General features: G+C 37.3%; 2 protein-coding genes across 3 annotated transcripts; one reads left to right on the top strand and one right to left on the bottom strand.

Annotated features, from left to right (window-relative positions):
• The first annotated feature begins 66905 nt into the window (after positions 1-66905).
• Positions 66906-82924, top strand: POU1F1 (POU class 1 homeobox 1). 2 transcript variants are annotated; one of them, XM_055417882.1, is made up of 6 exons: positions 66906-67047; positions 71113-71184; positions 78219-78443; positions 80888-81052; positions 81795-81855; positions 82714-82924. In XM_055417882.1, the coding sequence occupies exons 1-6, from the start codon at positions 66906-66908 to the stop codon at positions 82922-82924; spliced, it is 876 nt and encodes a 291-aa protein (XP_055273857.1). The 2 variants fall into 2 exon arrangements, with proteins under 2 accessions (XP_055273857.1, XP_088693951.1); XM_088837825.1 differs by having other exon boundaries at positions 71035-71184.
• A 4941-nt stretch (positions 82925-87865) lies between these two features.
• On the bottom strand, positions 87866-123008 carry CHMP2B (charged multivesicular body protein 2B). The gene is made up of 6 exons (XM_055425979.2): positions 122825-123008; positions 101752-101843; positions 97360-97554; positions 93729-93831; positions 89751-89857; positions 87866-89557 (listed from the first exon to the last, which is right to left on the bottom strand). Exons 1-6 carry the CDS (start codon positions 122856-122858, stop codon positions 89447-89449), a joined length of 642 nt encoding a protein of 213 aa, XP_055281954.1. The 5' UTR covers positions 122859-123008; the 3' UTR covers positions 87866-89446.
• Positions 123009-144179: the final 21171 nt, after the last annotated feature.

Raw genomic sequence — 144179 nt, 5'->3', positions numbered from 1 at the left:
GTGGGCTGCCATTTCCTTCTCCAGGGCCATGCATAGTCGTGCTTTAAATATACTAAGTTTTTTATGAGAGTCTGTTGTCATACTGATTTTATAGAAGAGGAAATGCACAGAAGTTAAATAATTTGTCAAAAGCCAGTAACACAGAGAGCCAGAATGTAACACTGGCCACTCTGGCTCCAGAGACTTTGCTTTTAATTACCATGACGTTCAGTTCAGTTCAGTTCAGTCGCTCAGTCGTGTCCGACTCTCCGCGACCCCATGAATCACAGCACGCCAGGCCTCCGTGTCCATCACCAACTCCCGGAGTTCACTCAAACTCATGTCCACAGAGTTGGTGATGCCATCTCATTCTCTGTCGTCCCCTTCTCCTCCCGCCCCCAACCTTTCCCAGCATCAGTCTTTTCCAGTGAGTGAACTCATCGCATGAGGTGGCGAAAGTATTGGAGTTTCAGCTTTAGCATCAGTCCTTCCAATGAACACCCAGGATTGATCTCCTTTAGAATGGACTGGTTGGATCTCCTTGCAGTCCAAGGGACTCTCAAGAGTCTTCTCCAGCACCACAGTTCAAAAGCATCAATTCTTCGGTGATCAGCTTTCTTCACAGTCCAACTCTCACATACATGACCACGGGAAAAACCATAGTCTTGACTAGACGGACCTTTGTTGGCAAAGTAATGTCTCTGCTTTTTAATATACTATCAAGTTCAGTTCAGTTCAGGTCAGTTCAGTCGCTCAGTCGTGTCCGACTTTCCACGACCCCATGAATCCCAGCAGGCCAGGCCTCCCTGTCCATCACCAACTCCCAGAGTTCATTCAAACTCATGTCCACAGAGTTGGTAACTTACTCTCAATTGTCCCATGGGTTCTACAGAACAAAATAAATTCTGACTTTTTTTTCAAGGTAGAAGAACAAAATCGTGTGAAAATTCTTAGAAAGGGAGGCAGAATGTGTAACTTGTTAGGAAGCTAGGATGATAGTATGACAGTCAAAATCTTCCAAGTTGGAGGAGCTCAGGCTAGAGTGCAGGGAGATGTTTAAGACTGTTGTTAAGGTGCTTGAGTCCAGCCAATTGAAAAATGTAGGCCTCACAGGAGAACTCACTATTAATTTCTCCAGCAAGCTAGCTAAACTTTACTGTTAAGCAGAAAGCAAGCAGAATGTCTTTTTAATTCTTATGGGAATAATATGGATATGGCAGGCAGACATATGTCAAATCTATCGTCTCTTTTTATAAGAATCAAAGAGGTAAAAGGGGGCATCTATATTGTTAAACTAATCTGCATGTGATCTGGGATTAAGACCTAGGTCTTCTGGTGGTATTCAGTGAAAGTACAGATGTTAATTGCTCAATTGCATCCGACTCTTTGTGATCTCAAGGACTGTAGCCTGCCAGCCTCCTCTGTCCATGGAATCCTTCAAGCAAGAATACTAGAGTGGGTAGCCATTCCTTTCTTCAGGGAATCTTCCCTACCCAGGGATCGAACCCAGGTCTCCTTCATCGCATGCAGATTCTTTCCTGTTTGAGCCTCCACGGAAACCCTCAAGTGACCTTATTATATCATGCAGTCCTTCCACTGGTTCCTCATAGGAGTTTTCATAATATGCCAAGAAATAAGGCAGTAGGCTTGACAGAAACAAACAAACAAAATACATGAAAAAGCAATACCAGTATCAAAAAAAAGGGAACTGATATCTGGTGATCATCTTAGCAGGGAGAACATTTAAAAGGTTAGCTTTATTAAACATAGATCTTGAGAGATAATCTTTTAAAATATGTTTATGTAATTTGGAGGGAAAGAGGAAGAAAGTAGTGACAGGATTGACTTTTGCTTTTTAGAAATTCTCTTTGCATTCTATTTGTTTGCAAAATATTTAAACTGGGATACTGAAAAGAGCTACCAAAGACATTTCTGCAATTATAAAAATATTTAATATGTAGGACCAGCTCATTTAGCTATTATTTAGATATATCATGAGAGACATGTACAACTGAGAACTTCCAGTAGAAGTATCAGTTGTACTAGCTGCTGCTACTGCTGCTGCTAAGTCGCGTCAGTCGTGTCCGACTCTGTGCGAGCCCATAGATGGCAGCCTACCAGGCTCCCCCGTCCCTGGGATTCTCCAGGCAAGAACACTGGAGTGGGCTGCCATTTCCTTCTCCAGTGCATGAAAGTGAAAAGTGAAAGTGAAGTCGCTCAGTTGTGTCCGACTCTTAGTGACCCCATGGACTGCAGCCTACCAGGCTCCTCCGTCCATGGGATTTTCCAGGCAAGAGTACTGGAGTGGGGTGCCATTGCCTTCTCTGTCAGTTGTACTAGAATCTGATATAAAAAGATCAATATTTAAGTAAAAAATCTTAAGAAATAACCCCGTAAATAGAATACAGTGTCACTGAATTTTAATAAAAGGTACATTTGTTCTCAGTGTTTAATTTTTACATTGCTATATACTATGAATGTTAAAATAATAGAATTCAGACGAGATCGGGCACATTCAGGGTGGTATGGCCATTTCCCAGATATCCTGAAAAATGATATTATGGGTGTGATTTCAGATCAGACACTGTGACCTAATGTAGAACTTAATGCTCCTGTAATGCATTTTTGCTTCTGTACTTTGCTTGCTGCTCGTAAAACCAAAGTTACTCCATTTTAAAATAAGGTTGTTTTTAAGTAAAGATACCTAAAATTATTTTTGAAAAAAAAAAAAGAAGTAAAAAAAAATAATGAAATAAAAAAGAAATAAATAAAATAATAGAATTCATGGCATCAGAATTAGATGCAGAGGCCCTGTGCAAACATGGATTGAGTCAGAGCTATCATAGATGCATAGACTAAATTTAATGAATGATTTTATCACTATTGTTGTCATATTTCCTGAAAAATACTGAGAAGAGTGCTAGTGCAGGAGAAGAGTCATTTGTCAAAAATTCTTGGATCGAAACAAAGAAAAATACTGTTTGGTATCGCTTATACTTGGAATCCATAAAAGAGCAGGGGCTGATTTTAAAGAAACAGCGAATGAAGTAGGGATTTCCATGTAGGGGCTGCTGGGGAGAGGAGGAAAGGGGGAGATGTAGTCAAGGGTAAGAACTTTCTTTTGTAAAATGAGTAAGTTCTAGGATCTACTGTACAGCATGATGGCTATAGTTAATAATACTATAATGTATACTTGAAGGTAACTGAGAGTAGATTTTTTTGTTCTCACCACACAAAACACAAACACAAGCACACAGAAAGAGTTAACTGTGAGATGGTGGATGTGTTATTTATCTTGATCTTGGTAATCATTTCCCAATGTATTTATATATCAAATCATGTCAATTATTTCTCAGTATATCAGGGGAAAAAATAAGATGATATTAAAAAAAGCTCTTCAGCCAGATGTTTTTCAAAATTCATAGCATGTTTTATTTGAGAAATATAATATGAAGCATATTTCAAATATTGCATAACCTTCCCCAAGGAGTTTGGGGCTACCCTGTAATCAATCATATTGATATTTACAGTAAGTGGAGAGATAGACTATAAATGGTCTATTGTCAGATTAAGTTCAATCAGGTCAGGTTTTGCCCTTCCAATGTATGTTGAGGTAACTCTTGGCTTTCTGATATTTTGGTTTTCAAAACTGCACAGCAAGCTTTGTGGACTTAGCTGGGAGCATCGTGGTGATTAAGAGTGCCATCTAGTGGCAGCACGTTGATCTGCATACAAATAAATATTTGCTCTCTTAAGGCAAAAAGTGAAGAGGAACTGAAGAGCCTCTTGAAAGTGAAAGAGGAGAGTGAAAAAGTTGGCTTAAAACTCAACATTCAGGAAACTAAAATCATGGCATCTGGTCACATCACTTCATGGCAAATAAATGGGAAAACAATGGAAACAGTGACAGACTATTTTCTTGGGCTTCAAAATCACTGCAAATGTTGACTGCAACCATGAAATTAATAGACACTTGCTCCATGGAAGAAAAGCTATGACCAACCTAGACAGCACATTTAAAAGCAGAAGCATTACTTTGCCAAGGTCCATCTAGTCAAAACTATGGTTTTTCCAGTAGTCACATATGGATGTGAGAGTTGGACTATAAAGAAAGCTGAGCACCGAAGAATTGATGCTTTTGAACTGTGGTGTTGGAGAAGACTCTTGAGAGTCCCTTGGCCTGCAAGGAGATCCAACCAGTCAATCCTAAAGCAAGTCAGTCCTGAATATTCATTGGAAGGACTGATGCTGAAGCTGAAGCTCAAATACTATGGCCACCTGATGGGAAGAACTTACTCATTGGAAAAGACCGTGATGATGAGAAAGATTGAAGGTAGGAGGAGAAGGGGATGACAGAGGGTGAGATAATAGGATGGCATCACCTAGTCAATGAACATGAGTTTGAGAAAGCTCCAGGAGTTGGTGATGAACAGGGAAGCCTGGCATGCTGCAGTCCACGGGGTCGCAAAGATCTGGACATGACTGAACGCTTGAACTGAACTGATTGTTTAAAATGCTGGTAAAACTTAAATTTAATCAAGCAATTGCTCAAATATTTTTTGTCTACAGATATAAAAATAGATAAGAAATTTCCTTCTCCATAGAAGATTTCTGAATTTACTATTGGATAAGATCAAATATATTATGATGAGTGAAATGAAACGGACTCACAGAGGAGAAAAGTCCTCAGATGAAGTCCAAGATCTTGTGGAAGAGTAGACACTCGACTGAGTTCTCTAAAAAGGAAAAGGGATAAAGTCATTTCTACAAAGGAAAGTCACAGAGGACAATAAAGGCATGAAAATAAAATTGATCCAGGAATTGATTTAAGATGAAGTTAGTCAGGCCCAGGGGAATGATTCATGATTCATATATAGCAACATCCTGAATGTCAAATGTTCAGCATGTTTGCTTATTTTTATTTTTGAGTATTCCATTTAGCTTAATTTTATTGCTCTTTATTATCAACACTTAATAGAAAACAAAATAAAACCAAATATTCTATTCTATATGTATCAGTCTCAGAATTTTTGGAAATAAAAAAATTATTTAGAGATAATAAAAGCAATAATTGAAATAATTAATTGCAACCATTGCTATAAACTTTAAAATAATGGTCAATAATCTAAATATGAGTATAAAAGGGGCCTCAATAATAGAAATACCCAGATTCTTACATTACAACAAATCACCATCAATTCATCTCTTGATAATTATTATTTCATAATTTGTCTTGTAACTACCCTTCTTTTTTTTCCATTTGCTACTGTTCTTGTTGAGCCCCATTTTAGTCTTAATTATTTTGAAATATATGCTCTGGCCCCTGTGTCCCAAATAATAGCTTTATTTTCCATTTTTAGTATTTCCCATATTTTATTTCTTTTTCTGTTTGAGAATCTCTCATGGAACTTTGATTGCTTTAGTTAGGACTGTGCATGTGTCAAACCAGAAAGATTCAGACCCATTGCAATACAATGACTCTTTATTAAGATAAAACAGGATTTGCCATACTCCATTCTCTAGGTGTTAGATCCCTAGCTTGGGAAGATCCCCTGGAGAAGGGAAGAGCTACCCACTCCTGTATTCTTACCTGGAGAACTCCATGGACAGAGGAGCCTGGAGGACTACAGTCCATGGGGTCTCAAAGAGTCGGATACAACTGAGCGACTTTCACGTCCCTTCACATTCTCTTGGTATGGTCAGGCTACCTCTGTGTGGACATTCTCATCCACAGACACACACACACACACAGCAAACAAATGCAATTTTAATTTGATTGAACAATATTCACACTTATTAATGCTTTATAGTCTGATATTTTCTAATCTAATTCTTTTATTTTTACTTGTTTTTAAAATGTTATCACAGCCCTCTCTGTTGATTTTATAATACGCTAATAGATTTTGATTTGGGAAATATTCCTCCAGAAGAAATGGTAATTTTCTTTCAGTTCTAAACAGAGAGGTCAGAAAGAAGATTTCTTGAAGGAAATAAATCTTGACACTGGCCTTGAAGGATGGCTGAGAACTGGTTGGTTGTTCAGAGTAGGGCAGCATCACAAAAAAGACTAAATTTTAAAGACATATGGATTACTTTGTAAAGTCAAACAGATAATAGCATTGGGCATACAGTAGATTTTTAATAAATACTTGAATGAACAAATGGATGTTCAAATGTTTAATTTTAAATAAGACAATAAAAGTGATAGAGAAAGTTTAAATATACATACCTCCAGTGGCTCAGCAATAAAGAATCCACTGCCAAGCAAGAGACTCTGGTTTGATCCTGGATTGGGAAGATGCCCTGGAGGAGGAAATGGCAACCCACTCCAGCATTCTTGCTTAGGAAGTCCCATGGAGAGAGGAGCCTGGTGGGCTAAAGTCCATGGGGTCACAAAAGAATCAGATGTAGCAACTAAACAACAAAACTCCAAATGTAGATATTTCAGTTCAATTAAAAATATGTTTTTCTCTAGCCTAATTACAACTTGTATCTAGGTACTTCTATGATATGCTTTTCACAAACTATGAAATTAGTGGAAAAAGAGAACTGGAAAGAAGCATAAATCTTAAAAACTCAAAAGACAAAAGCAAACTTTGCCTGACTCAAATCTTGAGAAGGATTAGGAAGAATGAAAATACTCTAAAAAAGAGTAAGTCAGTTGCACTTTACTCTTCTTATTGACAGTCCATTAAAATCTTAATAAAATGGATCCTTTCCAATGAACTTGAGGAAAGAGTTCTTCCTAAATAAGGGCATTTTTATATCATGGCATAAGAATTTTTGACAATCCTAGGGTTTTAGCTAAAAATGCTGCTTTTATTATTAGTTTTCACTGCCTTGTCTAACAATGAATTCAAAATGACACCAAGATTTGGAATTTGATTACATTTCCACTATGGATCCTGGGCAGACTTTTCTGGTGATTAGTGGGATATCAAATTGAAGATTGCTGATATGTTTCCTAATTTGGGGCCTATATCTCAAATATGTCCTGCTCCTACTTCTGCCATAACCAAGTCAAATGACTCAAAATATTTCATCCATTTTACTAGCATGTTTCACCCATTTTCTGCCTGTTGAAGTTCTGATTATGCTTCAGACCAATTTAATAAGATTCATGAAGCCCTTTTTGCAGAGCATCTCTAGGCTTTTGCGACAGCTTTCAAATTGCTCTCTCTTCCTTCCATATTCTTACATTCAACTCTATCCTCTTCCAAACCACTAAAATCTGTCCTCTAGAGAGGAAGGATTAAGGGATGAGCACTGAGGAACATCCAATTTAAAAGCAGAAAAAAGACAGGAAGAGCCAGGATAGTGGGATCAATAGAAACATAATGGGAAACCAAGGATTGATACATAATCCAGGCAGGGAAGACACAATACAGCATGTGATACCAAAAACTCTGTGCACCTTGGATGACCAAAGGGCAGTAGGTTCAACAGAAAAGTGGGAATTGAAGCCAGACTGCAAGGAGATGAGGAATGTCTCTTCATACCCAGCACACTTCCTTGGTACTGATCTTTCTATCCTGCCATGTTCTGTTATGTTATTAGTTGCCTGTTCATAGTTTCTCTCTATGAGATATGAATGCTTTATGAAAAGTCCACTTTATTTTTCACCTTCTTACTCCTTGTGTGTGACAGTACATATGTATTTCACCTAAGAAGCTGAATAGGGCTGTGCCAGTGAGAGCAAGAACATAGGGTCTTCAGCACAGCTTAGAGGCTGTAGCAACTCTATCAGAGGTCTCTAGTTCCTATTGCTTACCCCCCTCATCATAAGTACACTGAAATATCAAAGAATATTTTTTACCACATCTGCCATTGCTCTTTAGTTTTGATTAAAATAATTTCATTTGTGGAACTAACAAAACTACAAATTTAGCCAATATTTTAAGACCTTATAAACTTTTAATTTCCATTCATCAAAGAGGGGATGCAATGTTATCCAACTCTTCTATAATTGAGAAAAAAATTATAATAATTTTCATTGGAAAAACTAAACATAAGTTGGCTAAAAGCCTAATGAAGCTGGCAGTAAAAATATTCTACAAAACATCTATTTTGGAGTTGGAAGAAATAAATTGTAGCTATCCAAGTGAAAGTCACTCAGTCATGGCCAACACTTTGCGACCCTATGGAATGTATAGTCTATGGAATTCTCTGGACCCGAATACTGGAGGGAGTAGCCTTTCCCTTCCCCAGGGGTTCTTCCCAACACTGGGATCAAACCCAGGTCTACTGCAATGCAGACAGATTCTTAACCAGCTGAGCCACAAGGGAAGCCCGTAGTTACCCAAAGCCGTGAGTTAAGTAGAAAAAAGAAGGAAGCAAAGGAAATTAAAGGTAGATAGGCCAGACTGGCGGAGAAGGCAATGGCACCCCACTCCAGTACTCTTGCCTGGAAAATCCCAAGGACGAAGGAGCCTGGTCCGTCTGTGGGGTCGCACAGAGTCGGACACGACTGAAGCGACAGCAGCAGCAGCAGCAGCAGGCCAGACTGGGAGAAAAATAATGATTTTAGGTAAGTCAGTCTTTTCCAGTTCCTTCAATAAAATTTTTTTATAAAGAGGGATACAGGATTCATGAATGTTCCCTCTTAAATGTTTTATAACAACTAAAAGAAGTTCTGAAAGTATATTCCCTTTAGATACCAAGCTGTCCCTTTTTACTCTTCCTACATGAGGTTCTATAAAATCGCTGATTAATAAAAGAGATGCAATACTATTCCCGTTTATTTCTCATCTTGTTACAGTGGGATATGATTCATTTCCTGATCACATTCTTTAACACCCATTAATGTTTAACATCGTGTCATTGCCTTGGTTGTTGGGTTACAGGATCCTGATGTTTTTTGTTTTCTACTTCCTCTGCTTTTCCCTTAGGTGAAGTTTCTGTGTACTATAGCCTGCCGCTTGTCTTTTTGTATTCTTTGCCAAGTAAAAATCACATAATTTGCTACTACCCTTCTCATTTTCTTTGAATTGTCACCCTTTTATTGACCTTTTCATCCTACTTTATATTGATTTTGTAGCATTTTTTATTGTTTCCCTTATGGCTTTTATTTTTGTTTCTATACATGCAAGAGTATTACTGGGCCCACTTTTCATCAGTCTTGTGACAGTCCATTCATTAATTCAACAAGGCCTCTGATGACTATGGCTTTTATAATTCAAAAATTTTCTCATCTTCTGAATATGGTTTTTTCCATGAATTTGGCTTAAATTCCTTTTGTCACATTTTCATATTTTAAGAAATAGCTATCTTATCAGTGTTTAAGTCTTTGTGTATTCAATAATCTTACCTGAATTATTTTCCCTTTATCCATGCTTTTATTAAATCATAAAACAAAAATTATATATTCATATAAAAATCATGGCCTTCCTCTCGTGAAGGTCTAAAACTACACAATCTATTAATAGAAATCAGATAGCTAATAGGCAGCTGATCTATAACTCAAAATCAATTTTTGAGACTAAAAATGCAGATATTTATAAAAACAAATAATTACCCATACTATTAATTTTAAAATTATTGAAGGAATTAAAACCCATTCTTTTCAATCCTTCCAATTCCACTTTCCTAGATTACAGCTGGTAAGAGTTCTACAACCTTCTCCACTTTCTCTACTTGTACAGATATGCCAACATGCATATCAATACACATATCTATTTATACAAATCTCTCTTTCCATAAACATATATGGGTATAATTGCTGTTGTTCAGTCGCTAAGTTGTGTCCAAGTCATGTCCAAATTGTGTCCAACTTTTTGAGACCTCATGGACTGCAGCACACGAGGCTCCTTTGTTCTCCACTATCTCCTGGAGTTTGCTCAAATTCATATCCATTGAGTTGGTGATGCTATCTAACCATCTCTTCCTCTGCTGCCTCCTTCTCCTTTTACCTTCAATCTTTCCAAGCATCTGGGTCTTTTCCAATGAGTCGGCTCTTTGCATCTGGTGACCAAAGTCTTGGAGCTTCAGCAACAGTCCTTGCAATGAATATTCAGGGTTGATTGCCTTTAGGATTTACTATTTTGATCTCCTTACTGTCCAAAGGACTCTCAAAGAGTCTTTCTAACACCACAATTCAAAAGCATCAGTCCTTTGGTGTTCAGCTTTCACATCCACACTTGGCTACTGGAAAAAACTGTAGTTTTGACTATATGGACCTTTGTCAGCAAAGTAATGTCTCTGCTTTTTAATATGCTGTCTAGGTTTGTTATAGCTTTCCTTCCAAGGAGCAGCTGTCTTTTATTTTCATGGCTAAAGTCACCATCTGCAATGATTTTAGAGCCCAAGAAAAAAAATTTGTTATTGCTTCCACTTTTTCCCTTTCTATTTGCCATGAAGTGATGAGACCAGATGCCATGATTTTAGGTTTTGAATATTGAGCTTCAAGCCAGCTTTTTCACTCTCCTCTTTCATCTTCATCAAGAGGCTCTTTAGTTCCTCTTCACTTTCTGCCATTTGAGTGGCATCATCTGCATTATCTGAGGTTGTTAGTATTTCTCCTAGCAATCTTGATTCCAGCTTGTGATTCACCCAGCCTGGCATATATTTATACATATTTCTTATTATATATCAGCATGCAACTTTATTTTTACTTCAAAGTGGTTTATTCCATATGGTATATTTCCTTTAAAAAGATACATAGTGCATTGATGATACATTAGATTGTTTCAAGTCTTTGCTAATACAAACAATATCACATTAAATTCACATATATATATATATATATATATATATACAGGTCTGTGTGTGTATCTATATATATCTACCAATAATCATGCGCACCCCACTCCAGTACTCTTGCCTAGAAAATCCCATGGATGGAGGAGCCTGGTGGGCTGTGCAGTCCATGGGGTCGCTGGGGGTCGGACGCAACTGAGCAACTTCACTTTCACTTTTCACTTTCACACATTGGAGAAGGAAATGGCAACCCACTCCAGTGTTCTTGCCTGGAGAATCCCCGGGACGGGGGAGCCTGGTGGGCTCCCGTCTATGGGGTCACACAGAGTCGGACACGACTGAGGTGCCTTGGCAGCAGCAGCAGCAGCATGCTACTATTAATGTATTACAGTAGGAACTGTTGGATCATGAGATATGTATTTTTACATTTCTTTCTTCCCAATATTTTCTGATTTTAGAAATAAATATAAATGTAATTTTGCATTTCTCATATTTTTGATTCCCAAATCGCATTCTCACTCTCTAAACTCAAAATACATTAAGAATTTTCACCAACTTTGTTCCCATATTGATTTGTGCTAACTCCTCTCTCTTTTTATATGAATTTTAATATCATCCACGCTTTATTGATTTTTGCAGCAATGGCCTTGGCGTAGCTCTTGCATATTAAAATCCAATCCTATTTCTTCTCCCCTTCTATTCCCATTAATATAATACTGTCAAAGAAAGCCATGCCCACCCTTGGTTTATCTGTGAGTCTCTGTCCTCCATTTTTCCACATTTATCCTTCATTTTTACTCATATGTTTGCTCAAGAATGATTCTCATTCAGCTAAGAATTATATGAACAGTTTTGTTTCTTTAATTTCCTTCATCTATCTGCACAGAAGCCACAATCGCCCCTGGCAGCCTGTGTCCATGTTTAATCAACCATTTAGTGAAGAAGGCATTTGGAAAATGAAGGTTATAATTAAACGTTTCACTTTACCTGCAGTGGCTTTGATTACACTGGGCCTTTGGCCAAGTCACCTCTATGACCTTGCTTTTTGGCAGTAATAAGAAGGTAATGTCTGTGAAACAGAAATAAAACTGTTGCTTTCCCTCAGCTCCCTTGAAAACTCAGACCTATAAACCATTCAGATGAAGCTTAAAGTCTTACTAAAGAGAAAAGGAAAACTGTCTGTGAAACTTGATAAGCTTCAGATCAATATATGTCCTTTTTTAAAAAAACTGCACATATTTTATTTTCCACCAACTTTGGATTTTATATCTTATAAACAAACTAAAAACATTTTTTATGGGTTCACCTTGATAGATTTCAGTTCTAATGCTGAGCACTATGGATTCACTTTCAAAGTCCATGCTTTCTGCAGTGTTATCTTTTTCTCCTAACACATATACCATTTTGACCCAGATTGATCAGCGGAAGTACCCTCTGCTAGAGCAAGAATGAAAACAATTTTTTCAATTTTTTTTTATCATATGCATGTTACCTTGCCACCTGCACACCTGTGATTTACAGTACTTGACTCCCACTTTAATCAAGAACACAAAATGTTTGAACTCCGGATAGTCACTGAGAGATTAACTGTCTTATTTGATAAAGGTGGAAGCCATCGATTCAAAACCAAGTTAGGAGCCAAGTTTATTTCTGAGCTAGATAAAACAAAATGCATATCAAATAGCCATCTCTTTGATTTTCTATGCTTCATATATATATATAACTGCAAAGCTGTCCACTGAGATTTTCATGTATATTGCCCTACAAATGACTTCAATAAATGGTAATTTAAATAATGCAATGTAAAGAATCAGTCATCTAAGAAAATATTTCTGCATCATCTACCAAAGTACTCTCATTTCTATCTGATCCAAAGTATAGTGTTTTACCTTGCTAAGACACAAATTTCTAGGGGGCAAAATTAAAGTCTTAGATGACACAGTTTTAAAATTTTCTAATGTTCTACTATTATATTACAGAAGATCTATTCAGACTAAAAAAAATGGGAAAAGTTGTATATTCTAAAAAACTGAATGCTTCCTTTAATTAGAAAATAGAAAATCACACATTGTGCTTTCTCTCCCCATTGACAGCTACAAAACTCTCAATCAAATTTTATGTTCAGTTGCTATGGTTTCCTTTTCCCGGTTTCCTGGCATAATATCTACCAGATTTTCTCTTGGCTTAATTTTTTTTTTTTTTACATAAACTTTGCCTACAGTATATATATTTTACTTTTATCACCTCAGATCTTTTGGGACTTAGATACAACATAAATATGTATAAACCTATTTTCACTTTGACCATTCAGCTAAAACTGTTTGATTTTTAAAAATTTTTTTAATTGAATATTTCTGCACAGGCTTTTAAATAAAATTTTTGCCTGATTAAAAAATTTGATATTTTTAATATAAAAATTTTGGATAATTCCAAAAAGTACACAAAATAAATTTTAAATTATCCATAATTTTTGTGATTTGTTTGGCTGTTAAAACATAAACCTACTCAAACAAGCTAAAGCCATGAGGGACACCATGCACATATACAGGGGCTATCATGAAACTAGAACAAGAAAAGACAGATGACGCTTCAAAGGGAAGAATCAGGAGCTATAGGGGTCTCATTTCCCCTTTCTTTTGGTCAGCTTTATCTCCTTTCTCTAAATTTGGCCTTGCTGCTTTGGTATACATTCCCAGGTGGCAACAGTGGTAAATAATCTACCTGCCGATGCTGGAGATACAAGAGGCAAAGGTTCAATCCTTGGATTGGGCAGATCCCCAGAAAAGGAAGTAGCTATGCACTCCAATGTTCTTGCCTGGAAAATTCCATGGATAGAGGAGCCTGGTGGGCTACAGTCCACGGGGCTGCAAAGAGTTGGATACGACTGAGTGACTGAGCACATATGTATGTAGTTAAAAAAATAACTGAACCAGTCTCAGTTTTATCATGAATTCTGATTTCAAATTCCCAAGGACAGAGGAATCACTTGACTTCTTTTGGGTCAGGAGCCTACCAACAGGTACATCTAAAACCTAGATCTTCAAAAGCAGCTGTAGTTAATAGATTTCAAAGAACAGGGTGTGGGAGATCCAACTAACTCTCCAGAGATAACGAGAACCCCCAGTCTCCTTACTGTACAAGTCACTGTTTTATTTATATTTTTCCAAATTTATCTTTTTTGGTCACTTTATGAATATAAGTGATATTTAAGGTTTAAATCCTATAATGCTCATTTAACGGTAGCATAAACATTTTATTTTCTTATTACTAAAAACAAACCAAAAATCACATTTTAGGATACACAGTTTTCTGTTACTTCATAGCAAGTAGGGCTTCCTTGATAGCTTAGTTGGTAAAGAATCTGCCTGCAATGCAGGAGACTCCAGGTTAGATCCCTCGGTCAGGAAAATCTGCTGAAGGGATAAACTACCCACTCCAGTATTCTTGGGCTTCGCGTGTGGCTCAGCTGGTAAAGAATCAGCCTACAATATGGGAGACCTGGGTTCCTTTCTAAACAAATAAATACACATAACTATACAAATTCTTACCAGGAAAACAAACAAACAGAAAAAATACCACAGGCCTGTCAGGAATGTAATTAAAATTCACACAAAAATCAGAATGGCAAAAATGTTTTTAGCATTTGTGAAAGAGAAATAATTTCCTAAATACAATTTTTTTATATGCACCATTATTAAATCTTTATTGAACTTGTCACACTATTGCTTCTGTTCCGTGTTTTGGGTTTTTGGCCACAAGGCATGTAGGATTTTACCTCCTAGCCCAGGGATCAAACCCATACTGCCTGCAGCAGAAGGCAAAGTCTTCAACACTGGACAGCCACAGAGGTCCCGCCAAAGAATATTTTCCGTAAAATATGAAAAAACTAGTCAAAAAATACACAGCACACTAAAGGAAGTCAGTTTCAGTCATAATTAAATAATGAAAAATTTAAAGATGAGATTCTGCCGTTTACTTGTTATAGAGGCAAATATCGAATAATCTGAATGTATTAGTTTTCTATTGTTGTTGTGGTGAATTGTCACAAACTGAGTAGATTGAAATGACACACATGTATTTATTTGCTATGTTACTCTTCTGGAGGTTCAGTTCAGTTCAGTTCAGTTGCTCAGTCGTGTCTAACTCTTTGCGACCCCATGAATCACAGCACGCCAGGCCTCCCTGTCCATCACCAGCTCCTGGAGTTCACCCAAACTCACATGCATCCAGTCGGTGATGCCATCCAGCCATCTCATCCTCTGTCGTCCCCTCTCCTCCTGCTCCCAATCTCTCCCAGCATCAGGGACTTTTCCAATGAGTCAGCTCTTCGCATGAGGTGGCCAAAGTATTGGAATTTCAGCCTCAGCATCAGTCCTTCCAATGAACACCCAAGACTGATCTCCTTTAGGATGGACTGGTTGGATCTTCTTGCAGTCCAAGGGACTTTCAAGAGTCTTCTCCAAAACCACAGTTCAAAAGCATTAATTTTTCTGGAGGTTAGAGGTCTGAAATGAGTTTCATTGAGCTAAAGTTCAGGACTTGGCAGAATTGTGTTTTTTCTGGAGACTCTAGGGAAGAATTTGTTTCTTGGCCTTTTTCAGCTTCTGGAGGCTGCCCACATTCCTTGACCCATGGTCCCAGCCAGCATCTACATCAATACAACTTCTTCCCCCCTCAATTCTCCTTCTCTTCTCCTTTCACTCATAAAGACCCTTGTGTTTGCATGGGGCCCACTCAAGTAGTCCAAGATAGTCTCCCATCTCATAATCTTTAACTGGATCACACCTGCAAAATCCTTTATAAATCCCTCTTATAAGTAAGATAACATATTCTCAGATTCTGGGGATTAGAAAGTGGATGTCTTCAGAGGAACATTATTTTGATAGCTATTACTTTGATAGCACCCAAAAATGACAAGGTTATAAGGAAACAGAAAAATTGATTCAATTTTTAATAGATCCATTTTATAGCCCTCAAATTAAAATCCCACATACACTTTGACTCAGTAGGAAACCATACATCCTCCTACTTTTGAATCCTATATCTACACTCTTAGTTCAGTTCAGTTCAGTCGCTCAGTCATGTCTGACTCTTTGCGACCCCATGGACTGCAGCACACCAGGCCTCCCTGTCCATCACCAACTACCGGAGTTTACCCAAACTCATGTCCATCGAGTCGGTGATGCCATCCAACCATCTCATCCTCTGTCATCCCCTTCTACTCCTGCCCTCAATCTTTCCCAGCATCAGGGTCTTTTCAAATGAGTCAGCTCTTCGCATCAGGTAGCCAAAGGATTGGAGTTTCAGCTTCAACATCAGTCCTTCCAATGAATGCCCAGGACTGATCTCCTTTAGAATGGACTGGTTGGATCTACACTCTAGAAAGATTTTTAAAAAAAATAAGTACAAGGGAGTTTAGTACAGCATCATTTTTAGTAGGTAAAACTTGTAAAAATTAACTATTTACTGATCAGGGACTCATTTAATAAATTATAATAAAGCTGTGTAATGGTTTTCAATATGTGTGTAAAATATTGTGGAATATCTTTATGTCTTAATATAAAAAACTTGAAATACAGAACTAGTTGCAAATGTCAAGTTACATAATTCTGTTAGCATGACCTTATTTAAAAATAGGGTCTTTGCAAATGTAATTAAGTTGAAATGAGATAATACTGATTAAAGTGGACCTTAATCTAATATGACTGATATCCTATAAGAAGAGAGAAATTTAAACACAAAGACAAGCAGAATGCTATAGACAATGAGGCAGATGTAGTTGGGAACTAAGGATTGATGGCCACTACCAGAAGCTAGAAGAGGGAAGGGTTTCTTCCCTACATTTTCAGGGGCAGCATGGCTCTGTCGATACCTTGATTTGGGGCTTCTGGACTCTAAAAGTGAGATAAAACATTTTTATTCTTTAATGTCACACACACACACCCACATACAGAATCCCGTGATCTTATATTTGTGAAAAAATTTTGTTTATTTTACTTACTTTTCTACAGTATTGTGCTGTTTTGTGTTTTTTTTTTTTTGTCATAAGCAAGGATTAGTTCAATTACAAAACCAAATATAACACAATGTTATGCCACTCACATTTCTTAACATTTTGTAAGCAGAGGCATTGGCAACTCTTTGTGCCAGACTATTCTTTCAAGGATATTTGTATAGTGAACAGCCTTAGAAAGCAGAAATAATGTTTCTCTCCGAAGCAGAGGACAGACTTATTTACTGTCTATATAATAAAAATAACGTCTTTCTCTGGTGCAAAGATTGAGATAATTTGCTTGCAGTCTCCTTATGAAAGATTGAGCTTTCCCCAACTCTGGATTCTCCAGTTGTGAGGCAGACTCACTGCATGTTCAGAACCCACCTGTAGTCACCTGCACCTCACCCCTGTGGACCTGGGGGAGCAAAGGGAAGAAGCACCGATGCAAATGTAAGGCGTATCCTTCTTGCTGTACCTTGAGTAAAAACGTCCTTTGTCTCCAACCCCAGTGGCTGTGCCTTCTGCCAGTGACCATGAAATTGCAGGCTCAGTTGTTAGTTTCCAAGTGTAGTAAAACCTGTTCATGGCTCTTGACACAAAATTTTATTAAAATAAGATACACAAAATTGTAATCTAAGTTATATAAAGATTGACTTTATAAATAAATTTAACATTTGACATACAAAGTTAAATGACATACCCTGAATGATCAATCGTCCATTAGAAGAGAAAAAGGAAGCACTTAGCATCCAAGTGATTGTTGGTATCCCAAAAGACGTTCACTTAAAGTAGTCTCTGACATACGGTAGCATGTTTTTGTTTTAATGTGTCAGAAACCAACATCCCCAACTGTCAGCATTATATTGGGAAAAAAACTATGTAGTAGTAGAATATAATATATCAGTGGACTATTTGAAGGGTAGTAATGAACTGAACTGAATGTAAGATGTCTGGATGGCATCACCGACTCGATGGACATGAGTTTGAGTGAACTCTGGGAGTTGGTGATGGACAGGAAAGCCTGGCGTGCTGTGATTCATGGGGTCGCAAAGAGTCAGACACGACTGAGTGACTGAACTGAACTGAACTGAATGTAAGAGGCATCAAAATTTCATGTATTTCTACAAAAAAGACAATTCAGATTTTTGGGGGGAGTTCTAGTAACAGATTCTTAAAGACTAAAGAAAAATAGTCATTTTTAAAAAACTATTACAGAAACATTAAATAAGAAACAAACTTTGTATTATTATCATTTTTTTGAATGATTTATGTACTTTGTATATTGAAAATTCTTTCTGCTTTTATGACCAGTAGTAACATCCAGGGGTTGAGAGAATTAAAATTAAGTGGTCTCATTTACAATCTGCTTCCTTCCTCATCCATTTTACAAATTCTCAAGAGCCTACTTAGGACATTTTTCACTTGGCGGGTACCAATCTGAGAAAAAAAGGAACAGTTTCTTTTTTTCCACAGGGCCAAAGAGACTTTAAGCAGGGCTGCTCTAAATTTTAGTTCAAACTTTCCTCAGATAATAAGGACTAGAAATTGTTTGTGCTTTTGCATGTGGGGGCAAATAGCTGTCTGCAGTCACTGATTGATCTGCAGTCACCTGTCTCTTTTTCCTCAACTTCTACTTTGTTCAGTCAGATCATCTCACTTCCTTGGTCCAAAGCCCCACACTGGAAGATGGCCAGAGTCTTACAAATCTTAAATCACTCACATGGTCCTACATGACCTGGCCACTCAGCTCTGTCTTCTCTTCCATTTTCCCAAAAAGCAAAGCCTGAAAAAGTGCTTACAAGCAAGAAGTTTACTTGGGGAAGTGATTCCAGAGAAGCAGAGCGAGGGAACTAGAGACAGCAAAATGGAGAAGCATGACCAAAGGTGTATTATGAAGGTGGCTTTCTCTGTGGGCAACTGCAGCTACATCCTGCCAGGCTCCTTTGAGGTCACAGGTCCTCTGTGCCTGTGTGTGAGATAGGGGAAGATTTATTTCACTAGCAGTCGCAGCCTCTTTGTGTGTTACAGTCCTCCCAACTTCCCTTTTCCCTTTATAGAAGTCTTCTTCCTTTGTGAGGAGAGGACTTGCAAACTCTGATTTGCAATTCTCTGCTGATCTTGAATGGGGCTTCCCTGGTGGCTCAGATGATTAAAGAGTCCACCCACATTGCAAGAGATCTGGATTCTATCCCTGAGTCGGGAAGATCACCTGGAAAAGGGAATGACTTCCCACTCCAGTATTTTTGCTTGGAGAATTCCATGTATAGAAAAGCCGGTTGGGCTACAGTCCATGGGGTCACAAAGAGTCGGACACGACTGAGCAACTAACACACACACACACTGAATTTGAATACATCTATCTTTGCTGGAGAAATACCTGGCACTCTGTTTCAAGTCAACACTCTCAAACCCTCACAGCTTTGATCCCTCACAAACTCAATCCCTGTGCCCTTCTGTTTTTTTCATCTCTTGGCAATTATACCTTTAAATTTACCTTCTTGTTTATTACTTATGTTTATCATTTATAAACATGTCCATCCCTGATCTATAGAATGGGAGCTCTTCGGGGATCTTTGACTTGTTAACTGATAAACATTTTAAGCAGTCTTTGAAGGCAAGTTCAGTCTTTTTGTTTCATACATTTTGATTCAGATAATTACTCAGGTTCAAAAACTGGAAATCAAGGAACAAAAGGGCTTACCTTTTTGCATTAATTATTATATGTTAATGCTCTTAGAGGATGTAATCAAAGTGCTCAAGATTAGAAAATGCTAATGCTTAAATTTAAAGCAAATTGCACTTTTATGAACCTTCTAATGGCACCAAGTGCAAATCTCTTGTAATTTAAGCCATTTCTCCTTATTATAAACCATAGGTCACTTGATGAATACTTAATGTTAAAAAGGTGACTGCATAGTCTAATCATAGCTAATCAACAGCTGTAAGGAAATAGTACTATAAATTTTATTATTGAAACTTCATTTAAAAAAGTTAGAAATTCCTCACTCATTTTTATTCATCTGCTAAACAGTAAAAGCTTCCATGAGCCTCTTATTCTAATTCATCAGAGGGCACACAGAATGCAAACCACAATCCCAGAAAGCTAATCAAATTGGTCACATGGACCACAGCCTTATCTAATTCAATGAAACCATGAGCCATGCCATGTAGAGTCACCCAAGATTGACGGGTCATGGTGGAGAGTTCCGACAAAACGTGGTCCACTGGAGAAGGGTATGGCAAACCATTTCAGTATTCTTGCCTTGAGAACCCCATGAACAGTATGAAAAAGCAAAAAGATAGGACACTGAAAGATGAACTCCCCAGGTCAGTAGGTGCCCAACGTGCTACTGGAGATCAGTGGAGAAATAACTCCAGAAAGAATGAAGAGATGGAGTCAAAGCAAAAACAACACCTAGTTGTGGATGTGACTGGTGATGGAAGTAAAGTCCAATGCTGTAAAGAGCAATATTGCATAGGAACCTGGAATGTTAGGTCCATGAATCAAGGCAAATTGGAAGTGGTCAAACAATAGAGGGCAAGAGTGAATATCAACATTTTAGGAATCAGTAAACTAAACTGGACTGGAATGGGTGAAACCTATTCCAAACCCATTACTCAAACCTGTGTTCATTGAGTCAGTGATGCCATCCAACCATCTCATCCTCTGTCATCCCCTTCTACTCCCGCCTTCAGTCTTTCCCAGCATCAGGGTCTTTTCCTATGAGTAAGTTCATCACATTAGGTGGCCAGACTATTGGAGTTTCAGCTTCAACATCAGTCCTTCCAATGAATATTCAGGACTGATTTCCTATAGCGTGGGCTGGTTGGATCTCCTTGCAGTCCAAGAGACTCTCAAGAGTCTTCTCCAACAGAGAAGTTCAAACAGTTCAAAAGCATCAGTTCTTAAGTGCTCAGCTTTCTTTATAGTCCAACTCTCACTTCCATACATGAACACTAGAAAAATCATAGCTTTGACTAGACGGACCTTTGTTGACAAAGTAATGTCTCTGCTTTTTAATATGCTGTCTAGGTTGGTCATAGCTTTTCTTCCAAGGAGCAAGCGTCTTTTAATTTCATGGCTGCAGTCAGCATCTGCAGTGATTTTGGAGCCCAAGAAAATAAAGTCTGTCACTGTTTCCATTGCTTCCCCATCTATTTGCCATGAAGTGATGGGACCAGATACCATGATCTTAGTTTTCTGAATGTTGAGTTTTAAGCCAACTTTTCACTCTCCTCTTTCACTTTCAAGAGGCTTTTTAGGTTCTTCTTCGGTTTCTGCTGTAAGTGGGGTGTCATCTGCATATCTGAGGTTATTGATATTTCTCCTGGCATTCTTGATTCTGGCTTTTGTTTCATCCAGTCTAGCTTTTCTTATGATGTACTCTGCATATAAGTTAAATAATCAGGATGATAATATACAGCCTTGACGTACTCCTTTCCCAATTTGGAACTGGTGTGTTGTTCCATATCCAGGTCTAACTGTTGCTTCTTGACTTACATACAGATTTCTCAGGAGGCAAGTCAGGTGGTCTGGTATTCCCATCTTTTGAAGAATTTTCCACACAGTTTGTTGTGATCCACACAGCCAAAGGCTTTGGCGTAGTCAATAAAGCAGAAATAGATGTATTTTTTGGAACTCTCTTGCTTTTTGAATGGTCCAAAAGATGTTTGCATTTTGATCTCTGGTTCCTCTGCCTTTTCTAAATCCAGCTTGAACATCTGGAAGTTCATGGTTCATGTATTTCTGAAGCATGGCTTGGAGAATTTTGAGTGTGACTTTACTAGCGTGTGAGATGAGTGCAATTATGCGGTGGTTATTTTGTCAAAAATTAAGTGGAAGCCTCCTATTGTTTGTGCACATTTCTCATTTGAAACAAAAATTATTGTTCAATTATTTCATCATCCATAGAGAATAGTCCTCTGAGCAATTTACAACCAGGGAGTCCTCATTATCTGTAAAAGCCGAGTGTAATCAATTAAGTTAAATGCTTCAGTGAAGCTGAAAGAATTGCCCCCTAAATATTTGGCATGATTACATGCCAAGAGTATAATGTATACATAGCTAAGGCAATGAGTTTCAGAATAACAACCCTGAGCAAACCTGTCTCTCTAAATCTTAACATCAAGCAGTCAGTGATGACCACAGATTTAATTAGCATCAGTTGATATTGACTTAATAATATAAACAGTAACTTACAATGATTCAAGATTTTGAGTAATGAGTAGCGGAAGTTTTCTCTCCTTCCAAATCATGAAGTGAAAAATTAAGTCCCTGGAATTTACAGCTGAAACCACTTTGCTATTAGTTCAACATTTAAATAGTAGCTTTTTGTGGCTGTTCCCATTTATCTCCGTATGCCCATGATACATGTATATGTTGGGAGACATGCAAAGTGTGTTTCAGAAGTTTTCTATTCTATGCCTATAGAAAATCAGAATAATCTTGATCTTCATTTTGAATTCTATATTCAGTTACCTAGTGGCTGTTCTTAAGAGAATCAAATTCCAAATATTCAAAGTTGAATTTTCATCTTTCCACCCACAACTTTCCTTATGCCTAGTATTCATTATCTCACTGAGTGGCTTCACCACCTTTCTAATTGCTTAATTCAGAACCCAGAAGAATGATACAAAGACCTTCATGACCCAGATAACCATGATGATGTGATTACTAACCTAGAACCAGACATCCTAGAGTGTGAAGTCAGTTCGGACTTAGGAAGCATTACTATGAACAAAGCTAGTGGAGGTGATGAAATTCAAGTTGAGCTATTTCAAATCCTAAAGGATGATGCTGTGAAAGTGTTGCACACTCAGTATGCCAGCAAATTTGGAAAACTCAGCAGTGACCACAGGACTGGAAAATGTCAGTTTTCATTCCAATCCCTAAGAAAGGCAATGCAAAAAATATGTTCAGACTACCACACAAATATATTTATCTCACACGTTAGCAAAATAAGACCCAAAATTCTCTAACCTAGGCTTCAGCAGTACATGAATTGAGCACTTCCAGTTGTTCAAGCTGGATTTAGAAAAGGCAGAGGAACCAGAGATCAAATTGCCAACATACACTGGATCATAGAAAAAACAAGAGAGTTCCAGAAAAACATCTACTGCTTCATTGACTACGCTAAAGTCTTCGACTGTGTGGATCACAACAAACTGGAAAATTCTTCAAGAGATGGGAATACCAGACCACCTGACCTACCTACTGAGAAATCTGTATGCAGGTCAAGAAGCAATAGTTAGAACCGGATGTGGAACAGCAGACTGGTTCCAAATTGGGAAAGAAGTACATCAAGGTTGTATATTGCCACCCTGCTTATTTAACTTATATGCAGAGTACATTATGTGAAATGCCGGGCTGGATGAAGCACAAGCTGTAATCAAGATTGCTGGGAGAAATATCGATAGTCTCAGATATGCAGATAACACCACCCTTATGGCAGAAAATGAAGAAGAACTAAAGAGCCTCTTGATGAAAGTGAAGGAGGAGAGTGAAAAAGTTGGCTTAAAACTCAGCATTCAGAAAACTAAGATCATGACATCCGGTCCCATCACTTCATGGCAAATAGATGGGGAAACAATGGAAATAGTATCAGACTTTATTTTCTTGGGCTCCAAAATCACTGTAGATGGTGACTGCAGCTATGCAACTAAAAGATGCTTACTCCTTGGAAGAAAAACTATGGCCAACGTAGACAGCATATTAAAAAGCTCACTTTGGCAACAAATGTCCATCTAATAGAAGCTATGGTTTTTCCAGTAGTCATATATGGATGTGAGATTGTATTGTAAGAAAGGCACCGAAGAATTGATGTTTTCACACTGTGGTACTGGAGAAGACTCTTGAGAGTCCCTTCAATAGGAAGGAGATCAAACCGGTCAATCCTAGAGATAATCAACCCTGAATATTCACTGGAAGGACGGATGCTAAAGCTGAATTTCCAATATTTTGTCCACCTGATTATAAGAGCCAACTCATTGGAAAAGACCCTGATGCTGGGGAAGATTGAAGGCAGGAGGAGAAGGGAACGACAGAGGATGAGATGGTTGGATGACATCATCAATTCAATGGACATTTGTTTGAGCAAACTCTGGGAGATAGTGAAGGATAGGGAAATCTGAAAGAGGAGAGTGAAAAGTTTGGCTTGAAGCTCAACATTCAGAAAACGAAGATCATGGCATCTGGTCCCATCACTTCATGGAAAATAGATGGGGAAACAGTGGAAACAGTGTCAGACTTTATTTTTTCAGGCTCCAAAATCACTGCGGATGCTGACTGCAGCCATGAAATTAAAAGATGCTTACTCCTTGGAAGGAAATTTATGACCAACCTTGATAGTATATTAAAAGCAGAGACATTACTTTGCCAACCAAGGTCCGTCTAGTCAAGGCTATGGTTTTTCCCGTGGTCATGTATGGATGTGAGAGTTGGACTGTGAAGAAGGCTGATCGCCGAAGAATTGATGCTTTTGAACTGAGGTGCTGGAGAAGACTCTTGAGAGTCCCTTGGACTGCAAGGAGATTCAACCACTCCATTCTAAAGGAGATCAATCCTGGGTGTTCATTGGAAGGACTGATGTTAAAGCTGAAACTGCAATACTTTGGCCACCTCATGTGATGAGTTGACTCACTGGAAAAGAGTCTGATGCTGGGAGGGATTGGGGGCAGGAGGAGAAGGGGACGACAGAGAATGAGATGGCTGGATGGCATCACCGACTCGATGGACATGAGTTTGAGTGTACTCCGGGAGTTGGTGATGGACAGGGAGGCCTGGCGTGCTGTAATTCATGGGGTCACAAAGAGTTGGACACAACTGAGCGACTGAACTGAACTGAACTGAGGAAAATCTGCTTGAGTCCATGTAGTCCCAAGGAGTTGGACACAACTGAGTGACTGAACAACAAGAAACCCAGGAACTCAATTACAATCTTTCTCCCTCTCAGTTTATTTGTTTAGTTGATTACTATCTTCTATTCTTAGTTCATGCTGTCATCCGCCATTTATTTAGAATCTAAAGTTTCTAGGCCAGTACTTCACATTCTTTAATGTGTATAGAAACCGCTGAGATCTTGTTTGGCTACTAATTGAGGTAGTTCTGAGGAATTCTCCATTTTTAATAAGCTCCAAAAAGATGCCAAAGAGTCTTGTCCACAGACTATAATTGGAGTAGCAAGATGCTAGGAAATCTAGGAGCCAAGATGCTATAGTGACCTGAGGTCATGGTCTCAAATAGCTTACACCATAATAAAAAGAGACAGAAAATGAACAGATATACAGAAAAAATAGGCATTGTGGAAAAAAAAAAGTAAATAGACAGTATAAAGGGAGAAGAGAGTGCTAGTTAAGTTATTTAGTAGGGTGGTCAGGATGAACCTTTCTGATAAAGTGACATTTGGACCCTTGCATGAGAAGCAAAACTAGAAAAAACGATTCCAGATTGAAGTTGTTTGTCTCCTTTTCCCCAATCCTACAGCCTGAGTTCTAACTCCGCGCTGTTGCAGAGGGCCTCTTTCCACTTATACTAGTCTGACCCATTCTCTACACTGTTTTCAGAATGATCTTTAAAAGCATAAGTTCAAGCAAGTCATCTTCTAAAAGTTCCTATTGGCTTCCATTGTGCACCCTATAAAATATGATTAAACACTCTATGAACCTCACTGCATTAACTTCCTCTTTTCCAGTGCTATCGTGGTGAAGTAAATAGTGCCTTAGCATTCTTAATGTACAACACATTCCTTTTCAGCTTTTAAATAACTGCTTGCTGTATCATTGCCATTTTTTAGATCCTTACTGAATCCTTTAATGCATTGTTAAAATGCTCAAGTAAGCAAGAAACATTCTTCCCGTCATCAATTTCTGTTTATATGGATAAAATGTAGACTTCTTCAACTCTGAATGTTTGCAAAAAAAAGAATGCAAAAATGTTCTTTTTTTTTTTTTATTACTGTAGTATAGTTGATTTACAATGCTGCATTAGTTTCAGGCAACATATGGGGGAAAAGTACAGCAAAATATGGGGAAATATTTTAAAAAATGGATGTATGTACCTGTATAGCAAAGATGGCCTTTTATATTTCAGATTTTAATTTCTCCTACAAATGGTGGGCAATAAACTTCTTTGAAGCGAAGTGAAGTGAAGTCTCAGTCGTGTCCGACTCTTTGCGACCCCGTGGACTGTGGCCCACCAGGCTCCTCCGTCCATGGGATTCTCCAGGCAAGAACACTGGAGTGGGTTGCCATTTCCTTCTCCAGGGGAACTTCTTTAAACATGTGCAAATTCCCAAGATCTCTATTTGCTATGAGACAATATGTTGACTTAGTTTTAGTAATCTCGAAGTATACATTTTTCTCAAAAATTGAAATTTAAAGGAGTGCCAACTGTACATACTTGATTTACCCTTTTAAAAGTATTGTCTCATTTGCTCTTTTTCTTGTGCATCACCTACCCAAAGGACATGAGTTTGAGCAAGCTCCAGGAGTTGGTGATGGACAGGGAAGCCTGGTGTGCTGCAGTCCATGGGGTCTCAAAGAGTCGGACACAACTGAGCAACTGAACTGAACTGATCTGTGATTAACTCGTGGAGTTAATCACAGTAACCAAAAGAGAACTAGTAACCAAAAAGAGAACTGTTGACTGAGTACATTCTCAGAATCTTAATGAGAAAAAAGGCATGCCAAGTCTATGTTGAGAGCTTCTTATCAATTCATAGATAAGTAGCTTATCTCCTCACATGAAGGAGAAGTTATTCTACAAGAAAAACTTGTACCAAGATGAGGGCTTTGAAAAACTGAGGCCCTTCCAATCCAAGGTAGTTCCTGTACACATCCAGTTGGATGTTAATCTATAGCTATTTCATGTAGGATGCTGGTCAAGTTAAAGAAAGTCAGGTTCTCTTTCTTTTGTGGCTTTCTTATGACTTGGCAATTTGAATATATGACTAAGAATACTCTCACAGAACACCAGGGTTGGAAACATTTGAATTGTATAATGCAAGGCTCAGAAGCTCAAAGGCTCATTTGGTTCAGCTTAGTGTCTCTTCTTAGGAAAATTCCACAGACTAGCAAGACAAACTATGAAGGAAGTGAACTTCTACTTCAAAAACCCTAGGCCTAGAATTTGGGGCCTTTCCCTATCTCCATTGTATTCTTTCCTATTCAAATTCCCAGAAATGTTCTGACACTACAGTTTAAATAAAGTTTCAATTGTTTTGGAAAACTTACTGGCATAGAACAAAAATGATATATTGTTTTCATGGTTTTTGGATTGTCTAGGTTCAACTGGAACCTAGAAAGTATCACCTGAGGTAATTTATGTATCTGCCTTCCACTGAGAATTGGGCTGTAAGGGGATAGTTGAGGTGGTCTCAGTTACATGTCTCGGAGAAGGCAATGGCACTCCACTCCAGTACTCTTGCCTGGAAAATCCCATGGACAGAGGAGCCTGGTGGGCTGCAGTCCATGGGGTCGAGAAGAGTCGGACACAACTGAGCGACTTTACTTTCACTTTTCACTTTCATGCATTGGAGAAGGAAATGGCAACCCACTCCAGTGTTCTTGCCTGGAGAATCCCAGGGACGGGGGAGCCTGGTGGGCTGCCGTCTATGGGGTCGCACAGAGTCGGACACAACTGAAGCGACTTAGCAGCAGCAGAAGCAGTTACATGTCTGGTACCTCAGCTGGGTGGGTAGATGAAACTGCTTGAGGTTGACTTGTCTTTTCTTCCCAAGAAGATTCAGCTTCTAACATGGGGCCCAGCTTTTCAAACAGCAAAAGTGAAAGCTATCAGATCTATTATTCGCTTGTCCCAGACTGGTATAGGGTCACTTTGCCACATTCTTTGGGTCAAAACAAGTTGCATGGCAACATATATTAAAGAAAGGGGATATTAACTCTATTTCATGATGAAAAGAACAGCATACCTGTGCAGGAGTGGAAGTTATTTCTGCTGCCCATTTTTGGAAACAATCTACCAAAAAAGAATCTTTTTCTATAATTCTATTCAATTTCAACTTTATTTATAATTATGAAATAAAAGTATTACTGTGCTCCCTTAAAGAAATTCCAAACCTTATCAAATTAGCAGAATTTTTTAGTGATAGTGGATGCTCCCTGGAACAGTTTTATAGACCATATTTGTGTTCCCCGGAATTCACATGTTGAAGTTCTAACTCCCATTATAGTGGTGTTTAGGGGTGAGGTCTTTGGGAGGTAATCAGGTTTAGATGAGGTAATAAGAATGGAGCTTCCACGATGGATTAGTGTCTTTATAATAAGAAAAAAGAAGACCAGAGCTTGTTTTCTCTTCCATGTAAGGACAGAGAAAAGGCATTTGTCTTCAATTCAGGAAGAGGACTGTCACAGAAACCAAATCTGTTGACACCTTGTTCTTGGACTTCCCAGTCCCCAAATTGTGAGAAGTAAATTGTTATTTAAGTCAGTCAGTCTATGAACTTCCTTATAGCAATAAGGCTGACTAACACAGTAGGAAAAGCTTATGATTCATCTAGAAAAATACTCAAGATTTTCCCCATTAACAGTTCCATTTTGCATTATTTATGTATAAAATCTAAGTGACTTGCTGCTGCTGCTGCTGCTAAGTCGCTTCAGTCATGTCCGACTCTGTGCGACCCCATAGATGACAGTCCACCAGGCTCCTATGTCTCTGGTATTCTCCAAGCAAAAACACTGGAGTGGGTTGCCATTTCCTTCTCCAATTACCACCATCAAATTTCAATAGCAGGCATCATGATTTTTTCATAATCTATAGATCAATATATGCTGAGGTCAATAAAAGTAAAGGTTTTGGCTCATACAGAATATCTTCATGTATTAGAGAGCTATCGCTGAAATTCAGTGGGCAGCAACAGATTATACATTATAATAAACATAATAGGTAACAATATTAAAATTATGTTTATTCTTGTTGCTCACAGACCTATGGGGCCACCAGGGCACCTCTGATTCAGGGTGTGGGTCAGCTGGGCTGTGGAGGGGGTTCCTGTGTTCTCCATGGGTCTCATTGTAGGACCAGCAGATATCCAAGACATATCTTCTTTGGAGAGCTAATAAGGGCATTAGAAAGCAAGCAGAAGTGCACAATATTTGTTAAGACCTGGTAAGACCTGGAAAAGGGAATGGCCATGCACTCCAGTATTCTTGCCTGGAGAATTCCATGGACAGAGGAGCCTGATGGGGTTGCAAAGAGTCGGATACGACTGGAGTGAAGTAGCATGCATGGCAAGACAAGCCATACTGCACTTGCTGAAACAAGTCAAAACTAACATCCATGGGAGAGGGCACTGTATTTCACACACTCAAGGTCCCTTCAAGGTCATGTGCAGAGGGGAGAAGTAAGGAATAGCAAACAGTATTGCCATGTACTCACAGCGGGACAAATCCCATAGACTGACCAAATCTGTGGACACACTTGGAGTGGCATATATGGTATGTAATGAGTTAAAGATAGTTGATATTAATAACAATGATCTTGAATCATCTAGAAAACATTGCATAATGTTCAATAATTTTAGTTCTTTAGCAAATCAAAATGTTTTTAAAACATTTTAACACCAAAAATGATTGTCTCTAATTTCACCAAAGAATTATTTTTTGTTGAACACATCCTGTTATGATTCCATATATTTGATACTATTGTACTTAATTAAAACCTCCTTCTAATATCCTATTTAAGACTATGATTCCTATACTCCAAAATCATATTGTTCAGATTTTTCTCTGTATTCACACTAAAACTGTAGTAGAGCTGAACTTTAAAAAAAGAGATATTTTCTTAATTTTAATTTTATCTAAGGAAATTCTAGAAATATATTCTAAAATAAGGAAAGCATAAGCATTCAAAACTGCCCATACTTCCACTCCACCATACTGAAACAGTATTTAATATGTTTTTAATATGTTTCTTTTCCTTTGAACTTGTAACTGTTGGAGAAAATCATTAAGAAGACCTGACTGCCCTCTGATGCTTGAATGTGACCTGGGGAATTGGAGTCTCCTCACACTTTTCACTTTCACACATTGGAGAAGGAAATGGCAACCCACTCCAGTGTTCTTGCCTGGAGAATCCCAGGGACGGGGGAGCCTGGTGGGCTTCTGTCTATGGGGTCACACAGAGTCGGACACAACTGAAGTGACTTAGCAGCAGTAGCAGCACCTGCTCCTTGTCCTTGGATTGTAAGTTCTGCCCAGTTTCCCTGTCTAGGAGTTGCTTATGGGACATAGCCATGAAAGAGCAACTTGTTGTTGAAATCATCTGGATGGTTTATGTGACCGAATCCAGTATTAAGACCTCTGTATAAACTTTTATATACAGATTCTGATTGGCAAGTGCCAACATACACTCGTCTTGCACCTGCCCAAAACAAACCTCTTTTGTCTGTCAGTCCCCTTGCTTATTAAACCTGATACCTACAAATCTAAAGTGATCTGCCTCTTTCTTCTGTCTCTAATTGCCTCCCATATATAGGGGCCAGTTCCCAACTGGGGAATTCCCAAGGTTGTCAACCAGGAGTAACAAAACAACATTTTCAAAGATTGTAGCCATAAATTTCACTCTAATAATAATTCATTTTACATATTACCAAACTTCTGAATGTTCTTAACAATCGTGGTCCATGAAATTAAAACACATGAATTAAGTTGAAAATAAAATACATACTACTGTTCTCTTTAGCCCCTTGTCTCTTTTGATGTGCTAGGATAGACTACAGTTAAGCTTCCTAGTTGGCTCTAGTGGTAAAGAAGCTGCCTGCCAATGCAGGAGACATAAGAGATGGGGGTTCAATCCCTGGGTTGGGAAGCCCCCCTGGAGGAGGGCACAGCAACCCACTGCAGTATTCTTGCCTGGAGAATCCCATGGACAGAGGAACTTGGCGGGTTACAGTCCATAAAGTCACAAAGATTCTGACATGACTGAAGCAACTTAGCACACATGCCTAGGTACAGGAATACCTGGTTTTGTGCTTCACTTTACCGTGCTTTGCCGATCCTGAGGGTTTTTTTTTTTCAGGTTGAATGTTTGTGGCAACACTTACTTCAAGCAAGTACATCAGCACCATTTTTCCAACAGCATTTGCTCACTTCATGTTTCTGCATCACATTTTGGTAATTCCCCAAATATTTCAAGCTTTTCCATTATTATTATATTTGCTATGGTGATCTCTAATCCGTCACCTTTGATTTTACTACTGCAATTGTTTTGGGAAGTCATGATCCATGCCACCCATATAAAACAGTGAACTTAACCAGTAAATGTTGTGTGAGTTCTGACTACTCTACCGACTGGCCATTCCTCCATCTTTCTACCTCTCCTTGGGCCTCCCTATTCCCTGAGATAGAACAACATTAAAATTGGGCCAGTTAACAACCATAAAACGGCCCCTAGGCAATCAAGTGAAAGGAACAGTCACACTCCCCTCACTTTCAATCAAAAGCCAGAAATAATTAAGCTTAGTGAGGAAGACATGGAAACCAAAGATAGACCAAAAGTTGGCCTCCTGTACCAAAGAGTTAGCGAATTTATGAATGCAAAGAAAAAGTTCTTGAAGGAAATTAAAAGTGCTACTCTAGTGATCACATGAATGATAAGAAAGCGAAACAGCCTTCTTACTGACATTGAGAAAGTTTTAGTTGTTTGGGTAGAAGATCAAACCAGCCTCAACTTTCCCTTAAGTGAAAGCTTAATTCAAAGAAGGTCTTAACTCTATTTCTGTTAAGACTGTGAAGGTGAAGCAGAAGAAAGTCTGAAGCTCCCTGAGTTTAGTCCATGAGATTTAAGGAAAGAAGACATCTTCATAACATAAAAGTACAAGGTGAAGCAGCAAGTGCTAATGTAGAAGTTAAAGCGTCTTATCCAGAAGATCTCGCTAAGATAATTAGTGCTACGCTCCAACAGTAAAGTATCTGCCTGAAATGTGGGAAACCCAGGTTGGATCCCTGGGTAGGGAAGATCCCCTGGAGAAGGGCAAGGCAACCCACTCCAGTATTCTTGCTTGGAGAATCCCATGGACAGAGGAGCCTGGCAGGCTACAGCCCATGGGGTTGCAAAGAATGGGACACAACTGAGTGACTAACACTTTCACTTTCAGACAACAGATTTTCAATGTATACAAAACAGCCTTGTATTGGAAGAAGATGCCATTCTAGTTCTTTCAAGAGAAGTCAGTGCCTGATTTCAAAGTATCACAAGACAGTTAACTGTCCTGTTTGGGGCTAATGCAGGTGGTGACTTGAAGTTGAAGCCAATGCTCACTTATCATTGTGAAAATCCTAGCACCCTTAAGAATTGTGCTAAATCTACTCTGTCTGTGCTCTATAAATGAAACCACAAAGCCTGAATGACAGCACATCTGCTTATAATATAGCCTGCTAAATATTTTAACCCCAAATTTGAGACCTATTGCTCAGAACAGAAGATTCCTTTCCAAATATTACTGCACATTGACAATGCACCTGGTCACCCAGGAGCTCTGATGGAGAGGTACAAGATTAATGTCATTTTCATTCTTGCTAGCAAAGCATCCATTCTGCAACCATAGATCAAGGAGTAATTTTGAATTTTGAGTCTTATTATTTAAGAAGTATATTTTGTAGGGTTATAGCTGCCATATGCAGTGATTTATCTGATGAATTTAGGCCAGAGTAAATTGAAAACCTTCTGGAAAGGATTTACCATTCCAGATGCTTTTAAGAACACTTGTGATTCATGGGAAGAGGCCAAAATATCAACATTAACAGGAGTTTGAAAGAAATTGATTCTAACTCTGATGGATGACTTTGAGGGATGCAAGAGTTTAGTGGAGGAAGTAACTGCAGATGTGGTGGAAACCACAGGAGAACTAAAATTAGAAATGGAGCCTGGTGATGTGACTGAATTGATGCAATCTTATGATAGAACTTGAATGGACAAGGAGTTGTTTCTTCTAGATTAGCAATGAAATTTTTTTTCTTGAGACGAAATCTACTCCTGGTAAAGATGCTGTGAAGACTGTGGAAATAGCATCACAGTGATTAGAATATGAAATAAACTTAGTTGATTCACAGTCACTCCACTTAGAAAATGCCACAGTCATTCCAACCTTTACCAGCCATCATTAATCAGTCTTCAGCCATCAACATCAAGGGAAGACCCAGCACCAGCAAAAAAGATTATGACTTGCTAAAGATTTAGATGATGCTTAGCATTTTTAAGCAATAAAGTATTTTAAAATTAAGATATGTGTATTTTTAGATATAATGTTATTACACATTTAACAGACTACAGCATAAGGTAAACATAACTTTTATATGCACTGAAATTTAGTTAAAAAGCAATTTACGTTATTAACAATATTTGTTTTTTTGCAGTGGTCTAGAACTGAACCAGCAGTTATCTCTGAGGTATGGCTATATTTAAAATTAGGGCAAATTGTATGACAAGATCTACTAATATTATTTAAATTATATTTCACTGAATTGAAAAGCTATTCATTTTGGAAGGGGAAAAGGAGAAATTTAGTTACAAGTTAAGACTTTTTATAGTCACAATGCAATCATTATATTTCTATAAAATATATTTATTTTATGTACTATTCCTTATAAATTGGACATGAATTTATATTGTAAGTTGAAATACCAACAAATGCCCCCAAACTAAAGTTATATTAACATATTAATGATAAAACTGTAGTAAGTTCCAAACACATGTACACATATCAAAATCATTCAAGCTATTTCCTTTCTTTGGAATTTTCTTTCCTTATCTTGCCAAAACTGTAAATCTTATTAGTGATGAACAAGTTTATTTTTCACCTTTAAAATTGTTATTGATAATAAATGTTAGTCACTCAGTCATGTCTGATTCTGCAACCCCATGGACTGTAGCACGCCAGGGTCCTCTATCCGTGGAATTCTCCAGGCGAGAACACTGGAGTTGGTAGCCATTCCTTTCTCCAAGGGATCTTCCTGAACCAGAGATTGAACCCAGGTCTCCCACACTGCAGGCAGATTCTTTACCATCTGAGCCAACAGGGATGGCTTAGATAGTTATTGATAATAAAACTTCTAAATTTACTTACCTTAAATAATTCTTTCATTTCTCTGAATTCTTAGAGTGTTTATTGACTATGAATTCTCTTTGAAATTTAGCTGATGTTGGTTTGTATTTTAGCTATCTTTTATAGGGCTTCTCTGGTGACTCAGACAGTAAAGAATCTGCCCACAATGCGGAAGCCCGGGTACAATCCCTGGATCAGGAAGATCCCATGGAGAAGGGAATAGCAACCCACTCCAGTATTCTTGCCTGGGAAATTCCATGGACAGAGGAGCCTGGTGGACTACAGTCCATGGGGTCACAAAGAGTCGGACATGACTGAGTGATTAACACCCACTTACTAATCTTTTATGTGTTATGTCTCTCCCAAAAGATCATGAACTCTTGGATCTTGGGAACTGAGTCTTATAACTGTATCCCCTGGGCCTCACATGGTATCCAGTTGTGATTATTGGAAGTCAGAGGAATTCACTACAGAGTAATGGATTTAGAGGCTTCATTAAATTGTATGATGATTGATAAGGAGAAATCACAAATACACATATACATGCTTTATTGTTGTACTTTTTGTTTATGTAATTTCTTCATGTAATTTGAGGGAGGAAAGATAATTAAAACGTGTATTTTAGAGCTAGTTTGGTAAATTCTCTAAAGGGTCAGATAATAAATATTTTAGATTTTGCCAGCTATATTATTTCTGTTGCAACTGCTTAGCTCAGCTGTTAAGTGTGAGTACGTCCACAGATCTTGCACAAAGAAATGAGCAGAGCTATTTTTCAATAAAACTATATTAACCAAAGCAGGTGGTAGAATAGATTCTTCTGCCTAACCTAGTGTGTGGTTCTAGAGTGTTGACCAGGATATATTAAACCTAAAAATCATACATCTTGTTTCATTTGTACTTAGCACTTCCTGTTGGCTCAGCTGGTAAAGAATCTGCCTGGAATATAGGAGACCCAAGTTAGATCCCTGGGTCTGGAAGATCCCTTGGAGAAGGAAATGGCAACCCACTCCAGTATTCTTGCTTGGAGAATTCCATGAACAAAGGAGCCTGGCGAGCTACAGTCCATGGTGTCACAAAGAGTTGGACACAACTGAGCAACTACCACTTCACTTCATTTAGGTCTATGGAATATATTAACCAGTGTTCACTCAGTAGAGTTTTTCTCACATACTCCCTCATATTCAGCAAAGTTTATGCTAGCAAACAAGTTTAATGCAGGCTTTGGAATTGCAACTTGAAAATACCTTGTGGTACAGCATAACTTTTCTTTGTTTTAAAAGTATACTCCCTCATGAATCTGTGGTTTTAGTGGTAAGATTATTTATATACAATAATAAAATAAGTGCTATTGAGAATTGAAACAGCCAATTGATATTTACTCCTGATTCAGAGTTCATTTTAATCATTAAATAGAATTTTTTTTTTCTATTTCATGGCAAATAAATGGAGAAACAATGGAAAGAGTGACAAACTTTATTTTCTTGGGCTCCAAAATCACATGTTCCAGGTGGCCCTAGTGATAAACAATCCATCTGCCAAAGTGGGAGACATAAGAGATGTGGGTTGGATCCCTGGGTCAGGAAGATCCCCTGGAAAAGGAAATGGCAACCCACTTCAGTATTCTTGCCTGGGGAATCCCATGGACATAGGAGCCTGGTGGGATACAGTCCGTAGAGTCGCCAAGAGTCGGACACAACTGAAGCAACTTAGCATGCAGCATGCATGGTTTTTCCAGTAGTCATGTATGGATGTGAGAATTGAACCATAAATAAGGCTGAGTGCCAAAGAATTGATGTGTTTGAACTGTGGCATTGGAGAAAACTCTTGAGAGTCCCTTGGACTGCAAGGAGATCAAGTCAATCCTAAAGGAAATCAATCCTGAATATTCACTGGAAGGACTGATGCTGAAGTTGAAGCTCCAAAACTTTGGCCACCTGATGCAAAGAGCCAATTCATTGGAAAAGATCTTGTTGCTGGGAAAGATTGAAGGCAGGAGGAGAAGGGGATGACAGAGGATGAAATGGTTGAATGACATCACTAACTTGATGGACATGAGTTTGAGCAGACTCAGGGAGGCAGTGAAGGACAGGGAAGCCTGGTGTGCTTCAGTCCATGGTGTTACAAACAGTCAGACATGACTGAGGGACTGAAAAACATCTTTGTTTTTTATTAATTAATAAATATATTTGGGAATCTATTAAATTAAACAAATGCCACTTTAAGGGTTATTCCAGGCACCAGGAAAACTATACAACTATCTCCCTTCATCGTGTTTGTCTTAGAAGGACATCTGATGTGCATTCTTTGTCTCTCTCTGATGTGGCTCCAGATTTTCTTCAGAAAAGATCACGGTTAGACAATCATCTGTTTAATTCAAAACATACTGAGTTTGTCCAAAGTTAAGCTTTGACATTTATTTACAGTTATTATTTAAAAAATAATATTAGTCTCATTTTTGAGAAAAGTTTGTTTCTCTGACAGTAGTCAATAGCTCCAGGTAAATTTTAATAATTTGTTTGCTTGGCTCTCAATGTGTGGTACTGCCACCTGCTGGTATATTTGAAGAAATGTCAGTATCATGAATAAAAGCAATTACATGTGGAACAAAGTGTAAAAATGCGTTCAGTTCCATCCCTCAGTCGTGTCTAACTTTTTGAGACCCCATGGACTGCAGCATGTCAGGCTTCCCTGTCCATCACCAACTCCTGGAACTTACTCAAACTTATGTCCATTGAGTCGGTGATGCCATCCTCTGTCATCTCCCCTTGCCTTGAATCTTTCCCAGCATCAGGGTATTTTCAAATGAATCAGTTCTTTGAATCAGATGGCCAAAGTATTTTAGTTTCAGCTTCAGAATCAGTCCTTCCCATGAATATTCAGGACTGATTTCCTTTAGGATTGACTGGTTGTGTCTCCTTGAAGTCCAAGGGACTCTCAAGAGTCTTCTCTAGCACCACAGTTCAAAAGCATCAGTTCTTTGGCACTCAGCTTTCCTTACACTCCAACTTTCACATCCATACATGACTACTGAAAAAACATAGCTTTGACTAGACTGACTTTTGTTGGCAAAGTCATGTCTCTGATTTTTATATGCATTAGGAGGAGCTAGAAATGATTTTAAAATGCATTAGGAGGAGCTTGAAATGCTTTTTAAAAAATGCATTAGGAGGAGCTAGAAAATTGAATAATCTTGAATACTAACTTGAGGTATGTAAAGTTACTTCACCTAGTTAGTATGTATTTTATTTTTCAGAGGTTCACTTTTAAATGCAGTGAAATTGTCTATCTTAGAGCTTCCTTTAGCAAAGTTTTTTATAACTGTAAAACTTTCTAAATTTCTTCAGCTGTTTGGAATTTTTAAAATATTTCTCTATACTTCTCAGCTTTCTCAAACAGAACATTCAGAACATAATTTAACCAATGCTTACTCATCAATGGCAAGCATGCCCTCAATCAACTTTTCACTCTATTTCCCAAGTCAACTGATGAACAATCACTGCCTGCCAGTCAGAGTATTTCATGGTACTAGCCACTCTCTTTCTCTTAAATTTTCTTTTTATAACCTCTTATATTCATGGAAACTACCTAACCAACTGCTTTTAAAATAAAAGTCTTAAACAATCAGAATGAAGTATTAGTGTCAGAATGCAAAAAAAAAAAAAAAAAGGTTAAATTTAATAGTATTTATAGAAGGAGGATAGAAGACAGATCTCTACCTTAGGAAGTTTTCATCTTTTCTTTTTTTTTTGTAATAGATGAAGGAACCAAAAGTTTTAGCACCATGTGTTCAATCTCAGTGCATGCTAAGTCACTCTTTGTGACCCTATGGACTCTAGCCCACCAGGTTCCTACATCCATGGGATTCTCTAGGCAAGAATACTAGAGTGGGTTGCCATTTCCTTCTCCAGGGGATCTTCCTGAAGCAGGAATCTTCTCCTGTGTTGCAAGCTTCTTTACTGCTGAGCCAGCAGGGAAGCCCATTCACTCTTAGTAACTGACTCCAATTTTCACTCTCCCCATTCCCTCAACATCTTTCCAACAACAGTTAACTGCTCTTTTCTTGAGGCAGAAAAATAGAGGAAAAACCCACAGATCAGATTCACCCTGAAGGTAAAATAGTGTAGCAGACAAGTTTACATAAATGTAGTAGTTTCCTCACATCAACTTTCTGAGTATCTCTAGAACCCTCTCCGGGAACGATTCTGCATTTAGTATCCATGCCTTTATCCTGCTCTCCAGTTACACAGTGACCTTCACTAAATATCCGCCACTGGGATATTCACTGTCTCCATTAATGCAGTCGTCACTATGTCATTACCTTCCTTGGACCAGAAACTGTGGTACCACTCTCTGCCTTCCTTTTGCTACATGGCTTTCAATAATTGTTTTTTACTCCATTTTGGGGGACTTGTTTTAGCTGCTCCCCGAGGCTTGAGGGATCTTAGTTCCATGAGCAGGGGTTGAACTGCCCCCCACCCCCACCCCCCACTGCAGTGAAAGCATGGACTCTTAACAACTGTATAAATACCTGTTGTAGGCTTTTATTTCCCCTGAAGACCTTTTCCTGAAAAATTATCATTAGGACTAGTGAATTAATAAATTCCTGGCTAAGGCTTTGCATGGTTGACCCTTTTCAAAACTTCCCATAAACCAAAAGGAGTTAAATGAATGTGAGTTTTTTACCTACTTGATATGTTAGTAGCAGGTTTTGGGTAAGAAACAAGGTCTTGTGGAAGTGCACAATTTGTTTATTGTTTTTAGAACCCCAAATCAGAGCTGACCCTACAGGAATTTAACAGTTAAGCTGCCAGGCCTAACCTCATCTTGGTTTCTATTATCATAACAGCCCATTTTGACAAAACAAACAAGCAGAATTTTGAAACTTCCATTAGGCTTGCTAATGTAAACCAAATCTAATGTGATTTCTACAGGAAAAAATATTTAACACTTTGTAATTCTTACGCAAAGCATTAAATCTACCAAAGTGTAGCAAAGCCATGCATCATCACCTATCACTGTGGAGAGACATGGCTTGACCTGAATAGAGAATACTATGTATTGATTCAAAGCATTAATCTCCTTTGGAGGAGAAAACTCACACTCTTATCCTGTGTTGCTTTATCATTAAATGGTGGTCAGTGCTGGCCATCTGCTTGATGAGCAACAGGAAAAGTGACTAATTCTATTTGATGTTAATTCGTTGAGGAATTGGGTTGGCACATCATTGAGGAAGACTTCTTTCATTTCCTAAACAACTTATCTCTTTATGTAAATTTGCTAGTAGTACTTTTTCTGTCTCTAAAGAACCATTTTAAAAGATAGGTTTAGTCTCAAGTAAAAGCTTCACTGTATCCCATTACATTTAAAATTCTAAACCTGTCCTTGGAAACTGTCTAGCCTATCCTTGACAGGACACAATGTACAATCACATCATGAAAAATCACTCTGTCAGAGTAAATTGGATACCTTTGAAGATGTGTGGACTACCAAAACTAGCAGAATGAGATTTAGTAAAAATGAATACTAATTTATCAAGAAGTGCCTGCCTATCTGACAAAAGGTTATTTACTATAAGGAGACGATGACAGATTTTCTGCTTCTGTGTTATTAATGCTTATTGTGAGTAACTAGTGGTCATAGGGGAGAAGGCAATGGCACCCCACTCCAGTACTCTTGCCTGGAAAAATCCCATGGATAGAGGAGCCTGGTAGGCTGCAGTCCATGGGGTCGCTTTCACTTTCATGCATTGGAGAAGGAAATGGCAACCCACTCCAGTGTTCTTGCCTGGAGAATCCCAGGGACGGGGGAGCCTGGTGGGCTGCCGTCTATGGGGTCACACAGAGTTGGACACAACTGAAGCGACTTAGCAGCAGCAGCAGCAGTAGTCATAGACTACTTCAAAGGTAGGAAGGTTAAGTGCAAGAGTGCCTACAGAAGTGAATGTCCAGTCAACATCCTGATGGCCAAATGCCAAAACTTGGGACCTCCCAAAGCACACTAAGGTTTTCCCAAATCATAAAAGTCCTATGCTAGGAAACACAAAGACTCAATTGTTGGCCCATTTGCCTACCTAAGCTGTGATCAATGCTGGTATACTTTGCCACTGGGGATACTGATTTGGTATATGAAGTTTTAGCACCAACTTACCAGGGAGATTATAGGTAAATATCCATTCAGTTCAGTTGCTCAGTCATGTCTGACTCTATGTGACCCCATGGACTGTAGCACACCATGCTTTTCTGTCCATCACCCACTCTTGGAGCTTGCTTAAACTCATGTTTATCAAGTCAGTAATGCCATCCAACCATCTCATCCTCTGTCATCCCCTCCTCCTCCCACCGTCAATTTTCCCCAGCATCAGGGTCTTTTCAAATGAATCAGTTGTTAGCATCAGGTGGCCAAACTATTGGCGTTTCAGCCTCAGCATCAGTCCTTCCAATGAACATTCAGGACTGACTTCCTTTAGGATGGACTGGTTTGATCTCCTTGCAGTGTAAGGGACTCTCAAGAGTTTTCTCCATCACCACAGTTAAAAAGCATCAATTCTTTGGTGTTCAGCTTTATTTATTATCCAACTTTCACATTCATACATGACTACTGGAAAAACCATAGCTTTGACTAGATGGACCTTTGGTGGCAAAGAAATGCCTCTGCTTTTTAATAAGCTATTGATGTTGGTCATAGCTTTTCTTCCAAGGAGCAAGCGTCTTTTACTTCCACGGCTATAGTCACCATCTGCAGTGATTTTGGACCCTAAGAAAATAAATACTCTCACTGTTTCCATTGTTTCCCATCTATTTGTCATGAAATGATGGGACTGGATGCCATGATCTTAGTTTTCTGAATGTTGAGTTTTAAGCCAGGTTTTTCAGTCTCCTCTTTCACTTTCATTAAGAGGCTCTTTAGTTCTTTGCTTTCTGCCATAGGGGTGGTGTCATCTGCATATCTGAGGTAATTGATATTTCTCCTGGCAATCTTGATTCCAGCTTGTGCTTCATCCAGCCCAGCATTTCTCCTGATGTATTCTGCACATAAGTTAAATAAGCAGGGTGACAATATACAGCCTTGATGTACTCCTTTCCCGATTTTGAACCAGTCCATTGTTTCATGTCCAGTCCTAACTGTTGCTTCTTGACCTGCATACAGATTTCTTAGGAGGCAGGTCAGGTGGTCTGGTATTCCCATCTCTTGAAGAATTTTCCACAGTTTGTTGTGATCCACAGTTAAAGGTTTTAGCTGTTTCAATAAAGCAGAAGTAGATGTTTCTCTGGAATTCTCTTGCTTTTTCGATGATCCACTGGGTGTTGGCAATTTGATCTCTGGTTCCTCTGCCTTTTATAAATCCAGCTTGAACATCTGGACGTTCACGGTTCATGCAAATATAGAGCCCACCAAACTTAAAAGCAATGAATGACATTGTGGTAAACAACTCTTGACTTTGAAATGATGTGTTTTCTCAAGTGTTCAAATCAAGTTGTTTGCAGCTTAAAACTGCCAGCTCACCTAGGTAGACATTCACATTATGTTTTATGGATTATGTTTACCAAGAATGACAGTATTTAAGCAACTTTCCTATTCATAATTAATTTTAAAAATATTTTGATGAAATATTTACAAGATGGAGAAATGTGACAGTGTTAATCTGTTCTTCCCTCAAGCAATAACTGTGCAGTTTTAAAATACACCTATCCTCTTTCTGACATCTGTGTCCCTAAAAGGGACCTTTCCTGAGTTGCATTTGACTTGGTAATGCTTTAGCAATATTTGCAGTTTGAGAGGAAATTGCAAAAATGTTTCAAGCAACCGTATAGATGACTTGAGTCATATCTTAGGGAAGACAATGAAGAATTAGCTTTGGACAGTTCTTCATTCTAAGCATATATTTATAAGATCAGATCTTAGGATGATATGGTAACATTGGTGGCAGGTTTCTTTTTTTTTGTTTTAATGTAAAATCGTTTTTCACAGTAATATTTTGGCTTAAGCTTGTTTTATCATGAATGCATGTATTGCCTTGTTCTGCTGTAAGATTTACAACTCTCTATATGTGATTTGACATAAGACATTGACAAATAGAAGAAACAATCACATATCTGATCATCTGGAATATGTCACTATCATTATTAGGGTATGGGCTTCCCAGGTGGCGCTAGTGGTAAAGAACCCACCTGCCAATGCAGAAGACAAAGAGACAAGGGTTCCATCCCTGTGTCAGGAAGATCCCCTGGAGAAGGGCATGGCAACCCACTCCAGTATTCTTGCCTGGAGAATCCCATGGACAGAGGACCCTGTCAGGCTACAGTCCAAGGGATCTCAGAGTCAGACAAGACTGAAGTGACTTAGGATGCATGCATGCACTGCGGCTGCTGCTTAGTCCCTTCAGTCATGTCCAACTCTCTGTGATCCCATGGACTGCAGGCCGCCAGGCTCCTCTGTCCATGGGATTCTCCAGGCAAGAATACTGGAGTGGGTTGCCATTTCCTTCTCCAGGAGATCTTCCTGATCCAGGGATTGAACACAGGCCTGCCACATTGTAGGAGGATTTTTTTACCATCTGAGCCACCAGGGAAGCTACAATCTAGCCAAAATGACATAGAAAAATAACCATCACTGTACCTAATGGGACTAATTTCTCTTTATTACCATTTTTTTCTATTTCTCCAAAGCTTGAGTGAAATGACAAAATAGTATCTCATAAGGGGAGGTTGCTACTTTTGAGAAGCTGCTACACTTCAGTTTCCGTTAAAATGAAATTACTTTCTTTAAATAATAATTATTTTACTTGATTTTTGTTTAAAAAACTGGTTTGGGCAGAAGTGAAAAATAGAAAATAGTAAATGCTCTGAAAATGGAACGACTAATCTAAGAGACACCATTGTGGAAAGAAGAATCTGTTTTTAACAAGTTGCAAAAATAGAAACTTTAAAAGAGCAGTTATTCAACTGAAGGACCTGAACTGGTTAGTGGCATGACTTATAGGACAAATACCCTGTGTGTGTGTGTGGTTTTTTTTTTCCCTAATCTATGTATTTTTTTTTAATTGGGGCGGTAGAGATTTGGGAATATTTGGTTAGACCAAGTGTTGAGAAATATGTAAGTTTGTTTCACTTTCTAAATAAGAACTAATTCCTACATGGCACGGATGGCATTCTTTACACCTGCTCTGCATTATCATGATGGTTTGATTCAAGGAGCATTCTGAAAATATGTGCATGCCCCAGGATTCACCTCTGCAAAGTCTCTGAGACAAATATTGTGAGCTTTTATTAATATCCCAGGATGTTAGATCAACTTACCGTTAGAATACTTGAAAATAATATTTCTGATACTATCATGTATTGCTGATCTTGTTTGTGATGCCAATTGTCTTGCTGGTCACATTGTCCTCACTGTTCAGCGAACCCATGGTAGACAATGGGCTAGCTAAGAGGCTAGGAGGAGACTCGAGGAGCTGTAGGAACTGCAGACAAGTTTATTCTCTCCAGGCTGGCACAGCAGCCATAGCAGTATTCTCTCCTAGCGGACGCATCAACTATAGTAGCAGACATGCTGTAGTCTCTCCTCTCATGGTTGACCCAATGGACACAGCAGCAGTGATGCAGCAGTAAAATTCCACCACTTTCTAGGTGGAGCTCACAAATGCTTACCACGCACAATCGCAACCCATGACCTTGCGAGTACCGCCTGACGCACATGCGCAGTGCTACAAATGAACTCAGCTGTTGCACAGTCATTCTTTACAAAGGCTTCCCTGGTGGCTCAGTAGTTAAAAATCCACCGGCAATGCAGGAGACCTTGGTTCGTTCTCTGGGGTTGGGAAGATCCCCCAAAGAAGGAAATGGCAACTCACTCCAGTATTCCTGCCTGGAGAATCCCCATGGACAGAGAAGCCTGGCGGGCTGCAGTCCAGGGGATTGCAAAGAGAGAACACAACTAAGTACAGTACAGCACAGGGGCTAGAGAGCCTGAACAATCCATCTTGGTCAACTTGCTCGCTCCCCACGTATCACAACGGAAAACAATGAACATACTCAAACTACCAATTTTCCTTTCACCCTCACTGAAACCTCATCTGTCCAGTTTTCTGTCTTCCACTATGCCGATGCTGCAACCAAATAGTTCGGTATTAACGAGTGTGACAATTAACATCTATAGACACTTTTAGCAACATAAACAAAACTGTGGGACTAGGGTAGAAGACTCCTTCTGAAGTGTCTTCTCAAACTGAGTTTATCATCTAAGGAATCTGATGACTTCTCAGAGGTCTGCTGCTGCTGCTACTAAGTCACTTCAGTCGTGTTAGACTCTGTGTGACCCCATAGACGGAAGCCCACCAGGCTCCGCCGTCCCTGGGATTCTCCAGGCAAGAACACTGGAGTGGGTTGCCATTTCCTTCTCCAATGCAGAAAAGTGAAAGTCTCAGAGGTCTAGATAACTTCAAAAGTCCCTTCTGGCTTTAATGTTCCTAAGCAATATTAGCATGATTGTGCCTGTTAGATATTTTTAATATTTCCTTCCTGAATGTCAGCCTTCAATATTAGTTATATTTGTTTTTATTTTATTTTTTATTTTTTTTATTGTAGGCAAATTACTTTACATTTATATATCGGTTAGTTTTGCCATACATTGACAGGAATCTGCCCCGGGTGTACATGTGTTCTCCCTCTTGAACCCCCCTCCCACCTCCCTCTTCCCCATATCCTCCCTCCAGGTCATCCCCGTGCACCAGCCCCAAGCATCCTGTATCATGCATCGAACCCGGACTGGTGATTCATTTCATGTATGATAATATACATGCTACAATGCCATTCTCTCAAATCATCCCACCTTCACCCTCTCCCACAGAGTCCCAAAGACTGCAGAGTGAAGTCAGCCTGAAAGAAAAACATCAATACAGCATACTAACGCATATATATGGAATTTAGAAAGATGGTAACCTTAACCCTGTATACGAGACAGCAAAAGACACATAAGATTAGTTACATTTGTATCATTGTAGAGGGAAGATTGATGAAATTACATGTATAATAATATTGACAGTGTTTGATATTCTTCCATATTAGTCTCTTCAGATCAAAATTAAGAGGCCAAAAACTGAATTAAATAATTGAAAGGCCAAAAAAATCAATTACTAATAAACAATCAATAAACATCCTCATTAGTGATGAAAAAGAGTCAAAGAGCAATAATTAGATACTGTATTCTTTCCATCTCTCTATACCTATTGTTCTATACTTCTAGAGTATGTTGAAAACTTCACACACATAAATAGCTAGTCAGAGAGTAAATTTAAAAGGTCTTTATGAATGTAATTTGGTAATACACATCTCAACTCTTAAAATATTCCTATTATTGGAAGAATTTTTTTTCATTTTCCTAACAATTCATTTTTAGTAGTCTAGTTGAATGAAGCAATCATAGATATTAGCAAATATTTACGTATAAAATTTTCATTGCAGCATTAAGTATAATTAAATATTTAAATTGCTTTAAATGTTCAAGGATTATTGACAGATAAGTTAATAATTAGGAAACATACTGTAGACATTTGATATGTTTTTCAGACTTTATTTTAAGAAATAGAGAAATGCTCATAGTGTTACATAAAAAATGACACAAATATATAGTAACAGAAATTATTAACCAAGTTCTATTTGACTGACTAAACATATATATCTTGAAGTTTTTCATGCCTTTCCTGTCTTGGTCTTTCCTTTCTTACAAGGGAAATGTCATTTGGGAAAGTAGAGGCTATGAAACAGGAGATGGGAATGGAATAAGTTAAACATAGCCTTTCTGATCACCAGAGAAGGGGCCTACAATTAAGATGGTAACTATTGCTCCCAACAATGCCAGATCATATGCTCTAACAAAGCACCTAAAAAACCAGTGTGAAAGCATTAGGTAAGTCACATCAATTATATATACTTATACAAACTGTATGTATAATAATAAATATATATATTACAACTATGGAGAAAATAAGTTTAGGACTTTAGTTTCTTTAATCAAAATCTTCATTACCCTCAACATTTTGTTTGCTAATAATGATATTTACTTTTACTTGTCAATAAACCGTATATATATAGACCATGCTGCTGCTAAGTCACTTCAGTCGTGTCCGACTCTGTGTGACCCCATAGACGGAAGCCCACCAGGCTCCCCCTTCCCTGGGATTCTCCAGGCAAGAACACTGGAGTGGGTTGCCATTTCCTTCTCCAATGTGTGAAAGTGAAAAGTGAAAGTAAAGTCGCTCAGTCGTGTCTGACCCTTAGCGACCCCACGGACTGCAGCCTACCAGGCTCCTCCATCCATGGGATTTTCTAGGCAAGAGTACTGGAGTGGCTTGCCATTGCCTTCTCCAATATATAGACCATACACACATATATATACTACACACACACACACACGTGTATATATAAAATCTATGCTATCTTTCTCTCCAGGGATGAAAGTATACCTGTCTAAGAGATCGGAGAGTTGTGTTGTAGAGGTGGTCTTCATTAAAGATATGTGAAACTCTGAAATTACTGGACAAATGAAATAGATTATAATTAAAAACTTATGTACATTTACATAAAATTAGATCTCAAACACTAAATGTGATAAAAATATACATAGGCAAGTCTTGATAATGGTTCAGTTCAGTTCAGTTGCACAGTTGCGTCTGACTTTTTGAGACCCCCATGGACCACAGCATGCCAGGCCTCCCTGTCATCCCTAACTCCCAGAGTTTACCCAAACTCATGTCCATTGAATCGGTGATGCCATCCAACCATCTCATCCTCTGTCGTCCCCTTCTCCTCCTGCCCTCAATCTTTCCCTGCATCAGGGTCTTTTCCAAAGAGTCAGTTCTTCGCATCAGGTGGCCAAAGTATTGGAATTTCAGCTTCAACATCAGTCCTTCCAATGAACATTCAGGACTGATCTCCTTTAGGATGGACTGGCTGGATATCCTTGCAGTCCAAGGGACTCTCAAGAGTTTTCTCCAACACCACAGTTCAAAAGCATCAATTCTTCGGCACTCAGCTTTCTTTATAGTCCAATTCTCACATCCATACATGACCACTGGAAAAACCATAGCCTTGACTAGACAGACCTTGGTTGGCAAAGTAATGTTTCTGCTTTTTAATAGGCTGTCTAGGTTGGTCATAACTTTCCTTCCAAGGAGTACGCTTCTTTTAATTTCATGGCTGCACTCACCATCTGCAGTGATTTTGGAGTCCCCAAAAATAAAGTCAGCCACTGTTTTCCCATCTATTTGCCCTGAAATGATGGGACCGGATGCCATGATCTTAGTTTTCTCAATGTTGAGCTTTAAGCCAACTTTTTCACTCTCCTGTTTCACTTTCATCAAGAGGCTCTTTTGTTCTTCACTTTCTGCCATAAGAGTGGTGTCATCTGCATATCTGAGGTTGATAATGGTTAGGTTGCTTTTATTTTGTTCCCATTAAGCTTTCGAAAGTGAAGATTATTGCTCTCCTCCATGCATCACCCGTGTTCTTAGCAGTCAAGAGCTGTGCCACGAGGGTCCCCAAATTAAGTGTTCCCACCATTTAATCCTAAAATCAAGTCAGTATATGCCTGACATATGTGTACTTGGACTTCTATTCTAAATACTTCTGACAGGTTATGGTTATGATGGTCCATAATTATGCTTCTTCAACCATGCCAGAGATGCCTCACCTGGAGCCCTCTATCCCAGTTTGTTCAGTTCACACCTGTTACCCAGGATAATTTTTAATAGAATCCATTTTACTTCTAAAGGCTGTCCATATATGGATGAGTTGTATGATCACATTAATCATAACAAAAGGGACTATTTTAATAAACAGATAACTAGTTGTTATCATCAAACACTCGTAAGTGGAGGTAATTACCAGGGCATAAGAAAGGTGTGGGCAGTAACATAATGTAAAACAAGTATTAAAATCTTTTATGTAGAACTAGTCTTGATATTGGCTTAGTGTTAGAAATTGAATTGTTCAGTGCATTATGATGATTTTTTTCATTCTATTTTTTTTGTGACTGGTTAAATTTTTGAAGCTTGATTTCCTCATCTTTAACTAAGACAAATAGCTCTTACACTAACTGCCCCCATGAATTGTATAGTTTAGTAGACTGTTCTTAAGTTCATTGGAAGAGAAAATAAGTAACATTATTTTCAAAGACTTGTCACATCTACTTTGGTTATTTCTGTTTTTTAATTAATGCATCTCATTTTTTGTACTTCCATGAAGCATTATAACTTTTTCTGTAGCTTCCTAAGAAACTTAATTTCCTACTAGCCAAAGGGGTTAAGTTAGAGTTTCTTAAACTTCCTATGAAACTATTCATTTCATTTTCAAATATAATCTTTTAGATTTTAATGTTAAATATTAATTGAACAGAGTGTAGATGTTCTTTTTCTCCAAGCTATGCATTCAGTAAATAGGATAATACAGCATCACAAATGCACATTTATAACCACCAGATGCCAGCATCTCGCTCCTTCCAATGCAATGAATGAGGCCAGGGAGTAGGTAGAAACAGACATGATTCTTACTTATCTCAAAGGTGTAATTTAGAAAAGATAGAAAAACTTTTATTCTAAAGAAAAAAATACATATGAAGAGATTTTTAAAGAGTTGTATTATAGTAATACGCTTTTTAGTCTTTTAAAAACAAATATTCAACAAGCTCCAGCTCCTCTCCATATCCCAGATTATTTCTTTGCTTATTTACTTGGATAGAGTTACATTTGGGTTTTTAAAAAAGAATCAGTGTTTGAACATGGTAGTGTAATTGGGATATTGCCCAAGTGGCCATGAAGACAGGTGAGAGAGCTGTCCCCAGTGCTCCCTGCATTTCCTCCAACATCCTCTGCAGCTTTTTTCATTTGGTCTTAGAGTTCTGCTATACTAACTGACTTTCCTCCAGTTCACTTACTGCTCATTTTTAATGCTGGATTTCAGCCATATATAACTTTCATAATGACTTCAACTTGAACAATATTTTCTTTTCAAAATCTCCTTCGAGTAAGTCTTAGAATTTAGGCTGAAATACTTTTTGAAGAATTTGTATTGTTCTTCTTCCATTTTCCATCTCTTCTAACATCTCTTCAGTTGCTTCTATGACTTTTATGGCAAGGCTTTGTGGGTTATGTTTCCAAAACTCTAAGCACTTGAGGGAATGGAGAGGTGAGCCTTCAAAGTCTTCAGGCCAAAAGAATAGAGTGGTGTTGGTATTGAAGATGGGACTTGCAGATAAGTCTCTGGTAGGAGCCAAGGACATCAGGAAGGATACACAGAGGTGCTTGAAGAGGTTCAGTTCATATCCAGAGCTCTGGGCCAAAGATTTCTGTTTCTCAGTAATGGCATAAGTGTAACAGTGAAGGCTTGAAGTTACCACATAGTTTGGAACAAAACATGTCTATACAGTAACCAGTGTGATCGGATGATCACATCATTAGGGACTAAGGACCTCTGAAAAACAGAGGGGGTGAGGATTTTCAAGAATGTCTTAAATTACATTTCCTTCCAGCCTTATCAGATGGGATCTTTGAGTTTAAAAGGACACTACTTATAGAAATGATCAATTACAGTCTTTCTTATACAGCTGCATTTCTGAATGGAAATGTATTATTTTGTTTGAAATGTATTGCTTGAAATTGTTTTATAGAGCCTTATCTGGGAAGAAATTGTGCCTTATCATGATCCTTCACCTTAAAGTAGAGCTGGTTGGAAGCAGTTTCTAACAAATTCCTTGATGCTTTAAGTCTCATCCTGAGGAAGAAAGTGAACTGGCTTTAGAGTTCAGACACCTGGATGGTAATCCAGGTCTGCCGTTTCTTCACTGTGAGAACTTGATGATGCTATTTAACCTCTCTGGACCTGGTGTGTTTGATCTCTTGTTCTATATTACATGGATAAGCTCAAATCTCAGATCCCTTCCCCACAAATGTATTTTTTCCAGCTTCTAGTAGGTGGTGTGGATGGGGAGAGAAGTCTTTTAGAAGTACTCATTGAAGTTTTGTTCTGGCAGGTGATTGCTGTTTTTGATTGAACTTACTTTACCTTTGTAGATGTTCCATTCCCAATGCCATAGGCACTGTTGTTCTTCCTGGAATTAGCAGGCAAGTGTCTCCCAGATCATGCCACCTTCAAATGCACAAGGTGGAGGTGGGTCCTTTTGGTGAGAGTAGAGAGGAAAAGAAACATGGAACAGGGATAGCTCAAAGATTTCTAGGCTCCCATCCTGAGTCTCTATGTGGTTTGCTTTTTATGAATATCCTTACCTACACCAATTACCACTCAGTTTCTTTACTTTCCTCTACTCCAAACTTTTTTTTTTTCCTCCCCAGGATTTTTTTTTTTTTTTTGGATATGAACTTCTGAATTTCTGCTTTCTATTTCTAATCTCTCTTTCACTCTAAGTGATCCAGTTTTATATTGGATAACTCCTGATTTTTCTTGCCCAACATCCTTATTTTCTTTAATGAAACTTCAATATTTCTTTGGATGATTATACCTTCTGTTCATTGTGTGAATATATGTATTGGATTGGCCAAAACATTCCTTAAATTTTTCCTGTAAGAGGTTATGGAAAAACCCAAATGAACTTTTTGGCCAACCCAATAGTTTAGTGTGGCCCCTAAACCCAGGGTCCCAACCATTATGAAGTCAAACATTCACTTTAAAATAATAGCAACACAACTCTGGTATAGTATCAACAACATATTTATCCTTGTTTGTTTCTATTATCTTGAGATTTGTTTTCTCTTTCTTTCTTATTTCTCTTCCTTCCTTCTTTCTCTCTCTCAATCTTAGTTGTATATGTCTTAAAAACCCTTATATAGCATTTCCATTTGTTGCAGAAATTTTTCTGGATTGCTGCTGCTAAGTTGCTTGAGTTGTGTTCAACTCTATGCAACCCCATAGACGGCAGCCTACCAAGTTCCCCTGTCCCTGGGATTCTCCAGACAAGAATACTGGAGTGGGGTGCCATTGCCTTCTCCGTTTCTGGGTTGAATACCATTTTTTTCAGAACTGAAAGTATTCAAATTAGTGTATTTATGATGATTTTGATATACAGACTTTCATATATTTATGGAAAGATAAATCTGTATGACTTTAAAAAAATCTCTTTATTTTTTCTTTAAATTTTCTATCATGAGATAAAATAATCACCTACATATTCTACTTGCAAGACTACATTTTAAAAAATAATAGGCACTTTAGTCTATGTTTACTTACTTGATATATGATTCAGAGTGAAACTTTTTTTTCTAACATAGTTTTCAAAAGTGAGCCATGTCACAGAGTCATTTATTAAGAAATGTTTTATTTCCCTACTGATTTGTAAAAGTACCTAACATCAGAAACAAAATTTTCATGTTGATACTTGATTATATATATTATATATAAATGATTTTGAAATTGTTAATAGAATTTGACAAATTATTGTAAATATAAAATATTAAAGATGTTTTATCAGAAAATAATTCTATTATAATGTTTTTAGGTTAAAAATCTTACCTTCTTTTTTATTTTTCAAAGTGTTACAAGTGACCTTTCACAGGTGATGGGTATTGAGTTGAATATGCTGATGAAATCACTTGGTTTGAGAGATGTTTGATAAAAAAATGAAACCTTAAACTACCAACTATGTTTGAACAGATGATGTTTTTCTGCCTAATGCACCAATATTCATTAAACAGAAATATGTGTCCAAAGTTCAGGTATGAATAAAAATGAAATGGATTTTCTCTGCTGCTTACATGTTAATCTCCATTAGGTCATCATTTCTCAATACCTTTATGATTTGTACTTTGTTCTTCAATATAAAAAAGCAATTAAAATATTACAAAGATTCTGTGAACTCTGAAGAACTTTTGTTCTCATTACTAACCATTTTTAAACTGGAATTCTGTACTTAGTTAGCTTTGCAAATTTGCGCAGTTGGCTAATTCTAGGAACATATTCTATTCCTATTTTCATCCTTTTTATTTCCCTAAAATTTCTATCTAGATTATGGACGTCAACTACTAGTAGAGGATATACTAAGAATTATTTTAAAAGACAAAATTCTTTGTAATTATTTTACATTATGCTTACTATTTCATAATTATGTGAATCATATGATGTGATGTACTTATCTTTTATATTAATATTTATCAAATGTGAAGAATGACCAGAATTCCCTGCTATATATGCCTCATGTGTCTGTTTCTACCTAACATTACACTAGATTCTCTCATTATACAAGCAGATTTTTTAAACACATAGTATATCTTTAACCCTCTTTGGTCCTTCCATCTTCCTTCCCCTAACTCTCTCTTCCTTACCATCCCCTTCACCTTTCCCTTCACCCTCTCCAACCTATTTGACCCCTTGGAAAATATATAGTGTTAAAGTAAGACAAGTAAGAAACATGTTTATTCCACTGTATATCAACTAGTCAATACATTTGTTTATTAAAGGTAAATCTATTTTGCAAAATAATTGTCATGTATTTTTTATGTCTTGTAAGTATTATCAATATTTTTATCACTCATCATTCATGACTTTTTAATCATTGATTCAATTTTTCATTATAAACATAATGATCATATTCAGTTTAATGTATAATGTATTTTTAAGTGATCTTATTTTGTAGAGTGAAATAAGTAGGTGATTCTGACCAATTTAATTTCATAGATGATTCCATTAAAACTCACTTTTTAATTTTCAAAGATCCTAAGAATATCAGTGTCATTGGTTTTATCACTTTTATTGGTTTTATTTATTTTATGTGTTCAACTTTATAGTCATAAACAATCGAGGTCAGTTACTGTTTTGCTGTGATTCATTATTTATCATGATTTAAAATGAAAAATTTAGCCGATCTGGCTTTAAAAAATTCTGTCAAAACACTTTGTTTATACTTTACATGTTCTCTGAGAACCGTGGGAAGAACAGCTTTATCCTCAGAGATAGCTCCTTTCTTTAATGTACAACAAAGTGGTTTTCGTTTGCAGAATCAGTCTGGTGCAGGGCAGGTGTCTCAGTGAAAGACATTCTAATTTTATTTACCCTTTATTGAAACCTTCATTTTTTGTAATTAAACTTCTAGGTTCCTGTCATGAGTCATGTAATTACTTTCATTTTTATTCAGAGATCTAAGGTCTAGGCAGCTAATAAGTCATAAAAATATGTGTGTATACTCATACATACACATGACACACAGATATATGGTAAATTGCTATTTTTCAGGGCATAGGAAAAAATTCTATAAATTGTTTTAATCTGTTCTCTCCATCTTCCCCTGAAGAAACAAGTGCATTTTACTTGCTTAAAAAGAAGCCTAATAAAGAATTGAAATTATCTCCACAGAGTTGTTCAATTACTACATTGAAAGGGTTCTTATACTTGATGAAAATATATGAAGGGATTAAGATTTTCAAAGCAAGTATAAATCAGAATATTCGGATATTTCTGTGATAGTAACACTAAAAAAAAATAAAAGAAATATTTTCAACTAAAGAAATGTAAATAGAAAATTTATATTTAATAATCTATATATCTGATAATATTGGGAAAATATAGAACAGAGATCAATATAAAATCACTTGGATATTATAAAACTACAGTCATTTAAATAACTTATGATGGGAAAACACTTCAAAGCGCAGCACAAATGGGTCACAAAGCACAATAAACAATAATTGAATCGGAATTCAAATTACAAAAAAGTCTTATTATTTACCATACAAGAATGTTTTATCCTAATAACTGGGCTCAAAGCAGTGCTATGTGACTTTGGGCCAAGAGAGTCCCTCAGACATGAAGGTTTTTCACTAAATTTACTTAGTTCTCCGACTTTCACCAAGCCATTCAGTTTTCCCCCATTTTAATCATAATTGAAAGATTTAGCCACATCTGATTTAGAATAGTACAAATTTTTGAAAGTTTTGAAGACACTTTATCTGCTCATGACATTACTGCCAGATAAGTTGTTTTTGTTTTTCAGTTGCTAAGCCATGTATGACTCTTTGTGACCCCATGAACTGCAGCATGCTAGGCTTCACTGTCCTCCACTATCTGATAAGTAGAAAATATAAAAGCAGCATAAACATGGTAGTAAAAAAAATAAAAAAACAAGGATAAGCATAAGAGGAGATGGTATAGTTGACATTTCAGGCTAGGTAGTCTTAAAACAGCACATAGTATGAATTTGTTTTTTGAAAGCCTTCTAATTTTTCAATATGATCTGTAATACCTTGCTTACCTTCACTTTTATGAACATTTTTCTTCCAGTTTTATGGAAATGAAATTGACATACAACACTATTTAAGGTTATACAGTATAATGATTTTACTATTTATATGCACTGTGAAATGATTACCACATTGATGTTAGGGAAGTATTATTTTTCACAAATGTTGTGAATTACACATAAATGACTGGATTTTTCAGTCGACATATTTCAGCCCCCCTCAAAAACAGCACAGAACACTGAGGCTATCCCAAATAATCAAAAGGAGCCTTTCATCTCTATCAGAGGAAATGAAACACCTTGCCCTCTCCTACTTTGCACCCCTGTTTGCCGTGTCCTCCCTTTACAGTCCCTACAAAAGATTATCTTGTGTCACGAACTAAGCCGCAGCCAGATGATGATAATTAAATAATCTCACTGCAGTAACTAAGGAAAGCATTTGCTTCTTTCATCTTCAGAGATGCCTAAATGAAAAAAAGGAGTCAGACTTACTCGGCACAGTATCAATTAATTTGCTGTGCTCTATATACACTTCTTGTTATACCACATGATATCCTTGTGTCACCCAATAAGGCTACTAAGGAGCTAATTTTTTTTTTTAACACCATGAGTATAAGGAATGACAATATAGCTTCTAATTTAGGTTCAAATAGCAAACATGTCTCATGAAAGATTTACTCACTCTAAAATGTACAAGCATCGTGTGTTAATTCAATATAATTAAACTCAGAGCAAAGAGATTTTTCAACTAAATTAATTCAAGCACAGCAGTCCGTTGTTTAGACTAGACTTATTCTGGTTTAAGTGAGTGAAGCAAATAATAAATCTACCCATAAACTGTAGTACAACAGGGATACTACCCTTGTGGGCGAGCATCATCCCTAAGTCACTGTCTCACCTTGACGTTTATTTTCCATCAGTACCCAGCTTACCCTTTAGACAGCATTAAGAAAGCATTCATCTTCAGCAAGGCTGCAAGTTATTGACATTATCTCTTCCTTGGGCAATAAAGAACCTTGATTTCTAGATATGAAAGGATTTAAGTGAGAATAAACTGCATAATGCACACATTTGTTGCTGCTTTCACTATCAATAAAGAGCTAAATATGACATACATGATGGATGCATGTTTTGAATAATGTCTGCTTCCAATGTAACAAAGTTTCTTTTCAAGCCATATGGCTGTATAATCTTTTCTTTAAAAACTGCTTTGAGTAAAATTTATCATCTTTTTGAGTTGTGGGAATACTATACTTTACTGTCACTTAGACCAACTGAATAAATTAAGTTAGATTCATTTTCATATGCTGATGGGAATCCCCTGTCTTAACTCCTTTCTCTCTCCACTCTCAATAAATCTCCCTCTGTATATATATATATATATAAATATATATATATATGTATGTATGTATGTAACATATATCTACAAATTCTAATTAGTCTAAAGTGACTTAAATTACAAGTTGGTAACGAAAGAATATTAACACCAATTGAACACATTATTGAATAGGGTTAAATTATTCAGCAATGCCAGTCCATTACCCAACAAGAAATAATATTTATATTAGTCATGTAGTATACTGGTAATATGGGAATTTCCAGGTGGCACTAGTTGTAGAAAATCCACCTACCAATGCAAGAGACATAAGAGACATGGGTTTGATCCCTGGGCCAGGAAGATCCCCTGGAGGAGGGTGTGGCAACCCACTCCAGTATTCTTGCCTAGAGAATTTTATGGACAGAGGGGCCTGGTGGGCTACAGTCCCTAGGGTCACACAGAGTCAGACATGACTGAAGTGACTTAGCATGCACACATGCACATGCTGGTAATGTACTATAATAATAAACCCAATATAGGTTATTAGAGATATCCACATATTAAAAAGATGAGAACACTTCATCTTATAGAGAATTAGCTCTTTTTCAATGCTTTCTCCCTGAAGTCATGTGACAAGCAAAAATCTGAATATAGAGATCCATAACCAGAGATACATAACTACAGTTCGGTAAGTAACAAAATCATTATACCTTTTTCTTATACAATAAAAGGCAGTGTTATGTAGCTTCAAATGAAGGGCCTGGATTTCTATATCAGCTCCACTACTTATTGTATCACTTTTGGTAAGTCTTCACCCTCTCTATTCCTCAGTTTCCCAGTCTGTAAAATGTTGCCTAGCTAACTGGATTAATGTGAGAATCAGATGAAGTAATATCCATAGAGCACATAGGCTTAATAAACATAAATATTTATTACTTTAAAATTCATTAATAATTATTAACATTTATTGAGAACTTACTACCTGCTTGGCATTGTCTTAAAAAAATGAATATTAGTATTATATCCATTTTGCAGAAAAGGTAAACTGAGACACTGTAAGGTGATGTTACTTCCCTGTCATTATACAGATATTAAGGTGTCAATCTTGAGTTCAAGGCCAAAGAGTTTGGCTCTAATATATATCTACTGAGTTGGCCAAAAAGTTCCTTTGGTTTTAAATAAAAATAAAAGACATCTTTCATCTTCATGAAGAACTTTATTATTTTTATTTATTTTTTTTACTCTTAAGAACCATTTTATTCCTTTTCTGTGAACTGTCTGTTCACATCCTTTGCTCATTATTCTATTGCTCTTTTAAAATTCTTTTTTTTTTCAATGTGATAATTTATTGATATGGTTAGTTTTATTTTTTTCTCATTATTATTATTATTATTTTGATTTATGTTTAATTGAAGGATAGTGAAAGTCGCACAGTGGGTCCAACTCTTTGTGACCCCATGGGCTGAAGCCTGCCAGGCTCTTCTGTCCATGGAATTCTCCAGGCAAGAATACTGGAGTGGGTTGCCATTTCCTTCTCCAAAGTGAAGGATAATTGCTTTAAAATATTGTGTTGGTTTCTGCCATACATCAGCATGACTCAGTCATAGATATGAATACATTGCTTCCCTCTGGAACCTTCCTCCCACCCTATTCCACCCCTCTAGATTGTCACAGAGCTCTGGTATGAGTTCCTTGAGTCATACAGCAAATTCCTGCTGGCTATCTATTTTACACGTGTTAATCTATATGTTTCCATGCTATTCTTTTCATTCATCCCACCCCCTCCTTCCCCACCTGTGTCCAAAAGTCTGTTTTCTATGTCTATGCCCTGCAGATAGGTTCATCAGTAACATATTTCTAGATTCTATATATATGCATTAATACACAATATTGTTTTTCTCTTTCTAACTTACTTCACTATGTTGAATAGATTCTAGGTTCATCTACCTCATTAGAACTTAAATGTGTTCCTTGTTGTGGTTGAGTAATATTGCAACGTGTATGGCTTCTTTCTAGCTTTTTTACCTATTCACCTGTCGATGGATATCTAGGTTGCTTCCATGTCCTGGCTATTGTAAATAGTGCTGGAATGAACATTGGGGTACATGTGTTATTTTCACTTATTATTTTCTCAGCGTATATGATTGTTGGGTCATATGATATTTTTTCCCCTAGCTTTTTAAAGGAAACTCCATACTGTCTTCCATAGTGCCTGTTTCAATTTACATTCCCACCAACGTTGAAGGACATCAAAGATGACATAAATAGATGGAGACATATTCCATGTTCCTGGGTTGGAAGAATGGATATTGTGAAAGTGACAATACTACCAAATACAATAGTCTCTAGGTCGTGTCCAGTTCTTTGTGATTACATGAACTGCAGTACATGAGGTTTCCCTGTCCTTCACTATCTCTTGGAGTTTTCTCAAACTCATGTCCATTGAGTTGATGATTACATCCAACTATCTCATCCTCTGTTGCCCCTTTATCCTCCTGTCCTCAATCTTTTCCAGAATCAGAGTCTTTTCCAGTGAGTCAGCTCTCCATATCAGGTGGCCAAGTGCTGGAGCTTCAGATTCAGCATCAGTCCTTCCAATGAATATTCAGGGTTGATATCCTTTAGGACTGACTGGTTTGATCTCCTTGTTGTCCAAGGGACTCTCAGGTGTCTTCATCACCACAGTTTGAAAGCATCAGTTCTTTGGCATTCAGCCTTTTCTATGGTCTAACTCTCACATCCATACATGACTGCCTGAAAAACCATAGCTCTGACTATACGGACCTTTGTTAGAAAACTGATTTCTCTGGTTTTGGAAAAAAGGAATAAAAAACAATGTCTGTGGTTTTTAATCACTGTCTAACTTTGTCATAGCTTTCCAATGGTATTTTTCACAGAACTAGAACAAAAAATTTCACAATTCATTTGGAAATACAAAAGACTGTGAATAGCCAAAGCAATCTTGAGAAAGAAGAATGGAGGAGGAGGAATCAACCTTCCTGACTTCAGACTATACTTCAAAGCTACAAACATCAATACAGTATGGTACTAGCACAAAAACAGAGGTATAGACTAATGGAACAAGATAGAAAGCACATAGATAAACCCATGCACCTATGGGCACCTTATCCTTGACAAAGAGGGAAAGATACACAATGGAGAAAAGATAATATTTTCAATACATGGTGTTGTGAAAACTGGACAACTATGTGTAAAATAATGAAATTAGAACACTTCTTAACACCATACACAAAGATAAAATGAATTAAAAACCTAAATTTAGATCAGAAACTCTTACAGGAAAACATAAGCAGAACACTGTATGTCATACAGTGTCACAGCAAATTCCTATATGACCCAGCTCCTAGATTAATGGAAATAAAACCAAAAATAAACAAGTGGGACCTAATTAAACTTAAGAACTTTTGCACAGCAAAGAAAACTATAAACAAGGTGATAAGACAACCCTCAGAATGGAAGAAAATAATAGAAAATGAAACAACTGACAAAGGACTACTTTCCAAAATACACAAGCACCTCATTCAACTCAATGCCAGAAAAACAAACAACCTAAGAAAAAGTAAGTAGAAGACATAAATTGACATTTCTCCAAAGAAGACATACAGATGACTAATAAACACATGAAAAGATGCTCAACATGGCTCATTATTAGAGAAATGAAAATCAAAACTACAATGAGATATCACCTCACACCAGTCAGAATGGTCATCATCAAAATATCTACAAATGATAAATGGCAAAAGGGTGTGGAGAAAAATGAAGAACTTTATTGAACAATGTATTCACTAATCGAAAGAAATTTTGGCTAACCCAATTCATGCTGAATGACTACTACATTTCTCAACTCATGCAAAAATGTAGAGAAGTAAGAAAACAAAGATGTGAAACCAGAAAAAAATATTTAAATTCTATTACCTGGAAGTAAATAGATTTAAATATTATTTCCTAATAGCACATTTTCTAGGTTTATTAATTTTTGTCAAAATATGATTATTTTGTGAAAACTTAATGTATTTTTAAAAATAACTGTTTACTTAATTGAAGAGACGCCACAGAATGACCCAAACTAAAAAATATGCCAAAGTATCTACTCTATTACCTTAATTTGAAGTGAATTTTTCTTATTTACCTGATGGTTTTCACACTGTGTTGTAGTTTTTATTTGTATCTAAGCAATTATAAATGAACTCTATTACAACATTATTTACAATGGCCAAGATATGGAAACAACTTAAGTGCCCATAATTAGATGAATGAATAATGTATGGTATCTGTATACAGTCAAATACTACTCAGCCATGAGAAAGATGGAGAAGGCAATGGCAACCCACTCCAGTGTTCTTGCCTGGAAAATCTCAGGGACAGAGGAGCCTGTTGGGCTGCCGTCTATGGGGTCACACAGAGTCGGACACGACTGACGCGACTTAGCAGCAGCAGTAGCAACATGAGAAAGAATGAAATCTTGTCATTTGTGACAACATGAATGGACCTTGGTGTATTATTCTAAGTGAAATAATACATGCAGAGAGAAACACATACTGTATGATTTCACTTATATGTGCAAGTTAAAAAACAAAACATATGAACAGAACTAAGCAGAAACAGAGTCATAATACAGAGAACAAACAAGTGGTTACCAGAGGGGAGGTGAGTGGAGGGAGGAGAGAAATAAGTGAGGGCGATTAGGAGGTACAAAGTTCAGTTACAAAGTAAGTCATGGGTATGAAACATATAGTACGGGAAATATAGTCAATATTATGTAATATTTTGTATGGTAACAGATGGCAACCAGATTTATCAATGTGATCATTTTGAAATGCATAGAAATATTATATCACTACGTTGTACACCAGGAACTAACATAGTGTTGTAGGCCAATTATACTTCAAAAACAAACAAATCATAGTAAAAGACATCAGATTTGAGGATAATAGAGGTCGGGGTTAGGGAAAGAGAAACTGGTTGAAGGTAGAGCTTCCCTGGTGGCTCAGATGGTAAAGAATCTGTTTGCAGTTCTGGAGACCTGGCTTCGATCCCTGGGTTGGGAAGATCCCCTAGAGGAGGGAATGGCAGTCCACTCCATTATTCTTGCCTGGAGAATCCCCATGGACAGAGAAGCCTGGTGAGCTACTGTCCAAGATGTTGCAAAGAGACATCACTGAGGGACTGAGCACAGCACAACACAGTTAAAATGTACAAACTTCCAGTTATAAAATAAATAGTAGAAGCATAATGTACAACATGATAAAGATAATTCACACTGCTATTTGTTACATATGAAAGTTGTTAAAAATGTAAATCTAAAGAGTTCTCATCACAAGGGAATTTTTTTCTATTTCTTTAATATTATATCTATATGGGATGATGGATGTTCAGTAAACCTATTGTGGTAAACATTTCATTATGTATTGATATTTAAGTCAAATCATAATGTTGTACACCTTAAACTTATACAGTGCTATATATCAATTGTATCTCAGTAAAAGTGGAAGAAAAAGCTTTTAAATCAATCAACTCTAGAAACATAATGCATGTACCAGCTTAAAATGTTGGAGGAATTTTTTAAGCCTTCAAAATAATAAAAAAATGACAAGAACAAAAACAAAACCTCTAGACAAAAAATGAATTTTAAAACCTAAAATCAATAAGAAATGTACAAAAGAAATGGTCAACATATTTAGTTCATGTGCAAAACATTATTTATGCCTATGCCCAAAACAAATGTAAAAGACAGGAAATTTAAAAAAAAATTTAACTGTAAAATGATGGAAACAATGAAAGTTAATATTCTTAATATATATTAAAATCACAAATTGATAATAAAATAAATATTAAGTAAACAGGCAAGCATAACATTTAGTTAACAAAACAATACATATAGCTAATGTAAATATGCAAAAATAGCATATTAGCAATAAAATACAATTAAATTAATAAAATGCTACTGTCTTAAGAGACAAATAGAGCTAAGTAATTAAACTTTATATTGAGAATGCAGCAAAAGTGTAAGTTTTATTTTACTAACACTATTTTGAAGTTGTGGAACAGCATTAGTCACATTTTGAGGATGTCTTCCCAGTTAACAATCCTTCCATCCCTCATTGTCTATAAATGCCTGAAAGTTTTCAGGGCAAACCAATCCATTCACAAGTGTGAATAGAGGGAACCATGTTGTTCTTTTGGAATACAACAAAAGCCATGGCCAGTCAGACTGTTTCTCTCATAAATGTAGACTGAGGAATAGCAGAGTAATCTCTTTGGTTAAAAGTTCAAGGTATGATCTGGAGATCTGTGTTGTGGCCATAGATGTACTCAACCTAGGCTGTGGTTTAAAGAGTGAGAAAGTTAGAGACACAGAGTAAAGGAAACAGGAGAATCAGAGAGACATGGCAGATGACTTTCACTTCCTATTCAGTCTCTCCCTGTGGCCCGGCCTCTGTGAGTTCTAAGAAACCTCTGTGTTAATAAACAACAACTATTTTTTCTTCAACCTGATCCTGATATTTGAAAGAAACCAAATCATAATAGAACAAATTGTGTGAAAAGCGGCTTGAAAGACAAGCCACAGGCTGAGAAAAGACATACCTGATAATGGATTGTTATCCAACATATATAAAGAACCCTTAAAATTCAACAAAAGGAATACTAAATTAAGAAAACAATGAAATACCACTGCATATCTATAAGAACGGTCAAAATCCAAAATACTGGCAACACAATGCTGGTGAGGCTGTAGAGCAACAAGAACTCTCATCATTGTTGGTGGAAATAAAAAAAAATGGTACGGCCATTTTGGAAAAAAATGTCACTACCATACAATCCAGCAATCTTGCTTCTTGGTATGTGCACTAAAGAGTTGAAAACTTCAGTTCAGTTCAGTCACTCAGTCGTGTCCGACTCTTTGCGACCCCACGAATCAAACTTAGGTCCACACAAAACCTTGCACACAGGTGTTTATAGTGAAAGTGAAAGTTTCTCAGTCGTGTCCGAGAGTGAAAGTCTCTCAGTTCTGTCCGACTCTTTGTGACGCCATGGACTATACAGTCCATGGAATTCTCCAGGCCAGAATACTGGAGTGGGTAGCCTTTCCCTTCTTCAGAGGATCTTCCCAACACAGGGATCGAACCCAGGTCTCCCACACTGCGGGCGGATTCTTTACCCGCTGAGCCACAAGGGAAGCCCGGTGTTTAGAGTAGCCATATTCATAATCGTCAGGCTTCCCACGTGGCTCAGTGGGTAAAGAACCTGCCTGCAATGAAAGAAACACAGGAGATGAAGGTTCGATCTTTGGGTCAGGAAGATCCCCTGGAGGAGGGTCATGGCAACCCACTCCAGTATTCTTGCCTGGAGAATTCCATGGACAGAGGAGCCTGGTGGGCTATAGCCCACAGGGTAGCAAAGAGTCGGACACCACTGAAGCAACTGAGTACATACATTCAAGGAGACGTCCTTCAGTAGGTTAACGGATAAACTGCGGTACATCCAAACAATGGAATATTCAGTTCAGTTCAGTTCAGTCGCTCAGTCGTGTCCGACTCTCCGCGACCCCATGAATCACAGCACGCCAGGCCTCCCTGTCCATCACCAACTCCCGGAGTACACTCAAACTCATGTCCACAGAGTTGGTGATGCCATCCAGCCATCTCATTCTCTGTCGTCCCCTTCTCCTCCCACCCCCAACCTTTCCCAGCATCAGAGTCTTTTCCAGTGAGTCAACTCATCACATGAGGTGGCCAAAGTATTGGAGTTTCAGCTTTAGCATCAGTCCTTCCAATGAACACCCAGGGTTGATCTCCTTTAGAATGGACTGGTTGGATCTCCTTGCAGTATGAGGGACTCTCAAGAGTCTTCTCCAACACCACAGTTCAAAAGCATCGATTCTTTGGCGATCAGCTTTCTTCACAGTCCAACTCTCACATCCATACATGACCACTGGAAAAACCATAGCCTTGACTAGACAGACCTTTGTTGGCAAAGTAATGTCTCTGCTTTTTAATATACTATCTAGGTTGGTCATAACTTTCCTTCCAAGGAGCAAGCGTCTTTTAATTTCATGGCTGCAATCAGCATCTGCAGTGATTTTGGAGCCCCCAAAAATAAAATTATTCAGAGCTAAAAAGAAAGGATCTGCAAACCCTAAAAAGATCTATGGGAAACATAAATGCATATTATTAAGTGAAAAAAGCCAGTGTGAAAAATCTACATACTGTGTGAGTCCAAACACGTGTCATTCTGAAAAGACAGAACTATGGAGATCAGTGGTGCCAGGGGTTAGGAGGAAGGGAAGAATGGTAGGCCGAGCAAGGGGAGGATTTTTAGAGCAGTGAAACTATTCTGTAGGATTCTACAATAGTTTATACACATCATTAAACATTTGTTCAAGCTTGTAGAAGACACAGGAGAGAACGTTTGTATAAACTGTGGACTTTGGGTGATAATGATGTATCATTATCAGTTCTAGCAAATCAGTTACAACAAATCAGCTCATCAGTTGTAACAAATATATCACTCTGGTTCAAGATATTTATATTGAGGATGACTGCACATGTGTGGGGGCAGAGTGCATACAAGAACCTTTAGTACTTTCTGCCCCACTTTGCTGTGAACCTAAAACTGCCCTTTAAAAAACCTTTTGTTTTTATAGCAATTTGAGACTGTTTTCAAGAACTTTAAAAATATCATAAGGCAAACTCATAATTCCATTTCTAAGAACCCATCCTAAAGGAGGGATATTCAAAACAAGCCTACAGATAAATTATAAAAATGCACTGTGTAAAAAAATATTTTGGACAAAGAGTCAACTGCATTGTTTTGTGTGTATGTGTGTGTGTGTATACACACACATATATAAATAGCGCTGGTGGTAAAGAAACTGCCTGCCAATGCAGGAGACATAAGAGATGTAGGTTCGATCCCTGGGTTGGGAAGATCCCTTGGAGAAGGTCATGGCAGCCCACTACAGTATTCCTGCCTGGAGAATCCCATGAATAGAGGAGCCTAGTGGGCTACAGTCCATAGGATTACAAAGAGTTGGACACGACTGAAGTGACTTGACACACACATATAGAAGTGCAAAGCAAAAAGCAATACAAACAACAAAAAATTATAAAGATGTAGACAACTGGCTAAATTGTAATAGATTTATATAGTTCAATAATTGGCAAAAGGAAAACTATTTACAAAAGCTGATTTAAAAATCTGATAAATTAATAATTTACAGTGCTAAGTAAAGCTTATAATGGAAACATCTATTTCCTAGCTATACACAATTTTAACTCTAACAGTGTGGTTTCCACTTCACAGCACAAATGGTCAAAAAGTAATAAATAATTATTAAAGATATTATGCATAAAATTGCAATTTTAGAATATTAGGTAGCGTGGCAAATACTGGTGAAGTTCTTCATTGCTGTTCCGGGCAAGTTTTACAGTGTTCTTTTTTATTATTCGGTTGATATAATTTATTAACATATTCCAATGACCTAAACTATAGCAAAATTGTTAGGAGAAATTTTGAAGTGCCATGAACGGAGGAGCCTGGTATGCTACAGTTCATGGGATCGCTAAGAGTTGGACACGACTGAGCGACTTCACTTTCACTTTTCACTTTCATGCATTGGAGAAGGAAATGGCAACCCACTCCAGTGTTCTTTCCTGGAGAATCCCAGGGACGGGGGAGCCTGGTGGGCTGCCGTCTATGGGGTTGCACAGAGTTAGACACCACTGACGCGACTTAGCAGCAGCAGCAGCAGCAGCATTCTTTCTAAATACCATTTAGTTTAATTTTTTAACTAAATTTTCCTAGCAAATTCTCTTTATAAAAATTTTCTTAAAGTTTTTTTAATTAAAATGTATTTCAAATACCTTTTTGTATATGTGAAGTCTAAAAATTACAAGAATTCTGCAAGAGTAAAATAAATACTTTTGATTACTTGTAACCTTCTCTCATTAGTGAAGACTGCTGCTGCTGCTGCTGCTAAGTCACTTCAGTCGTGTCCGACTCTCTGTGACCCCATAGACGGCAGCCCACCAGGCTCTCCCGTCCCTGGGATTCTCCAGGCAAGAACACTGGAGTGGGTTGCCATTTCCTTCTCCAATGTGTGAAAGTGAAAAGTCAAAGTGAAGTCGCTCAGTCGTGTCCAACCCTTAGCGACCCCACAGACTGCAGCCCACCAGGCTCCTCCATCCATGGGGTTTTCTAGGCAAGAGTACTGGAGTGGCTTGCCATTGTGGAACTTAAAAGAGAATTCAGAATGAAAAATATGTCATTTTTAGAATAAATATTTTTCACGCAATATCTAATGAACTTTTTTTCCTACAAAATAATTGGTTAATGACAAAGCATTCAAATTTCAATTTTTGAAAGCATATTCTCATCAACATTAATATTAAATCTAGCACAAAGTAACCAATTCCAAGTTAAACACTTCATGATTTAAAATTTCAAAAAAAATCAATGGAGCATAAGTTCCTGCTTATATCAATAATATCTATGTCAGGTTACATCTCATCCCTATATCATCCCTAAAGATAGTATTGCATTAATTTATTTATATGTAGAACCATGATCATTGTGAAATTGTCATACAGATAATTATCATGTAAACAATTATTTATAGTATTTCTTTTCATAGTTTTATAGTGTCAATATACTTTGTGTGGGAAGTTTGTGCCCAGTGAAGGTTCTGGAGCAGAATGGCTAAGATCAGAGGCTCTGGCAGAATTATGCTTAGTGAGAATGGTACAGATCTCACAAAAATGTGAAATTTGCTGACATAACTGTGGAAAGTGACTAGAACAGTGTTGACATCTAGTAAGAGCTCACTGAGTACATCTGGTTGAGCAAATTGAAATCAAGGGAGAGATACTGTCGCTCATGTTCATCTTGTCTGCAAATGACTCCAACTTTGATATTTTATCATTTCCTATTTATGATATAGGAAAAGTTCAATTGTTCTTACAGTTTTTCAGGATTGCACTGCATATGAATCAGTAGTCGGTAATATAGTCATTCTCACATTTAGTCTTCTACGCTTCTTTCAAATTAAATTTAAAGAGTCTGCTTCTTAAAATCGTGTCCCGTACTTTTATATTATTTTTCAGATTTAATGAAGTTATTAGAAAAAAGGAAAAAAAACCTCATACATATAAATTTGTCATTGTGTTCATAGCAAAGAGGCACCCAGTATCTTTCAATTCATTGCAGCCTTGTTTCTTTGAAGGACACTTTTTTTTTTTTTTTAAGTTTTTGATTCCTTTCTAAAAGGTCTGAATCACTGAAGTTGTCAAATTAAGTTTCAGATTTCTCCTTTGCCTTCATTCCCTATCCAAGAACCAGCTTCCCCTCTTGGGCATGGGTTATATTTGGGTAAGAAGGAAGACTGTCCAGATTGATAAAGCAATACCCCTGGGAAAAGATGATTAACATGTATAAAGGGATTTCCCTGCAGTATAAATACCAGCATGCGCTCTCTTGGTGCTTCAGAGCCTCCCTGATGTATATATGCAGGTAGTGAGATTTGAAACGGCCCTTTGAGATGGTAATATAATAAAACTGACTTGAGGAGTGGCACGTCTTCTCCGTTTTCTATTCTTTTGTGGGAATGAGTTGCCAACCTTTTACTTCGACTGATACCTTTATACCTCTGAATTCTGAGTCTTCTGCAACTCTGCCTCTGATAATGCATCCCAGTGCTGCGGAGTGCCTACCGGTCTCCAACCACGCTACCAACGTGATGTCCACAGGTACTAACTTCAATAACGGTCTACATGCGGCTGCGCCTTAAGATGTCAGGATGGGTGCTCTGAATCCTGTTAGTTTAGAATCTCATTTTTAAAAAATTTTTAATGTGTATTAAGTTAAATATTCAGGATATTAAAGAAGCCAAAATGCCTAAGAAAATATTCAAGAAATATTAGTAAGTGTAGTAATTTCAAGTATTGTTGATTTTATTATAAAGATCTGTCTTCGATATAAGTAAACAGTGAGTCTGAAAACCATTTCTATGCAAACATGTATGGATAAAGAGTAAAACTAAAGAAATAGTGTAAAATAATTTAAAAGGTGATTTTTTTTTTTCATCTTAGAAACTTATTTGGTTTTTAGATTACATTTACTACCATGTCTAAAAAATGCCGTACACGTCATAGTAAACACAACTGAATGATTCCTAATACCAACAATGGTGGGTTTCAAAGAATAAAATAATTCGATGTTTAAATACACTTGACTCAGATGGTAAAGAATCTGCCTACAATGCAGAAGACCCAGGTCTGAGCCCTGGGTCAGGAAGATCCCATGGAGAAGGGAATGGCAACCCACTCCACTATTCTTACCTGGAGAAGTCCAAGGACAGAGGAGCCTGGCAGGTTACAGTCCGTGGGGTCTCAAAGAGTCGGACACAACTGAACAACTAACACTTTCACTTTAAATACACTTAACTTCTTTAGAATAATTAAAAACTCAAAAATCAAGTCTAGAGGCAATATAATATTTGTTTATTTTTGAAACTTTTTATTTTATATTGGAGTTAACAATGTTGTGATATTTTCAGATGGACAGCAGAGGAATTCAGCCATACATATACTATATCCATTTTTACCCAAACTCCCCTCCCATCTAGGCTAGAGGCAATATAATATTTAGAACCCAGGAACTGATTTGAATTTTTTCAAAATTTAGTTCTGAAGAGATTTCAACCTTTAACCAAGTTTTTATATTTTCTTATATAACTTTCTTAGATGAAAATTAAAATTAATTCAAATATATTGTCTCAAACACAACCAAGCAAATAAGTATGTTTTGCTAATGTGTCCACTTTTTACTCAGTAACAAAGGGTTTTGATTAATAAACAATGTCTTGGGTAAGTGTCTGTTTAATATCACTTTTCACTTGTAAAGTAATCTAAATATGAACTAAATTTTATAAATTTAAAAATCAAATTTGAGTTGATACATTATATGCCAGTTTAACATATTTTAGCCTTATATTTTGTTATAATTAAGCAGCTTTGAAAGTTATATGTAAGTTTGGTATTTATCTTCAACAGAATTTTCAAGTATCTGAAGATCATATATCTAGATTTTGGGAAAATTATTAATGTAGACATGTTTTTTATCTACTGAAGAGTCTCAGAATTTAATTAAACATATACTGATACTGCTGCTGCTGCTGCTAAGTCACTTCAGTCGTGTCTGACTCTGTGCGAACCCATAGACGGCAGCCCACCAGGCTCCCCCGTCCCTGGGATTCTCCAGGCAAGAATACTGGAGTGGGTTGCCATTTCCTTCTCCAATACAGGAAAGGGAAAAGTGAAAGTGAAGTCGCTCAGTAGTCTCCAACTCCTAGCGACCCCATGGACTGCAGCCTACCAGGCTCCTCCATCCATGGGATTCTCCAGGCAAGAGTACTGGAGTGGGGTGCCATTGCCTTCTCCGAAACATATACTGATACAAATATCCTCAAACATGGTTTTAAAAAAATGTAATAAAGTATTTTTATGAAGAGGTGTGGTATAAGTAAATTTAAACAATTATCACATACTGTTGTATTGTTCAGTCACTAAGTCATGTCCAAATCTTTGCAATCCCATGGACTGCAGCATGCCAGACCTCCCTGTCCTTCACTCTCTCCTGGAGTCTTCCCATACAATTATCACATAGCTAAAAGACTCTGATGCTGGGAAAGGTTGGGGGCGAGAGGAGAAGGGGACGACGGAGAATGAGATGGCTGGATGGCATCACCGACTCTGTGGACATGAGTTTGAGTGTACTCCGGGAGTTGGTGATGGACAGGGAGGCCTGGCGTGCCATGATTCATGGGGTCGCGGAGAGTCGGACACGACTGAGTGACTGAACTGAACTGAACTGAACTGAATTGTGTATTTTAAATAATGGACATTTAAATAGATTGAGAATGAGAAGAATAATGCATTGTTTGCATAAAAATACTGTATGTGGATAGTATTTGGCTAGAATAAAAATTGGAATTGAGGTTAAAATTAAGCAGGTTTAAGCTCAAAACCCTACTTATTTTATTTTTTTCCTATTTATTTTAAAATAAATAAAATTAAATAAATAATGTATCTAGTAAATTAGCTTGTCATTTATACGACTTCCCCAAATCAGCAAAACAAAAGGAATTTAAACCTTGGAAGTAAAAAAATTCATAATTAGTAAAAATGTCCTAAATGGCTATTGTTATTGTTTTAAATAGCAATAACATTGATTTTATAATTTCTCCATCAAATTGTAATCATATGTATCTAATTGTCTAGGTAAAGAATTAGAAATGATTATAATGAGAGGAAAATGGCAACGCACTCCAATGTTTTTGCCTGGAGAATCCCAGGGACAGGGGAGCCTGGTGGGCTGCTGTCTATGGGGTCGCGCAGAGTCGGACACGACTGAAGCGACTTAGCAGCAGCAGCAGCATAATTAGAGGAGCAGTTGGATATTCAATGCGTTTCATGTTTGTTTAATTTTGGAATACATAGAAATCATTATAACACAAAATGACTTCAGTTCTCTGTGTCAGTTGTAAAATGAAAATTTATACAGATACTTTAAAATATTAAAAATGAGTTATAGTTAGAGAAAATGTTTTACTTTATGTCTTTAATTGATAGACTATATATTTTCAAAAAGGATTATAAATCTCTTCTAATATCTCATATTATTCAAGAGATACTTGAATAATATACTTTTGAAAATCCACCACTCTATTCAGGATATAATGGGAAAAAGTAGAAAATAAGATACATAAGAAAACATTGATTAGTGATTTTATTGTTAGTAGTTCATTGTGATTCATGTTTAAAGCTTGATAAAAGTTAAGTAATTCAAATTTAATTTCAAAGTACACCTTAATTCAATGATACTTGTAGCTATTTATAAATGAAGTTAAATTATATGCTGGATTCAACCTCTTTAAACCTCTAGTTACTCAGTGATCAATGAACTTATTTTTTGACCAGCTTCATCATTAGAATTGTTCAATTAATAGTGTGCATGCAGAAAATCTACAAGCTCATGGTTTCAATACCAGCCTAAATACACTGTACATTGTCACAGAGTTTTTGTAAGCCTCTGAATTTAATGGAGTTTTATGATCATACCCAATAAAAGGCTAGTGGCTCTGCCACTTCCTCTTTGATGGAAAGAATTTGTTAGGTGAATCAGTTCAGTTCAGTCGCTCAGTCGTGTCCGACTCTTTGCAACCTCATGAATCGCAGCATGCCAGGCCTCCCTAAGCAGAAGTAAAAGTAAAGACACATGAAGAGTTGATTTCTGTATTCATTGCTCCAGAAAAAGACAATTTTATAGTACCATGTTATATGATAAATTTAAGACTGTCCTCTGGTCAGTTCTTTGCAATGTCTATATTGGGTGAAACCTGCAAGAATTCTGCAGCTTCCAGTTGTGTGCGTGTGCTCAGTCACTCAGTCATGTCCAACACTTGGCAACGTCATGGACTGTAGCCCACCCAAGTTAAAACTGGTCAGTCACGCCAACCCAGAGCACTGGATATAATTAATGAAGGCTCTAGTCCACTGTGATGATTCATGAACTCGTTACTTGAGAATAATTTCAACCCCTAGCTTTAGCATACTCATCAGAGAACTGCCCCCAAATGAGAACAAATTATTGGCATATAACTTTAAGAATAGCATAAATGTGTACTTTTGAAATGAAACGAATGTGTCTTGAATCCTCATACATTTTCTTACCAGTCCCGTCTATTTTGTCTTTGATTCAAACTCCTAAATGTTTGTGCACATGTTTCATGGTGACAACATTGGGAAACACAGCAACAGGACTTCATTATTCTGTTCCTTCCTGTCATTATGGAAACCAGTCATCGACCTATGGCGTGATGGCAGGTAAGAAAAATTGTCTTCACATGTAAGATTGAGTTTGGGGACGCTTGGATGCATTCTCTGGGTCGAAGGGAATCTTGACCATAGTGTATCATGAAATTTAGATCTCCTAACCTCAGAAATTGCTGCTAAATCCACCACTTACTATAATGGTCCCTGATCTGTGACGCCTTCAGAGATCTTAATAGTTACACCTGACCACCGCTGTTCTCCACAAGACTGAAATGAACTGCTATGTTTCTTAACTCTCGTGTTTGCTTTGTATGAGTTTTATTATAATTCTCTGCTGCCAAACTGCTAATTGTCACTTGTTTATGCCATTGGTGGGCTTGCCTCCAGTAATAATAAGGTAGCTGCTAGCCTTATGTAAGTATTTAAATTTAAAAGTAAATTAATTAAAATAAGGTCAGATTTAAAATTCCTCAGTTGCCAACAGTGAACAAGTCAGCAAAATCTTTAAATGGCCACTTCATTGCCCTCCTCCATACCAACAGGGTTAATGATTATGAGGTACGGAACTTAATAGTCATCATTTCCCTTGAGATTTTGGCTGTTCCTTCGGTTCTTGAATTTAAAATGAAACAGGAAAGTACTTAATAATCTTTTGTGGCTACCAAAGCAGATAGACTAACTTATAGAGCATTTTCCTTATCACAGTATTTCTTTTGGCCATTTGCTCTGTGAAGATAAATAAGACATTGAAGGCTAAGAGAGATTTGCAGCTGCTTTAGCAATAGTTGAATCTTTGGCAGTCCTGTCTGAGATGCTCTGAGTCTTGGATAAGATTGAAATAGTATAAGTTACATACTTATTTCCCTCTGGATAAAAAAAGCATCACTAGATCAAGATAAACTATCTTGTTTGTTGACAGTTAAATGAAGGTATTGTTAGCAAATTTCTTAAGGAAAAGAAAATCTGACCTAAGAGATCCACTTATCACAAAATTTATGACTTAATTTTAGACTATGGCTATCCAATAATTTTTTTGTGCACAGAAATTATTTAGAAATCTCTTAATCTTTTATATTTATTTCTGCAGCAAGAAATAATTTCAATGACAATAAACTACCAATGTTCTATGTGAAAAATATAAATATGTGAGTGTGCATGCTTGTGTAATAGTTGTTATCTAGAGTAAGTAATTGAGAAAATCAAACATAGATTTATGCCTATAAATTTGAAATTAAATTGAACAAAGAATTTAGTTCATTAACCTTTAATTTCTAACAATTTCTCAGATTAACACTAAATAAAACATTAAAACTTTAAAATAATATATTCCAGAACAAATTAGCTTTCCCTACATTCTGTTAGAAAGCATTCTGAATAAACTCATATCCTCACCTTTATGATGAAGTGAAAACTGATGGTTCTTAATGGTTACCTTTATATCCTAATGTCTCTTTTCAATAATTAAAAAATAAGGAAAGTCATATTTTTCTTCCTCTGTGAAAATGGACCATTTATGATTCATCTACTTAGCTGTTAATCAGTATCCATGGTTAATGAGAGGATCTCTCGTTGAAGATGAACTACTTTCATTATAAAAATAGTAGAACAATGTGCATTTAGCCACTAGCAGTGCCGGTCAAATGCTTTCTATGGCCTCCACCACACTTGGATTACAGAGACAAGAAATGACAAGCTCATGGACATGTGCTGCTCTTTCTCGGAGGAGCAAGTCCTTGCTGTTCCTTCACAGTAATTCCCAGGAACCCAGGTGCAACTTAAGTCATCTCTGCACCCAGCAAGGGGCAGCAATGAGCGGAGGTTAGCACTCACACCAAACACTGTGAGATGGTTTTTACTACTACCTCCCTCCCACCAGATCTAGGTAGAAGCTGCTGGGTTCACAGCTGGCCTGAGAAGTCTGACATCCTTCCCGTTTCCAGGATTGCAGATAACAAGCCCAGGTTCACACTGAGAGTCCACAGGCAACTCAGGTTGTGCTGGTCCAAGTTTCCTCAGCAGGCCCTCAGCAAACTCTCATCTTCATTAAAAGTTAAAAAGGAGAGGTCTTTGGAAAAACCTTTTAAAATGAGTCAAAGCCTCGGTTGGTGATAATAATGAAAAAAATGGATGTCCTAAGCTTTGGAGGTATCGCTGTAGTCTTAAACCAAAATTAAATATATTTTGTCACTGAAAGAAAAATTCACCATGGCAAAGCATAGAGATTATATTTGAATATTTTTGAGAGGGAGATCATTAAAATGTGATGTGCTTTGTAATTTGTTACAATGTCACTATTTTGACATATATTCAGTATTAGCCTTTGCATCACGATGGATTAAATCTCAGAGAATCTGAACCTTTCTGCTGTCATCCCCAGAGAAGCTACACAAATTGAGTTATAAAACACAGGGATTCAGAAGTATTCAGAAATTCAGAAAAGGTTTAAAATACACAAGAGAAACCTGGTAATGTCATTTGAATTTTCTGAGAAGTCTCAAGGCGTTCATCAAATCAGCCACTTCCACACAATCCACAGAAGCGTCTAATCACCAACAACGAAGGTTCATTGTCACATACTCCATATAAAAGTGAAGCTGCAGAAAGAGCAATATTTCAAAGGGTGTGAAATTGCTTTATTTGAATATGGTTATTTTATCCCTATACTCTGATGCTTACATTTAGTATGAGCATTTCATTAAATTAATAACCCACTGGAAAGCAAGAGCTACAGCTCATATTTTAAGCTAAGGTTGGTAGGAAGGATTCTAATCATCAGATGAATCCTCTGTGCCTCATAGTCCAGGTGTGGGGATATAAAAGAGAATGATTGGTGGGGTGAAATGAATCAGCCATACCAGGAACTAATTATAAACCTCTTTCAAGTTAGCATCTCAAAGTGTTAGTCTCTTCATATCCGGGTTGTGACAGGTACCATACATAGCTCTATCGGAGTTGAGTTGTGGCAGCTTGCTACCAGCTCAGCCTGGTTTTCTCCTTGATCTTCTCTTCAGATACATTCATAGTTAAATTTCTTCTTCTGTCTCTTCTCTCCTAAGTACTTAAATAATTCAACAGCCTACAGGATGGATAATAGGAAACAGGGAATTACAAATACTATTCAAAAACACATGTACACCCGGGGTGGATTCATGTCAATGTAAGGCAAAACCAATATAATATTATAAAGTAATTAGCCTCCAATTAAAAAAAAATCTCTTCTAGATAAATACAAAAGAAAACTAATAACAAAAACCTTTCAAAATTCTGATTTCTGGGTATGAAAGGTGGTGTCTGTTCTCATTTGTAAAGCAGGGTGAAAGTTGGAAAACAAACTTAATTAGCTGTGTACCTTGTCCACCATCCTGTGCAAACTGGCAAATCAGCTACAGGGTAATGATTGCTAAACCCAGCAAAGTTATGTGTCGTAATGGCCACCCAAGATGTGCAGTAAGAATCCTTGATTAAAAACTGATCTTAAGAGGAAAGCAAAATAGCTGAAGTTGGAAAATTATTCAAGGAGATGAATGCTCTTTTTTAATGAGATGTGGGTAATAAGAATAAAAGATGAGCATAGCTAAAAAGTGTCTTTTCCACCTGGGCTAGGACAAAAGGTACCAGAAATATGTTTCACATTTACATAGGAAAACAGTCTACTTTGGAGGCCACCTCTTCATTCTTGTCTTTTTTCTATTTCCTTTTTTGTTTTATTTAGTTTTATTTTTGCCTCACTTATTCTGGATGTGTTGACACTAAGGGAAGAAGTAATTCTGACCATCTTTTGCCTCTGGATCATGAAAGGTGCCTGCAGTAGCATGGACACTGTGTATTTTCCTTAAATTATGTAGCATCTGTCTCAACTTCACAACTCAAAAGCAGCCACAGGCAATCTGTAAACAAATGGCCATGGCTGTGCTCCAAATCAACCTAATTTACAGAACTAGGCAGAAGACCTGTTTATATGTGGATAGGATGTAGCAATGCACAAAAGAGAAAAAAATATCACAATTCAAATTTATGATTTGTTTCACATTGTCATGCATGAACTTAAAAAAAGAAAATAAATGGAAATATTCCAATGAACTTTGCTGTGCATGTCTACAGCAAGGTGGGGGTATTTTACTATGTCCTTCTGCTTCCCTTGTCTATTCTTTAAAATCTTCCAGTCCACAACCTCAGAGATGTTGTCAGTTAGCATCTGGCTGAGCCACGTGCTGCAGAAAAGCAGTCTGCCCCATATCACGGGACCTTGAATCAGGTGCCTGTAAGGCAAGCTGGACCTCAGATTCCCATCATCTGCTTTAAAAGACTTAACCTCTGATCCCCTCCCTCCTCTGCCATCCAGAAGTCCATGCAGAGCAATTCAGAGAGGCTGTGGTGGATTAATCTGCAGGGTGAAAATCCATCTTGGACTGTAAAGAATGTACAAACACTTCCAAGCTATTTAGGTGTGCACTTGTTCTAGGCTTATGGACAAGTTTGGTTTATCACTGTTTTGGAAATTCTTCATGAAACTTCTGCAGCACACAACTCACTACATCTTTTCTCTCTGTGCTCAAATCCCAACTTCTTAATATTCCAGGCTTTAGAAAAACCTTTTAAAATACCTTGTCACATATACCATACCAATCAATCCCCATTTTCCCCCAAATATAGGATCATATAATAGAAATCAGTTTGTCTGACTGTGCTGTGACTGTCCCAAATTTCTGTTTAACATTAGTTTCAGGGAAACTGTGTCCCTGCGGATAATTGTGGATACTTTCAGTTAATGAAAAATAACGCAGCACACATTGTGTTTTCCTTTCTCCTCTGGATGCCAAACTTTTGAACATGGTATTTCTTGTGTACTCTTTATGGACTCATGTTCAAATTTATTTTCTAAATGTCCATTTCTCCAGAGTATTTATAATGTATATACTAGCTTTAAATTTTTCCATAAATAGAGATGGCACACTTCTAATATTTTTAAGTATTCATAATACTTTTGTTTGAAAGCATTTGTTTAATGTAGCCAAATATATTTAAGATTTAGAAATCTTTGAGTCATTTGATTTCCCTGAGTACAGATTACCTGAAAAATGAACTGATTATCAATGTGGCTTATTGCTGTGTTCATTGGGCTTCACTTCTAGTTTCAATTGTATAGTGAATTCATTTTAGCGCCCAAGGAAAGTTATTTGTTTTTATATAAATTTTAAATTGTGGATTAAAAAAATACACATTTTTTTCTCTGAAAATAAAGCAAAAGTCCTTAGATAAATATTAAGTAAATGTTAACATAAAGGTGATCATTTTTTTAAATATATTAGTATTTTACTTAACTAGTAGAAATCTAAAACTAATATTAGGCCAAAAATGAGCTCTAAAAAATGAGCTTTGTTAAAATGTAACAAACATTTTAAAAATTGAATTTTGTAATAAATTAAAAATTGTTAAAATTGCTTTTTAAAATTTTATCTGGTTTATTCAATATACCACCCACTAAAGCAAAAAGTAGATGATTAACAAAAAAAAAAACTGGATAGTTTTTATTTTTCAAAGTAATATGACTTGCTTTAGACAGAAATAGTTTTTTTTGTACATTTTTTATATACATTAAACAGCTAAACTTATTTTATGATATTTTGCTTAATTTCTCACTTGTATGTATTTTGCTTCAGAAAAATAATAGTCTACTGAACAGAGGTACACTTCAAAATTATATTTTCTCATATAAGTAATATGAGCCAACAATTTACTGACTTATAATATTCTTTATTCATTACATATTGATATATTAATTTAAGATTTATATATTCTGGCAAAATACGCTATTACTCATGTCTGATTTCTGACTGTATTTATAGAGAAATTATAAATAACATAAAACTGATGTATTTTTTAGTAAGTTTCTAAGAATGATTACTGCCTATATTCTATAGTCATTTATATTTAATTTATACTCATAACAAAAATGATTAATTATTGAACATTTTATTTATATGAAAATGTCTTGGTTATACCTGTGTCATTTAATATAAAGTGAAATCCTTATGAATAAAAGTATAATATAAACAGAAATAAAATGTGTGGGAATTTGGCTTATACCATCCTGTCACCCATATTCCCTGACTGAGACAGTCTCTTCTTTCCAAATGAAGAGTAGAATCTAGAAACAATTAAACAATTAAATCATGTAGTTTTTTGAGATTTCTCATTTAACTGACTCAATGGATTCAGTGCTTCATCATTTATGAGGGATTATGTATCATATCTAGAATTGCACCCTTCCTTGACACTTACTTTTTCTTCTTAAATAGTAATCAAGAAGTGATTCCATCATAGTGTATGTTTTGCAAGAATCTTGTTGCTTACTTTCTAATAGATCTTTAAAAGTTACTTTTTGTCAACATCCATCATTAACATTAAATCTATTTAAACCTTATTAATGCATTTTGTGTTCTCATAATTTTCTTTTTACCTGTCTTTACTAAATTAAGCATTTACTGATAAAATATTGGATTTCTTAATGCTGTAAAATCAATTTTTCAATGCTATGAAAATTTCCCAGCATAGCACTTAACATACACCTTGATTATAACTAAGGAAATAGAGATCAAAATATACATTCTGGTAGATTTGAACCTCAGATTCACAATAACAGATGAATAGATTTTTGTTTGTTTGTTTTTGGGGCTCCATGCTGAATTCCATAATCAGGAACCAAACCCATGCCCCCTATACTGGAAGGATGAATTCTTAACCACTGGACTGCTAGGGAAGTCCCTAGATGTCTTTTAAGAGAAAAATAGTGATGGAAAACTCACACATCTTTGAAATTTGCTTATTTCTATTTAAATTATTTGCAAGTCCCTGGTTCTTTCCTTTGGCTTTGCATTATCTTTGTTTTCGCTGCTCCCAGGAAGATGGGAAAAAAAAAAAGATCCCATTTATACTAAGCCACACTGACTTCTACTTCAGAAAACCGAATGTCAGGTAACCTTTGAGAACTGAGATCGACTGTCACAGAATAATCTGATGGGCCAAAATTTTCCATGTATCAAAATGAGGGATAATTACAAATGGTCCTTTTCTTGTTGTTGCAGGGAGCTTAACCCCTTGTCTTTATAAGTTTCCTGACCACACGTTGAGTCATGGTTTTCCTCCCATGCATCAGCCTCTCCTTTCAGAGGACCCCACTGCCGCTGATTTCAAGCAGGAGCTCAGGCGGAAAAACAAATTGGTTGAAGAGCCAATAGACATGGATTCTCCAGAAATCCGAGAACTTGAAAAGTTTGCCAATGAGTTTAAAGTGAGAAGAATTAAGCTAGGTAGGTGCTTGTTAACCGCTGTGGGACATGCAACCCCGTCTGCAAAGTCTTACTCTACTACTGTTTAGTCTCTTACACGCTGCTCAGAAGTCCAAGACAGTTCTCATTCTACATCTCTATTGTGGATGTAAGTTACTTGAATTAAGAAAGCCTATAGAAACTTTCATTTCCTTGTAAATTCTTTGCAGCCAAAATACAAAAATTTCTAAATTAATGGTCTCTTTTTCAAACATAAGTTTAGAAATGCCTTTGTTTTATTTGAATTAATACCTTTGTGTGATTCAAAGGCTAAAAAGCTATGCGAATTGTATCCCTCTGCTTATCCTTCCTGTTTATCAATGTTATTAGTTTCTGTGTATCCTTCTATTCTATGCATATTCATATAAGCAAATTCATGTATTTCTTCATATAGACGTTTTATATTTGACTATTTTGGAGAGCTTTCAGTATTAGTTTTTAGAGAGCTCTTCTTTTTAATGCATCTTTCAATTCCATTTTATGAATATATTACCAGTCTCCTACTGATGGAATTTAGATGGTCTTCAATCTTATGTTACTGAAGACAATGATGCAATGATTAACTTCATACATAGCATTTTGCACCCATAAAAACATATGTGTAGGGAAAGTGTTAAAAGCAAAATTGCTTGATTGAAGAGTATGTGTATTTTTGTAATTTCAATAGCTGTCAAATTGTTCTCTATGTAAGTTTTAACAAATCTTATTGCCACCATGAGTATCTCCTTTGCCACTCTTCAGAATATGAATTCTGTTGAGGCAGAAGTTTTTTGCTTTTTGTTTATTTCCTTTTGTTTTCTCCTTATCCTCAGCACTTGGAACAGTGACTGGCATGTAGAATAAAAAATAGTTGTTGAAGGGAAAAGATGCTATTAATACTTTAGACCTTTGCAAATCAGTTAGGTGAAGATAGTAGTTTCATTTTAAATTTCCCTTATGAGTGAAGAGTGAAAGAAGTTCTTTCATGTGTTGGACGGTCATTTGTAATTCCTTTTCTGTGAGTTATCTGTTCATAGCCTTTGTTCACTTTCTAGGGTGAAGTGTTTTTAATGTAAATAATCATAATAATTAACCTTGATTTAAATGCATGAAATATATTTTTAATGGATTGAACTGATAGTACAAACTTCTGCATTTGTGGACTGAGTCATTGGTAACTTTTAATGATATCAATTGAAGGGCATCATGTGTAATCATTTGATGCACACAGGTATATAGCCTTGGGCCCTGAATTAATATGTAGTTACTATTTGTCATAAACACAGCAGTAGGCATCTTTATAACATTCATTTTCAATTTACTTTTTATATGACTGTGAATGTTTCAAATTCTACATTGATGACATTTATCAACTTATATTCTGAGAATGTTTGAGACAATCTATGAAAACTTTTTGCCTGGAGATAGAAGCATTACCGAATGATATAATAAATGCTTGGTGATATACATAAAATGTTGTGTGACCAACGTCTCATAATAAGCATGCTTTTAGGGAAAGTAAACACAGTCCTTAGTTTTATTTGGTAACTTCAACATGTTGAATTTTTCACTCTTACAGTTGAGATAAAAATATTTGTGATATATCACCATATATTTTACATATTATATTTTAATATCTATAGATTTTGAGCATATTTCAACAGATGTTTAATAATAATGATTAGAGAGAATTTTTAAATGTCTTCTAAAGTGTGTATTAGGGATCCCCTGGTAGGACAGCTAGTAAAGAATCCACCTGCAATGCAGGAGACCCCAGTTTGATTCCTGGGTCAGGAAGATCCAGGAGAAGGGATAGGCTACCCATTCCAGTATTCTTCGGCTTCCCAGTGGCTCAGCTGGTAGAGAATCTTCCTGCTATGAGGAAGACCTGGGTTCAGTCCCTGGGTTGGGAAGATCCCCTGGATATGGGAACAGCTACCCAGTCCGGTATTCTTGCCTGGAGAATTCCATGGACTGTATAGTCTATGGGGTTGCAAAAAATGGTCTGGCTACACTTATATTAGGTTATAAAAGTGATTCATGTATAATTACTACAGTATATAGCACAGTGGCAAAAAAAATCTGGATACATTAAAAAGAATAATTTCACTATACCTATGCCACATTGTCTAGAAACTTTTCTTATATATTTTTGCAAAGTGTGTATGACACATTTATCCAATTTGGCTAAATATGAATGGCAGATGTTCCTATCTGAATTCTTTTGACTTCTAAAATATTAACAATTTAACTAGAAGGAATTTTTAAAAATACTAGACAATTCTACACTGAATAACCTTACTGTTATTCTAAATTGCCAACAAATATATGGTTAAAAGCAATATTTAATCATTGACAAAGATACATACACAAATTTGTACAATAGTGGACCAAAATCAGTGTTTCTTGCAAAACTGAAGCTGATGGCCTTTGTTGTTCTTTCACAGGATACACCCAGACAAATGTTGGGGAAGCTCTGGCAGCTGTGCATGGCTCTGAATTCAGTCAAACAACTATCTGCCGATTTGAAAACCTGCAGCTCAGCTTCAAAAATGCATGCAAACTAAAAGCAATATTATCCAAATGGCTGGAGGAAGCCGAGCAAGTAGGAGGTACAAAAGCTGTGTTTCTGGAAACAGTGATGTTTTAACCTAAAAACAATGGTTTCCTTCGGTTGGATTTGTGCTAAAGCGAGAGGTTTGAAGCTTGGTTTGATTTTTCTCTTTGACATGAAAAATAAGTATCTTGTTTCATCACACTAAAAAGAAAAGCAAGGCCAGTGAAAGTGTAAAAATAAATTTATTGAGAAGGTAAATGGAGAATAAAATACATAGGGAAAGTTTCTAGACAATGTGGCATAGGTGTAAAGTGGTGAAATGATTCTTTTTAATGTGTCCAGATATTTTTCTGCTGTGCTATATACTGTAGTATTTATACATGAATCATTTTTATAACTTAATATAAGTGTAGCCAGACCATTCGCACACACCGTTCTTTCTAGTGAATAAGAAGCAATTGCTAGATGAACAATTTAATGTGATAAAATTATCTACTTATATTAATGTCAAGGCTGGCTAAAGAGCAAGGTTTGATAGCATTTAGAGCAACTGGTTCAACAAAGATAGGGTGTGATTTAAAGACAACTGTTAATATTTATAAAATTAATATTTTTGTGTGTTAGCATTTTAATCTAGGGCTTGTAATCTAAAATGATGTGTACTGCAAAAATTTAAAACAAAAATGTATGGTAATTTTATTTTGTATTGTTTTATAAAGAGACTTTAAATCCAAATCTGATAGTTAAAAAAAAAACCTGCTTTGTTTTTGTAATTATTCATTGTTTTCGCATCACAGCTTTATACAATGAGAAAGTTGGTGCAAATGAAAGAAAAAGGAAACGGAGAACAACTATCAGGTACACTTTTGAGATATTAAAAGTTAGTGGAGAAGAAAATGATATTTTACAAATGGAATGAGCATTTGAGTATAATATAAATTCAATATAACATAAAAATGAATAGGGCCAATTGAGAAAATAAGATAGGTGAAAAAGCACAACATTCAATAAATTACTGCTGAGAAACAGCTGGAAATTTAAAATTTGATGGAAAAATATGTATTGTTTGATTCAAGAACAGTTTTGCTCTGCAAGTTTTGGATAAAACAGAAGCTGTACAATCACAGCTAAAAAGAATGACTGTTTCTACTGTCCTTTTAGACATAAGTCTTGCTCCGGAAATATGTTATCTATGTTATTACAAATAACAAAACTGGTCACTAGTATTTTAGTTGCTTACAGTTCAAAGTGACTTCTAGCATTTCAAGCCAGATTGTTCATTTATCTTTTTGTAGTTTCCATGAGGCTCATGGAGGAATTGCTAAAAGACAGGTTTTGTTTTGGTTGGTTCGTTGTACACTAAACATTTCAATAACCTGAGTTCTGGGGGACATTTAGAAATGTATTCAGAAGTATTTTCTTCTCAGTAAGTCAGTGCCCTCTTGTGGCAGAAAGTGGATAAACAATGCCTGAGTTCCCCTTCTTCATTTCTTCCTGTGACTGGTAAAAGGAGCCTGCATGAGACAAGCATGTAAATGTTCAGAAAAACTTCACATTTATTATTGTTGAAGAGCTTTGAAGGTGTTTTCAGAGTCTTTAGGTTTCCTTTTTACGTTAACGTTAACACTAAGATTTGGGAAATTTAACCTAACTTGATTTCAATGTGCCTAAACCATCATCTGCCTTCTTCTTTCCTGCCAACCCCCCACCTCCCAGTATTGCAGCTAAAGACGCCCTGGAGAGACACTTTGGAGAACAGAATAAGCCTTCCTCTCAGGAGATCCTGCGGATGGCTGAAGAACTGAACCTGGAGAAAGAAGTGGTGAGGGTTTGGTTTTGTAACCGAAGGCAGAGAGAAAAACGGGTGAAAACAAGCCTGAATCAGAGTTTATTTACTATTTCTAAGGAGCATCTTGAATGCAGATAGGATCTCCTATTGTGTAATAGCAAGATTTTCTATTTTTCATTCCTTTTTCTTCTCCAGCCAAAATAGAAATTAGTTATTTGGTTAGCTTCAAAAAATCACATCAGTAAGTTTTGCAGAAGTGTTTCTTTTCTACTTTAAAAATAAATACAATTTAAATTATGTTGATGAATTATTCTCAGAAGGCACATTGTACATTTTAAGCCAGAGACTAATAGGATTATAACAATGATTCTGTCCCTCTCACTATATCTTTTCCTCTACCTCTCCCTAACACACACACATACATACACACACACACACAGAGGAGTATGCACATGTGGTCTTTTAAAGATTCTTTTCCCAAAGGCTGTATATCTGCTTTTTAATATTTTAGTCAGTTATGTCACATAAAGAATATCACCAGAGAAGATCCAATTAGAAAATTCCTTACCTGATGCCCTGCTTGCCATCAGCTTTAATAGTTTGTTTGAACTAAATGTTTTGCACTTAAGAACCAGAGGTGTTTTAGAATTTTATTATTGCATTTAGGAATAAATCTTAATCAGAAGTGATGCCTTTGAAGTAACAATTAGGGCACAGAGCCCAAAGAAGTGTTTCAAAAGAAATTTGTAGAAATATTAATTTATGATCTTTTTATTCTTCTCAGACATTAGCTTTTTTTGATGTTTAGCTATGGAAAATATGCTCTATGGATTCTTGAGCCCCACACTACTGTTTCTATAAGCTATAAAAATACAAGGAAGAAGTCTTGCTTACTTGCTATTTCTCCAGTGCCTGGGAAAGCCTTTGCTCACAGCAGAAATAAATCTTTGTTAAATGAACAAGGGCATTTACTCTTAACAGTGGCTACAAACTTGAAGAGAGTCAAATTTAATACCATAGCTCATTTTTGAAATCTCACAACCTGGAAAATCATCTGGTGTCCCATCAGAAAAGAGGATCAATTTTGGTTTAATTGGTTAGAATATGATTTATTGCTAATGAAAAAATTTGCTGTTTTGAGCTTTTCAATTCAGGGAGTTGCACCTTAAGGAACATGTATTTAATTAATAAGATTGTGCACCACTGTACAGCGTATGGAATATAGCCACTATTATATAGTAACTTTAAATGGAGTATAATCTATAGAAATATTGAATCACTGTTGAACACCTGAATTTAACATAATATTGTAAATCAACTATACTTCAATTTAAAAAAAGAATGAACTTCTTTAAAACTTGTAGGTAGAAGCAAACTGTAATGTGTTACCACTATCAAATAGTGACTTTGTTTTGCATTTTGAATGTCAATCTGCTGGCAATGTTTATCTAACTTATTTTATATAACAAAAAATGGGAACAGGTAGACTAAATTTCATTACTTAGAATGCTTACCAAATAAACTATACTGTCCTGTCTCTTGCTTTTTGTAATATTAATAAAGACTAAGGATTATGCAGATCATAATCTATATAGATTATATATATATGTGCACACATAATCAACATCAGTTGGATAGCTGGAAACACTGATATATTATTAAAAGCAAACAAAAAAAATCAGTTTTCAGTGGCCTGATAATCCATGCTTAAGTACACATCTAGCACCCAGGGGGTGTTAAATACTATACAGATACATATATATATAGATATATATTTATGTATAGTATGTATATATAACGACTTGAGAGTAAATTCCAAATTATTCAGCTGTGTGTATTTATAACTTTTCTCTTGATAATTCATTTGCTTCAAACATACATTAGTTGGGGAAGTGATTCATTAGTTTGTAAAAGGCAGAGCAAAATGTACAGACAGACACTCCTAAACATACATGTATGCATGCTGTTGAAACTTGCAAATAAAAGCAAATGTAATGCATTATTAATCTAGAATAGTGACTCTTTGCACTTAAATATGAAACTTCTGGGAATGTTTAATCTGACTCTAATTAGCAAAAACAAGCACGGATATATGCCTCAGTCATCATTACAGATGGTAAGTTTAGATTATAATCAGACATTCTTCTATAAGGTCATTCTTTCCAACTTTAGATACAGTTAGCATTGGAAATCAGTTTTTCTCCCTAATAAAACATTTTGAGGCAATATTTAATATTGAAATAGCAATCCCTTATTTACTATTTATTACTAGTAATAATAATACAAGTCCCTTATTACTAGCCATTTACTAGTTGTAAATGTACTGGTATTTGCTATTAACTCATTTGTATAAATGAGTTTTGAGACTATATTTTCTATTTAGATAGTATTTTAATAGATATTGGCTTCCTTAAAAATAAATGGTGAATGTTATTTAGAATTCTAAACTGCAATTAAACAAGTGACAAATATGATTTACTGTGCAGTGTCTATGTGTTTAACATTTGGGAATTCAGCCAAAGCGGACAGCCACACAGCCTTTCCATTTCTTGTTTTTATGAGCTCTTCTGTGGGAAATCTTCAAGAATTCGGTAGAGTTCCATCAAAATGGAAGGATCTGTTTGTCACTTATACCTATTGGTACACTCAGTTTTACCCTGTAGAGGCGACTGAGAAAGTCATGTAACTTGCCTTTCCATATCTAATGGTAAAAATAAAGAATCTGCCTGCAAAGTGGAAGACCCAGTTTCAATCCCTGTGTTGGGGAGATCCTCTAAAGAATGAAATGGCAACCCACCCTGGTATTCTTGCCTGGAAAATCCCACAGCCAGAGGAGCCTGGCAAGCTATGGTCCATGGGGTTGCAAAGAGTTGGATACGACTGCACGACTAACACTTTCACTTTCCATATCTAATGGTAAAAATAGTTAAAAGAAATATTTTCAGTGTTTGGGACAGAGATATTTGTGTGTGTGTGCCCATGCATATTTTCAGGTTCTTGGAAGGATGGCTTGTGGGAATGGGGAGTGTGTAGCTGTTCCTATAGCTGGGTACCTGAAATCAGACTTCAGGATCCTCAGGCTTCCTTGAAGGGAAATTCAATCCAGTTGACTCTTGACAGAACTAAGTAATGGGAATTGTCTTAAACACATTTATGGGCTCAGGTCCTATAGAAATTGAAAAGTTAATCTATTCTTCTGTAACTGCAAAACCCTATTCATGTAGAGTAATGGCATCAAAAGAGAAAGTCATCACAGGTCTCTTTTTCAGATTTGCACATATACAGTTTAAACATGGGAATGTCTGAAAAAGGGGTACATATTTAAATTGGGCCCACCAGGACCAGGCTAGGAGTGTGGCTACTGGCCTAGTAAGGAATATATTTGTGTCCATGGGGTGAGGGCAGGCTTCTCCTAAAGGCATTCATTACAAATAATACACCTCACTGTGCAGGTAACATGAAGCTCACAGGTCACCAGATTTCCCACTCCGGTCTACATAGGCACAATTGCTTTAAAATTTATTTTATTGAAGTATAGTTGATTTACAAGGTTGTGTTAATTCCTTGAACTCATTTCCACTACCTCTGCCATAACTAGGCACTCTCCCTCCAGAGTAGTCTGTGCAACACAATCAGCTGACAGATGGTCATTTTATGTTTTCTAAGACGAGTATTGACATTTTTGTACCAAATTCTACTTCTCTCAGACTCAGTGATCTCCTCCATCCATGACATTAACATCCAGTAATAGAATATGACATTGGGCTGCATCCTTCAGTAAGAGAAATTGCTATCCTCCTTTGCTCACTTTCTATTAGCAAACTTGTTAGTTGCTAAAGAAATCCAAAAGTAGGAAATGAGGAAAATCAAGTAAACATATAAATCAGTTGCTTCATTAAACTCGGTGTGTAAGAATCCTTGTTTACTAATTTTAAGGGTCTAAAAGGAAGTTTCAGAGAAGGCAATGGCGCCCCACTCTAGTACTCTTGCCTGGAAAATCCCATGGACAGAGGAGCCTGGTAGGCTGCAGAGTTGGACATGACTGAGCGACTTCACTTTTACTGTTCACTTTCATGCACTGGAGAAGGAAATGGCAACCCACTCCAGTGTTCTTGCCTGGAGAATCCCAGGGACGGGGGAGGCCGTCTATGGGGTCACACAGAGTCGGACACGACTGAAGCGATGCAGCAGCAGCAGCAGCAGCAGCAAAAGGAAGTTTTGCTTTTCGCTGACAAAGGTCCATATAGTCAAAGCTATGGTTTCTCCAGTAGTCAAGTACAGATGTGAGGTGGACCATAAAGAAGGCTAAGCACCGAAGAATTGATGCTTTTCAACTGTGGTGTTGGAGAAGACTCCTGAGAGTCCCTTGGACTACAAGATCAAACCAGTCCATCCTAAAGGAAACCAACCGTGAACATTCATTGGAAGGACCGATGCTGAAGGTGCTTCAATATTTTGGCCACCTGATGTGTACAGCTGACTCACTGGAAAAGATCCTGATGCTGGGAAAGATAGAGGGTAGAAAGAGAAGAGGGCGGCAGAGGATGAGATGATTAGAGAGAATTACCAACTCAATGGATATGAGTTTGAGCCAACTCTAAGAGATAGCGAAAGACAGGGAACCCTGGCGTGCTGCAGTCCATGAGGTTGCAAAGAGTCAAACACGACTTATTGACTGAACAACAAGAAGCATAACTTACATATTTACAGACAATGCTCATGAAAGCTTTGGGTCCCAAAGTCTTTTGTGGCATTCATGTTTGACTGAAATTGTTTTAAAAAATCTCTAAGACTTATCTGTTAAAGATTTAAAAATGGTTATCCCCTGCAAGTTCCAGGAAAGAAATTATCAGATAAATTTCATGTGAAACCACCAATTATTAGACTTATTGCATTTACAAGCATCAGTTCTATACCAACTTCTGGCTCTTAAACAGACATAAAAACAGCATCATTATCTCATTTTTCCTTCCAAGAAAGTAATAAAAATCATTCTTTTGAAAAATTACCAGATATGCATAAAACTTTTAACTTTAGCAGAAATCAAAAATAGAGTAAAAGAGATAAGGGGGAAAAAAATAACAGCAATAAATCTTTATTGAGGTTTTTTTTTTAACAAAATAATTTTAAAAACAAAAACCCCCACATGTAAACAAGAAAGTAAATAAAGTTAGTTGGCATTATTATGTACATCCAAGAATCAAAGCAAGTCCTGTGTTAACATTCCATAATCAAGTAAAATGTTTTGATCCATCAATGTTCAGGGTAACTGCATTTAATGTTATCATAATGGAATCTTATCTTTGAACATTATAAAATGGTTTATGGATTATAAAGTTTAGGTTTTCATTTTTCTCATCAATCCTTATGCCATATGTCCACTAGTCCTAAAATGTATTTATGTTTTCCATATTAGTCCAAAACATCCACTGTCCCAAATTAACCAAGTTACAGCTATTTGATCTTCTTCAGAAGAGTTTTTAAAGGGTGGGATGTGCTAAAATCCATATATGACAACATCATTTTTCAAAGCTAACCTAATTCTAAATTCTAACTAACCTGCCATGTCTTCATTTCTTCTCACTTTCAATACATACATTAAATATCATAGCAACTTTACATTAAAAAATGCAGTTAATACATCAATACACATTCAGGCAGTAATTTCTGACAAAGTTGTAGTTTATTTACCAAGAAAAAAATGCTAATTTTTAAAATTTAGGTGGAGTACTGTCATAGTAGTATTAATTAATTAAGAATGATGGCTTCATCAAACCCCAATGAGGGTTTGATATACACATTAATACAATTCAAAACAAGAGATTAAATTATAATTGATATGGAGGAAATCTCCTCAGTTCTGGGAATAAAGACCAAAATATATCGTTTTATTAATATAAAATGTTATTAATTCAGTGTCTGTTTTTGCTAATTATATTTAATTCACTTTATAAGTTTTAAAAAAAAAAGCCTGGCTAATTTTTCTAAGAGGCTTCAATTTGAGTTTAAAATGTTGTTCTTTTCTGTCAGTTAAAATAATTTAAAGATGTGCACAATATGTTTGTACTGTTTAAGGCAGGTGCCAAGCACATTTTCAAAGGTAATAAACTTACCAAGTAGAATGTTCTCCCAAAGGAAAAGAAAAGCTCATAACAGTTTTTGTTTAAGACAGATGTTCAACTAGCACTCTTCTTTTAGGTGATTTAAAAATAATTTGGCAGCTGAACCGCCTATGGTCATAACACATATCACTTACAAAGGACAAGTAACAGACGCAGAATTAATGGTATACTTTTAATATTCTTACAAGTCTCTTTAAGTTGGTGCCTTGTGGCTTTAACAAGATTTGTATTCTGTGTAAAAAGATTCAGAACATAAATACACTAAGGAATGAATATAATTTCTCTATGCCATGCAGAAAAGAAGTCAACATTTTACACATCATCACTTTCAAAGAGTTCTAATTAAAATCCAAACTGTTCCCATTTTTGCATCATTGTCATTCTTTGGCAAAAGATTCAAAATAGCCATGGGTTAGGAAACAACTGTTTACTCATGGTCTTCAGTTTTGCAAAATAAATGTGCTTTGTAAAAGGAATCTTCACTGTGCCTGGTTTATACTAAATAATTATAATAGGCAAAATATAATGGCTTTTTTTATTAATCTACTCCTAAAGCTTTGAGTTGCCGTTCAATCTCTTCATCGGAGATTGTAGACTTTGAAGTAGAGGCAGATGGTAAGCTTCGGGCAGCTGATGGAGCTTTGGCCATCTATATTAAAGACAGAAAAAGAGACAAAAAAAGGTGTATTAACAAACTTTTGGGTTAGGACATAAAGGATGTGCTGCAAAGAGGTGTAATTTACTTTTCAAACAGATATTAAAAAAACACCTAACATAAAGGAAAACTTAAAACAATGAAGAGAAAATATTTCCATCTGAGAGAATAGGACATTCATTTATACCTTTCCAGAGATTTCAATTCCAATTTCATCAAGAACTTGATTCACAATATCTTGGCTTTCTTCTTCATCATCAGAGCCATCAAAGATGTCATCAAGTGTGTCATTGACTTGAGAGGAGAAGAGGAAACAAAGCAGTTACTTTCAAACAGATTTCAGGTTAGGTTTATATTTTTAGAAAAAGGCCCAGCAATGTAATTTACACAGTGCAAATAAAATCTATGAATAGATGGAGAAAAGTAAATACCTTAGGTAGTTTACACTTAAGGAGAACAGAAGGAAAAAAAAAAACAGATTCTGTTAAATGGAAAGGTAAATGATTATAAAAGTTTCGAATGGAAGAGATGACACCCATCTGGAAGGAAGAAATACTTGAGATGGTCACTGAAGGACACATAGAGATACAGTGGCATAACCAAAGACATAGTGGAAAGCAATGGGGATGCATGTAAGGAAGAGTAAGTTCTTCTGTTTGACTATGTAAGGTGTACAAATGGAAAGTGGTTGGGAAGGAAAGAATTTTAAAAAACTGGCCTATGATGGTTATTATGATACTGGGGAAGGTCCCAGAGGAAGAAAGACAAGTAACCTAGCCTGATCTCACCATATGTACCCTGTTAATTGGGTGTCTGGTAAACACACTAATATTTGCCAGCAAGAGAATCCCTGTTTATGAACTTGGCAGGCTGTTTTTGTTTTAAGATTGTTGTAGCCACAGCCTATGGGTTTATATATATGAGTCCCTTGAAAATAACACATAAGATAGGTGACCATCTGAGGTATAAATTTAATATATTTCCTACACTTTGTAAATGTTCTGTTCAACATGAAATAAGCAAATGGATTAGACATATCACCTATGATGCTTACGTCTGTTATGGGAAGAAAAGATTTGGAGAGTCATTTTGGATGGCCCCGCCTTTCTCCCTGTTCTGCATGAGCATCTTAATAGCTTGTTTCCTTGACATTGCTAATAAAGCTTGATATTGGTTAAGATCTCTACTGAGCATTGTTTAATAATTTTGATTTTTTGTGTTAGTTTAACAGTATAAAATCAACTGGAAAAAGCTAAAGAGCTTAAGGCCAAAAAAAAAACAAAGGAATACCATCTCTGAAAAAGTAAACTGAATGCTAAACTTTTATTTAGAATCTCAGTTCTTACACTTAGTAACTGTGCAACTTTACAGGAAGTCACTTTGTCACTCCGGGCCTCAATATTTGCATTGAAAAAAGGGGCTTGACCTGAAAATTGTTTTTGATTTATGATGTGGGACTTTATTTTTGTAGTCAGAAAAGTGCCACTATGGGAATCTGATCTGCATGCTCAGAAGTAAGCCTCCAGAAAAATTTTTCAGCAGTGATACTCAGATGGTAGTGAAGTAACAAGGGCTGTAGGGAGTCCAGGTTAGAGTTAATAAGGGCCTGAATGAAAAACTACTCCCAGAAAAAAATGAAAGAAGAGGACAGGGAAGAAGCACCAGAATGGTGCAATCAGAATTAGCAGAGAAAAATGCTTTCAGGAGAAGTGTTAGCAAATAAAGATGTAATAAAAAATTTCCCAAAGATCTTGTTTCTAAAACCTGAATGTGAACAAGCATTGGAACAAAACTGTAAAATATAAATTCTAATTAGAAAAAGATATGTCCATCTAAACCTTGTATTTATCTTTGGACGAAAATACCGTTAATACACTTTACTGAAAAAATGAATAACCAACAATAACTACTACTCTTTCAGACTTGCAAATTACTAAAATACAAATGAGAACAGTGACAGAAAAGAGCTTTAAATACAGGAGTATTGATTCTCTTCATTATGGCTTAATGGAATATTTAATTCCTCCACTAAGATGTGCTCACACCTGTGCAATCATTGGAATCCACATAAGGATGTTAGATACTATGATCATTATATAAATGGCAATTCTCTCGGTCACTAAAAATTCACTAATGATGTTTTTGAAAAATTATATTTTTAAAAGTAAAGGTTAAAGTAAAAACTAAAGAATTTTTGAAACTGTCAAAGACATGCATGTGTGCTCAGTCATGACTGACACTTTGTATCCCCATGAAAGACAGCCCATGAGGTTCCTCTATCCAGAGAATTCTCCAGGTAAGAATACTGGAGTGGGTGGCCATTCCCCTCTTCTCCAGGAAGTCTTCCCCACCCAGGGATCAAACCCAGGTTTCCTGTATTGCAGGCAGATTCTTTACATCTGAGCCACCATGGAAGCCCCAAGAATACTGGAGTGTGTATCCATTCCCTTCTCCAGGGGATTTTACTGACCCAGGGATTGAACCCGGGTGTCCCACATTGCAAGCAGATTCTTTAACATCTGAGCCACCAAGGAAGCAGTGTCATTAAACCACAGAAGGAAAACAGATACTCTGAAATAAAATACTATGACTATCGTGAATTTAGTAATCCTAGTAATTCAGATACTACTTTATACGATAAATGCTGTCAAATTAAAATGCTAGGAGACAAACAACAGCTAAACTGAGAAATCCCTACATAGTTGTAAAATAGTTAGACAATATCTTTGTGAAACAATGATGCCAGTTTTGACGTATTATATAAGTAACAATTCAATGTATTATACAAGTAAGAATTCAATGTTGACCAGGGTGCTGTGAAGGGTCACTCATTTGTTATCGATGAAATAAAGATTGGATAGTCCTTCTGAAATAATCTGGTAGTTTGAACCAAATTGAGAGTCCCTTGGACAGCAAGGAGATCCAACCAGTCCATCCTAAAGGAAATCAGTCCTGAATATTCATTGGAAGGATTGATGCTGAAGCTGAAACTCCAATACTTTGGAAACCTGATGCAAAGAACTGACTCATTGGAAAAGACCCTGATGCTGGAAATGATTGAAGACGTGAGGAGAAGGGGAAGACAAGATGAGATGATTGGATGGCATCACCGACTCAATGGACAGGGAGTTGGTGATAGACAGGGAGGCCTGGTGTACTGCAGTCCACGGGTTCACAAAGAGTCGGACACGACTGAGCAACTGAACTGAACTGATTTGAACCCAAAGTCTTATAAAAGTTAATAGTCTAAGAACACTGAAGAAATTCAGACAAAGATATTACAGAAACATATTTATCAAAGGACTGTCAAACAAAATGAACATGTTAAAACAATCTTACCAACCAATATGAGAATTGTTCAATAAATTAGGATATATTGATGTTATATAACATTAAAGCCATTAAAAAAAAACCCAGAAAATTCAAGGTTATGAGGAAATGTTTGTTTTATACTACTATGTTTTTTAAAGGCAAGATTCAAAATCATCTATGTCATCTCACTTTATAAGATATATAAAATATAGGAAAGAAATAAATATTAACACTATAGGTAGTATAATGATAAATTTGTTTACAGCCATATTCTTCTTATTCCTCATATTTCTATCACAGTATGTAGTTTATACTCAACTAGAAGAAAATTAAATATTAAATTTAGACTCTGGAGGGGGAAAAAGAAAAAAGAATGAAAGAGCTCCATTATCTCTACCTCTAATATAAATAGATCTTCTAGAGTATGAAATATATAAGATCTTCTATAATAAGAAAATACATAAATAAATCTTCTATATATTTACAGATCTTCTACAGTATGAAATAATCAACACAACTCTTAAATTATCTAACTTATAGTAGGAAGCATTGTTTTATTCACAAGTTGGTTTTGATTCTCTAATCTATAAAGTAAAACTGCTGAGGCCAAATAGCACAGAAATATGGCCATCACATATTTTACATTTTTCTTTCAGCTAAATGTTAATAGAATTTTGAGCCTTACACAAAAACTCGATGAAATTTCAATATAATCATCTATTTAGAAGGGAGCTGCCTTATTTCTTTTCTCATTTTGTGTCTTCATGGATGAGACTATGAGGTTGTTAGTAAATAAACTTGCTAATTGAAAGATGAAAAAACTGAAAATTTCATTACAAGTGATTAAACTTACTCATTTCTTCAGTCATTTCCATTTTCATGTTTTCCTTCTGGAAATTCTGCATTGTCTGTAATGTCTTTTGTGGATCCATCTTCTTGTTTACTGCCTGCATTGTCTTTAAACAGATGAAAATAGTCATGTTACATACATAAATATGAAAATTTTACTATGGAATAAGTTCAAAGGGAACACATCAATAAAGGTAGGTTTTTTAAAAGATAAACATTCTGCCATAATCAAACATGAAAGTGTTAATATTATAAAAAAAATTAAACCACTCATTTGGAAACCATCTGCTTAACATCTACATAATAAAGACCACTGTGGAAAAACTCATCTGAACAGTAGGCAAATAATTATGTAATAAAAAAATACTGCTAACAAAATCCATTGCTACTCATATAGGAAAACTACATTTGCCTATTATGTGGCAAGCAGGTAATGTCTAAATTAAAAAAAAAAATTAATTTTTTTCCAAAAATTTTCATGTCTGAATTAAAGGACACATATTTAACTTATTCATTTAAAACCATGATTTCAAGAAATGATAAAAACACTGAGCTTTGCAAAAAATATGTGAATACTTTATATTCACAACTAATTTTGTTAAAACAAATTAATGATATCAAGTATGGCCAAAATATTTAATATATTATTATATGTATCTGGGTATATGTGTTTATCATATGTGTGTTATATAAAATATGTCAGTTCAAAGAGAGGAAGCATACACAGTCTTTTATGCATGCTGCAGACAAAATAATTTTTTCAAATACAACACCGTACTCTCCCATCCCCCACCAGCTCACACATACCTAATTCTCTAGGGGCTTTGCGTTGTTCTTAGCATTGAAAACCCAATTCCATACCTTGACCTGTGAGACCAAACATCCTAACCCTGCCTAACAAGCCAGTCTCATTCTGTACCACTGCCCTCTAGGTACAATGATCTTCTATTTCCTTAAATGTACTGTGTTCCCTCCCACCACAGGACCTCTGCATACACTGTCCCTCTGCTGGAATGCTCTTCTTTACTTGCTTTCACTATAAATATTTCAGATTTCAGTTTCCCACCTTAGGGCAGCAGTTTCTGACACCCTAGGTTAGAATAGATATTCCTGTTAAATCCTATTCACTAAAGATAAAAGTTTACTTTATGTATTGGTGTAAATTATATGACTTTACTTGCAAATTACAGTACTGCTACAAAAATATACTAATAACAACTACGACACTGACAATGATAACAGAGCAGCTAATGCTGATATATATTATTTTTGTGTGCCAGGAACTGTTCTAAGCACTATATGTATTCAATATAATAAGATTTAAAGTTAAATACATTTAAACCTAACAAGTCTTTATGTGCTAGGTATTACCATTTCCTCTCTATTACAAATGAAGAATGAAAAGCTTGTCGAGATCACACAGCTATCAAGAAAGATATGAAACCAAGTAATCTGACTCCAAAGCTCATATTTCTAATCACTGAATTAAAGGGAAAAAAAGTAAAAGTGTTATTCAGTCATGTCGGACTCTTTATGGCCCCATGGACTGCGGCCCACCAGGCTCCTCTCTCCATTGAATGTTCCAGGCAAGAATACTGGAGTGGGTAGCCATTCCCTTCTTTAGGGAATCTTCTTGACCCAGGACTGAACCCGGATCTCCTGCATTACAGACAGATTCTTTACCATCTGAGCCACTAGGGAAGCCCAATCACTGAACTAAAACTGCCTCTCAAATGGGCTGCTTTGTAAATAGACTTTAATCAGCACCTGCCTGGTTATGCTTCCCATTTCATCCCCATCACTAATTATACTTCCTACTTAGAGGACCTAAACAAATATTTCTTGAATTAACAAATTTTAAATTGAAGTGAAAATTCTAAATCGTACATTGCTATATGGGAGGGCCATATTAGGTATGTTTTATTCCCCTATCACTTGTAGAAAACTGCAAAATGAGTTGTCTTCCTCCTCAACATTATTGAAAGGTTATCCAGCTCAGGTGTGTGATCTTCAGATAGGACCTTATCTTCAAATTAGACAGACATTTAGTTCTATCGATTCGTAAAACCAAAAATGGAAAACAAAGATTTTTGCTCTTAACCATGCATTTCCACTGTAAATGACTAAGATCCATCAAAAGTAAGTAAACCGACAGAATGAGCTTTATTCAGAATAAACAGCTTTGAAACAATCTGTTTTTTAAGGAACACAATGTGCCACTGTACTTACTGTACATAAAATGGACACATTCTATTCATGTGTTCTGTGGTCCAAAAGGCAATTTTAGTTAATCCTCATTATTTCTGGATACCTCATTTGTGAATTTGCCTACTCACTAAAATGTATCTGTAACCTCAAGTCAACACTTCCAGTACTTTTATACTCGTTTGTGGACATGCACAGAGTAGCACAAAGTTTGAGTTGCCCAACAAGCGTAATTCCAGCTTAAGTCTCCCAAGATGACACCCTGCCGTCTTGACTCAGCACTAATAATGTAAGTTAGTGTCATCTTTGTGGTCTATTTTTTTCCTTTTGGTTGGTGATTTCACTGTTTAAAATGCTCCCCCAAGCATAGGACTGAAGTATGGTCTAGACAAATTAACAACAACTGTGATCAAAGGTTCACAGGAACCTAACCCTCCATTTTCCCCTAGGAACAATGGCTCGATATTCCCTAATTCAGTGTTCCTCAAACTTTATAGAATGTAATTACTGCAAATAATGAGAATTAACGGTTATGGACTATTTTCCTAATATATATAACCCTGTACTTTCTCTCCTCTGTGGCTAATCTTTTCTTTTTGCTTTTCATATCCATACTCTTTCTTCCCTTTATTTAAAGCCTATTGATAATTTTGGTCTTCCAGAAAGTCTTGCACATCAATCTATTCAAGGATCTGTGCAGTTCACTGAAACATGGAGAACAGAATGTTGCAGAGTGTAAAGCTTCCTTTTTAGCACATCTCAACCTTCTCCCACCCCCAAAATGAACTATGTAATATATGTGAGAGCAGAGCCTTTGTCTTGAATTTATTCCGGTCTCTCACAATTCTTAATACACATCAAAGAGCTCACTATTTATTAAATGTCTGAAAGGCTCACAGTCTTTAAAGTTCTACAGTAAAAACATTAAGTTTTTTTAATATAAGGAATATAAGTTACACTTACATTCCTGATAAAATGAACTGATAAATTCTTCTGAAAACACTCATGCATCTTTCTGACACATTCATGAAAATGAATCAAGAGAAAATTATAATTCAAATTATTATATCAAAATATACAGCATATGAAATAAGAAGCCCCAAAATCTTTTTAAAATTTAAGGAAAAAAAACTAAATAATGTTTTAAGTCAATTTAAAAAATTTAGAAGCTACATGTAATCCTGGAAGAGTGGAAGTGCCCAAAACAAAAATTCTATATTAAAACAAATTGATAAAAAGCCTAGAAATATTTATTTGGATTATGTTTAATTATAACTCATTTGATGAAAAATTACAAAGATTCTGTACCATATATATGTTATTTATATATATATATATATAAAAGTGGGAGCTTTAAATCTAATTTGAATGTTATATTTAAACATCTCAGATGAAATCACAAAGCTATGGATATAAAGGTTTCCACTTACTTTTGCTGTAGTAGACATGGCTCCTGCCATCTTCATCTGAGAATTCATCACTTTTGTTTGTGTGGACATGGAAGTGACTTTTGAACTTACAGCAAAAGTTCTTGTTTTCTGTTTCCTTAGATGTACAAGCTGTTTGGCTAAAACTCTGCAAGCTTCTTTATTACCAATCTTGGCCATTTTCTTAATTTCTAATTCCTAACAGAGGAAATAAAAAGAAGGAGTAAGATCATTAAAGGGGGAGTCCTCGGTGATTTAAGATAGACTAAGCATATACATTATACCCTTTCACCCTGATTATAAAGAAAGAGGCTTTTACAAAGTCATACAAAAAATCATTTGAGAGGGCAAATTGTTTTACGTTTATATGGATAAGACGGAACTAGTACTGTGTTCTACACATGCAAGGCACATCTACAAAACAGTACTCACATAAAGCCCAGAAGAAAATTTAAAAATTCAGTCCAAAAGTAGGTAGGAAAAAAAAAATCAAATGAGGAATTGGTAGAGGATGGCAAAGAAAAAAAAGAGTACAGTGGTAGATTTGAAGCTAGTAATACAGACAACTATCTTCAATGAAAAGGTCCATTTACTACCTTAAGTAAGAGACAGATTGGCAAATTAGATGTTGTTTAGTTGCTAAGTCATGTCCGATTCTTTGTGACCCCATGGACTGTAGCCTGGCAGGCTCCTCTGTCCATGGGATTCTCCACACAAGAACACTGGAGTGGGTGGCCATTTCCTTCTCAGAATGTAAAAATATATGCTATCTCAAGAAAACAACTTTAATTAGCAAAACAAAGCTAAATAAAGCTAAGTAAAAGGATAGAACAAATATATTCTATACAAATACTTAGTAAAATTTGGAGTGGTTACATTAACTAGATAAAAAAAAGAGAAATAAAGAAAGAAAAGGGAATATTACCAGAATAAAAGGGGGCATTTCGTAATAAAGGAATTAATACATAAAGGTGTCAAACCAGTCCTAAATGTGTATGCACCTAAAACAGTGCTTCCAAATTTATGAAGTGCAACGATACAACTGAAAGGAGCAACAGACAAAGACACAAGTAGCAGAAGGGACATCAACAACTCCTTTCTTAAGTATACTGCTGTGTTTTAGGACAAGTGGACAGAAAAACTATAAAGATACAGATTTACAAAAGCACTATCAACAACTAGACCTAACCAACATTCACTAAAAACTCCACCGCCAACATATTCTTTGCAAGTGCACATAAAAAAAAAAGGAATTACCGAAAATATACCACATTCTGGATCAGGAAACAAGGCTCAACAAAAATAAAAGGATTGGAATCCTACAAGTATGATCTCTAAGTACAGTGAAATTAAACTAGAAAGCAGTAAGGAAAATAAGCAGAAATTAGGCAACATGGTTCGAAATACGTCATGTAAGAATTGATGCTTTCCAATTGTAGAGCTGAAGAAGACTCTGGAGAGTCCCTTGGACAACAAGGAGATCAAACCACTTAATTCTAAAGGAAATCAACTCTGAATATTCATTGGAAGGACTGATGCTGAAGCTCCAATACTTTGGCCACATGATGCAAAGAGTCAACTCATTAGAAAAGACCCTGATGCTGGTAGAGATGGAGGGCATGAGGAGAAGGGGGAGACAGAGGATGAATTGGTTGGATGGCATCACCGACTAAATGGACATAAGTTTGAGCCAACTCCGGGAGATAGTGGAGGACAAGCAAGCCTGGCGTGCTGCAGTACATGACAACAACAATAACAACATAGAAAAAAAAAATGATATGAGATATTATCACATGAGATCGTATTTTGAAATTAATAAGATAAAAATGCACGTATTAAAATGTGTGAGCTGCAGTAAAAACATTTCCTAGAAATTTAAAGTGTTAGAGCTTACATTTAGAAAAACTGAGTATCTAGTAGGCTTCAAAATAGAGAAAGTAGAAAAAAGCAGAGAAAATTAAACATAAAGTATATAGAAAGAAGGAAATATATAAACAAGAGAAGAAATCTATAAACTAGGAGGGGAAAAAATACAGAAAATTAATGAGATCAAAATCTTTTTCTTTTACAAGAAATTAATCAAATTGATAAACCACTGCCAATCAGAAGAGAGAAAAAAACTGAGACAGAGAATACACAAATGACAAATACTGAAAATGCAGAGGAGGGCATCACTTAACAACCAAAAGATTTTAAAGAATAGTAAGAAAATATTATAAACACAATGTTATTACATTTTAAAATTTAGTAGAGATGAACAAATTATTTGACAGGTCTGCACTACCAAACTTCCTTCAAAGCGTAGAAAGCTTGATCCATTCTATACCTATTTTCTAAAAATTAAACATTTTAGAATTTAAAAATCTAGCCACAAAGAGATTAACAGCTATCCACAAAGAAAACTTATAATGACTTTACTGATGAAACTGATCAAACATTTAAAAAAGAAATACACAGACCCTTCCAGTAAATGAAAACAGAAAGGGACACTTGGCCAACTCATGCTTTAAGGTCAGCAGTTCAGTTCAGTTCAGTTCTGTCGCTCAGTCGTGTCCGACTCTCCGCGACCCCATGAATCACAGCACGCCAGGCCTCCCTGTCCATCACCAACTCCCGGAGTTCACTCAAACTCATGTCCACAGAGTCGGTGATGCCATCCAGCCATCTCATTCTCTTCCGTCCCCTTCTCCTCCCGCCCCCAACCTTTCCCAGCATCAGAGTCTTTTCCAGTGAGTCAACTCGTCGCATGAGGTGGCCAAAGTATTGCAGTTTCAGCTTTAGCATCAGTCCTTCCAATGAACAGCAGTACTCTGATGTTAAACTACACACGGACACCACACAAAAAGATAACTACAAATTAATCATTTTTATGATCAGAGATACTTATGAAAATGTCAACAAATTGAAATAAAATATTTTTTTAAAAATTCATCATTACTAATGAAGTTTATCCCAATAGCAAAAGTTTGATTCAACTTTGGAAAATCATCAGTTATGTAATTCACTATACTAACAGACTAAAGAAGAAAAACTACATAATTATCATCTCAATAGATGCAAAAAAAGATAGCACTTGACAAAATTAATTCCTGATAAAAACTCTCAACAACTAGACAAAGGAACTTCAACCTGAGAAAGGGGCTCTACAAAAAGCCTATAGCTAATATACTTAAAGATAAAAGGATGAAAAATTTTATTTATATAGATGACATGATTGTCTATGTAGAAATCTAATAGAATGTACAAAAAGGCTACTAGACTAAGTGCGTTAAGGAAGGTTACAGAATAAAAGATCAATGTACAAAAAAATGGATATATTTCTATATACCAGCAACAAAAAATATCAGAAATATGATGAAAGTAGCACAGGATCAGTATAACCCTGAAATGACCCGGGAAATGACCCAAATGTTCATTAGCTGGTAAACGGATAGTCAAATTTTGCAATGTCCACACAATAGAATAACAGTTATCAATAAAAATGATGATACATGTAATGACACTGATTAAGCTCAGAATAATTATGAATGAAAGAAGCCATAGAAATATGAAATCACTTTATGATTTCATCTATATAAAATTCTTGAAAATGTAAAATCTACAATGACAGACCACTGTTTGCCTAACTGAGGAGGAAATAGGGAGAAAGGGATGGGTAGAAGCGATTACAAAGGGAAGAAGGAAACTTTTGTGGATGATGGATATGTTCATTACCTTGACTGTAATAATGGTTTCATGCGTTAATACATATGTCAAAATGTGTCAAATTATTTGTTTTAAACATGGACAATCAATTGCATGTCAACTATACGTCAACGATGTTGGTTTTTAAAAATGTTTTAAGCAATATACATTTAAAAACATAACAGAAAAATACTTAAAGATAGCCAATCTATTTTAAAAGTATATTCATTATCACAGACATTGTCAATAAAGGTTAAAATATAAAGTAAGACACCCCATTGGTTAACATAGTTATTTTCTTGCAATCCTCTCATTTTCTTTTTTTTTTACTTAATTTATTTTTAACTGGAGGATAATTGCTTTACATTATTATGTAGGTCTCTTGTTTTCTAGGACTATTTTATCTTTGCTCTTGATTGAGAAGAAGATGGATGTTTTGAGCAATATTTCTTCCTAGGCATTTATGTCTTTCACAGACAGAAGAATAAATTGATTTTATATTCAGCAGAATAAAGATTCCTGATAAAAATCAGGAGAATGACACAGTAAACAAAGGTAAGCAGAAATTTCAGGAAGGTATTAAATGCCATTTCTTAGTAAAGTAAATCACTTACCACCTGCCATGTGTCTTTTTCCTAGTTAGCTAATTACTCCAACACTGACTTCTAAATTTGTTAGAAAAGTTAAACCGAAATTTAATGTTCTACTTACCAGCTGTTTTTCTTGTTTCTCTAAAGCTGCCCGATCTCTGATTATAGCTCTCTGTGTACCTCGTAACTCTCGATTCTGTTCCTTTATTACATCTAAGAGAATCACAAAAGAAACCTAAATGTATGAATTGTAAGATCTTCTTTAATACCACTTAAAATATTGGACTTAGAAACCACAATAAAAAAAACCAAATTTATAAGATGTTAAATTTTTTTGTTTCAATATAGTACAAATTAATCAAATGTTAGAATGAATTATAAATATTGATTATATTAAAAAAAAACCACTGAAGTACAAACACACTATAGTCTGAGGTTTAGTAAAAAGAATATATAAATCACACTAAAATACTCCCTTAGAGAACTGATTATTATACATTGCTTTTATGATATATATATATGTGTCACATGTATGCGAGCGAGCGAGCAAACACACACACACACAACCTTTTTCATCTCTTCCCTTCTTCAATATTACAAGAAATTCCAAAAAGGAAGACAGGCAATGTGTTTATTAAATCTTTTTTCTATACTAAGTCATCATCATTATAACAGAGTAAAGAGAAGCAGCCAGCCTTCCAATGAAGCAGACAGGGACTTGAATCACACCTCTGCTGCTGGATCATTATATGACGGTTTCTTGTAAAGTTAGTTAACACTCTAAACCTCAGTTTCTTACAAAATAAAAATCATCATGAAGGCGCAAATAACATTCACAATGACCTGATATATATTTTAAGTGTCCATTTACTGTTAATGTCTTTCTCATTTATCTCAATTCATGAGGATCCATCAGTCTTACCTTTTGAAGAATTAAAGTATTGACTATAATCTAGATTAATTGTTACTAAATAGTGATTACTTCAAAAGATCACAGATATGGATGGTAATGTTTGCAAACTGTTCCCTCACTGTGAGGAAACTTGCTAAGTACCTTAAATAAAGTATGTGATCCCTTCATGGATCACAGCCTTGTCATGGAAAAGGGGCTTGTGTAACTCAGTAAAGCTATGAACCATGCCATGCTGGGCTACCCAAGTCATAGTGAAGAGGCCTGATGAAATGTGGTCAGCTATTTAAAATCCTAAAAGGTGATGCTGTTAAAGTGCTACAATCAGCATGTCAGCAAAATTGGAGAACTCAGCAGTGGCCACAACTGCAAAAGATGTCTTCACCCCAAAGCCAAAGAATGTTCAAACTACCACACAATGGCACTCATTTTACATCCCAGCAAGGTTGTGCTCCAAATCCTTCAAGCTAGGCTTCAACAGTATGTGAACCAAAAATTTCAGATGTAAAAGCTGGACTTACGAAAGGCAGAGAAACCAGAAATCAAATTCTCAACATTCTATTGGATCACGGAGAAAACAAAGGGATTCCAGAAAAACACCTACTTTTGCTTCAATGACTACACTAAAGCCTTTGACTGTGTGGATCACAGCAAACTGTGGAAAATTCTTCAAGTGATGGAGTACCATACCATCCTACCTGTCTCCTGAGAAACCTGTATGAAGGTCAAGAAGCAACAGTTAGAAACTTACATGGAACAACTGACTGGTTCAAAACTGAGAAAGAAATATGACAAGGCTATGTATTGTCACCCTGCTTATTTAACTTCTACGCAGAGTATCATCACGAGAAATGCTGGGCTGGATGAATCACAAGCTAGAATCAAGACCGCAAGAGGAAATAACAACCTCATATATGAGGATGATACTGAATGTCAGAAAGTGAAAAGGAACTAAAGAGCCTCTTGACAAGGGTGAAAGAAGAGTGAAAAAACTGGCTTGAAACTCAACATTCAAAAAACTAAGGTCATGACATCTGTTCTCATCACTTCATGGCAAATAGAAGGGGAAAACTGCAACCATGAAATTAAAAGACACTTGCTGCTTTTTTTCTATTTTAATTTTTTAAATTTTAATTGGAGGCTAATTACTTTACAATATTGTATTGGTTTTGCCACACACTGACATGAATCTGCCCCGGGCGTATATGTGTTCCCCATCTTGAACCCGCCTCCCACCTCCCTCCCCATATCATCCCTCTGGGTCATCCCAGTGCACCAGCCCCGAGTATCCTGTATCATGCATCAAACCTGGACTGGTAATTCATTTCACATATGATAATATACATGTTTCAGTGCCATTCTCCCAAATCATTCCACCCTCACCCTCTCCACAGAGTCCAAAAGACTGTTCTATACATCTGTGTCTCTTTTGCTATCTCACATACAAGGTTATTGTTACCATCTTCCTGAATTCCATACATATGCATTAGTATACTGTATTGGTGTTTTTCTTTCCGGCTTACTTCACTCTGTATAATAGGCCCCAGTTTCATCCACCTCAAAGGAAAGCTATGAAAAAACCAGTCAGTGCATTAAAAAGCAGAGACATCACTTTGCTGACAAAGGTCTGTATAGTCAAAGCTATAGTTTTTCCAGTAATCATTTATGGATGTGAGAGTTGGACCATAATGAAGGCTGAGAACCCAAGAATTGATGCTTTTGAATTGTGGTATTGGAGACGATTCTTCAGATTCCCTTGCACTGCAAGATCAAACCAGTCAATCCTAAAGGAAATCAACTCTGAATACTCATTGGAAGGACTGCTGCTGAAGTTGAAGATCCAATTCTTTAGCCACCTGAAATGAAGAGCCAACTCACTGGAAAAGACCCTGATGCTGGAAAAGATGGAAAGCAAAAGGAGAAGAGGGTGACAGAGGGTGAGATGGTTAGACAGCATCACAGATTCAATGGACATGAATTTGAGCAAAGTCTGGGAGATAGTGGAGCTACAGAGGACCCTGGGGTGCTCCAGTCCACAGGGTCGCAAAAAGTCAGACAAGACTTAGTAACTGAAAAACAATTCAGTATAATGTTCACAATAATGCCATGGAGTTGGTTTTTCTATTATTGTATACGTATCAGAAAATAAAGGTAGTAAGTAGTAATGCCAGATTTGGATCCAAGTTTTGTCTCCTGAATCAGTGGTCTTAATCGTTTTACTAGAGTACCTTTTCAGTAAAGAGGCAGAATTTAAAACTACCACCACTACAACAGATAGAAGAGTCTCCTCATCAGAGGGCACTGGGAAAACTAGTCAGCTACATGAGAAAAAAGAAAGAAAGAAATTGGACTCCTGCCTCACACAGTATATAAAAATTAACTCAAAAGAGAAGAATGACTCAAATATAAGAGCTAAAATCATAAAAGTCTTAGAAGAATACATAGGATTAAATCTACATGATTTGGTATTTAGCAATGGATTCTTAGATATGACACTTAAAGCACAAGCAACAAGAGAAAAAAATAGATAAAGCAGACTCCCTGAAAACTAGAAACTGTGACTAAAGGGCATTATTAAGTGACAAGACAATGTAGAAAATGGGAGAATATATACGCCAATTACATGTGAGTCTAGAAAGCCATATATAAACCTCTTACAATTCAAAACCAAAGGACAACTCAACAAATGAGTGAACACCTTACAGAGACATTTCGCCAAAGAAAATACATAAATGGCCAACAGATATTTGGTAACGATACAAAGTATCACTACTCATTGGGGAAATCAGAAACCATTTCCCATCTGCCAAAATGGCTATAACCAAGAGTCTTCTCCAACACCACAGCTTAAAAGCATCAATTCTTCAGTGCTCAGCTTTCTTTATAGTCCAACTCTCACATCCATACATGACTACTAGAAAAACCACAGCTTTGACTAGATGGACCTCTGTCGGCAAAATAATGTCTCTGCTTTTTAATATGCTGTCTAGGTTGGTCATAACCTTTCTTCCAAGGAGCAAGCATGTTTTATTTTCATGGCTGCAGTCACCATCTGCAGTGAATTTGAAGCCCCCCAAAATAAAGTCTATCACTGTTTCCATTGTTTCTCCATCTATTTGCCATGAAGTGATGGGACCAGATGCCATGACCTTTATTTTCAGAATGTTGAGTTTTAAGCCAACTTTTTCACTCTCCTCTTAGACTTTCATCAAGAGGTTCTTTAGTTCTTCTTGTGGGTAGGAATGTAAATTATTTCAGCCATTGTGGATAAAAGTTGAGTGGTTTCTCAAAAGCTGAACATAAAATTACCAACTCACCTCACAATTTCCCTCCTATTTACCCAAAAGAACTGAAAAAAAAAGTACCTAAACCATTACTCTACACAAATGCAGCACTATTTAATATAATCAAAAGGTAGAAACAACCCAAATGTCTATGAACTGGGGAGAGGGGGGACTGGTGAGTCATTGCTTAATGGATACAGGGCTTTATTTTACGGTGATGAAAATGTTTTGGAACTAGAGATGGTGGTTATACACCATTGTGAATGTACTAAATGCTACTGACCTGTTCACTTTAAAATGATTAATTTGAATCAGTTTTAATGAGGTGGATGAAATTGGAGCCAATTATACAAGTGAAGTAAGCCAGAAAGAAAAACATCAATATAGTATACTGACGCATATATATGGAATTTAGAAAGATGGAAACCTGAAACCTGTGTACGAGACTGCAAAAGAGACATAGACATATAGAACAGTCTTTGGGACTCTGTGGGAGAGGGTGAAGGTGGGATGATTGGGGAGAATGGCATTGTAGCATGTATATTAGCATATGTGACCAGTCCAGGTTCGACGCATGATGCAGGATGCCTGGGGCTGGTGCATGGGAATGACATGTGGGGAGGATATGGGGAGGAGGGAGGTGGGAGGGGGGTTCGGGAGGGAGAGCACATGTACACCCGGGGCGGATTCATGTCAATGTATCGCAAAACCAACCAATATATTAATGAAAGGTAAAAAAAAAAAAAAAAAAAAACAATGTTTAAATTGATTATAAATTTAAATGATACTCTTTGGGATAAACTGAGTTAAAATATATTATCAAAATTAATTTCACCTATTTCTTTCAATCATTGTTTATGTGGCTAATAAATATTAAAAACTAAAAAAAAAAAAAAAAATGATTAATGTTAAGTGAATGTCAACTCAATTAAAATAACAGTAAAGCCAGCAACCATTATCTTTTGTAGTCACAGAGCATCACAACTTATATTCTACACATTTCTTATTATAATGAAACTTTACTCAGAATAAAAATAACTAATTATACTGAGTAATAGGTATATTAAGTGCTTCACAACAACGCCCAAAGGTAGGTACTATTATTTCACTTGTTTCAGAGGCAGGAATTGGTATTTGGTGAGGTAATCTGCCCAAGGGAGAAAAAGTGCTAGGCTTCACCCCAAAGGCATTCTGATTCCAAAGCCTCTGACGGTGAAGCTTGTAGGAAAACAAAAAATAAAGTTATCAGGGACATAATCCTTACAGAGACAGATATCAACAAATAATACTGTTAAACAGAATGAAAAACATTTCAAGTCATTACATAAAATCAACTACAATGACTGAATAAAAGTTAAAAATGTCAGAGCTCCTATATCCTCCTTTTTTTTTTTTTTTCAGTCGCTCAGTCATGTCCGACTCTCCGCGACCCCATGAATCACAGCACGCCAGGCCTCCCTGTCCATCACCAACTCCCGGAGTTCACTCAAACTCATGTCCACAGAGTCGGTGATGCCATCCAGCCATCTCATTCTCCGTCGTCCCCTTCTCCTCCCACCCCCAACCTTTCCCAACATCAGAGTCTTTTCCAGTGAGTCAACTCGTCGCATGAGGTGGCCAAAGTATTGCAGTTTCAGCTTTAGCATCAGTCCCTCCAATGAACATCCAGGATTGATCTCCTTTAGAATGGACTGGTTGGATCTCCTTGCAGTATAAGGGACTCTCAAGAGTCTTCTCCAACACCACAGTTCAAAAGCATCGATTCTTCGGCGATCAGCTTTCTTCACAGTCCTCCTTACAAAACATCTATTTCTCCTCCTTTACTTACTCTGTTTCTCAATTAAGTTATATTGTTGGACATCTCACAGGCAGGATTTACTAAAGATACATTCTATATGTTCCTTACACACAGGAATAGGAAACCATACGATATCTACATAGCAGATGAGAAGAGAGCTTCTGGATGGGAAACATGTTTTACTTAAAAAAGAGGAAGGAGATAATCTGTAGGCAAATATATTTGGGAAATGTTCAAGTTGAAAATTTTTAAACCAATTTTTTTGCTTCAAGGCTTCTAAGAACATTTAATATATAAAAGTACATTGTCAACCTTTAAGGGAAGAGTATGTGGTTGATTATTCTCCAAAGTCATTAAACCAGGAATCCTTTTAAAGAAACCTCTATTAGCAATTCTTGGGTAGAAATGTTTCATGGAGCACTGGCTGGGATCCTGTTCTAAAAAAACATGACTGGTTAGTTTGCTAGGGCTATTATAACAAACACCATAGACTGGGTGGCAGAAACAACAGAATTTTATTTTCTCCTAGTTCTGAAGGCTAGAAGTTCAAGATTAAGGTGCTGGGAGGGTTGTTTTTTTCTGAGCCCTCTCCCTTGACATGCAGATAGTCATCTTCTTGTGTCCTCACATGGCCTTTTTTCTGGTATCGTTTCTTCTTCTAATAAGGACACTGGTCCTATTGAATTAGGCCTCCACTCTTATGAAGTAATTTAACCTCATATCTCCGTAAAGACCCTGTCTCCAAATACAGTCAGTTACATTAGGGGTTGGGGCTTCTACATATGAATTTTAGGTGGACATAATTTAATTAGGTCTACACACATGATATTTTTTCTTTGAAATCTATAGACTGACACTACACAAAAGAGCAAACAAAGGAAGCTCTCATTTCCCCATCTTTCAAAACAGTCATCAGCCTTTTTATCCTGAATACTTCAGTTCAGTTCAGTTGCTCAGTTGTGTCCGACTCTCCGCGACCCCATGAATCACAGCACGCCAAGCCTCCCTGTCCATCACCAACTCCCAGAGTTCACTCAAACTCATGTCCACAGAGTCGGTGATGCCATCCAGCCATCTCATTCTCGGTCGTCCCTTTCTCCTCCCGCCCCCAACCTTTCCCAGCATCAGAGGCTTTTCCAGTGAGTCAACTCGTCACATGAGGTGGCCAAAGTATTGGAGTTTCAGCTTTAGCATCAGTCCTTCCAATGAACACCCAGGATTGATCTCCTTTAGAATGGACTGGTTGGATCTCCTTGCAGTCCAAGGGACTCTCAAGAGTCTTCTCCAGCACCACAATTCAAAAGCATCAATTCTTCGGCGATCAGCTTTCTTCACAGTCCAACTCTCACATCCATACATGACCACGCGAAAAAACATAGCCTTGACTAGATGGAGCTTTGTTGGCAAAGTAATGTCTCTGCTTTTTAATATGCTATCTAGGTTGGTCATAACTTTCCTTCCAAGGAGTAAGCGTCTTTTAATTTCATGGCTGCAATCAGCATCCACAGTGATTTTGCAGCCCCCCAAAAAAAAGTCTGACACTGTTTCTACTGTTTTTCCATCTATTTCCCATGAAGTGATGGGATCAGATGCCATGATCTTTGTTTTCTGAATGTTGAGCTTCAAGCCAACCTTTTCACTCTCCTCTTTCACTTTCATCAGAGGCTTTGGAGTTCCTCTTCACTTTCTGCCATAAGGGTGGTATCATCTGCATATCTGAGGTTATTGATATTTCTCCCAGCAATCTTGATTCCAGCTTGTGCTTCTGCCAGCCCAGCGTTCCTCATGATGTACTCTGCATAGAAGTTAAATAAGCAGGGTGACAATATACAGCCTTGACATACTCCTTTTCCTATTTGGAACCAGTCTGTTGTTCCATGTACAGTTCTGACTGTTGCTTCCTGACCTGCAGACAGGTTTCTCAAGAGGCAGGTCAGGTGGTCTGGTATTCCCATCTCTTTCAGAATTCTCCACAGTTTATTGTGATCCACACAGTCAAAGGCTGTGGCATAGTCAATGAAGCAGAAATAGATGTTTTTCTGGAACTCTCTTGCTTTCTCCATGATCCAGCAATGTTGGCAATTTGATCTCTGGTGCCTCTGCCCTTTCTAAAACCTGCTTGAACATCTGGGAGTTCACGGTTCACATATTGATGAAGCCTGGCTTGGAGAATTTTGAGCATGACTTTACTAGCGTGTGAGATGAGTGCAACTGTGTGGTAGTTTGAGCATTTTTTGGCATTGCCTTTCTTTGGGATTGGAATGAAGACTGACCTTTTCCAGTCCTGTGGCCACTGCTGAGTTTTCCAAATTTGCTGGCCTATTGAGTGCAGCACTTTCACAGCATCATCTTGCAGGATTTGAAATAGCTCAACTGGAATTCCATCACCTCCACTAGCTTTGTTCATAGTGATGCTTTCTAAGGCCCACTTGACTTCACATTCCAAGATGTCTGGCTCTAGCTCAGTGATCATGTTATTGTGACTATCTTGGTCATGAAGATCTTTTTTGTATAGTTCTTCTGTGTATTCTTGCCACCTCTTCTTAATATCTTCTGCTTCTGTTAGGTCCATACCATTTCTGTCCTTTATCGAGCCCATCTTTGCATGAAATGTTCCCTTGGAATCTCTAATTTTCTTGAGGAGATCTCTTGTTTTGCCTATTCTGTTGTTTTCCTCTATTTCTTTGCATTGATCACTGAGGAAGGCTTTCTTATCTCTCCTTGCTCTTCTTTGGAACTCTGCATTCAGATGCTTATATCTTTCCTTTTCTCCTTTGCTTTTTGCTTCTCTTCTTTTCACAGCTATTTGTAAGGCCTCCTCAGACAGCCATTTTGCTTTTTTGCAAAACCCTCCCAATTTCCATTTTTTGGACTCAGTTTCCCTATCTTGCTCAAGACAATGGATTGGTACGAAAACACTGACCACTTATCCTACTATTTCAACAGAAAATATGCCCTAAATTTAAAACTATAGTATTACAAATGAACTTTTGGAATACAATCCTTTTGTACACTAAAAACTCTCTGAATTCAACCAGGATAAGATGAAATATTAAGATAATGATACGGTCTTCTAAAGTTACAAAAGTACTGAGCTGAGAGAGAAGCCACCACATTGATAAGTTGAACTGTGACTAGGTAATTGACACAGTGTAAAGAAACTGCTGAAAGACTTGACTGTTGAATCCAGAAAGATTTAGAATGCTATCAATATACATTTTTTCATTACTAAGGTCATATAATGAAAAAATTTATGTTTGGTCTTTGTCTTGAGTTCCTGGCACAGAGCTCCCAAAACCCTTGGAATTTCCTGAGTGATAGAAATGTCTTTTGATCTAAGGAAGTGTACCTCTGGAGAGTTCAGGATGGGGCTGCGTACCAGAAAGTCCAAATTCTTGATTAGAAGGTGAGGCCTCTCAGCCCCATCCCTCAGGGGAGGGGAGCAGAGCCAGAGATTGGGTTATAAAACCTCCTAAAGAGACTGGAAGACTTTCCAGGTTAGAGAACATACTGCTATTCTGGGAAGGTAACATGTCCAGAGAGGGCATAGATATTCTGAGCAGCACCCCTCACCCCATCCCCACAGTACCTTGTTTCCATTTAGCTGTTCCTGAGTTGTAGTCTTATAAATAAACTGGTAATGCTATGTACTCTCAGAACTCTGAGAGTTGTTCTAGTATGTTTCAAACCTGAAGAGGGAGTTGTGGTGACACTAGTGTTTATAGCTGGTCAGTCAGATGTACTGGTGACAATCTAAGACTTGTGATTGGCCTCTTAAATGAGGACAGTTTTGTGGACAGAGCCCTCAACCTGCGGGGTCTGTACTAACTCCGAACAGTTGTTGTTAGGGTTGAACTGAAGTGCTGGAGACACCCACTTGGTGTCAGAGAATCAGAGTAAAGAACAGATACAGCCATCTTTGTTGAAATACAAGTATTATGACATGATACTCTAATGACATGATACATTAATAAAACGTAATTTAATTGAAACTGTTTGACTTCACTTTTCTTAATTTTATGTAACTGTGTGTACCATAACTGTCACTGTATATTAGAGAAGGAAAAATAAAGAAAATTAACTACTGCATATTTCACAGCCTACTGTTAATGACCTATTAATATTTAAAGAGTTCTAACCTATAATCCAAAAGCATCTAATGTTATTCACTAGATTGTATAAAACAACACTGTAACACTTTAAAATATTAAGGTAAGAGGGAAAAGACAGTAAAATATTTTTTTCATATGACATAATGGGTGTATCCTATAAAACAATTTTTCTTTAAAAACAATTCCTGTACTAAGCTCCTAGTTAATAATTTGGTCTTCAAATAATTCAGAAGGAATAACATGAGAAAGGTTCGGAGACACTCTTAATGATCTGAAGTCAAAGTCTATTTCCCATTAAATTTATTTCTTAGTAGTTCTGACTTCCTAGGATTACAAGCTCTTTAAGAGCAAGAAGTATATTTTATTTATTTATCTATTTGTATTCCCATTTTGTTTCATGTCAACAACTATACCAATATATTAGTTAACTGTATTCTAAGGGAGTGCAAACATATATACCAAAATGTGAAAGGATTTCTCTTACAGCCATAATTTAATAGGTTCTTTAAAAATATGTAATAAAATTGATTGGCTATCAAGAAAGATGGCTAACACTTTAACAATAAAATCTACTAGTTATCAAGAAAGATGGTTGATAATTTAACAATGGCAACATCTGAGCTATGACAGATTTTATGACATTTGATATTTTCTACAAAGGAAAAATGGAGTACTGAACTTCCAAACTGTGAAGACGCATGGGTGTGCCTATGGTGTGCTCTCTGTTACCACTTGGCCATGTCAGAAGGACCCCAGGGCGGCCCCACCCACCATCTTCTCCTCAGCCACATCCAGCACAACACTGAGGAAAGGCCACTCAGGCCAGCTCCACCCTGGGCAGTAAAGCCTTTCAGGCTCTTCTTATTTGAACAAAGTAACACATATGTATAAGAGTCATAAGATCGCTGACTGAAATTCTGGACTTAAGAAGATACAAACAGACCTAAGGTCATTCTTTGGTTCCCAGTCAATAAGGTCCATCTGCTTACCGAAGAAAAGAAAAAGAGAGCCCAAAAATAAAAAGTGAAATATAAAAGGGTCTCCCATGTGTCAGGGAGTGTTTAACAGGAGGATTCCTACGTGCTGTTTCTCACACGTCCTTTGTTTCTTTTCAAGTGGAGTGAGCAAGCTTCTCCCAGAAACCAGGGTCATGTGAGAGACAGGCTTGGATTTCCTCTAGTAAACATTCTCTTGACAAAACTGCTTAGTCTCTTCCCCCTTTTCCTTGAGATATGGATTGTCTCCTGACCTTGTGACCATTATTAACCCCTGGTTCCCTTGGTAATGGTTACTGTACGTTTGGTTTTCTGATCTTTATCACTGTTGAAAGAAATTTCTTGTACCACAGCCTTTATATACTCACAGAAAAATCATTACAGCACCTTTGCTCCATCAGAGCTTGGGTCCCCGTGTCTTTCTTTCTTTCTCTCTCTCTCTCTCTCTTTCTCTCTCCTTGGTTGATTCCCTGGAGCATTGAGACCCGTCTCGCCCACTCTCCTGCCCGGGCTTCTAAGACTCTCTCAAGAAGGCGCCCTGAGCCTTCACTACCCCTAGAAAGGGCGCCCAGTGCCTTCATGGGAGATGCAAGTCCTGTGCCAAGGACTTTATTGGTTTTTTGCGTAAACTAGGGAGTATCAGCCTTTCTCTCTTTCACTCTTATTGTCGTCTCCGGACCACCAGGTCTCTGGTCCACAAAGGACCCCAACACCCATGTGATCTAGCTCACTAGAATTTTCTACTGAATTTGAGGCCAAGCCCCAACTTGAATCATAGCTGTTATTTCTAGACTCTGTTCATTTCCATACTGTTTGCACATCTGAGGATTAAAGCAAAAAGCAATTACAAGCTGCAAATATGAAAAGTGAAAGTTGCTCAATCGTGTCCTACTCTTTGCAACCCCATGGACTACACAGTCCAAGAAATTCTCTAGGCCAGAATACTGGAGTGGGTTGTCTTTCCCTTCTCCAGGGGATCTTCCCAACCTAGGGATCAATCCCAGGTTTCCCGCATTGCAGGTGGATTCTTTACTTGCTGAGCCACAAGGGAAGCCCAAGAATACTGGAGGCGGTAGTCTACCCCTTCTCCAGAGAATCTTCCCCATCCAGGAATTGAGCCAGGGTCTCCTGCATTGCAGGTAGATTTTTTTTTTTTTTTTTTTTTTTTACTAATTGAACTATCAGGAAAGCCCACTTTTTTCTTTTTGTTCATCCTTTCAAGCACCTATCTTTTAAGATCATGGAGGGAGCTCAAGCTTGCAGTCAGGATTACTGTGCCTCAGGAGCACTAAGGCACAACTCACAGACTATACCACTCAGCTGTGTTTAAGCTGGTCTCCTAGACAGCACCGGCTCTACCATGCACTGGGTTTGCCACTTTACTGTAAGGTCATGACGGACTTTTTAATTTAACATATACCATATTCTCGGCTTTTGAATGTATTTCTTCAGAGGAAAATCATTTTGATTTATGCAACTGTATTGCCTATCCTGAATCTAACGATCAATGGATTGAAAAGGAGCACAAAATGCTTCCATATCCCACTTTACCGTCTCCATGAACTGGCTTTTGGGGATCAAGATCCAAGAGGAAAGCAAGCGTCCTCTTTGTATTTTACGTGCAAGCTCTGCAAGCTAGTATCAGAGGAAATAGTGGCTACTGTGGCACTGGTAGAGTGGGTGAAGGAGTATTAGATAAACTCTGATCGTGGCTATGAACAGAAGAGCTGGGAGCGTGAGCTCGGCTAAAGCTGTCATGTGGAGCTCCGCAATGAACAATAAAGGGGAATGGGGTACTGGCCATGTGGGGATATACCATCTCCTTAGGTTGATGAGGAGAAAAAAAAAAAAGCTGCAAAAATGCTACAAACTCAAAGGTTAAGAGATAAGAAAGAAATATTAATATTCGAGGTCAGTAACTAGATAATACTGGCTTTGAAAACCAAATTTACAGAGGCAGAGGGACAATGACAGTGAGAGCGTGGGTGAGAGGAAATCAGAATTTGATATGCAAAGCAAACTTGTTTCTCAGGCTTTGGACACGGTATATCAGAAATCCAAGAGAAAACCTATCACCTTAAGTAACCAGTTTTAATACGTGATAAAGAAAAAATAAAAACAAAAAATAAACAACTAAGGGAAACAAAAAGGACAGTAGAGAATTATGCCAACAGCTTTACTCTGTACTTGGTCCAGACAGCCAGGGATTTGCTTAAAAACCAGGTTGAAGTTGGAAACCTCAGCAGGACTCACCTGAAAGGAAGAGGTGGAACACTAAGAAGAGAATAGGAGTCTAGCTCTATGGCAGCATAAAAGGCAGCAACACGGAATGCTTTTTCCCCCCACCAGGAAAGTCTCAAAAGTAACTCAAGCCCTGAGGAACTCACTGAAATGAATTTGTTCATGATTATTAAAATATCAGTGTTTTCAGGAATTTAAGGAAGGTTTTAAGATGTCACCTGTCAGCAGATCTTTGGGTCTCATGTGGGTTTCAAAGACACAGCCTTTAGCATTCTCATCAATAATAGCTTCAGAAAACTGCCAAGGGGATTTTTCAGCTTAGATAAGTAAAGGAATGTGAAAGATCCTTTGAAAGAACAGTCTCACAGATAAATGGATGGACTTAAGGTAGAAAATGGTAGCATGAAAAGAAATACCAGCCTTTGGTATCATGTTTGGAATGGAGAAATATAAAGGAAAGACACTTCGAACAGAAATATCTGCTCCTGGGCTTCTGAAAGGGCTTCCTACTTTACTGTTCTCTATGCCTAGAAGGCTCAGGTACCCGATCATCACATAACTATTTCTTTCTCAACACTGTGGTTTTCTCTCAAATGCCACAAAAGTAGGGAAGTCTTTTCATCACCCAGGTAATCACTTCCCCCACAAACAACAGCAACAAAAACAGCAGTAATGAATTGGGGGGCAGGGGTGGGCTGACAACTAAGGAAATTTGGAATTTCACTTCATATTAAATAATGCTACTGGGAGTTCCCAGGTGGCGCTAGTGGTAAAGAACACACCTGCCAATGCAGGAGACATGAGACACAGTTTCAATCCCTGGGTCGGGAAGATCCCCTGGAGGAGGACATGGCAACCCACTCCAGTATTCTTGCCTGAAGAATCCCATGGACAGAGGAGCCAGGTGGGCTACAGTCCATGGGGTTGAAAAGAGTCAGACACGACTGAGAGACTTACACTTTTACTTCTGTACACTATTAAATTTTTTGAGAGTCATAATGGCATTGTGTTTATACAGATGAATATCCTATTCTGGGAAATATCTGCTGGACTGTCAGTTTCATGTCTATAACTTCCCCTAAATTCAACAATAAAAACCCACATATGTGTACAAATGTACTTATAAAGACATACACACATAGAGGAGGGAGAGAAAACAAATGTGGCATCATGTTTAAATAAACAGTACATTGAGGCAATGAGAAAATGGGTATTCACTGAATACTGTCATTTCAGCTTTTCTTTAGATCTGAAATAGTTCAAAAAAAAAAGAAGAAGAAAATAAACAGTCTCCATTCCTATAAGTAAAATGCTGCAATATTTTTACTCAGAAAAATGCTCAGAAGAGTACCGTGTTCATGAATTCCTTATTCAATTATTTTTCTTTGGTGTGCCAAGAGTTTAGGAACCAACCAGAAAGCAAAATTTGAGTTTTAAAATATTCAGGATAATAATCATTCTGGGAATACATACCATGCAAAGAAAGATCTGGGTACTGCAGGCAGCACCATGAGAATGTTGTAGTTTATCTGAAGAAGGCAGGGATAATTCTAAGGGGATCTAATTTATGTGGATGATAAATTCTATCCCCTCTTGTGCTATCAAAAATATGGCATCACAACTGACTCTTGACAGATTTATCCAACTTAGTCAAAATTTCACAAGTTTTGAACTCTGGAAAACCAGCATACATAAATAGCACCCAATAAGGAAAAACCCAAGAAGCTTTGTTCCTCTACTGTCAATAAATAACATTCCTCAAATTATCTCTAAACTTGCACTAAGGTTCAAGGTGGGTGGTGATAATATGGATGTAGACTATAGGACGCTCTGGATACTGGGAACACCACTCTTGATTAGTAAATGCCACTATTTTGGCATTTAGTCTCTAAATTCTAAACTGCTATAGAGTTATTCTCATTTATGCTGAAGACTCTCTGCAACCATCCAAATGTGGAATGTGGAAAAACTTAAGAAAAGTATAATCCAACGTTGGAAGTGCATGAAGATCTACTTTCATTCAGGAAGATACAAATCAAGATGTTAAAAAAAAAAAAGCGGGAGGGGGCACAAGGAGTGAGGTATTTAACATAGTTTGCAAGAGAGTTCCAGAAAAATATCTATTTCTGCTTCATTGACTATGCCAAAGCCTTTGGTTGTGTGCATCACAATAAACTGTGGAGAATTATGAAAGAGATGGGAATACCAGACCACCTGACCTGCCTCTTGAGAAACCTGTATGCAGGTCAGGAAGCAACAGTTAGAACTGCACATGGAACAACTGACTGGTTCCAAATAGGAAAAGGAGTACATCAAGGTTGTATATTGTCACCCTGCTTGTGTAACTTCTATGCAAGTACATCATGAGGAACTCTGGGCGGGAAGAAGCACAAGTTGGAATCAAGATTGCTGGGAGAAATATCAATAACCTCAGATATGCAGATGACACCACCCTTATGGCAGAAAGTGAAGAGGAACTCAAAAGCCTCTTGATGAAAGTGAAAGAGGAGAGTGAAAAGGTTGGCTTGAAGCTCAACATTCAGAAAACGAAGATCATGGCACCTGGTCCCATCACTTCATGGCAAATAGACGAGGAAACAGTGTCAGACTTTATTTTTTTGGACTTCAAAAATCACTGCAGATGCTGACTCCAGCCATGAAATTAAAAGACGCTTACTCCTTGGAAGGAAAGTTATCACCAACCTAGACAGCATATTAAAAAGCAGAGACATCACTTTGTCAACAAAGGTCCATCTAGTCAAGGCTATGGTTTTTCCAGTAGTCACGTATGGATGTGAGAGTTGGACTGTGAAGTAAGCTGACCGCCAAAGAATTGATGCTTTTGAACTGTGGTGTTGGAGAAGACTCTTGAAAGTCCGTTGGACTGCAAGGAGATCCAACCAGTCCATCCTAAAGGAGATCAATCCTGGGCGTTCACTGGAAGGACTGATATTGAAGCTGAAACTGCAATACTTTGGCCACCTCATGTGACGAGTTGACTCACTGGAAAAGACTCTGATGCTGGGAGGGATTGGGGGTGGGAGCAGAAGGGGACGACAGAGAATGAGATGGTGGATGGCATCACCGACTCGACTGACATGAGTTTGAGTGAACTCCGGCAGTTGGTGATGGACAGGGAAGCCTGGCGTGCTGTGATTCATGGGGTTGCAGAGTCAGACACGACTGAGCAACTGAATTGAATTGAACTGAGGTGGCAGTGTAGAAGAATTTCTAGAGAAAGAAAAAAACCTGAGACAGTTCAAATTAGCTACAGGAAGAATAAAAGAGAATTCTACACACGACGGAGAATGAGATGGCTGGATGCCATCACCGACTCTGTGGACATGAGTTTGAGTGTACTCCGGGAGTTGGTGATGGACAGGGAGGCCTGGCGTGCTGTGATTCATGGGGTCGCGGAGAGTCGGACACGACTGAGCGACTGAACTGAACTGAACTGAACTGAACACATAAAGTTATCATAACTAAAAATACGTCAGATTGAGAAAGAGTACGGTGTATACAGATGAATATGAGAAGGGTTCTTAGTGAAATGACATGGCTAGTAAGGAAGACAAGGAACAGACCAAGCGTGGCACTCTCTTGATTCTTTCGTGCTAGAGACTCAATGAATGGACTGATAGTGAGGAGTAGCATAGTAAGATTTGGATTTCATATGTATCAATCACATAGGCAACTTTACAGATGAATGATGTAAAGGCTATGAAGCTACAAGAAGGAAACGCAGAAAGATCACGTGTGACAAACATTTAAGAGACAAAAGGAGGACTTGGTAATTAATTAAAAGTGGAGGGCAAAATCAAGGACTGCTACACACTGGAAGATGAAAACCCAGGGAAAGAACTGACTTGAAGGAGATGGTGATGATTTCTTTTTGGGACCTCTTTTAATACGAGGTACTCTGAGACACCAAGGTGGACATACTTAGCAAACTATTAGATACACTGATCTGAAACTCAGAAAAATATATCTAAAGATACACAATTGGGATCCATCAGCACTTATGTTATAACCAAAATAAGAGTTTAGATAAGATCATGTAGGAAGAAAATGTACCGTTAGAATAATGGTAATCCAAGATGGAACCAAGAAAAACACTAACATTTAAAGGGAAGGTTAAAATAAGAAAGGAAGGAAGAAAGAAAAGAAATACATAAAAGGAAAAAGATCAGTCAGAGGAATTTGTGGAGAAGGAAGACAGTGTTATGTCATGCAAACCAAAAGAGAATTTCAAGGAAGAAATTATCAAAATTAAATGCAAAACATAGCCCAAGAGATGATCACTAAAAATGGGATTCAGTGATCTAGAAGTCACTGATGATCTTAGCAAGATCTCATTTATTACATGAGATATAAATCTAACTACTGTACAATGGTAGGTGGGGGGGGACGTCAGAGAAGCAAAGAAGTGGAGATAGGAGACATCACCACTCCTTTGAGAGATTTATATGAAGAGTAAAATGAGATTGGGATATTTCCTAAGAAAACGTTGGGTTAAGGGAAAATATTTCCTCTAAGAAAATTTTGGCTCATAGACCAAAGGTATGCCTTACGTGGTATCTACCAAATGCTGAGAATTCCATGTACTTAGCAAGAACAGCAAAATTAAATTGTGCCACAGGTTTTTCGATAAGAAACAAATAACAATGATAATGCCCAAAAGAGGAGGCCATGACTCTGTCACTTAGTAGCTGAATGATCCTGGGCAAGTTACTTAGTCCTTTGCTTCTCAGTTTCCTCATCTATAAAATGGAGATGACAATAGCACTTATAGGTTTTGTAAGAATTAAATAAGATACAGATACAATGTGCTAACACAGTGTACTAGCTTAGACTAGCACCTCAAATTTGTCTTTGTTGAGGATAACAGACAAAAAGTATATAGTGCTTAAAGAGCTTCACTTTTTAACAGGCATATTTAGCTGTGCACTCACAAGTCCTCATGGCATCTTGACTTACAGGTTCATAACTAGATTCAAAAAATAGGTCACCACTAGTCCACTTAGGGAAAAAATACAAAAGGAAAACAAAACAAAAACATATATGCGTGTATATATACATTTCAAGTCATTTCAGTTGTGTCCGACTCTGCATGACCCTATGGGCCATAGTCCACCAGGCTCCTCTGTTGATGAAGTCTCTCCAGGCCAGAATACCGGAGTGGGTTGCCATGACCTCTTCCAGAGGATCTTCCCGACCCAGGGATCGAATGCACATCTCTTAAGTCTTCTGCATTGAAGGCGGATTCTTTACCACTGAGTTACTGGGGAAGGCCTATATAATGTATGTGTGTGTATACATATATATATATATATATATATCTTATAAATTGGTAAAAGGAAAACCAAGTAGTCAATTGTAATTTCAAATTCAAAAGAACCTTTCTTTTCCTTAGCACTGAGCTACAATTCTCATTAATTTCTGTAACAAAGTATACACTGCAGAGACTTGTTCATCTTTGTGTCAAAAATGAATTAAACATAACTCTGAATAGTAATAAGTGCTGTAATGTTTTCTCCCATTTTAATTTACATATGCAGTATTCTTTAATGATATAGTATGCAACTCTTCTAGCCAATCCAAAGAGACAAGAAAGATTCAATTATTCTCCAGTTCAATAAGCAGTTACATATTTTTCTTATATATCAGAATTTCATTACTGCTGAAATAGGTAGAAAGACAGCATACAGTAAAAGATCTTATGATCAATAATCAACGAGTCTGAGGATCTGGCAGAAATACATAAAAATACGTTCACTTTCAAAATATATGGCCTCATTACTGCTAAGATGAATGCTGTCACCTTTTAAACAAAACATTTTTTTTTCCTGAGAAAATAAAGAATAAAAGCATCGGCAAATCTCCAGATCAAAATAATAAAAATACAGATCTACAATTAACATGTCATTAAGTGATCTGAACTGACATGATAATTTAAGAAAACATCAAGCATGCAGTTTGGTGGTTATAGTAAAATGTACATAGTGGCCAAATTTATATTCAGAAATTTCACACTCAGATCTTTAAGTCAGTAGTATAGTTCCTTCCAAAAGTCCTTAAGATCTTTTTCTCACAAGTAAGTCTACTTAGCAAAAACATCATTTCTTGGATGAATTAACCCAGCTGCAAATAAGTATACAGTTAAACATCCTCACTGCACATCCTCATTGTCTTTTTTTTTTCTGCTCTATACTTCAAGTGCAATAGTCACTGGATTGCCAAAAGCACCAGGAAGCACAGCACTGAGAATATAGAACTGATTTTTATGTCTTTGTAATTTGACAGACATCAAGCAATTAGAGCTAGGACATTTGGCTTTTAATGTTAATTTAAAAAATTTAATTTGCAATATCATAGTAAGAAATGCAACCCTTTCCCTCTGTTTAGTAAATTCTCACTCTATGAGGCTTAAACAACCAATAAAAAAAAACAAACCTTTTTTTCCCCCCTGGAGTACTATACAATAACTGAAAACCATAATGTTGGTACTGAACACTGAAAAAATAAAGTGTCATGTTAAAAATTAACATTCTCAGGTAAAATACACATAAAACTCATTTCACATAATTGTATTACTTCCTATCCAAACTTGATAGTTATTTCAAGTATTGTAAGTGGTATTTCTCAGTTAATAAATATCAATTTCACCCACTCAGAATAACCAAAAATTATTATTATGTATCACACAGTATTATGTTGTGTGACAAATTAGGGGTAAAAAGACATGTGCTGAAGTAAAAGGTAGTACGGAGGGTAAAGATGCTATCTCTGTCATCCTCCATAAAATAATTGTGACAGCACTGGAACAGTCAATACAAAGGAATGAAGGAGTTATCTCACGTCTGGACTGAGCACCCTGTTTGTACCAATCACGTCTAGCTACCACTGCTGCTTTTGTGGCAGTTAGACCCTTACAAAGAAGTGATTCTTTGATTGAATCAGCAACAACCTAGACTCAACATGTAATGAGAAACACGATTTCTAAATAACCTGAATGAATTTGATTCCTGGTAAAGTCAATTAAAATATCAAGGCTAATTAAACAGCTATATGAGCATATATGACAACCATTGCTTACAAACACCAATTTGTATATTCCTGTATTCACTTTTTCCCCTTAAAATGACACTGAGTTAAATGTCTGAAGCAATGCAAGCATATTAAAACGTAAGCTTCTAGCAAGATAATACAAACCACATTTCTTACTTTAGACAGCAAGATATTTATATGGGACAGAAGTCAACTATGAAAACGAAATCCAGGTACCTCCCTTGGATTTCTTTTATTTTTCTACTGGTGTCAGTCAAGAAGCATTTATTTCACATCTCGGTTGATGGTGTGTTCCCAGGGCAAGGCTGGTCCAGACCAAGTTCATTTGGTAACTGGAGCCTATTACACCCTCCCCCCACGTCAACACAGTTTTCCGGTTTGGATGCCCCCAAGTAGTACAGCGCCAAACTGAAGGAGCAGTAAAACGCTCAGAGGAAACCAACAAGAAATTCATCAAATCACCAAGTCTAATGGTACTCAAGGGTCAACCGCATCCTGCCTCCTGGAAATGCTCAGGATACAGTTGAAGGAGAAACCTGGGGACGTGGCGGGGCTGTTAAGGATTGTGTTATCAGAGAGAGGAAGCCAGACTGCCCAGGTGAGACTGAGGAAGGGCGAGTCCGAAGAGGCAGGGGAGCGGAAAAGTGACGCACGAAGGCGGTCACCTGTGGGGCCACTTGATCCAGCCCCGCCCCCAGGGACAGCAACAAGAGTCAAGGCCGGAAGTCCCCCAAATGAGCCTGGGAAACGCAGAGCTAGGCCTTTTCGGCCAGGCACGGAACTCACCATCCACGGTTTTCTTCTTGAAGAGGGACGCCATGGTCAGGGACCGCACCCGGGCAGCCCGGCTCGGCCCGATCCGGCCCGCGCGTGAGAAAGAACAAGGAGGGATATCACAGACCCTAGAAGGGTTCGGGATGGCGGAGCGGATGGGCAATTGAAGAGGGCGGGGCCTGCAGTCAGGACCCGCGGACAGCGGGTATCCGCGAAGCCTGCCGCAGCCGAGTTGCCCGGAGCTCAGGTGACCGCGAACTAAGACACTTTTTGGAGAAGTCACTTCTAGGCGGCGCCTGCGCCGTCTACGCGCGCGCGTGCGCACTGAGACGCCTGAAGCCGCGGCCGCTGCCCTCACTTCAGCGGCTGCCCAATCTCCAGCTTGCAGGGGTCCCGGCGCCGGGAGTGATGCGCCGCTAGCGGTGCTAGCAGTACTGGGGGAATCGCGGGGGGGGTCAGGTGGCTTCTAGGTCCCGGTTCCGTGCTGAATGCGGACAGAGATGATCCTTAGCGCTCTCCGTGCCCACCAAGAAGCTGGAAGTAGGGGTCCCCAGAATCCTAGGACAAGCGTGGGTCGTCCTGGAACCAGTTGATTTATGACCATCCCCTTGCTGTATGTATCAAGCCTTTCATAAGTGCAGGGGCTGATGATCATGCTGAGGTCCGTGCCCTAGTGGTGTTTGTCTTGGGAGTTTTCCATGGTGACTGGTCAGCAGTATCCCCGACGCCCACCCGCCCCCACCCGCCCAGCCCCCTGCCGGACTCAAGGCGCTCACTGCGGCCCTGGGCCCGGGGCTCCTATCTCCTGGTGTGGGTCTCCAGGGATCCGGTTTCTAGGCTTGGAAGTGGCCGGGAGAAGGGTGGGGAGCAACTTCCTTAATGCAACGTTTTTTATTTAGTGCTCTTGACTGGAAACAAGAGAAAAGAAATCCACACACATTTGTTGTACACCGGTTTAAATGTCTCCAACTCTGTTTTTTAGTATCTCAGTTTCTTGCAGTTGCTCAAGAAAAATTTATGGCTACACTGTGAACCTATTAGAATGTTACATACCTGTATATTGGTGTTCACTGTGGAACAAAAGCTATATATTATGTACAAGGAAAAGCATAATGAATTATTTAAAGAATCCTCTGTGTATAAGCATAAATATGGGAAATATTATGTTTGGATCAAGGTCTTAAATTCGTTGTTCATTTTTGTGTGTGTATGTGTCCCTCTCCCTCCCTCCCTCCTTCCCCTGCTTTCACTCTCTGTGTGTTTGTATTTGTACACATCTCTGTTTAATATATTACTTTGCTATTTATAATTTTAACTTTGCTATTTAGAAATTGAACTCTTTCTCCCAATCTATTAGTGCTTTAAGCAACACTGCCTTCCACAGGATGAAAATAATAGTACTTTTTTCCAAAGATGTGATTTCTGATAGGAAGACACCTCAATAACAGTGTCACTATTATCAATCACCTCTGGTTTTATGAATTATGTCTCAAGGATTTTTAAGTATTTGAGGTAGTCAGATTTTCCCTCCTCATGTATCCCCCTCTAGAGACATCAAAGCCCTCAGGGCTAACTGTTCTTCCTGACATAACTACTAAAATATAGCTAAGAATCTGCTCAGGAAAACTTTCTTTTCTCAGGAAAAGTATAATCATCTTACTCCTCAAGTTATTTAAGATATTGTGAGAAGCTGAAAAAGTAAAGAAATTTAAAAAAAGGTAAGCAGGACACAGTCTTTGTGCCCAAGGCCTGGCCTTTCCTGGAGTAAGCTCTATGGCAAAGAGGCAGTTTACCCTGGCTGCCTGTTGTAATGAATGGCATTGAGTAGTGCTTGAATGCCTGAGAGGCAATAAGCTGTTATGTGTGTAGTGATCCTGTTCTTCCCTGCTGCAGTCACCCTTGTTTTATTACTCCTACACAATCCCCCCCACTGACCCAATTGTAACAGTTGGGAAAATGCCAAAATACTTAGCAGCAACCATATGGAAGACCTTCCAAAAGTGCACAGCAGGAGCTCAAGATGGGGCTTCTTCATTACAATAAAGACAAAATAGAGATGTGTAGTATTTAAATCCAGCACTGGAATAGCATCATTCTCCCCTAGTTTGAAGCAGGCTGATAGCTGGATAAGCAAACTGGAATCTATTCTGATTAGTTGGTGACCAAACTGTACCTGCTTATATTTTATAGATCACTCAGAGAATGAAATGGCAACCCATTCCAGTATTCTTGCCTGGAGAATCCCATGGACAGAGGAGCCTGGCAGGCTACAGTCCATGGGGCTACAAGAGTCAGACACGACTTAGAGACTAAACCACCACCACCACCTCATTGAAGGGCATGTACACTTAAATATAACTGAGATTTAGGACACCGAGGAGTCATAGGGGCTTCCCTGATAGCTCAGTTGGTTAAGAATCCTCCTGCAATGCAGGAGACCCCAGTTCAATTCCTGGGTCGGGAAGATCCACTGGAGAAGAGATTGGCTACCCACTCCAGTATTCTTTGGCTTGCCTTGTGGCTCAACTGGTAAAGAAGCACTTGCAATGCAGGAGATCTGGGTTTGATTCCTGGGTTAGGAAGATCCCCTGGAGAAAGGAAAGTCTACCCACTCCCAGTATTCTGGCCTGGAGAATTCCATGGACTGCATAGTCCATGGGGTCGCAGAGTGGGACATGACTGAAAGACTTTCACTTTCAAGGAGTCATAAAGTAGAACACTATGGTATTTTTCATTTCTTTAAAACCAACATTATCACATACAACTGAATCAACATCTCATCACTGAATCAACAAGAAACACGTATAAGCACAGTGGACAGAGAAAACTTTCTAATGTTATTTTTAAATCTTAAGAAATAATGATTTAATATCCTATGGTGATTATGACCCAGTACTAGTCTTCCAAATTATTCATTGAAAAATATGTTATATTCCTAGTGACACATACCTTACATACCGTGTCCATCACAGAACAAGCTTTGGCTCAGTATAAAGAAAAGAGCAGAACTCTTCGAAAACAGGATGCCTGCTGGATGAGATAGTGAGCGTTTTGTCACAGAAGTGCTCAAGCAGAAGCAAGTTGTGGTAGAAAGAATTCTTTTGAAGAATCAAAGGCTTGATTGGAAGGTTTCTAAGTTTCTTTTAAATTTTGAAATTCTTTAATGAATAAAATATAGCTCAGGCCAAATATTTTGGGATAGGGTGTTCCATTCCCTACAAGTATGCCATCAAATCTTATTGGCTTCATGTTTAAAGATATGGAAGCAACCTAGATGTTCATCTGCAGACAAATGGATAAGAAAGCTTTGGTACATATACACAATGGAGTATTACTCAGTCATTAAAAATACATTTGAATCAGTTCTAATGAGGAGGATGAAACTGGAGCCTATTATGCAGAGTGAAGTAAGCCAGAAAGAAAAACACCAATACAGTATACTAACGCATATATATGGAATTTAGAAAGATGGTAACGATAACCCTGTATACGAGACAGCAAAAGAGACACAGATATATAGAACAGTCTTTTGGACTCTGGGAGAGGGCGAGGGTGGGATGATTTGGGAGAATGGCATTGAAACATGTATATTATCTTATGTGAAACTCCAGTCCAGGTTCGATGCTCGGGGCTGGTGCATCCAGAAGGATGATATGGGGAGGGAGGTGGGAGGGGGCTTCAAGATGGGGAACGCATGTACACCCGGGGCGGATTCATGTCAATGTATGGCAAAGCCAATACAATATTGTAAAGTAATTAGCCTCCAATTAAAATAAATACATTTAAAAAAATAAAGATATGGTAAAGCCAGGAGGATAATCAAATTTTACGGTTTTTTAATCATCCTGATTCAGGTAACCTTCATTTTCGTCCAGATCATAACCATCTATGTAGTTGGTATTTCTCTGCTTTCATCTTCACCTCACTCTTCTTTTGTATCAGTATAGAGACAGTGTGGTCCTGTCAAAATGTGAATCAGAGCAGAGCATGCTATTCTATTTCTCAGAAGGAGATCAACATAATCTCAATACTTATGTCTGGACCACACATACAAGTGTGAATGTGCGTGTGCACACATGCACGCACACACACACACACACACAACTGTTCTACAGATTAAACTTCTGTTATTTCATCATATGCCCAAACTTTTACCGTCCAGGTTGCTTTCCTATTCATTTCTCTTCATTGTGCATCACTCACATGGAACCTAATTATTTACATGCGATCCTAAAATTATGCCATTTGTAATCTACATGGAATTTCTGATAGAACTCCCTCTAATTATATTACTGTTTTTGAATTACATCAAGATTTTAGTCAAGTAAAAGTTTTATTGTTTTTTAAAAATATAAATTCCTATTCAGTCTTCCCATCCTATTCTTGATTATGGATAATTGTAGCCTAAATATAAAAGTTTTCATGCATCACTGGAGACATTCATTCATGTTTGTATTGATTCACTTATAAGTACTTTAGAAACTTAGGGCAGAAAAAGTTGTTGGCAAAATCCAAAAATCTCTTATTTCTTAAAACACATAACAGTTAAGAGTGAAATCAAAAGGCTTTTCAAAGCTGTACAGCCAGCAAGGTGTTGAATCAGAATATGTGGGGACAGACTCCTTTGCTGAGTTCATGCTCCATAGTCAATTATGCTGGCTCTTGTTTGTCAGTTACTATGTGACTGTGAATAGGTAGGTTGTATATATTCAGGGGACAGGACAGCAAAGAGTGTGGGCTGTTTAAGGTTGCTATTTCCCACATTTGCTCACAGAGGAACCCAAGGTTTGATTTCAAGGAAAGGTACGTTGGAAAAGGCTCCTGTTTTACCTTCACTTCCTGGCTTCCATCTCTTGTCAGGGCTCAATATCTATACATGGATCCCCCTCTCTCAGCTTCTCCAAATTCAAAACAGAGAGGCATCACTTATTCCATCTGACTAAATAAAGGAGAAACGCTCAAATGGCATTATCTCAAACACATTTATATCCATTTCAAGCCAAACAATGTATGCAACATTTATGCAACGAATAATGTGTGCAAACCAAATGCAACATTTCCCCACATTTTGGCGTGTTCACCATGTTTTTGCATTAGAATTTCAAGTATTCTCTATAATTTCTGCCTCCATGCTTTTATAATTATAGAAATTCACCTCATTTTTCTCTTTGTCAAATCTTGCTTTATAAAATATCTGCTATAAAAAATGAGTTGGACAAGTCAGACATTTAGTCAATGAAAAGCTAAATGAGTACCCTAAATGTGTATGGCTGCACATCATTGGTTTTATAGTCACAAAGTGTTCTTGTGTTATTTGGAATATGTAACAGTGTTATCCTTTTTGAAAAATAAACTAAACTTTGCCCTGAATTTCTCAGTGTTAATAGGAGTTGCACATGAGTAAATCAAGACTGAATTTGTGCCCCCTGGCACAACACAGCATATGTGTATATTTGCTCTTCAATCCAATAAGAACACTAGAGTACAGAACTGTTACCATACAAAATAGAAATGAACTTCAACATAGGGGTAATGGATTTGATTCTTCAATAAAATAAACCTTAATAGCTATCTCACTTTGTATTTCACATAAATAGAAATTAAGAAAGGCTCTGGATATTAGTTCTTGGTAAATTAGTAAGTATGAATAATTTACTAAAACAATGGCATTGAACTTTCTATACAAATAAGTGGACCTTTTAGAGTAGTACTCATTTCAAGCTACCTTTATGTGTCTTTCTTGTCATTGCTTATTCAGTAACAAATAGTGAAAGAACACATGTGCTATGAAATATATAGTGCTAGTTAGTAACTCTGAAAGTGAAAGTCACTCAGTCGTGTCTGACTCTTTGTGACCCCATGGACTGTACAGTCTATGGAATTCGCTAGGCCAGAATGCTGAAGTGGGTAGCCTTTCCCTTCTCCAGGATATCTTCCCAACCCAGGGATCAAACCCCAGTCTCCCCCATTGCAGGTGGATTCTTCACCAGCTGAGTCACAAAGGAAGTAACTCTAAGGGATCTAAAAATGAGTTAGACATGAAGATTGTTCTAAGGAATTTAAAAGTCTATTACAATTACTAGTGATATGTCAAGAATTAAACAATTTAAATAGATAAATGTACCCCTCTGGGTCTTTCCTGGTGGTTCAATGGTAAAGAATCCACCTGTCAATGCAGGGGATGTGAGTTTGATCCCTGGGTCAGGAAGATATCCTGGAGAAGGAAATGGCAATCCACTCCAGTATTCTTGCCTGGGAAATCCCATAGACAGAGGAGCCTCGTGGGCTACAGTCCATGGGGTCACAAAACAACTGGACATGACATCAGTTCAGTTCAGTCACTCAGTCGTGTCCGACTCTCCGCGACCCCATGAATCATAGCAAGCCAGGCCTCCCTGTCCATCACCAACTCCCGGAGTGCACTCAAACTCATGTCCATCAAGTCGGTGATGCCACCCAGCCATCTCATTCTCTGTTGTCCCCTTCTCTTCCTGCCCGCAATCCCTTCCAGCATTAGAGTCTTTTCCAGTGAGTCAACTCGTCGCATGAGGTGGCCAAAGTATTGGAGTTTCAGCTTTAGCATCAGTCCTTCCAATGAACACCCAGGATTGATCTCCTTTAGAATGGACTGGTTGGATCTCCTTGCAGTCCAAGGGACTCTCAAGAGTTTCTCCAGCACCACAATTCAAAAGCATCAATTCTTCGGCGATCAGCTTTCTTCACAGTCCAACTCTCACATCCATACATTACCACGGGAAAAACCATAGCCTTGACTAGACCGACCTTGGTTGGCAAAGTAATGTCTCTGCTCTTTAATATGCTATCTAGGTTGGTCATAACTTTCCTTGCAAGGAGTAAGCGTCTTGACATGACATCAGTTCAGTTCAGTTCAGTTCAGTCGCTCAGTCGTGTCCGACTCTCCGCGACCCCATGAATCACAGCATGCCAGGCCTCCCTGTCCAATTCCAGTTCCAGTTCAGTTGCTCAGTCGTGTCCGACTCTCCGCGACCCCATGAATCACAGCACTCCAGGCCTCCCTGTCCATCACCAACTCCCGGAGTTCACTCAAACTCATGTCCACAGAGTCGGTGATGCCATCCAGCCATCTCATTCTCCGTCGTCCCCTTCTCCTTCCGCCCCCAACCTTTCCCAGCATCAGAGTCTTTTCCAGTGAGTCAACTCGTCGCATGAGGTGGCCAAAGTATTGCAGTTTCAGCTTTAGCATCAGTCCCTCCAATGAACATCCAGGATTGATCTCCTTTAGAATGGACTGGTTGGATCTCTTTGCAGTATAAGGGACTCTCAAGAGTCTTCTCCAACACCACAGTTCAAAAGCATCGATTCTTCGGCGATCAGCTTTCTTCACAGTAAGCATTCACAAATGCACTCAAGAAATAAATGTCACAATATATGGTCTCTTGAGGCCACTAACAAAATTGCATCTTTAATTGAATGTATGACTATAAATTTTAGATTTGAATATCTTTCAGATAGCTGGGCTATAATTAATTGTATTTAGAGATATAAACTCATTTTTAAACCTCATTTTAAGCCTCATTTCTTTTTAAACATGTTATACTAAAAAAAATTGGCTCAGAAGCTCAAAGATGCCCAAGAGTAGATGAAAAATTAAAATAATTTGGAAAATAATTTTAGTTATTTCTGATGCAAAAAATGTAAGAATGTCTAAAGTTCATACACTGGACCTTGTTGATAGACACAATTGCAGTAATAAGTAATATCTATATACAGTGTTCATATGCTGGAGGAATGATGTATCACATTTTCACAGTTTAATATGAGAATTTCATATCTTCTCTCTTTATATATGTGAAAACTACAATTTAGGCTACAAACTAGCCTTTTTAAAATATATAATTAAAAATTTAGTATTTCTATATTATAAAAATTTAAGACTGCTGCTGCTGCTGCTGAGTCACTTCAGTCGTGTCCGACTCTGTGCGACCCCATAGACGGAAGCCCACCAGGCTCCCCCATCCCTGGGATTCTCCAGGCAAGAACACTGGAGTGGGTTGCCATTTCCTTCTCCAATGTGTGAAACTGAAAACTGAAAGTGAAGTTGCTCAGTTGTGTCCTATCCTTAGCGACCCCATGGACTGCAGCCCACCAGGCTCCTCCATCCATGGGATTTTCTAGGCAAGAGTACTGGAGTGGCTTGCCATTGCAATCACTCATAAAAGAGGTCTGGGCATTCAGTTTATTGAAATCTTGTTAATATGTATTTAGACTCAGTTGTGGAATTCTCTCTAGCTGAATCTAACTTTTTACATGGTCTTTACAATAGTAAAACAATAATCATATTTAATGATTATCTGTTCCATGTACAGTGTAATGAAGTATAAAAAATATTAGATAAGTTAATTGCCAAATTAAGAATAACATATTTCAGTGATGACAAGTAACCCTACAAGAAAAAATACTTGTATTAGGAAGGTTAAATTTGTAGTCAAGAATAACAAGTTGATTTGACACATCAGAACAGACTTCATAGTTTAAAACCATTTTTATGATAACAGCTATTGCATTTGGAGATGTGGGGAGTCTAAGTACAAGTCTGAGATCAGCTGGAATAGGATACTGACTTATAGAGAAGGCTGTACAGAAGTTGTTTACTCCCTTGAATGGCTTCCCTTGAATTTATTACCAAAAGGATGCTGTATGAGTTTCCTATTGCTGCTGTAACAAATTATCACAATCTTAGTGACTTAACTCAAATGCAATATTTTAGTTATTGAGCCTGGAAATCTAAAGTGGGTCTTAATGAACTAAAATGAAGTTTTCATCAGGGATGTATTCCTTCTAGAGGCTGCCTGAATTCTTTGGGCCCTTGCTCCTTTCTTCATCTTCAAGTCTTACAGGTTAGCATATTCAAATCTGTCTCTGACACTGTCTTCTAACCTTCTTCTACATGGAAGGTGACTTGTGATTACATTGGACGCAGTCAGACACTCAAGGAAAATTTCCTTGTTTTAAAGTCAGCTGATTAGCAACTTGAATTCCATCTAGACACTAATTTCCTTTTGCCATGTAACAAAGCATATTCATAGGTTTCAGGCTTTAGGAGGCAAACATCTTTGAGGAATAGCATTCTGCCTGCCAGAAGTGAGGCTATGTTTTTATAAAAAGCAGGAATCATTGGGCTGCATAGCATTCTTTGGGACATTTGAGTTGTAGATTGTTTCCCCAGCGGTTTGCAACACCACCCGTGTGGTTCTAAAGAACACTGTTGACCCCACTGCCATGAATAGACTGCTCTTTTCTACTACTATAAATCATAGTCAGGTGTGTTAGAAATATTAACCTATCCTATTTTCATTTTGGTGGGAGTATTCTTGATGCTTTCTCACATCAGCTCTAGCAGATTTCTATGAAAGGGAATAAAAGATCTTTGGACAAAGGTCTTTTGTCCAAAAGATCAGGATCTTTTTTGTCCAAAAGGAATTTTTCCATCCTGACATGGAATTTTTCATTGAAACAGACTTGGCTTAATGCTTTGTTCTAAATTCTTTCTTACGGATGTAGTACATTTGTTTTTAATGACAGTTTTATTTAATTGATATTTAATTTTGGACTCAAGCTGCATTCATAGTGTTGACAATCAACATATTTAAATGTTTAGATGACTGACTGCCTTTTTCTTTTATCCTCCACATGTGTTTGACAACTAAGGTTTCAATAAACTTTATATCAACAATATTCAATCATCATTTAGCATATAATTTAAATACTTTTCAAAAATGCACATTGGATTAATGGCAGTCAATTTTATTGTAAGAAATAAATACATTTCCTGGAGAAGGAAATGGCAACCCACTCCAGTATTCTTGCCTAGAAAGTGCCATGGACAGAGGAACCTGATGGGCTACAGTCCATGAGATCACAGAGTTGGACATGACTGAGATACTGAGCACAGACCAGAATGCTCAATAATTTATTCAGTCATTTATTTCTTTGTTTTTTTCATTCACTTATGCTAGAATTTTAGAGGTAAAGGGAATCTTAAAAGCTATCTATTACAAGCTCTTCATTTTACAAATAGCTATCGTGACCCATAACAAAGAATTGCCGAAGCTCTCTGTCGGTCAGTGGGAGTTCTACAAGGAACCCCAGTGACTCAGGTCTCAAGTCAGTGCTTGTCCTGTCCTATAGATCTGTCTTAATAAAGAAGCAATAAAGAAAGAATAAAGACAATAAAGAAGAATAAAGAAAGGATCTGGAAGGCAGTCTCTGAGAAATGTGCAGGCATTGAGACATTTTGGTTTATGAAGAAATGATGGTATGTTCCTATCACTTTCAGTGCCCAGGATATAATTCATGTAGCTCATTGAGGTCAATTGTATAAATAGGAGAGGTCAGCCCTTTGGGTAAACTCCCCATTCTCTTGGATACATTTCAGGATACATTTGAGCTAGGAAATTCTTTCTTTCAACAAGTGATTTCTGCCATCAATATGGAGATTCAGAACACTAACAGTTTTATAAGTATATTCTGATTTTAATGAAGACAGAAAGTTATTTAAGGTCAGAAGCATAAATGGCAAAGCCAAACTCAGCCCCTGAAAGGAACGATCCAGAAAAGAGTTTGGGAACATGAGGGTGGGATTGGGAACGTGAGGGTGAGAAGCCTTTATCCACAATCTGCTAAAGAATTTAGAAAGTAATGAAGGCAGTTCTTGTGAACAAGTCAGAATATACACATGCACTCAGCTCATCATTCAATTTCCTAACCATTAGAAACAGATCTTAAGTCTCACAGTTCCCTCAAATTCAGTATAAGGTTAGTCAGGTTAAACTGGTGAAATAGAGACTGACAGAAAATACTAGTATTTCTTTGGGACACATTCTGCGTTTAAGAAGCAAAAGGCACAAAATTAGACAGGGCAAGCATTTTACCTAAATTAAAATCATGAAGATGCAGTATCTTCCAGAATATGGTCTAAAAATTGAGAAATAAATTACAAAAAGTTTTATGTCAAAATAATGCTTAATGACAAGACTTTTCAAAATTGAGTCAGAAATGTTGGTCAGATAAGTCATATGAATACAAGTATAAATTATGGTTAACCATCATTTTAGTAATATCTGATGTTACAAAAGTGGGCGGTTGCTTTTTTTACATTTTGCACATAACGCATTACGTAGAAAAGCAGATCTAAGCACAGAGTTCTGCTACCAAGGGAGGATGGGGACTTTCTCCTTGGGGGTCATAAATATAGTTTTCCATCTGCTGGAAACTGTTTAGGTGAAACATGCCTGAAGTCAGGGGCTGGATCAGATGATCTCTGGGGGTCTCTTCCAGCCTTTTGAGTCTTTGAGAGAAATTTCTAATCAGCATGTTAATGACTACTTTAAATTTGTATTCTGGTTTCCTTGAAGATAATTACCAGAAACACTAAGCAGAGAATAGCATTTCTAAACGCCTGTTTAAAAGACGAAGAGAAAGAAGAAAGAAAGAAAGAAAGAAAAAAAAAGATTCTGTTTAAAAAGAAAAAAAAAATAGAGGTAAGAAAATGTGATCCACTTGATATGAGAGAAAGCAATTACCTGAGAAGGTAGTATGGTTCGGCGGTCTTGGTAATGTCTGAGAAAGTCCAAGGATGCTGGATCTTTTGCTTGTTCTTAGAAGTCTTGCTGTGTGACCCAGGGCAAGTCACTTGACCTTAGTTTCTTCATCTGAAAATGCAAGACTGCAGGAGTTGTGCTTGATCACCTGACTAATATCAAGGTCCAGGAACTAAATGAAGAATGGAATTGCATTTTGGGCTTCATTGCTGCAGCGATGACAGATGGGAATCACACGAATTAGGTTAGCCCCTGCGCTTCATTAACTGCCAGGAAAAAAAGGCTCAACAACATGGATGGTAAACTAAACTTTGAAAACACTTTAAAAAATCTTAATTTGGATATTATAGAGATGATAAATATGGCAAAGATATATTTAATTTCTACATAATATAAAATCAACTTTAATATTATTCTGTATGTTCAATTAATTTAGTTTCTCCAAAATTAGCCAGAGAAGAAAAGGAGTGGGGGAAATACATACTATAGGCCAATATGTTCTCTTTCTATACCTAGTCTTCAGAGGGGGAAAGGCTTTTTTCTTAATGTTGATGTATAGCTGCTTTATAAATAACAAAAATGTATCAATCCAAATTATTTTTCTCCCTATGTCATCCTTTTCTTTACCAGTAGTAAAATAAGTTTAGTCTGAATTTTCATATGTTTCTGACACAAAAAGTCATTTACCCTAGATGACTAAACTGGAAAGTTTCCACATAGGGTTAAAAACTTAGTTCCATGCTATTTCCAACACATTTTTTCCCACCAGAGTGTTTGTTTTAGTAAACATGTCCTATATGTGTATGTATAACTGAATCGCTTCGTTGAACAACTAAAACTAAAACCAAATTGTAAATCAGCTATACTCCATCATAAAATAAAAATTTTTTAAATGTCCTAAATAAGAAATCAAATGAGGAAGGAATTAAATTTATACCTAACACAGAAGATAATACTTTCCAATAATCAGCTAAAACTTAGCTCTGAGTACTACTAATAATCATTACCTATGTTTTAATGAATAACATATTCTACTTACAGTGAAAGAGTCAAACCTATTCTGGAAAAGTAGTTGGCATTTTGATTAAAGATTGCAATTATATGCAGCTTTTTGTTCACGAATGTTAAGGGGAGGGCAAGGATATCACAGGAAATACTGCTCTACGTGAGGTTTGGGGAATCATAAATTCTGGTTCCGACTCTGCTATTCAGGTTGTAGATGGCATTATACCTTAGTCCCACCATCTGTACAGTATGAATAATCATATTTCTCTAACTCACAGGTGTGTTGTAAAGAGCAGACAATGAAAAGTAACTGAACATACAACCATCCTCAGAGCCCAGATGATAAGGAAAACAAATGGTTAAGAGATACAAAGTAAGTGAGTTGAACTTTCTCATAAAACTCTGAGAATCACATTTAACCTGATAACAAAAAATCTGTTCTGACAATGTTCACCTACCAACATTTTCATAAGGCTCAGTTTTATTCACAAAATGTGCATGATGTGGACTTTTGGTTTTATTCCAGAGTCTGTGAGGGGCAACAAAAGAGAAACACACTTCCCAACCCTGCAGCGTTTGGTATGTCTTATATAAGGGATCAGCAAATGGTACATTCTCACTGTGAATCTATGCAGTATTTAATATTGAATGACAACTTTAATTGAAAGAATGAAAAGTATACTTTAGTTCAATAAGAGGGACTAGGATGACTGTTAGGAGCTGAAGAAATGCCTTTTTATTCCAGGTGTTGACATTTATTAATATGCCACAGGTAAAAGGCCCAGGAAGCTTTTTTGTGTTTCTTCCTTCAAAATTTGGGATTCCAAGAATACCTAGTCAATATGCCTAATTCAGATCAAATATTTACCCCTGGATATTGATACACTCAGAATAGGCAGGTTAGAGTATAATATAATCAGGCTTAGTATAATCAGGCTTCCCTGGTGGCTCAGACAGGAAAGAATGTACCTGCAATGCAGGAGATGAAGGTTCAATTCCTGGGTCAGGAAGACCCCCTGGAGAAGGGAATGGCTACCCAATTCAGTATTCTTGCCTGGAGAATTCCATGGAAAGAGGAGCCTCGCAGGCTACAGTCCATTGGGTTGTAAAGAGTCAGACATGACTGAGGAACTAACACTTAGCCTGTTAGTGGGTTATTCTCGGATACAGGAAAACCTTTGTGAACCAAGAAATCATCCCCATGACTTCTATAAGCATGTTACTAAATAGATAGAGTGCCTGATGAACTCTGGACAGAGGTTCATGACATTGTACAGGAGACAGGGATCAACACCATCCCCATGGAAAAGAAATGGAAAAAAGCAAAATGACTGTCTGAGAAGCGAAAAGCAAAGGAGAAAAGGAAAGATATAAGCATCTGAATGCAGAGTTCCAAAGAAGAGCAAGGAGAGATAAGAAAGCCTTCCTCAGTGATCAATGCAAAGAAATAGAGGAAAACAACAGAATAGGCAAAACAAGAGATCTCTTCAAGAAAATTAGAGATTCCAAGGGAAGATTTCATGCAAAGATGGGCTCGATAAAGGACAGAAATGGTATGGACCTAACAGAAGCAGAAGATATTAAGAAGAGGTGGCAAGAATACACAGAAGAACTGTACAAAAAAGATCTTCACGACCAAGATAGTCACGATAACATGATCACTGACCTAGAGCCAGACATCTTGGAATGTGAAGTCAAGTGGGCCTTAGAAAGCATTACTACGAACAAAGCTAGTGGAGGTGATGGAATTCAAGTTGAGCTATTTCAAATCCTGCAAGATGATGCTGTGAAAGTGCTGCACTCAATATGCCAGCAAATTTGGAAAACTCAGCAGTGGCCACAGGACTGGAAAAGGTCAGTCTTCATTCCAATCCCAAAGAAAGGCAATGCCAAAAATGCTCAAAATACTGCACAATTGCATTCATCTCACACGCTAGTAAGTTAGTTAGTTCAGTCGCTCAGTCATGTCCGACTCTTAGCGACCCAATGAACCACAGCACGCCAGGCCTCCCTGTCCATCACCAACTCCCGGAGTTCACTCAAACTCATGTCCATAGAGTCGGTGATGCCATCCAGCCATCTCATTCTCTGTCGTCCCCGTCTCCTCCTACCCCCAATCGCTCCCAGCATCAGAGTCTTTTCCAGTGAGTCAACTCTTTGCATGAGGTGGCCAAAGTATTGCAGTTTCAGCTTTAGCATCAGTCCTTCCAATGAACACCCAGGATTGATCTCCTTTAGAATGGACTGGTTGGATCTCCTTGCAGTACAAGAGACTCTCAAAGGTCTTCTCCAACACCACAGTTCAAAAGCATCAATTCTTCGGCGATCAGCTTTCTTCACAGTCCAACTCTCACATCCATACATGACCACGGGAAAAACGATAGCCTTGACTAGACGGACTTTGGTTGGCAAAGTTATGCTATAAAGTCATGCTCAAAATTCTCCAAGCCAGGCTTCATTAATATATGAACTGAGAACTCCCAGATGTTCAAGCAGGTTTTAGAAAAGGCAGAGGCACCAGAGATCAAATTGCCAACATCCACTGGATCATGGAGAAAGCAAGAGAGTTCCAAAAAAACATCTATTTCTGCTTCATTGACTATGCCAAAGCCTTTGACTGTGTGGATCACAATAAACTGTGGGAAGTTCTTCAAGAGATGGGAATACCAGACCACCTGACCTGCCTCTTGAGAAACCTGTATGCAGGTCAGGAAGCAACAGTCAGAACTGGACATGGAACAACAGACTGGTTCCAAATAGGAAAAGGAGTACGTCAAGGTTGTATATTGTCACCCTGCTTATTTAACTTATATGCAGATATATAATGAGGAACGCTGGGCTGGAAGAAGCACAAGCTGGAATCAAGATTGCCGGGAGAAATATCATTAACCTCAGATATGCAGATGACACCACCCTTATGGCAGAAAGTGAAGAGGAACTCAAAAGCCTCTTGATGAAAGTCAAAGAGGAGAGTGAAAAGGTTGGCTTGAAGCTGAACATTCAGAAAGCAAAGATCATGGCATCTGGTCCCATCACTTCATGTGAAATAGATGGGGAAACAGTGGAGACAGTGTCAGACTTTATGTTTTGGGGCTCCAAAATCACTGCAGATGCTGATTGCAGCCATGAAATTAAAAGACGCTTACTCCTTGGAAGGAAAGTTATGACCAACCTTGATAGTATATTAAAAAGCAGAGACATTACTTTGCCAACCAAGGTCCATCTAGTCAAGGCTATGGTTTTTCCCGTGGTCATGTATGGATGTGAGAGTTGGACTGTGAAGAAAGCTGATCGCCGAAGAATTGATGCTTTTGAACTGTGGTGTTGGAGAAGACTCTTGAGAGTCCCTTGGACTGCAAGGAGATCCAACCAGTCCATTCTAAAGAGATCAATCCTGGATGTTCATTGGAGGGACTGATGCTAAAGCTGAAACTGCAATACTTTGGCCACCTCATGTAACGAGTTGACTCACTGGAAAAGACTCTGATGCTGGGAAAAGTTGGGGGCGGGAGGAGACGGGGACGACAGAGAATGAGATGGCTGGATGGCATCACCGACTCTATGGACATGAGTTTGAGTTATCTCCGGGAGTTGGTGATGGACAGGGAGGCCTGGCGTGTTGTAAGATTCATGGGGTCGCAGAGAGTCGGACACGACTTAGCGACTGAACTGAACTGAAATGTATATTACTACATGTTATTAAAAGCAAGTTAGATTCTTTGGTATATGGGAGAGAGATAACTTTCTTCTCTTCATGCTTAAAGGAACATTTCCTGTCTCTGTTGCCTGATAAACACCTTTTTGCTTTAACTCCTTTACCCACCATTGAAGAAAACCAGAGTTTTGACATGTGGGTTTAAAAGTTGTGAAGTTGTGTGTCTCCAGTTCCTTTTTTTCTTTGACTTTCTGTGAAGACTTTGTTCTCAACATTCCAGTTTTTTTTTTTAAAGAAAGCAATCTTGCTCAGATTCTTTAAATAAACAACACAAATAAATAAGTTGAGGATCTCTGGTTTAGTGTTAAGAAAATCAGAAGGAAAGAGAATTTCAAGGATGGGTCGTCAAAATTGTGAAAATCATGACCAGTGGATGAAAAGTATGAGTGAGAGAAAAAGGAAGTTCAGTTCATTAGCGTAGGGGCAGAAGATCAAAATGCTTTAAGATACGGAGTGAATGATGGTGAGAAAGAAAGTGGGATCATCGAGGAAAGAATATACTTCAAAATTTTGAGAAATAAAAGGAAGTAGATTTTTTTCAAGATAACTGAGATATAACCTCACAACATTTTGTGGGCTGAGTGTATGGGTCTGGGAAAACTCTTTCAGTTTGTGGGCCCAAGCATACTTAGGGAAAATGTGAGAAATGCCTTTAAGTTTTGTACAGGACTTTCTGTAATCCACACACTGTCAACCTTGAATGGGTGGTCATGAGTATTTTTACCTTCTTAAAAAATTTATTCATAATTTTTATCTTTTTCATCTTTCTGATTTTCCTCACTCCCAAAGGACCAAGGTCAATAGTGTGCATTGCTGTCAGGGCAGCTAATGTTGGTTTTAGATTTCATCCTGTCCTGAGTTTGGAATAGTTTAGAGCATCTGGATTCCTTTGAGTATAACATGTAAAAGGTAAACATTTCTCTACTTATATTGACAATCTTAAAGGAAGAAAGGGCACAAAAGGAACAGGAAACTTCTATTCACCCATGAGTGCTTTTATAATATCATGAAAGCTCCTAGTGAAGACAAAGAGTGAAACTGGTGGCACCGTTGCTTTTCAAACTGAGGTGAAGACTACCTCCATCACCATCAATGCCATATTTATCTATGTAATAGGTGTGCCAGGCAAAGAGCATGGGAAAATTAAGCTTTAGAAAGGAAAATTAATATCTTTGCCTCTGAGATTTAAGCAAATAGAGAGATTGGATGAGCTTTATGGAAGAGTGAACATGTGATCACATAAATAGCTTACAGGATCTGGATTCTCTAAGTGACGTAGGAGGTAAAGCCCTCTACTGAGAAATAAGTAAATGGGTTGAATTGTGACTGGTTAAAAATCAAGAACAACAACCACAAAATAATCAGGAAGTTCTGGAATTGTCACTTGCTGAATTCCATAGAAATCAATAATATTCTGTTGTTCCTAAGGGATAATATTTGTCTAACATTTTAACAATTGATGGCAACTTAAAATCAGTGCTGATTAAGTCTTAACATAACTGCTGTTTTCAGCACATATAGGGACTCCATCATGGCACTTCATATAGTAACTTAAATTGAGTTATGTGCATTGTTCAAAATGTCATCAAAATGATTACTCTGTGATTCAGCATTGAAACAGTGAGTTATTTTGTACTTAGAAAGACATGGGAGCAGAGCAGTGGGACATGAATTTGGTATTAATGAAGCAAATGTTAATCAGAGGAGAAATGAACACACTTCTATAATTTCTTACCAAAAAAACAACCAAAAGCATTAGTGAGATCCAAGAACATAAGACATGCATATATTTATTAATGAGATGTCTGTAAAAAGATTGGCAATCACGCACCAGGCTCTGTAACTAAAGGAAAGAGAAATTTCCATGTATCTCAGCCTAGATGGATGAAGTTTCAAATTAGTGAGAAGACTGTATGACCAACTTAGTTGTAACACAGATTATTTTTAAAATGCTTGACATCCATTTGCCAGAAACTTCAGCTAATTTAATATTACCACTTTCACTTCCAGCAACATGTGATTCAGTTGAAGAAAACTGAATAAATTCCGGTTTAGTCAAATAGGATAAGCTGATGAATCCTGCAGCTCTTTGGCATGCCTCCAAGTTAGACCATCAGTACCAAAGTACTGAGAAGATGAAGATTATGGGCATGGATGAAGAAAGACACTGTATCACCAAGAAATTGTGCATGATTGCCAATGGTTGAATGTTTCCTCCATGTTGCATTTTAACCTCAAAATATTTCTGAAAATGATCTCCTCAGAAATGTTACCCCATATTTGCATGCACATACGTAGGTTCATGTACACACACAGTCGGTTGAAAATTGTCTGAGCTATTAGACTGATTATATGTTTTCTGGAAGAAACAAGTAGGAGCCTATGCTAGTGAGTTGCAATATTTCACTTCTTGATTTATTTAGTGGGCATGCATTGAACCAGTTTGAACATAAACTTACCCAAAACTATAATGACTTACTTGGTAATTGCTGCCATTGCGAGTGGATAACTGCAACCTCATGATTTTCAATCAACCAATCATTGAAGGATCATTTAAAGGAGGGTGTGAGCACTTGTTGCTGAAAGACAGCTATCTGTTAACACCTGCTAAGGTTAATCTAGTATCAGATATAAAAACTGCTGATTGGGAATCTAAATGAAAATCTTGAAGGAAATAGTGACTATGTAAAAAATAACCATGCATCAAAAGCACATTTAGGACAAAGTGAAGTCACTCAGTCATGTCCGACTCTTTGTGACCCTGTGGACTGTAGCCTACCAGGCTTCTCCATCCATGGGATTCTCCAGGCAAGAATACTGGAGTGGGTTACCATTTTCTTCTCCAGGGGATCTTCCTGACCTAGGGATCGAACCCAGGTCTCCCACATTGGAGACAGACGCTTTAACCTCTGAGCCACCCAGGACAAAAGATGACAATATGAAAACATGCTCATTGATGAAGGAATAAAAAAAAATTTTTTAAAGTAGTCTCTGAAAGTAAACATATTTCAGAAATTGCATATCAATTGAATTTGAGACTTAGAAAATTATGTATCCTCCCCAAAGTGATATGGTCTTATATATTTCTTTAAATAAATTCATAAATTATATTTATTTTTTTTTACATCTAAATAAGTCTAAAAGCTCTTCCAAAAGTATAAAATAAAAAAATATATATTTCAGGAAAGTATATCATTTTACTGGCAGATTTTTTTCCTTCTCAATTGCACATAAGAGATGGTACTTCTGAGAACCGATGTCATCTTAGATTAAATAAAGTACTATAATAGGGATTTTCACAGTATTATTTGTCACCATTTTTTCTATCTACTCTCACTCATCCATCTATTTGTACAATCCATAATAAGTAGCAATTTTGTTCTAGGAATTCTACTAAACACTAGGGATAAAAAGTCTAATGAGGTATAGTCTTGAGATTAATGTCATTACAGTCTAGCTGGGGAGAAAAGGAGAAGTAAATAGTTATCAGGTGATAAGCATTGTATTGTGCTGTGCTTAGTCACTCAGTTGTGTCCAACTCTTTGCAACCCCATGAACTGTAGCCAACCAGGCTCCTCTGTCCATGGGAGTCTCCAGGCAAAAATACTGGAGTGGGTTGCAATGCCCTCCTCCAGGGGATCTTCCCCACCCAGGGATCGAACCCAGGTTTCCAGCATTGCAGATGGATTCTTTATCATCTGAGCCTCCATGGAAGCCCAAGAATACTGGAATGGGTAGCCTATCCCTTCTCCAGGGGATCTTTCCAACCCAGGAATCAAACCAGGGTCTCCTGCATTGCAGTTGAATTCTTTACCAGCCGAGCTACCAGAAAAGCCTAAGGACTGTGTTATGTATGTGTGAATGTACAAAAACACTATTATTGGAGTAACTATGAAGTCACTGGCTCTGCCTGGGAGATTCTGAGAAAACAGAAGAAATATTAGGGATTAAATCATGAATAAGTGCTTATTAGACAAAAGGGCGGAGAAGGCAATGGCAGCCTACTCCAGTACCCTTGCCTGGAAAATCCCATGGATGGAGGAGCCTGGTAGGCTGCAGTCCATGGGGTCACTGAGTCAGACACGACTGAGCAACTTCACTTCCACTTTTCACTTTCATGCATTGGAGAAGGAAATGGCAACCCACTCCAGTGTTCTTGCCTGGAGAATCCCAGGGACAGCAGAGCCTGGTGGGCTGCCGTCTATGGGGTCACACAGAGTTGGACACGACTGAAGTGACTTAGCAGCAGCAGCAGCAGACAAAAAGGGAACACATTTTGAGTAGACGGAACAATATATGCAAAGATCAGACTGACAGAAACAGCAGTATTAGAGGAACTTAGAGGAATAAACCGGAGACAGATTTTGAAGTATTTAGTTTGCAATGAGAAGACTGTAGTAATTGGAATCACTGAAGACTTCTCCAGCATTTGATTTTTAAATTTATTTTTATAAATTGTATATGATAAAAAACTGGCCGTTTTAACCATTTTAAGTGTACAGTTCCGTAGTATAAGTACATTCATGTTGGACTGCTAACATTAAATTTGAGAAGGTCATTTTGTGGTAGGTAAACTGGAGTTCAGTCATTAGATAAACAATGAATTGAGTATTTTTATTGAGGTATGATAGGACCAAAATCAGAACTGGAGACCAGAAGACAGAGACTACTAAAAGTTTGTAGAAGGGGGATTATTTAAGGCGGGTCGTGCTAGTGGTAAAGAATCTGCCTGCCAATGTGGGACACACAAGAGACAGCAGGTTCGATCCCTGGGTCTGACACATCCCCTGGAGGTGGAAAAGGCACTCTACTCCAGTATTCTTGCCTGGAAAATCCCATGGACAGCAGAGCCTGGCGGGCTACAGTCCACAGGGTCACAAAGAGTCAGACGTGACTGAGAGACTAACACTTTTACCTAAAGAACGAAGAGTCGATAAAGGAGACCGTGAAGGAATAGCGAAAGAAAGGATTAAGAGAGGCAGACAAGGTAAACATCAAGAAAGGAAAGTATTTCAAGTGACAAGAGCATCTAACTGTATGAAATAGTAATACTCAAATAGAGTAA

The sequence above is a fragment of the Moschus berezovskii genome, chromosome 1, assembly GCF_049115385.1.
Source record: "Moschus berezovskii isolate FMDL1 chromosome 1, NW_MosBer_1.0, whole genome shotgun sequence".
Taxonomy (NCBI): domain Eukaryota; kingdom Metazoa; phylum Chordata; class Mammalia; order Artiodactyla; family Moschidae; genus Moschus; species Moschus berezovskii.
This window is presented reverse-complemented; position numbering and strand designations above follow the sequence as displayed.

Coding starts and splice junctions, on each gene's coding strand:
- POU1F1 (XM_088837825.1), top strand. CDS start 66,906: ATGAGTTGCCAACCTTTTACTTCGACTGATACCTTTATACCTCTGAAT. Junction 78,444..80,887: donor AGTGAGAAGAATTAAGCTAG/GTAGGTGCTTGT, acceptor GTTCTTTCACAG/GATACACCCAGACAAATGTT. Junction 81,053..81,794: donor GGAAGCCGAGCAAGTAGGAG/GTACAAAAGCTG, acceptor TTCGCATCACAG/CTTTATACAATGAGAAAGTT.
- CHMP2B (XM_055425979.2), bottom strand. CDS start 122,858: ATGGCGTCCCTCTTCAAGAAGAAAACCGTGGATG. Junction 101,844..122,824: donor CAAGAAGAAAACCGTGGATG/GTGAGTTCCGTG, acceptor TGATTCTCTTAG/ATGTAATAAAGGAACAGAAT. Junction 93,832..97,359: donor CCATGTCTACTACAGCAAAA/GTAAGTGGAAAC, acceptor ATCTGTTTAAAG/ACAATGCAGGCAGTAAACAA.